Source organism: Anabrus simplex, chromosome 2 (genome assembly GCF_040414725.1).
Source record: "Anabrus simplex isolate iqAnaSimp1 chromosome 2, ASM4041472v1, whole genome shotgun sequence".
NCBI classification, from domain to species: Eukaryota; Metazoa; Arthropoda; class Insecta; order Orthoptera; family Tettigoniidae; genus Anabrus; species Anabrus simplex.
Window position 1 is genome coordinate 56,690,719 of NC_090266.1, and position 144,179 is coordinate 56,834,897.

Here is a 144,179-nt window from a genome sequence, read left to right on the forward strand (position 1 = left end):
CACTTTTATTCAAAAACAATGTTAACTGGTTTCCAGGACTTACGCTACAAACGATCCCATAAAATATGTAACCATGAACAAAAATCATAACTAGCGGGATAGCTTATCATGAAGACTGTCAAAACTGTCATAAATATCTTTCTCCGCGAATTATTATTATTATTATTATTATTATTATTATTATTATTATTATTATTATTATTATTATATTCTCTTGCTCCAACATATTTATTTCGACATTGCAGTGACGGTTACTGGTAACTAACGTTCCTAATCCCCGTTTATGCATGACTTATAAATTAAATCAATAATTATTTTACTTAAAATGAATTATCTGAATTTTACTCGTAATTCTTCTTCTTATTATAATTATTCTGTGAGAACGAAAATTCACTGATCGTACTGTCATTGAAGATATTATGTAAAAATAAATTTTTCTCCATGAAATATACGCTTAAATCTGTGCCGTACTGAAATTCGAGTCACCGCTGGCCATCTTGTTGATCTCAAATTAAATAACATGATTATCATTGTGCGTTAATGGCAAAAACTATTTACAAGGTGACGAATGCTATGTTATACGTGACTGTCATTGGGTGAAAATTATGTTACTGACATTTACCTTCGACAAACTCGCGGCGTAAACAGATGTATTATTTACATTATTAGAATTACGATATCTTGGATTTTCTTTGTTCACTTACTCATTTGAAGATTGCCTGGCGTTTCATCTGTAGTCCCTCCGGTTGTCCGAACTGCTTGCCTTTAACCCATGGTGACAGAGACACGGCACATCGTCATAAAACCGCCGATTCAAGACATGATTTCCGTTTTCAAGTACACTTCGTCACACACACAAAACACGATCTCGACGAACTTACTCACTAATTAAACAATTTATCTTGTTCTAGAGTAACACGACGATCAATGATTGCATCTATACTCGGGCATTAATAATGCTTCAACAAAGGAACTCTTGGCCACATTCCTTCATAACTTCCTAGTCGGCTGGGCTCTGAAATACTTTCCCCGAACAAACATATGTTTGTGTTTGAAGGACGGTCACCCTGCTATTCTCGGAATTTGAACTGGCCTGGGTGAGCTGCTCGGTGACTGCACACATTTTTACCCTAGCAGCTACTAGTCCCTCTGAAAAATAACTACTACGCAGTTTCTTTCCTCGTTTCCTTTCAAACTAAATGGGTTGTATTTCATCAGGTGTACTGAATATTAGAAGTGCTACAGCGTCTGCAAACGACATAGTTTATACGGCAACACGTGGAGTTACTAACATGCTGAAGTTAGACTAAGCAGTGGAAAATATTACTCTGAATGAATTCTTTAACTCATTATGCACTGAGACTCTGATGGTCGGAATTTAGTTGTCGGTATGACCGATTTAAATTCAGTGTTGCTAATCATTGTTTCTACCTTGACACAGAAAACTCAAGGTGTTGAAGTAACTTACTCACTCGAGACCTTGACAGGTGGCAAGTAACACGGACGAACTGACATTGAGAGCTCAGAATACAATGACAACGTGTTCGGTGGCCGGGTCTCCTTTCTGGTTTCGTTAATACCACGGGGCTCCTCTTCCTAACCGCATGGGTTCGTACAATGGTATTCCTTCGCTGTGGGGATGGATCTTCCTAACAGGATTAATCTCTATTTCACACCTCGTGTCATGTTCGGCTCCATGGCTAAATGGTTAGCGTGCTGGCCTTTGGTCCAGAGGGTCCCGGGTTCGATTCCCGGCCGGGTCGGGGATTTTAACCTTCATTGGTTAATTCCAATGGCTCGGGGCTGGGTGTGTGTGTCGTCTTCAGCATTAGAATTCATCATAGGTAGGGCCACATTCTCATAGACGCGCAGGTCGCCTATGCGGCGTCAACTCGAAAGACCTACACTCGGCCTCTTCGGAGGCCACACGCCATTATTACCTCGTGTCATTTCACCACTGGTATTCCTGAACTCACAATATTCGTGCTTACTCACTGAAGAACCTTACCTCGGAAATCGATCGTAGAGTGCTTAATTAATTAACCGACGTGGGTAGAGCTATGTTTTCTTAACAATTCACTGTAGGTTGGTGAGTTTCGGCATCACATTGTTTACAGCGCATCATACTGCGCTACTGTTACGCTTTTGCTCAAATATAATTGTAAAGCGTATGATTAATAATATAAATTGTACAGGAAATACGACATTTTATCCTGCTGTCTGGAGTACGCTGTTTCTTCTTTAACTTTATCCACACATCTGAGATCAGGCGCTGGTTTCAAACAAGTAAATTTGAACGTTGTGATTGGCTTAACTTTGCCTGCGGTGTTTTGGACGTGCTTCCGCTTGGACGAAACCACACGTGAATGGGGGTGTCAGATATCGTTCCATCCCTTATTTCAAATTTTCTTTCCTGTCTTCTGCTTTGTCTTTGTCAAGCGATTGGGAGTGTCTTTATTGCTCTCGATATCCGTTTTTCCGTGAGAATATAATAACAGAAATGGTAGCCTGTCGGCATCTCAATTTTCTTGAGTGACCTCAGTAAGTGCTGTTCTTTCTCAGAGCTTTCTGCTACGTGCCTTAAAGCTGCCTACTAGGATTAAGACTTCCGTCCCAAAAAAAATTTTGAGTTACAAATGACGGACTTGGAGTGAATTTCTCTGCGCTGGCTATGTTTGCAAGTAGATAGTGACTAAAATGATCACCCATTCTGTATAAAGTCGGGACATGGGTGCAGTACGTAATTTAATGACTGGGGGCTCCTCCCAATTAATCTTGTACCTGATTAAGAACTTCAAAGCCCAATGTGTTGTTGGAGCGGACGAGATCGTTGTTTAATGTGATTATTCTTATGTAATTTTCAATAACTTCTTGTTAATCATTAGATTTCTCTATTTGTGTTTTAAGCGAGGTGAGAAATAAAATTTCCAATATTTTAAGTACATTTGTTGTTCTAAGTGATTCCCTGTCCAGCCATTCACCCCATGCGCTTCCTTACCTCTGCGTTCCACGATAAATAATAATAATCGTATAACAATCGTATAACATCGCCTACCGTATACAGGCATTTCACAGTAGTTTGTTATCTTTTATGCTGCTTGCGTGTCATTTCCGACATTCCGTTCTTCTTCCCCCGATTTCAGATCAAAACGTATGTGTCGTGAGTAATGTATGGCCGAGGTTTAATACATTTTGTCTGGTAAATACCACGTGTGTCGCCAGAAATCCTTTTCATGCTCACAGCGTACGATATAAAGTGTCAAATAGACTGCTTCTGTCCAATTTGAACCCATGACCTCGAGATACTTAGGGCGACAGTCTGCGACAAATTCACGGAAGGAGCTAGGAAGTGATCTTTTGCATGCACTATCTTATAAGGATAGTGCCAATTAAAATACAAGGGCCATCCAGAAATTAATTTGCCTATTTTAAAAAAGACAACGAAGTTAAATGAACATCTTTATTGGTACCCAGTACAGAAATATTGGAGCTACTTTTCCACATAATCACCACCAGAACTGAGACACTTGACATATCGTGGGATCAACTTCTATATACCGATGTAGAAGAAGTCTGACGCTTGGGAATGGAACCAGAGTGTGACATTCGTCTTCAGCTGTTCGTCCGTGTGAAAATGCTGACCGGAGGACAGGTGTTTCTTGAGATGCAAGAAAAGATGTAAATCACGGGGAGAAAGATAAGGAATGTACGGTGGATGATCAAACACGCCCCAGCCAAACTGCTGAAGAACAGTTGCTGCGTGCGAAGCAGTATGTGGGTGAGCATTGCCATGGATCAGCACAACACCTGCACTGAGCATTCAACGTTCTTGTTTTGAATGGCCTGTCGCAATTTCCGCAGTGTTTCGCAGTAACGGTCTCCGTTCACTGTTTCATCTCTAGGCAGGAAGTGTCTAAGCAGAATGGCCTTCCTGTCTCAGAAGACCGTGCAGATCACTTTCCGCCGTCGTTACGTCTCCCAAAGCCTCCGGTGTGTTAGTGCGACCTTAAACAAGTAGAAAATAAATAAATAAATAAATAAATAAATAAATAAATAAATAAATAAATAAAAATGGTCCATGGTGTGGGTTACTGTAGTCACGCCCTAGTTCGTGAACCATGGGCAAATGCTGAGTGGCCTAATAAGTGGTCCTGAGAGTCGGGATACCAATTGCTATGGAATGGGAGTGGGCATCTCGAACATATTCTGAGTCATGGCCTTCCTTGTGCTCAGGAGGCTACGACAATACAATTCACCGGTGGTCCATAACCCGTTAGAGGAGAGATCCTCACTTGGACTATGTGCAAGTAGGGTAGCATCCTGCTTCATGAATTTACCGAGCTCAGAACATTTTAAGCAAGCCTCGGACCTATGGGAGTAACGGAGTCCAACTCCCACTTGACAGGCAAGGGGCTCCTTGGAAACAACTTGGCGAACGAAGTGGAATTCGATGGGGAGCTATCAATATTAATGGGGCTTATGGAAGAAAGAAGGTAGAACTGGCTGAGTCAGTAAAGAGGATGCATTTGCATGTGCTTGGAGTAAGTGATATTCGGGTAAAGTGAGATAACGAGGAAGAGATAGGAAATTATAAAGTGTACTTGACGGGTGTTAGAAAGGGAAGGGCACAGTCTGGGGTAGGGCTCTTTATCAGGAATACCATTGCACGCAACAGAGTTTCTGTTATGCATGTAAATGAGCGAATGATGTGGGTAGATTTGTCAGTTGGAGGAATTAGGACTAGAATTGTGTCCGTGTATTCACCATGTGAGGGTGCAGTGAAGTTGACAAGTTTTATGAAGCATTGAGTGACATCGTGGTCAGAGTCAACAGCAAGGATAGAATAATGCTAATGGGCGATTTCAATGCGAGAGTTGGGAATAGAACTGAAGGATACGAAAGGGTGATTGGTAAATGTGGGGAAGATATGGTAGCTAATGGGAATGGGAAGGGTTTGCTGGACTTCTGTGCTAGTATGGGTTTAGCAGTTACGAATACATTCTTCAAGCATAAGGCTATTCACCGCTACACATGGGAGGCTAGGGGTACCAGATCCATAATAGACTGTATCATAACCGACGTCGAATTCAGGAAATCTGTTAAGAATGTACGAGTTTTCTGGTGATTTTTTGATGATACAGACCACTATCTGATCTGTAGTGAACTAAGTATGTCTAGGTCTAGGGTAGAGAAAGTGAAATCTGTCTGCAAATGAATAAGGGTAGAAAATCTCCAGGACGAGGAAATTAGACAGAAGTACGTGGATATGATTAGTGAGAAGTTTCGAACAGTAGACAGTAAGCAGGTTCAAGATATAGAAAGAGAATGGGTGGCATACAGGGATGCTGTAGTAGAAATAGCAAGGGAATGCCTAGGAACAACTGTGTGTAAAGAGGGGAAAAGGCGAACATCTTGGTGGAATGATGAAGTGAAAGCAGCTTGTAATCGTAAAAAGCAGAAATGGCTCCAAACAAGAATCGAGGTAGACAGGGATTTGTACATAGATGAAAGAAACAGAAGGAAACAAATAGTTGTTGGATAAAAAGAAGTCGTGGGGAGATTTTGGTAATAACCTGGAAAGGCTAGGTCGAGCTGCAGGGAAACCTTTCTGGACAGTAATAAAGAATCTTAGGAAGGGAGGGAAAAATTAAATGAGCAGTGTTTTGAGTAATTCAGGCGAACTCATAATAGATCCCAGGGAATCTCTGGAAAAGTGGAGGTAATATTTTGAACATCTTCTCAACGCAAAAGGAAATCTTCCTGGTGTGTTGCGAACAGCCAAGCTCATGGGGAGGAGGAAATTATGTTGGTGAAATTACGCTTGAGGAAGTGGAAAGGATGGTAAATAAACTCCATTGCCATAAAGCAGCAGGAATAGATGAAATTAGACCTGAGATAGTGAAGTATAGTGGAAGGCAGGGATAATAATAATTTCGTGTGGCTATTTCTAGCCGAGTGCAGCCCTTGTAAGGCAGACCCTCCGATGAGGGTGGGCGGCATCTGCCATGTGTAGGTAACTGCTGTTATTGTGGTGGAGGATAGTGTTATGTGTGGTGTGTAAGTTGCAGGGATGTTGGGAACAACACATACACCCAGCCCCCGAGCCATTGGAATTAACCAATGAAGGTTAAAATCCCCGGCCCGGCCTGGAATCGAACCCGGGACCCTCTGAACCGAAAGTCAGAACGCTGACCACTCAGCCAACGAGTCGGGCAAGGCAGGGATGAAATGGCTTCTTAGAGTAGTAAGATTAGCATGGAGTGTTGGTAAGGTACCTTCAGATTGGACAAAAGCATTATTTGCACCTATCTCTAAGCAAGGGAACAGGGAAGATTGCAACAACTATCGAGGTATTTCATTGATTAGTATACCAGGCAAAGTATTCACTGGGATTTTGGCAGGGAGGGTGCTATCAGTAGTTGAGAGGCAGTTGGATGAAAACCAGTGTGGTTTCAGACCACAGAGGGATTGTCAGGATCAGATTTTCAGTATGCGCCAGCTTAATTGAAAAATGCTACGAGAGGAATAGGCAGTTGTGTTTATGTTTCGTAGATCTAGAGAAAGCATATGGCAGGGTACCGAGAGAAAATATGTTCGCCACAATGGGGTACTATGGAATTAAAGATAGATTATTAATATCAGTCAAAGGCATTTATGTTTACAATTGGGCTTGAGTGAGAATTGATGGTAGGATGAGTTCCTGGTTCAGAGTACTTACAGGGGTTAGACAAGGCTGTAATCTTTCACCTTTGCTGTTCGTAGTTTACATGGATCATCTGCTGAAAGGTATAAAATGGCAGGGAGGGATTCACTTAGCTGGAAATTTAGTAAGCAGTCTGGCCTATGCTGACGACTTGGTCTTAATGGCAGACTGTGCCGAAAGCCTGCAGTCTAATATCTTGGAACTTGAAAATAGGTGCAATGAGTATGGTATGAAAATTAGCCTCTCGAAGACTAAACTGATGTCAGTAGGTAAGAAATTCAACAGAATTGAATGTCAGATTGGTGATACAAAGCTAGAACAGGTCGATAATTTCAAGTATTTAATTTGTGTGTTCTCCCAGGATGGTAATATGGTAAGTGAGATTGAATCAAGGTGTAGTAAAGCTAATACAGTGAGCTCGCAGTTGCGATCAACATTGTTTTGTAAGAGAGAAGTCAGCTCCCGGTTCAAATTATCTTTACATCGGTCTGTTTTCAGCCCAACTTTGCTTTACGGGAGCGAAAGCTGAGTGGACTCAGGATATCTTATTCATAAGTTAGAAGTAACAGACATGAAAGTAGCGAGAATGATTGCTGGTACAAACAGGTGGGAACAATGGCAGGAGGGAACTCGGAATGAGGAGATAAAAGCGATTTTAGGAATAAACTTGGTGGATGAAGTTGTACGCATAAACCGTCTTCGGTGGTGGGGTCATATGAGGCGAATGGAGTAGGATAGTTTACCTAGGAAAATAATGGACTCTGTTATGGAGGATAAGAGAAGTAGAGGGAGACCAAGACGACGATGGTTAGGCTCAGCTTCTAACGATTTAAAGTTAAGAGTTATAGAACTAAATGAGACCACAACACTTGTTGCAAATCGAGGATTGTGGCGACGTTTAGTAAATTCACAGAGGCTTGCAGACAAAACGCTGAAAGGCATAACAGTCTATAATGGTAATGTACGTATGTAATGAATGTATGTATGTAAGTATACATTATAATTTATAATTTATAATGTTCCGGGGATACTGTGGTGGACAGAAGTGAAAGAATGTGCGGGCCTCAATGGGTGGATGTACAAAAGTCGGAAGATTAAATTAAAACTTTAAAATATGAGCTGTATATATTTTTCCTTTTATTTCTTCTTTTATTTTCAAACGTTACACTTTGCTAAACAAATAAAACAATCTGGTACAAGTTCTTGCTCGTGAACTTGGGTAACAATATTAGAAAAATGAGAATAATCAACTAACAACCATTTAACAACCTGAGCTTGACGCTCCCTAGTAACAAAATTTACATTAGCACCACAGCTCCTTTCAACCAACAGTCAAGGAGACGGATCTCCCAATTTTACATCAGTAGGAAGAATGTATTTTCTCTACATATTTACACTTTAGGAGACTATTCTCTAAAATTTTGACGTTCCAGGCCCTTCAAAGGCACAACCTACATTTAACAAAAACAAACAGTAGACACTGTCTTATATGCTCAACAGTCTGATCTGTCTTAAAAGCAAAAGAATGAAATTGACTGTAACAGGGGAAACAAGTACCCATTTTACCTGACTTTTGGTCAAATCAAAAGGTTAAATTTACTGGTCGAAAATCAAAATGTTAGGAGGCGAACTCTTGCCACTTAAAAACCTATGTGAGCTGATGGTCCGACGTTACAGTGGCTAAGCCTATACTACGGAGGTGACTAGATGAAAAGAAATTTTTTAAAGTTATAAAATTACGAGATCAGTTTAAGTTTCTCGAAAACATAGTCGTCTCAATACAAAGTAGAAGGGGAATACAAGAGGGTACCACTATTTACTCCCTTGCTTAGACTAGAGTCCTCAAACTTCCTTGAAATTTATATTTAAAGTTTGAAATTTATACTGAGAAAATAAAAGTTACATTACTAAAAATTTGAAACCTTCCCCTCGAACTAGCCTTCTGATTCTATTACATGTTTACAAACAGTCTGTCATTACCTTGAGCTGATGGGCCTTCCGGAGATGGACGAGGCAGCCCCGCCTCCTCACTTAGCACACTCTGAACCTCTAGACTGGAGTGATCACTAAGATGACATGGCCCGAACGGCCTCAGCTTTAATAGCGTAGAAGAATGTCCCAGATTTCTCTGGGCCAATGCCCTGACACACCCACAATTCCTATCGGTTAATTTAATAAATATCAAAAATGTTCTTATTGGTTGAACTATTAATTTGGCGGGGAGAGATAGAAGTTTTGATAAATTTAGAACACCAAATTGATTCAACTGAATGCATGAGTCGACTAACCACGCAGTGCACAACGATAACGGGTCCTGTCAAGAGCATGTAGGGCGGCTTCCTGATGGAGTACACAAACGGCGAATACGTCGATATGCTTTTAGTGTTGGGTGCATCCGATAACCAAGCTTCTGCTGCTGGCCGTGAGTATGCAGTACGGTACCCTCAAAGGCGCCATCCCGATAAGAATGTTTTTCGTCACCTTGAGCAACGCCTGCGGTAACCGGTAATCTTCGTCCACAAGTAGTGGCCAGAGGTCGTCCAAGGACTAGACGTACTCCATAAACAGAGGACAACATTCTTGAAGCTGTTCACCAATCACCACGGTGAAGTACCCGTGATATTTCAAGGCAGTACCAGGTATCTTAAACACTGGCTGTTGACGTGTTGCACGACGAAAAACTGCATCCATATCATTACACCTTAACTCAACACCAGCGGCCAGAAGATCTCATTCAGTGAGTACATTTCTGTGAATGGCTTTTGCAACAAGTTGAAGATAACGAACATTTCATAAAGTATGTGATATGGAGTGACGAATGTAGCTTCTCTCGGGAAGGTATTTTCAACCATCACAGAAGCCATTATTGGTCTGACCGCAACCCGCATATCCCCCTAGAACGTGGCTTTCAGGCACGCTTTGGCATAAACCTGTGGGCTGGAATCGTGGGAGGAGTGCTTTTAGGCCCTTACGTATTGCCGGACAAGTTGAATGCGCCCCGCTATCGTACGTCTCTGGGCAAAGCTTTGCCTGACGCTTTAGAAAACGATCTATTTGGTGTTCGCCGTCAGCTATAGTTTCAGCATGATGGTGGACCGCCACACTTTGGAATGACTGCGCGTAACTGGTTAAATTAAGCGTTTCCAGGGAAATGGATTGGTCGTGAAGGTCCAGTGTTCTGGCCTCCAAGTTCCGCGGACCTTAATCCACTAGATTTTTATTTGTGGGGACACTTAAAAAACATATTTATAGTACTCCACCCATGGATGTACAAAACTTAATAGCTCGCATGCATGCTGCATCGGCAATGGTGGATGCAGGTGTGTTGCGTAGGGTCCGGCAAAGTATGCTCCAGCGAGTGGCGAAGTGTTTGCAAATGCAAGGTGGTCGCTTTGAACATCTTCTGTGATTTGAACGTTGCTCTTAAGTGTACGTACCGGCTCTGTGAAGAAAAGGCTTGACGTCACAGGTACACTATGTAATTATTGTGCGTAGCATAATGGGCAATCCAATGTAGCATACCGATTGTACTGTATTGTGTTTCCTTGTACCGAATTGGATAGAGACGATGTTACTGTATACACTATTATGTTCTACGTATTGGCTTTATTTGTGCCATGGAGAAAACGAAGTGGTTGTTTACGTCTGTAAGACGTTCATGCTATGTTTGAATGTTTAAATAAAGGTAACTGTAACGGTAAAACAGAACATAGTGTATTGCACAGTGCAGGTGTTCATTGGATACAATTTGACACATTACCTGAAAAAAATTGGCGCGAACGTGACTCGAACATTGGCGCGTCCGCACAACCGGCATTTATGACATTACCTCGTCTCACTGAGCTAATGGGACAGCTCTGGCAGAGCGCTGAATTCATGTAATGGTGGTTTTGGAAGATAAACGTTTGTCGTGAATTTCGATGAGGAAACGTATGCCAATCTCCACGTGCGGCATTTTATATTCACCCTGCATTGTAGCCGTTCATCACCATGCCATAGGCATGTTAGGAGGTTTATTCAATGATATATGCCGTTTTCCGCAACATTTTGAGACATATAGTGTTGTAGTTAGCAATTCACACCCCAAAGCGGGACACGAGTTGCGACACGCAAGCTGGAAGGGAGCAGGTCTCTGTGCTGCATCGAAAGAAGGATAGCGTATTACCGCGGAACCTTGACATTGCGCGCTCACTCGGTGCGAGAGAGAAGGTGAGATTACGCTACGCGTGAAAATGTATTTTGTCATAAAGTGGGGTGAATTAAGGTGGTCCGCCTCTGTGGTGTAGTGGTTAGCGTGATTAGCTGCCACCCCCGGAGGCCCGGATTCGATTCCCGGCTCTGCCACGAAATTTGAAAAGTGGTACGAGGGCTGGAACGGGGTCCACTCAGCCTCGGGAGGTCAACTGAGTAGAAGTGGGTTCGATTCCCACCTCAGCCATCCTCGAAGTGGTTTTCCGTGGTTTCCCACTTCTCCTCCAGGCAAATGCCGGGATGGTACCTAACTTAAGGCCACGGCCGCTTCCTTCCCTCTTCCTTGCCTATCCCTTCCAATCTTTCCATCCCTCCACAAGGCCCCTGTTCAGCATAGCAGGTGAGGCCGCCTGGGCGAGGTACTGGTCATTCTCCCCAGTTGTATCCCCCGACCAAGAGTCTGAAGCTCCAGGACACTGCCCTTGAGGCGGTAGAGGTGGGATTCCTCGCTGAGACCGAGGGAAAAGCCGAACCTGGAGGGTAAACAGATGATGATGATGATGATGATGATGATGATGATGAATTAAGGTGTCTTAACCCACAAGAAATAAAAATCCTTACTGATTCAACACCGCATTCATTTGTAACTAAGAAGAAGGAAAAGAAGAATATCTTTTTCTGAGATCATCTATGGAAATTTATAAGTCACGTCTCATTCGAACCGACGTATTTTGCGCAAATTGTTGATGCATATAAACGCAATACTTTAATGGTGGGTCGGTAACGACGCATGCCATATAGCAGTGCCCAGACTGAAGCCGAGTGCTAAGATTTGGCAACGTGAGAAAAAGTGGGAGTAGTTACGAGATAACCCATGACGCGTGAATTTATAAAAGAACGCTTTTGAGATTGTGAACGACCCGCTGATCGGATAGTCTTAAAACTAGATCAGATAAAACAGGAGTCAAGAGCTATAATTTGATTACTGTCACGTCGCTGAAAAATTACGTTTAGTGGAGCGGAATTTTGATTAGGGGCGTGGTTTATCACCTCTCCAACCACTCAGCCTAGATACTGTAAATAAAACCCGGACCTAGATGCAGGATCCCATTGTAATTTGTGCGGCCGTATGACTTACGTGTCAGTGATGAACAATATAAAAATTGATAAGTGTGTGAAGTGCTATGTCGAAGAAAAACATTTCAGTGAGGTGTAAATATCGCGAAATAAGCCGTGTGGTACGAGATACAGAACATTAGTGATTAATAGAGGTGTTATTTCAACATTTAATTCTTTAAATATTTGTGACTTCAGTGACGGCTTATGATGCAATCATCAGAGAACGGGCAAACGCATCAGGTTGTTTAGAGGTAGTGAGACAGCTGATTACATTCAGTAATTAATACTGGCCGATTTAAGAGCATTTAAACAGTGAGTAACGCTCAGTTAATTAAAAGAACGGTGTTCGTGATAGGAAGAACGTTTGCATACTCCATGGACTCCATGAATAGTGATTTATACAAACTTACCGCTATTCGAGCTAGTCCATTTGAATCAATAAGTGGATCTCATCACCAGTAGGTTCTTTGAAAACACATAAACAGTGTTCATTAACCAATTTTCCCATTTTGCCTGTATGTTCGTGAGTGATCATCGAACCCAGGATTGGAATCAACTAGAGTCGCGCCTAGTGCCTGCATTCATCACTTCAGGGAACGTCTAGAGATTCCAACAGTAGAAGACAACAATTCAAGACATGGACGGTACCACACGTGAAAGGAACCAAGGACTATTTAAGAGTGAAGCTGTCGTCATGAAGGTCTAAAAATCCCAGGTGTACCCTCGAGATGGCAACAAACCACACGCAGTATCAAAAAGTACATTTTTAAATATACTAAAGCATGAGATCTGCACGTCTATATCGATAAATAAAAGTTTTGTTTATTTTATGTAATTAATAATATTAAATGTAGGAAACAATATACGCTTGCGAATGGGAAAGATTATTTTATTAATTTAATTCGGGTTGCTTCTGTGATTTAAGGTTAATCACTAATGTTTCAGCAGGCTTATTCGCATGAATTAGTATATAAGGTCCCATAAATTTTTAGTGCGTGTGAAGCATATATATTAAGGGAGAATGGCACTTCAGCTAAATTTATAATTTCTTCCTAATGGTATTAACTGGTAAGGATCTTAACAATAATTTTAATATAGATTATGTGTTCGCTTCACTGGGTAATGCATGTATTTTATAAATCCCATAATAATAAAAATATGATCATTGAAGATATTCAAGCCCGAGGTGCAATTTGTGAATTATATAGATACGCGAGTGAGATGGAGTTAGTTAAATGACATGTGGGAATAGAATATTCTATATAAATGAATAAAATGGATTTGAGATGTAGTAGCGTGACAATGCGGAAGCTGAGACTTGTGAAATCTTTGAGATGACGGAATAACAAAGAATTAGAATAATGATGGCTATCGCGACGTATTGAATTAGGCTGTATATGACTGAAATAGTAAGAAATAAGAATTGGCTGCCCTTAAAAAAATGTGTACTTGGAAACGAGCCACAATGAGAAGAAAGAAGGAAAGAAAGAAAGAAAGAAAGAAAGAAAGAAAGAAAGAAAGAAAGAAAATAGAAAGTGTCTTTGTGGCCGCAAGGTAGGACACTGACCACAACCAGAGGGACAGATTTATGATGAGAGGGGATTTGTCTGGTCCCATGTGCTGACGGAGTTGTCTCCAAAAGCCTTCAGAATTTTAGTCTCAGTAAGTCCCGTTCGTTTACCACTGCATTAATAATCCCATGCTAATTACTTGGGGGCGGATTTCTATGACATAAAAATATGTGAAATATGTTTGCATTTATGACCTAAAATACATAAAAAAATGACCTATAAAATTCGAAATATGACTTAATGGAAAGCATCTAAGTTACATAGAAACACTTTTATTACGATTGCTAGAGGCTGCAATTAATTTAGAGTTAAAAAATTTTAATTCTTCGAAATATTTAACCCAAAATCAACTAAAATTATGAATATTTCATGAACTCGTTAAGGTTACACTGCATACTCCCAGGCAAGGGCGGACTCTGTGGAAGGCATAAACACTACAGTTACTTACACTGTTCAATATTCAATCAGTTTTAATTTATACAAAAAACATATGTTATCTGAATGAAACTTTCATACCTGATCTAGTCTCCATTATCAGAATTGTTGCTAAGAAAAACTTCTTTCGACATCACACGATGTAACGGGAGCGTACTTGAATAGAGTTAAATCACTTGGAGAAAATTCCTAGAAATCTGCAGATGAAGCGTTTCCACAAAGAATGTCACTTATTCCACCTAGGTACACAAGTCCGCTATTTTTTCCAGTACATTTTCTAATTTTCTACACTCCCTAGATGCTATTGTTCCTTTCGCATGCTTTAATTCCTGTTCAATGCACTTTACAACATCCAGTGCATCGCTTAGTTCTGCACCTGAAACTTTCAGTTGCATGATTGCTCCAGATAAATGATTAAAATTGGACTTTATGTAAGCCAGGTCCGCTTTTAATGTAGTGATTGTAAAATAAATCTTGAGTGGTTTTTATGGAGGACGAGTCTGCAGGATCAAAATATTTCACGATTTTTTCCACGACATCTGAGTTATTGCAATAGTACACTGCGGTATCAAGCCAAGTCCCCCATCGCGTTATAATTGGCTGGGGAGGTAGGGGTAGTGAAGGTGCTTCTCCTTGAAGTTTCCGAACGCGAAGTGGAGCTTTGACAAACACTTTCTTACAGTTCGATATTAATTTATCAACTTCAGGGTAGCTACTTCTAACTTCTTCAGCTGCCCTATGCAAGGCATGTGCAAGATATGTCACATGTATCATTTTCGGGTATAGCATTTTAAGTCCCTTGGCTGCCTTCACCATATACGACGCAGCGTCAGTTACAAGTAGAAAAATGTGCTCTCTCTTTGTCCCGTTTGGCCACAACAGATTCATTGAATTGTCGAAGAGATCTGCAATGGTGGAATGGTATGTCTTCTCTAGCACTTCGCATGTCAGGAGGAACGTATCTCCAGGCCGGTCTTCCTTCAGCTTGCCAACGATCACATTTGCTACATATCTTCCACACAATCTGTGGTCTCGTCTATTGAAACCCATATTATACCGACTCCCACGCCACGCCTTATTATATCCAACATCACTTCATAACAAGGGGTCAGATAGTCCTTCCTGAGAGTAGATTCGTTGGGAACAGGATGCTTTGTATATTTTACAAAAAACTGTCTGAAGCTTCGGCTGTTAAGTTTCTTTAAAGGAATATTAAACGAAACCACCATCTTGCAGAGATCTCGTGAAAATTGTGAACACGATGTCGGTGTTTCGAATAGCAGACGTTGCCTTATTTCGAGTGCAGAATATCTAGTTACACAATTCTTATGTTTCACAGTATTACAGTGTTGTTGCACAGAGAAGCGTTTTTCGGCAGTAACTTTTACCTCACACAATTTAGAGAATAATATCACTCCATACGTACTGAATATGTTTTCACCGAACTGGCGAACAAAACCTCGCAACTTCCCACAAATTGAGACTTTCGATTTAGGCATATTGAAAGAAACTCAATGACTGAAGCTCCCTAACGACCAAGGTCATTCAGTGTGTTGAAGGTGGAAGAGGGAAGGGTGAAGGAGAGAGATAAGAACAATGACAAATAACTGCTGAATTACCTCTGCTTCCATGTAAACAATAGCTCGGTTTCCAGTAATTGATCCAGCTATCAAACAATAGCTCCTACCTGTTAGAAACATTCCATACACTACTTTAGAATGGTTCTTCAGTAGTATATTCCAGTCTATCCTGAAAAATAATTTCTAGACCTTATTCTCATTTTTATAAAAAGAAATTCAAAGGAAAATTACCAAAATATGCCGTTATAATGATATTTTGTTCAAAATATGCCATAAAACTTAAAAAATCAATCAATCAATCAATACTGATCTGCATTTAGGGCAGTGGCCCAGGTGGTAGATTCCCTATCTGTTGCTTTCCTAGCATTTTCCTAAATGATTGCAAAGAAATTGGAAATTTATTGAACATCTCTCTTGGTAAGTTATTCTAATCCCTAACTCCCCTTCCTATAAATGAATATTTGCCCCAGTTTGCCCTCTTCAATTCCAACTTTATCTTCATATTGTAATCTTTCCTACTTTTATAAACGCCATTCAAACTTATTCGTCTACTAATGTCATTCCACGCAATCTCTCCGCTGACAGCTCGGAACATACCACTTAGTCGAGCAGCTCTTTTTCTTTCTCTCAATTCTTCCCAACCCAAACATTGCAACATTTTTGTAATGCTACTCTTTTGTCGGAAATCACCCAGAAAAAATCGAGCTGCTTTTCTTGGGATTTTTTCCAGTTCTTGAATCAGGTAATCCTGGTGAGGGTCCCATACACCGGACCCATACTGTAGTTGGGTTCTTACCAGAGACTTTTATGCACTCTCCTTTACATCCTTACTACAACCCCTAAACACCCTCATAACCATGTGCAGAGATCTGTACTGTACCAGGAAAAGTTCTTGGGGAGAGGGCATGAGTAGGACCTCAGGGAGTGGAACTTGGTTTTGGAGCCGATACAGAGTAGGATAGACTCGCAGAGCGAATAATAGATGGTAATATTTTTAACAGTTTATTAATTCTTCACCCGGCAATATGATTATTGGACTCAAATCTGGCATTGAAATTAAAAGTTTGAACGAAATCTTCCTGAATTCTGTTCATGAAAATTAAATGAATATCACTGATTCCAAAGTCTTTTATATGTGAGAAGACGAGGTATTAAATTTCCACCTAAAGTCTTTCTAAATATGAGCACAAACTTGTAATTGCAAATTGACGTGAGAAATTAAATTTCTGTTAAAAGTTTTCAGTTTTTCAGTTTGTAAACCTTGATGTGTAGCACACTTGAAAAGCCTAAAGTCGTTCTATGAGATATGAAAATTAAATTTGAAAATTAAATTAATCACTTCTGAGAAACTGAGAACTCTGAAATATTTGTTCACACGCGGCACTGAAGTTTCCACCGCTCAAAATTAAAGAGAAAATTTTAGTCAGTTTGTTACTACTCACTTAATGAAAGAAATGTTGCTACAAATGTTGAAGGATGGACATCTGGAATGTTCCGTGGAGACTTAGGATCGGCGATGTTCCCTTAACACACCATGTTGACGTCCCCCGATGAGGCGATGACGGCTAGAACTGGATCGTGTAGAATTGCAGCTCGTTAAGGTGATTTTTCGCACACGAAAAATTCACTTAATGCGAGTAGTTATCACTGACACTATCATTTACTGTTGAACACAGTTTATGGCGTAATTGAACTTTAAGACGTTAAATAAATAATCACAGTCCTTCCTGTATGAAATACTATTTAAAGTCGTTACTGAAATGTCCATAAATACACAGTTCACACTTGAAAAGGCAAATCATAGTCTATAATCACAGTCTTTGAACACGGTCATTAAGTCATTAAGGATTATTTTCTGATTATCTTGTTATTATAACGTCATATTACCTCAGAAAAAGTTCTTAGTATTCACCCAGATTACTACTGTAAGTCGTATACTAATATGGCGTGAATAAAGAAATACAGTTCAATACTCGAAAAGAAATGAGTTCTGGTAATTCTACACATTAGTTTCTGTAGAAGTTCAATATCATGTGAAGTAAACTAAGTCTACACGTAATGATGTATTCTGTGAAGTTAAATATTTGGTATTTGCACTTCAATAAGTTCACTCGTATTATATTCTCAAATGTCTTTAGAATTAGACTGTAGTCGCGACGCGATGTACTAAATACAGTGCGACGTCTTTTATAATTCTGTCGGCGATATAACTTCGTGTTCCGGAAACGCGACGGCAAGGACTTTCACCGTGACTGCGCGGACATACTGTACGAGGGTCAGTCTCTCCTCTGTCTCACTCACACACATATGTGTACTCGTCCTTGTACTGCCCTGCTCTGCTTGTTAGCCTTGACATATATATGCCGGCGCTGGGAAGGGTGGTTTCTCTTGGCCATGTGACCGTGAGTGTATAATTTTTCTTAGACTTTAAATTATTATAACTCAACAACCATGGGATGGATTAATTCGAAATTCACAGGGATTAACTTTTATGCCGTCCGTTACAATTCAGCGTTTGTCCCGTTGAAATTGGTTAAGGCGTTGAAAAGCTTGCGAAAAGAAAATTATTTTCGAGAAATATCTCTAGGGGAGGTGAGCTTCGAGCGACAGGTGACGTCACTTGACTTCGCCTAGTGCACTCGTGAAGTCTGGCACCTGCTGGAACATTCCTGTATTTAAATGTTCGTACGTCGGACGGATATTTTATGCTGCAATAACGTTTCCTTCGATTGATACGGGCCAGGACATAGGCCATCCTGGTACAGTACGCTTTATTTACAATCCCATTTATGTGATTACCCCTATGAAGATCTTTCATTATATTAACACAGAGATACTTACAATGATCCCCAAAAGGAACTTTCACCCCATCAACGCAGTAATTAAAACTGAGAGGACTTTTCCTATTTGTGAAACTCACAACCTGGCTTTTAACCCCATTTATCAACATACCATTGCCTGCTGTCCATCACACAACATTTTCGAGGTCACGTTGCAGTTGCTGACAATCTTGTAACTTATTTATCACTCTATAGAGAATAACACCATCCGCAAAAAGCCTTACCTCCGATTCCACTCCTTTACTCATATCATTTATATATATAAGAAAACATAAAGGTCCGATATTACTGCCTTGAGGAATTCCCCTCTTAATTATTACAGTGTCAGATAAAGCTTCACCTACTCTAATTCTCTGAGATCTATTTTCTAGAAATATAGCAACCCATTCAGTCACTCTTTTGTCTAGTCCAATTGTACTCATTTTTGCCAGTAGTCTCCCATGATCTACCCTATCAAATGCTTTAGACAGGTCAATCGCGGTACAGTCCATTTGACCTCCAGAATCCAAGATATCTGCTATATCTTGCTGGAATCCTACAAGTTGAGCTTCAGTGGAGTAACCTTTCCTAAAACCGAATTGCCTTCTATCGAACCAGTTATTAATTTCACAAACATCTCTAATATAATCAGAAAGAATGCCTTCCCAAAGCTTACATACAATGCATGTCAAACTTACTGGCCTAAATATGCATTTATATGCCCAATAAAACCTGTTTAATTTTGATTATCATGCTTGGAAACGTGTTGAAAATACAAGACTATAAGATATAATGTTAAGGGAAAAAATATGACTTGTCATAGAAATCCGCCCCCTACTAATTACATATTATGAGTAGCGTTGATAATTTTATGATTCTCCGAAGGACGTATTCCTCCCTATTTTTATTTATCAAATTAGCTCCTGATAGGAGTTTCAGATTTTTGCATCTTGGAAGCTGGATAACGTGGGTTCGACACGCGTCAGAACGATGGATTTAACCAGATACCATATGGCTTGACTAGGCATATCTTCAAGATGTATTGTTTGCTAATGTGTTCAATATTTCTCTGTGTAATGTTTTTCTGTTGTTCACAAGTGTTTATGGTGATAGGTAGGATACCAACGTTGTGTTGTTCCGCTTCGAATATAACAGGGTCAGGTAAACCCAGGATATGTGCATGTGTTCAGTATAATATATAATTGATGTGGTCAAATAGACCATGTGTTCGATATGCGGAGATGCAATCTCGTGCGTGAAAAAATGTACTAATTTAATCTGCCTGAATTCCACAATCATGGCAGCCAACTAATAATATGATTAATGAGAGAGTGCCATCCTGACTTTGTGGTCTATCTATTGAGAATAACATCCTTGGGAAGGTGGCTCCTTTTTCTCACCAGGGGTGGATAACACGACCGGGCAGTAGTCATGCATAATCCCATCCATGCATTTATCCTGCCAACCGAATGCTCTCTCCTCAGTTGGTGGCTATCCGTGACTGGGAGGGAAGTGTTCATTCATTTATTCATGCATGCATGACAATATTATTCGGTCATGGAATCATAAAAAAAACCTCATTCATGCATTTATGTACACCTATGTATAGTGTCTGTGAAAATGGAGGAGAACTCTGTACAGACTTATGATGATAAATAAATAATAACCATATTGTCAAATATTGAGAATAACATTTTCACCTTATCAGGAAAGTTTAACAGCTTTCATATTCTTGACTCTCGCTGCCCTTAGTCATTAGGGACCCACAATGTCACACATGGATCAGACGAATCCAAGTACAGGAGCCGAAGCTCATACTCTATGGCCAAGAATTGGAGAACAAGAGTTAAATCTAGAGGCCGTGAAAAGTAGAAAATTGAGACCGAATCCACTCAAAAACTCCGAAGACATGATTCAAACTGAAACCTAATGGGGTAGAAGGCCCGGTGACGCAGTATATAAGCCATAGTATGGGTGGTTAAGGAAAAAGAAAAAATTAACAACCGAAACGAGGATTGAAGATTTGAAAAATTAGAAACATAATTCACCCGAAAGCAAAGTGAACAAGAAAACGAGAACCTACATGTCACAAACTAACCTGAAGAAAGAGAAGCCCTATATTATATCTAAGCAGCTCTATGGGCTGAAACCACACCGGTTTTCATTCAAATTACTCTTAAACATTCATCGCACCCTCCCTTCCAAAGTGCCAGTGATAGCCTCACCTTGTATAATGATCAATGAAATACCTCACTAGTTGTTGTAATTTTCTCTGTTTCCTTGCTTATAGATACGTGCGATTAAGGGATTGTTCGATTCACTAACGAGTGGTCGGCTACTCCGGGTGCTCCGTATTATCTTAGTGATAAAGTAGAAAATACTTATAGAAATTTAGTTAATTTTGTGTGTGTGAACCACTTAGTTCTACAAATATTGGTGTATAGTGTTTATTTTTTAGTGTCCGACTCGTTGGCTGAACGGTCAGCGTACTGGCCTTCGGTTCAGAGGGTCCCGGGTTCGATTCCCGGCCGGGTCGGGGATTTTAATCGCTTATGATTAATTCTTCTGGCTCGGGGACTGGGTGTATATGTCCGTCCCAACACTCTCCTCATCATATTCAGACAACACACTACACTACCAACCACCACAGAAACACGCAATAGTGCTTACATCCCTCCATAGAGGGTTGGCGTCAGGAAGGGCATCCGGCCGTAAAAACAGGGCCAAATCCACATGTGCGACGCAGTTCGCACCCGCGACCCCACAGGTGTGGGAAAAAGCGGCAGGAAAAGAAGAAGAAGAGGAGTGTTTATTTTTTAGTAACTGAGATTAATGAAAATTACTTCAATATTTTTACAATGAGTAGTTCCGTAGGAGTTCGATAGATTACGTGTTGTAAGTTAGGTTTTACTCTGTTTCATTTTTGGGGTAGGGAGAAATAAAGAAACATTTACTTTTAAAATTTAAATATCGGTAGTTTTGTTGATAGAATACTAATAAAGACAGGATATTATAAGTAGTTTTAACTTATGCAGCGGTTACGTTCGTACAGGCAATAGACACGGTATTTCAAATATCAATTCGTTGGTTGACCTTATGGGTGAATGATTTGGTGGTACGTATCACATCCCCACTCTGAATTTCTTACAGTATAATAATATTATAATTATTATCACAATAATTGTTATTATAATTATAATTATTTTATTGGTGTATTAAGGTCAGAATATTTGAAGCCGGAAGGTCTCCGTGTTAGATATTAATAATTAGTTTTGTACAAGCAGTTGGGAAACACACAGCTATTTCCATATTTGGATAAACATCCTAAGGAAACTTTATGAGCCATACGGAGAGTCAAAAGCCTGACACATGCATAAAATTATTTTCAAGTCAGCTTCAGGGGCTTGGTTGAGTTATAGACACGTGTTACCAGAGTTACCATGGCACTGGATATATCTCGCTCATGATTGGACAGACAGGACGTCACAAGCTTGATTTTTAAGTGGAGGGGAGGAGAAATCTGAGACACTTTTGTACAACGTGACCAAGGGTCACTACTACGATTACTCTGGAACATGACGGTGAATATCAATGAGTGTACGTTTCATTATGGAGGAAAAGAGCAATGTTGTTTGCTCGTTAATACTGATCTTGGTATTCATACCTCATGGCAACTTTCGTTAATCTAGAGCCCAATTTCAAGCGTGTATTTGTGCAAGTGAAATTTTCTCTAAAACCAAGCGTTGGTATCAGTGAAAAAGAGGTACGGTATCAAAGTGACATACCATGTGTTGATGGTGATAGCTGGCATTTGTGTTGATACACAGAGACAGTGAAGGGCAATGTTCTAAATATGTGTTTTGTAACTATTGGTCATCGGGCTCAGAACAAATGATAGTAAAGTCCTCGCTGTCGTTTTCACACTGCTTGTCCTTTTATTCTAGGATTGTTGAATATATATATTGCACCAGGAATGCCTAAGGTTATATTAATTCCTGGGACATAGCTCATTATTTTATTAAGTATTGGAAATAGCACAGCTTAGAACAGCTGATCACAACATGTAGGTTAGCGAGACAATGTGAAGCTCGGAGCGAGTGAGACGGAAGAGTGCACGTCATCGGCTGTGACGTAGACGCCACATGTCACCGACTCGCCTGGAATATTCTGGATCATATTTAGTATCTCGGCAACCAGTTGAGATATCAAAATATAAAGCACATCACCGTGAAACTCATTAATTAGATGTCATCATATTAACATTTCATGTCAATCGGCCCACAGGTTACTGCAAAAGCGACGCGGAAAGAAACACATTTTTTCTGCAAGTGAACTGCAGTGGCCTTGACTCTGCATATAAAAGAGAGGGGTCAACGCAGCAAGGTTAGTTAGGCATCGTAACTCAACTACGGCGGTATGTCGAACCGACATTATACGGGTCGCGAATGTGAAACTTATCGTCCGTAATACTGTTCAATCAATCAATACTGATCTGCATTTAGGGCAGTCGCCCAGGTGGCTGATTCCCTATCTGTTGTTTTCCTAGCCTTTTCCTAAATGATTTCAAAGAAATTGGAAATGTATTGAACTCCCTTGGTAAGTTATTCCAATCCCTAACTCCCCTTCCTGTGAATATTTGCCCCAATTTATCCTCTTGAATTCCAACTTTATCTTCATATTGTGATATTTCCTACTTTTAAAGACGCCACTAAAATTTACTCGTCTACTAATGTCATTCCACGCAATCTCTCCGCTGACAGCTCGGAGCATACCACTTAACCGAGCAGCTCGTCTTCCTTCTCCCAATTCTTCCCAGCCCAAACAATGCAACATTTTTGTAACGCTACTCTTTGCCCTGGTGAGGGTCCCATACACTGGAACCATACTCTAGTTGGGGTCTTACCAGAGACTTACATGCCCTCTCCTTTACATCCTTACTACAACCCCTAAACATCCTCATGACCATGTGCAGAGATCTGTAATCTTTATTTACAATCCCATTTATGTGATTACCCCAATGAAGATATTTCCTTATATTAACATCTAGATGCTTACAATGATCCCCAAAAGGAACTTTCACCCCATCAACGCAGTAATTAAAACTCAGAGGACTTTTCCTATTTATGAAACTCACAGACTGACATTTAACCCCGTTTATCAACATACCATTGCCTCCTGTCCATCTCACAACATTATCGAGGTCACGTTGCAGTTGCTCACAATCGGGTAACTTATTTATTACTCTATACAGAACAACATCATCTGCAAAAAGCCTTACCTCTGATTCCACTTGTTTATTCATATCATTTACGTTATATATAAGAAAACATAAAGGTCCAATAATACTGCGTTGAGGAATTCCTCTCTTAATTATTACAGGGTCAGATATAAAGCTTCGCCTACTCTAATTCTCTGTTCGCCGGACTTGTGGAAATTTCAATCGTGTATTGATACTTGGAAATATTCAGCGTGTGCCGAAGTACCTCGGACTTATCAATTTCTCAACCTGTGTTAAGGTGAACTTTAAGGTTTAACCAGTGCTACATAAGACTTGTAAAAATTCCCTACAGATGATAATGTAACTCGAGCATTTGACCAGGTGTTATTCAGACTTAGGAATTTCGTATTTGTGAGATTTATAAGTAGAATTCTTGATGTCTCGAATTTGACATATTTTTGGTAATTAAAATCGAATGTGATATAGACTGACTGACAGAGAAAATGCAACACCAAGAAGGAGTGGTCAGAACTTTATGCCAATTGCAGGGTAGACTGACGTCACTGAGGTATGCTCATGATGTGAAATGCACCGCTGTGCTGCGCACGTAGCGAACGATAAATGGGACACGGCGTTGGCGAATGGCCCACTTCGTACCGTGATTTCTCAGCCGACAGTCATTGTAGAACGTGTTGTCGTGTGCCACAGGACACGTGTATAGCTAAGAATGCCAGGCCGCCGTCAACGGAGGCATTTCCAGCAGACAGACGACTTTACGAGGGGTATGGTGATCGGGCTGAGAAGGGCAGGTTGGTCGCTTCGTCAAATCGCGGCCGATACCCATAGGGATGTGTCCACGGTGCAGCGCCTGTGGCGAAGATGGTTGGCGCAAGGACATGTGGCACGTGCGAGGGGTCCAGGCGCAGCCCGAGTGACGTCAGCACGCGAGGATCGGCGCATCCGCCGCCAAGCAGTGGCAGCCCCGCACGCCACGTCAACCGCCATTCTTCAGCATGTGCAAGACACCCTGGCTGTTCCAATATCGACCAGAACAATTTCCCGTCGATTGGTTGAAGGAGGCCTGCACTCCCGGCGTCCGCTCAGAAGACTACCATTGACTCCACAGCATAGACGTGCACGCCTGGCATGGTGCCGGGCTAGAGCGACTTGGATGAGGGAATGGCGGAACGTCGTGTTCTCCGATGAGTCACGCTTCTGTTCTGTCAGTGATAGTCACCGCAGACGAGTGTGACGTCGGCGTGGAGAAAGGTCAAATCCGGCAGTAACTGTGGAGCGCCCTACCGCTAGACAACGCGGCATCATGGTTTGGGGCGCTATTGCGTATGATTCCACGTCACCTCTAGTGCGTATTCAAGGCACGTTAAATGCCCACCGCTACGTGCAGCATGTGCTGCGGCCGGTGGCACTCCCGTACCTTCAGGGGCTGCCCAATGCTCTGTTTCAGCAGGATAATGCCCGCCCACACACTGCTCGCATCTCCCAACAGGCTCTACGAGGTGTACAGATGCTTCCGTGGCCAGCGTACTCTCCGGATCTCTCACCAATCGAACACGTGTGGGATCTCATTGGACGCCGTTTGCAAACTCTGCCCCAGCCTCGTACGGACGACCAACTGTGGCAAATGGTTGACAGAGAATGGAGAACCATCCCTCAGGACACCATCCGCACTCTTATTGACTCTGTACCTCGACGTGTTTCTGCGTGCATCGCCGCTCGCGGTGGTCCTACATCCTACTGAGTCGATGCCGTGCGCATTGTGTAACCTGCATATCGGTTTGAAATAAACATCAATTATTCATCCGTGCCGTCTCTGTTTTTTTCCGAACTTTCATCCTTTTCGAACCACTCCTCCTTGGTGTTGCATTGTCACTGTCAGTCAGTGTATTTATGCACAGTCACACAAGACGATTCATTGAATATTAAGGCCATTTTTCAGTGAGTTTAGACAATACTACCATAGCTGAAGGAAACTGACAGTTATTATTCACTTAATATTTGGTGTAACAAACATTTAAGTACATTTAAACATATTCGTGTGCGGTTAACTAACTGCGACTCGCACTTCACAATACGACGATATTTAATATTATTCTCAACTAAATAACGCAAATCTATAGGGACTGTGATTTTATTTTCTTGAACATGGAATTAACTGTACTATAAACTGTGAATAGTGTAAAGAGAAAAACTGTGCTATGAACTGTGCTGCAAAAAAGTATTTCGAACCAAGGAATATACTTCGGACCCAGAACTGTGCTTTTAATACGAGGTGTCTAATATCTTTACTCTAAACCGTGTTTTTGTGTTCAGTATAAGTATTCGACTCTGGCACAAACTGTGATACTCAGTGCCATCGTTTCTGACTTCAAATAGATAAAATCGTATTAATTCAACACTCTTTAAAAGTCAAAGTGTCAATTGAACTCTCTCGTGTCATTATAGTCTAACTTGTGACAGAGAAATCTTGACCGAATGTTGCTTTCACCATATTAACCTGAACGAGATACGACGCGGGACGACGCGGGACGACGCAGGACGACGTGGGAGATGTTATATCACGACATCAGTGGAGTTCATCGATGCTGTACTACACCTCACCAGTTCCAGCTCGAATAACATCTCAGGTGATAAGAGTACATTTAATCAATACTATTTGAACTATAAAGACAGTGACATATCTTGAAGTCATTTCAAAGCTGTTAAATTCAGTTACTAATTCATAATACGACTTCGTGAGTTGATAATTTTATTTTCAAGTGAACATTCTAAGAACTCTAAAATTCATAATTTTCAGTGATAATTTTTTCTTAATATTCAAGTGAATATTCAAAGAACACAGAACTTTAAAACGTTTTCCCATAATAATTTTATATAATTGCCCAGTGATAACAATTCTTAAATAGACTGTAGGAATTTCATTAGAAGGACTACAGGTTTCAAGAAGAGAATAATTTAAGTGTTGTACTGAATTTACAAATGATATCATATGTTTTTAAAAGACTAGCAAATCTGAAAGAAACATTCATTTTCATCAAAGTGATTCATTTTCGTTTACTACAAAAATTGAAGGTGCAAATAACAATTATTGCGAGAAAGTAGTTACTATTAATTTGGTTTTACCGGAGAAATAATAGGATTTTCTGCATCTCAGACAAATTGAATAAAGCTAGTAGAAGAAATGAACCATCTAGTATTTCGCTCTGCAAGTACCTTTCTCTGTACCGGCTCCTAAGAACCGCTCACACCCTAAGACCCATCTCCTGTTCCCTTTCAAATATCTTTTCCTGGTACAATACACAGGGAGTCTTTCAGCAGTTGTAAATATTTATTGAGTTGCTCTCGTATATGTATTGTGTGGTGAGGAAGTGCTTATGTACAAATAATGGTCAGATCTGAATATTGTACCAGTAAAAGAGCCCGACTCTCAGATTAAATTTGGTAGGGCATGAAATAGAAATCTCAGGGCAAAACTGGATTAATTGTAGCTAGGGCTCGGTACAGGAGGTAGGGTCCTATCTACAGAAAAACCTTGACTCTGATGGTATAAGAGTTTATTCAAATGTGTCATGAATTTGCACATCACCTCTAAGTAGTATCGGACTGTCTTCCTCGTATTCCAATAGTATGGCTTGGGTTCTCCAGCTCACCAAGCCAAGCTGGTTGAAGCACGTTCCAGAAGACTCCAGGGATTCCAGGGACTCCAGATACTCCAGACAGAGGCAGCTGGACTGTCTGGATTAATGGCAAATAGAGATGTCTCGAACTCTGAGGCCCGGGTTGAACCCCGATGATCCAGGCGATGTTGTAGATAGTCACGTACTACCTCAGCCCAATGAGACTGAGAGGATTGATGTTCCCAAGGTCACTAGTAGCACTGAGTCCATGAACACCTTGGATGATCAACTTATAAGCATAGATCTTGATAATTGTACATCAAGACTTCCAACGCTCCTAAAATGATATGAGTGGTATTAATAATTTTAGAGTTCATCACTAGGAAAATCTTCGTCTCGGAATAACGTTTGGCAACGAAAAATACAAGTCCCTTCTTGTGAAATTATAGTTAAACTCAAAGTTCATTACTGGCGAAGGTGCAAGTCTTTGCCTAAACTCGAACAAAAAAAACACATGTCCATTCACTTGGAAGTCTGAATATATTTTAAGTTATTCACTGGTGAAATTCATAAAGTCTTTGAGTGACCACTGACGAAAACACAAGTCCATTCACATAAATAAATTCACTGACGAAATGTATAAGTCTTTTAAACCGACACTGGCAAATGTACAAGTCTTTGAGTAAATGCAAGTGAAATCCTAACTTTGTTCAAAGCCGTTGGAAAGTTAAAGTTCATCACTGGCAATGTTAATCAATTACTGTCTATTAGAAGAATGAGTTCCTCAACAGTTGTAAATATTCCACGTAATAAACACAAGTCCATTTTACGAACACTTAGAAAAGTTCCAATCTCGTTTACGTGTAAATAATATAAGTCCCTTCAGTTAACACTTAGAAAAATTCCAACTTCGAAGACACGTAAATAATGTTCAGTGAACACTTAGAAGAATTCGGGTCTCGAACCCATGGAAATAATACAAGTCCATTTAGTTAACACTTAGAAAAATTCCAACTTCGATGACACGTAAATAATACAAGTCCCTTCAATGAACACTTGTAAATATTCCAAGTTCAATTACGAAGACTTAGAAAAATTTCTACCACACTCGAAGTCTTATGAGTCCACTTTATAAAACTTGGAAGAATCGTCTTCCCACACTTGTATAATGACAGAGTTCCACGATGATAGTAGCAGCAAGAGTGTCCTCGCTGACCACTCAGCTGAGACTGTGTGAATAGGCTACAGTAGGTCCCCTTTTATTCAATCCGGGATGTCTACGTCATAATGCGGTTTGATTGAATATCTCCCGAATCCCTCGATGGATTTGCTTGAAACTCGAGCATTGGGACGTTTAGGTGATCCCAAACAAGATGACATATCGCTCGACTCGCTAGCACAATTATTATAGAAATTTCCAAATGTTCTCCATCGAACTCACTAGAACAAGTGACGTGGAATCCAGAAAATACCAGTCAAGGCTGGCAACACGTGTTGAGACGAGCGGGCGGCCTAGCTAGCCCCTGTGGCTACGTCACAGCTCACAGTCGTCATACACTTCGCTAGCTGGTCCTCGCTGCTGGAAAACGAACCATCCGCGCTCGGAACATTACGCGTGGTAAATAAACGTAACTTATGCTCAAAAAATACTTATGTACAGGTCGTAACCGGTACAATATAAATGTTTTATTTTCAATAAGTGGAGATGTTATTGGAGAACCTAGGTGCAGTTCCTACCCGCTTATTGGTTTTCAGGGGATTATTATTATTATTATTATTATTATTATTATTATTATTATTATTATTATTATTATTATTATTATTATTACTATTATTATTATTATTATTATTATTATTATTATTATTATTATTATTAACAAATACATCGCAAATGGGAAATATCCCGGTGGCAATGGTCGCTTACAGTAGTGTAATAATAAAACTAACATAATTACTCAACAACACCAAACAAACAACAAAGAGTACAACAAGCAATTCCATGGAAAGAAAATGTTACAAGAAATACTGCTAGTTTAATATTCTAAATCCAGCATCGTCACATAAAATTTCACACACAACTTAACAATTTCCAGTGCTTAACACTACGGCTTACAATATTATAGGTTGAGCTTACTACTAGCTTAACGTTACAAGTGATAAAAACGTAAAGTTAAAAACATAATTACCCCACAAGAACAACGAAAACCAGAGTACAACAAACAAATCCCTGAAAAGAAAATATTACATGAAATACTACTAGTTTAAGTTTAAAATTCTAAATCCATCATCATACACAAATTCACACACAACTGAAGTATTTCTCAGTGATTAACACTACAGCTTACATTATTATAGGTTGAGGTTACTACTAGCTTAACATTACAAGTGATAGAAAAAGTAAAGTTAAAAACAAAGGTAACTGACCAACAACAGCTACAACAACATCAGTGCAAGAAACAATTCCCTGGAAAGAGAATTCCACAATGAAAACTACTAGTTTCACAATCTAAACCAAGCAGAAAATAAAATAAATATCAGTGTCCGTAATTTACAACTTTTAGTTTTCACTTTACACTCGAACTAATGGTCTTCTTAAATGACTCGATACCGGAAGGGAATCTATCAAAAACTGCTGCAGGTAATTTATTCCAATCCCGTATGGTCCTGTTAACGAAGGAAAACTTGCCCACACCCGTATGCTGGTTTCTGGCAATAATTTTATGCTTATGATCATTTCTCGTTAAGTATGAGGGAGGTTCCAACCTGTTCCTAATACTGCACCAGGCAGCCGTTTCCGTATAGCTCTTATAAAGACCACACAGTTTAGCTCTAGTTCTTCTAGATACAAGACTTTCCCAATTAATGGTATTCCTCCTATTCCCGGTTACGAAACGCATCGCTCTTCTTTGAACTTTTCTAGGGAATTTATTAAACCCACCCTGTACGAATCCCAGCACGCAGATCCATATTCGAGAAACGTTCTTGCCAAGCATGTATAAGCTTTACTTTTGGCACCAGAATTAGCTTTCATGAGATTCCGCATAATAAAATGTAACGATCTCCAATATTTCTTAACTACATTTTCCACTTGCTCTGACCAGTTTAAGTCTTTTCTAATATTAACACCTAAGTAATTACATCTAACCACTTCAACAACACTTTCCGCTCCGATTTCGTAGTCCCCCTTTCCTGTCATTTTCTTTTTACTGAAAAACAATTTCTTGCTCTTTCCGCTGTGGATTTTCCTTCGATTTTCACGCGCGCATTTTGCAATCGTATCTAAATCCTGCTGAAGCAATAGTTCGTCCTCCTCTGTTTTTATCTCCCGGTATAAAATGCAATCATCAGCAAAGAAGCACACTACCGATTTTATTGAATCAGGCATATCATTCATGAAAAGTATGAAAAGAATTGGCCCAATAACGCTACCCTGAGCAACACCAGACATAACGCTTATTGGAGAAAATAGCGTTTCTCCCACGCGCACCCTTGGAGTTCTTCCATTGAGGAGTTCTCGTATCCATTTCACAACTCCGATGTGAATGCCCGTACGCCCTAACTTGTTAAGGAGGATATCATGTGGCACAGGATAGAATGCCTTAGCAAAATCAATTACTATTGCATCAATCCTTGACTCATTGTCGAACTTATCCGATATATCTTGACATACGGAACAGAGTTGACTTTCGCAGGAGAAGCCTTCCCTAAAACCATGCTGCTCCTTAAATATCATTCCAGAAGAGTACCATTTTAACTTCAAAAATTCTACTATTAATTGCTCCGTTTGTTTGCATACGACTGTCGTCAAACTTACCGGTCTGTGGTAATTCAAGTCGCTCTTGTTGCTCCCTTTGTGAATAGGAACTACAATGGCCGAAACCTTCGTACTGTTCACTGATATTAAGTATGGTAGGATCGCTTCACCCCCGAGTGTAAGTGCCTCCCCGGAAATAGAATCTGGCCTACAAGATTTACTTCTTCTGAGTTTGGAAAGACCTTTACGCAATTAAGAAGCTTTAATTTGGAAATCATTATTAGTTTTCGGAAAATTGTCCCTGAATAACTGTGTCGCCGAATTAAAAACCGTTCCGTAGTGCTTATTTAATGCTTCCGCTTTATCTATATGTGTTACCGCCAATAAATTCCTTTTATACAAAGAGAAGGGACTGACTTTTTCTCTCCTTTCAGTCTTCGTATATATTTAAAAAAGGGTTCCAGGAATTTCGATTTTAGTTTAGGATATTGTCAGGATACTGTATTTCTCTTCAGGCACTTTCTGCCAGAAAAAGCTTCATCAAACTATACTCCGCTTTGCACGCATCGTTATTATTTCTTCTGTTGAACACTCCCCTAGTCTTACATTTAAACTTCCTATTAGTCGCGGTGTAGTACGGTGGATCTGAATTTTCCCTAATTATCCTTTTGGGAACGAATTTATTCTGTCCAGTATTAAAAATGGTTTTGAAGTTCTCCCAAATGTCGTCCATCCCCTTTCCGTCCTTTAACCAATTAGTAGTCTATAGCACAAGCTCAAAAAATTTTGAAAATTACGGGGTCTCCCCTCGCATAACACCAAATAGTCTTAGAAATTCCCACATGCCTCGTATTACAAGTTTTCCAAAAGACATCGAGTACCACTGCACTGTGGTCGCTAATCCCCTGAATTACGTCACACGTTATAACTATGTCATCCGGCCTGACAAGAAAAACATCTAAAAGTGCTCGTTTACGTGTGTTCTTTGTAACGACTTGGAAAAGGCCATTATAAGTTTACTGCTTCCTGCCCAGTTTACTGATGGTAGGTTTAGATTCCCGTAGCTTATATTCGCACACGTCAATTCTGAAAGACGAGTGATCGTGTTTAAACCTGATTTCGGCGGGCGATAAGCTCCAATAATTACTATATTTTGTTTATTGGGTGCATTATTTACCTCCACCCCAATTATTTCGCAGTTATCAAGAACACATTTTAACGTACTACTTGGCTCTGAGCTGACACAAATGAAAATTCACCCTCTATCCCGTCTAAACGTTACAAATTTTGACCTGAATATTTCTGAATTATATATATTTTCCGACAACTAACTTTGCGTTCTCACAATTATATCAGGGTCACTCGCATCAAGTAAGTTTTAGAATTTTGCGGCTTTATTACCAATCCTTGCGCAATTTACCTGCAAACATCTAAGAAACTTACCCGACCCGGTATCATCGCCCCTCACAACATCCTGTTGGTGCCCCAGCTGCATCGAATCTGCTCAAAGGGCAGCTAACCTTGACTGAGTCATTTGCGGCTAGAGGGCAATTTGGGATGAAATACTTTAAATTTAAGAAATGTTTTTCGAAATGCGTGGGCGGTGACGATTACATTATAAATTTGGTCGTCACCAATTAAGTAGCCTGATTGTCCTAGTTCTGCTCGAATTAATAAGCTGAGAGATGTACCCACCATTCCTGCTCAAGCACCGAAAATGAAGTAGGCTATAATGTCCCAATGTCCTTATGATTAGTTGAAAAAAGTCACTGTTGCGGTAGGGTGGCTGAGATAATAGGCGGTAAACTGTAAATTTATTTAGGAGTATTTTCCCCCTTACCAGGCTTTATAGTCAATAATGACAGTAGACTGCAATTCTAAAGGAGTTGATATAACTATTAAGGCTTAAAACGTTTCTGTCTTTATTTATAGCTTTGGTTGAGGATAGTGTTATGTATGGTGTGTGAGTTGCAGGGATGTTGGGGACAGCACAAACACCCAGGCCCAGAGCCACTGGAATTAAGTAATGAAGGTTAAAATATCCGACCCGGCCGGGAATCGAACCCGGGACCCTCTGAACCGAGGGCCAGTACGCTGACCATTCAGCCAACGAGTCGGACAAAATGAAGGCAGGCCCCATATATTTTTCTTCGCAAACTTAATTTATAATCAGACTCGTATATTGAAATGTAGGCCTACTCGCAGGAGGTCCGGCATCCTTTGCTGGGACTACATATTTGACCAAAATTTCGCAAATTCTGACTGTTTATGTTTAAAGTTTTCTACGGGTAGTTCTATACAAGATTTACGGGAATGTAATAATTTGTGTGTCGACGTATTTCGACTTGCTGCACGTGTGTTCACACAAGCGATAAGCGCCATGAGCCGTGTCAGCAGTTCCCGCGATCCCCTCTCAACGCCAGTTCCAGGAATTCACAAGCGATAGCAACCGCGTCCACTGCTAGGTCACGTAAGCGTGTAACTTGTGAAATATATTAGACTCGGGCTCTTCAGTCGTTCTTCATGTTTTAAACTTACAAATTTAAACCATCGTAGGTTATGATCTTCATTTCCGTGTTGACGTTTAATTAATATGATAGAGTTTGAGGAATGTTTCACCATTCAACACATTGTAAAATACATTAAAATTATAAGAAGACCGGTTTCGACTTCCTTGGAATTATCATCCGTTCCTGTTGAAAATTAATTCAGGGCGAATCTGATAGCTAACAATCATCATAATAACACCAACGGGTCTGCTCGAAGCTTAACGTCTCCATCCGACTAACGAATCACCAATAACACAGCCATATGCTCTCACACCATATGAACGTTGCACAGAGGTTTGGAATCGGGCACACAACCTGGTGATTAGAAATTGTATACCACTACCTCTCCTACCTGCCAGCCAACATTCTAATGGTGAAAACTGTTTCCACCAATAGGACTCGAGCTGGCTACCCACGGTGTCAGACCATAGAGACTTGACCACCAGCCGGTCTTTGGTTTCAAAAATATCCGGCTTCCCTAAACTGAGTTTCCCTTTGGTAGATTCACGAATGTTTACTTGACTTTGTTTTCCAGAACGAACTTTAAGGGAGTGGCAGTGTTTTATCTGAACGCTGTTGTTTCGACCATTCCTAGAAACACGTTCTACCATCGGGTTAGTAAGAGATGCTTGTGGGTTCGAGCCCCACTGTCGGCAGCCCTGAAGATGGATTGTCCATGGTTTCCCATTTTCACACCAGATAAATGTTGGCGCTGTACCTTAAGTGAGGCCACAGCCGCTTCCTTCTCACTCCTAGCCCTTTCCTATCCCATCGTCGCCATGAGACCTATCTATGTCGGTGCGCTGTAAAGCAAATGTGAGAGATGTAACATCTTTGCCGAGCTGAGTAACTCAGACGGTAGAGTGTTGGCCTTCTGACCCCAACTTGGCAGGTTCGATCCTGGCTTAGTCCGGTGGTCATTGAAGGTCAATCTCGTCCTGGTAGATTTTCCGGCACGTGACAGAAATCATGCGGGACAAAATTCCGGCACCTTGGGGTCTCCAAAAAGGTAGTTAGTGGGACTTAGGAGAATAACATTAATATTAATGCAATGATCTTCCTGTGTCTGTTTAAAGGGTGTAGGCCTACTACATTACTTGCTTCAGCAAATTCGAAGGCCACTCTTCTGAAATCGGTGCCGGAAATTCACAGCATGTTCTCTTAGCTTTTCCTCCGTGCCTGCAGTGAGCGGCATTTTGTTTTGAACACCTGGCTGTCGAAAGCTTCTGCCCCTCCAACATTCGAGAGTTGTTATACGTATTTCAGATGTCTCGAATGTATCCTGATTGTAAGCCTACATGTGTCCTGAATTTTCCTTCTGCGAAAACCACTATGTGAAGTATTTCAGCTTGGAACTTTGTCCTGTAAGATTCTGTCATCTCGCGTTCAAAATTTTGCGAGTAACTTCAAAGGAATTCTCGTTCTTGACGATATACTATATCGTTCCCGCAGTACAAAAACTGTGAATGTTACAATGTAGCTTAGACTACGTCATAATTTAGGAGTGGGTAATTCGTCATGCAAACGGTACACTAAGGTCCATTTTCCTTTACACACGCGCATAGGAAAATGAAGTCTACGAAAATTGTTCTGATGGACAGTATATCCATATGTGGCTGGGAGGCGTGACCAGTAAAATAACGGATAGGAAGAGCATTGGGAGATATGACCTTTTTCCCGAACAGCGATGATATATTTCATATTCAAACAATCACGACTGGGCTAAGGGGCAAGTTCAGCACTAAGCAGGATATAGATATAAAAGTAAGTGTTTTCCTTAAGTAGAGGCTAGAAATCACGCTTTGAATGATAAGTTATAGTTACACTGGCACAAAAAGCCGAAAATAATAATCTTTGCTTTCAGGACTCAACTGCTTAAAACCTATGCAAATTAGGCTATCATAAAAGATGTACTCAAAAGTGAAATTTGCTTGTTAAAATGCAAATACTGAAAGAGGACATGTTCCATTATACAAAGCAAGTGGCCATTTTCTCGCAGTTGGCTAGCCTCTAAAGAGACCCAAATTTATATGCGGTTCTTAAAACAATGCCTGTGACGAATTTGCACCTTATGCCGAAGATGCTCCAGATTCCCCAACGTTGAATGTCGGGATCTTGTCCTGCACGGAGTTGTAAACTATCTAAACTCTATCAGCCAGGATCAAATCCGGTATCGTGGGAAAGAAGGCATACGACTACCGACTGTGCCACTGAGATCAGCAGTTGAACGAAGAATAAAGTTTATGTGGCCTATAAGGTGGATTATTGTAAACTGAGGAACAGCATGGAGGATATCTTATTTGTTTCGAACCCCACTCTCGGCAGATTTGAAGATGGGTTTTCGTGGTTTCCTATTTTCACACCAGGAAAATGCTGGAGGCTGTACATTAATTAAGGCTTCCATTCCACTCCTAGGCCTTTCCCATCGTCGCCGTAAGACTTGCCTCTGTCGGCATGACGTAGAGCCAAAAATTGTAATTCATATCCTATTTTGAAGTAGCCTAACACAGAAAAGAACAATCAATCAATCAATCAATCAATCAATCAATCAATCAATCATGATCTGCATTTAGGGCGGTCACCCAGGTGGCAGATTCGCTATCAATTATTTACCTAGAAAATGAAAATCCTCAGCCTGTTTCCAGTCATTCGACCGGGTCAGAAATGGAATGATGAAGCCCCCATCTAGCGGCGATGATAGGAATTGAGCCGGCTGCCGAGGCCTGTCGCACTCCTCTGGGGCAATGATTAATGAAAGACAGATGCTATGAAATGATACTGGAGAGTGCTGCTGGAATGAAATATGACAGAGAAACCCGGAGTGCCCGGAGAAAAACCTGTCCCACCTCCGCTCTGTCCAGCACAAATTTCACGTGGAGTGACCGGGGTTTGAACCACGGAACCCGGCGGTGAGAAGCCGGCGTGCTGCCCCCTGAGCCACGGAAGCGCCTGTTTACCTAGCTTTTCCTTTAATATTTTCAACAAAAAATTGAAAATGTATTGAACATTTCCCGTGATAATTTATTCCAATCCCTTACTCCTCGTCATATAAATGAATCTTTGTCCCAATCTGTCCTCTTGAATTCGAACTTTGTCTTCATAATGAAAAGCTCCACTCAAGCTTATTCTTCTACTTATGTCATTCCACGCTAACTGATCACTGACAGCTCGAAACATACCACACAGTCGATCCACTCGTCTCCTTACTCCCAGGTCTTCCCAGCCCAAAGTTTGCAACATTTTAGTAACACTACTGCTTTGTCTGAAATCGCACAGAACAAATCGTGCTGCTTTCCTTTGACTTTTTTTCGGTTCTCGTATCAAGTAGTCCTGATGAGTGTCTCATACACCAGAGACATACTCTAACCGAGGTCTTACCAGAGACTTAGACGCTCTTTCGTTTACATCCTTACTACAACCCCTAAGTCTTTACATCTCATATTATTATTCAATAGGCTAAATTTGATGTAACGACTGGAGCAGGGGCGGCCGTACCCTATGTGCTGAAGTGCTGCAGCACACTGTCTGTTGGAAATATAAATTAGTTTAAAAATATCTGCAATCAAATACAGTACATTGAAAAAGACGTCAGCCAAAGAATAAGAATTTATTCAACTCCCCTCACAATCAGGTAACTACTGGTGCGCTCCACGCCGGGTGCTGTGTGGTCACAGCTCAGCGAGAGCTAAGCTTTAAGCCAGAAACTAGGAACTCTGCCTTTTGCGCATGCGTGCCCAACGTTTCCGATACAGAGAGATAGGCTGTGGAAACAACAGCCTAGACATCACTTCACAGCGATTCTTTCGTTCGACCACAGACGGGCAGCACTAGCACTAGTCACACTTGCATTACGACCAATATGAGAAGGTGGCAGCTGGCACCCTCTTGACTCAGCGATAGTATTTATGAGGGGACTGCTCAAAGCAAACAGGAAAATAAAATACTGTAGAGCTGTTCCCGCCAGGTCTTTTAATACCAAAGAGGACAGAATACCACCAACTTGCCTCTTCCATAGCCACATTTGTAAATCGATGAACTATAAAAATTGAACTTTTTATGTTGTCAAAATAAGGACATGATATTGTGATTTTCTTTAATTTCTTTAATCTAGTTTATAAATGTCACTATAAAAACATAATATTTTGCATTACGCCGTTGCTGGTTTTATTTCAATGATGTTGGTGGCACTGCGAAGTTCTGTTTTTCCGCGCTCACACCAAGTGTTTGAGTTCGTGAATATTTTGCCATTGCAGGTGTTATTGTGTGTTTAATTATATAGTTTTATAGTTTTTCTATGAGGAATGTGTATATGTGTTGGGGTTGTTTGCGTGTTTGTTCAGTGTGGAAAACTAAGTGGAGAGCCTCTTGAAAACCTCATACCGGTATGTTTCTAATGGGTTACAGCACACAGCTGATTTTCTGCACCAGCCGCCACTGGACTGGAGCATGAGTTAAATGGCGGAATAACAATAATGTGTTGGAGCTGAGTCTTTGTAAGGCGTGGCTTCCGGTTACCCAAGCCCCCTCCCAACCAATCGGAAGCTTTAAAGGCGTGTACATGCGCACAGCAGACCTCTCTTATGAAGATGAATGGCCGCCGACAAGTCTGTCCAGTACCGCTTGATCGATTTTCAAACTGATTACGTGGTCTAATGATTGCCATGTTTCTTCAAAAAGTGGTTTGCCTCTAGGCCAAAGGATTTGTAACCAATAACCATTGTATCTGCTCACTATGTGTAACTTATAACCTTTTGGAATATCTCTGTACGGAGGAGTTTAGTTTAGTTCACTGCCATACGGAGACGGAGCTAACTCTATGTTATGTGTTACTTCGCTGCAAGAAATCTGTAACCCTGATAAGTGTTATTTTTACGCTTCCTGCATTACTGACAGCCTCTCGGCCCTTCGTACACGCCTATAAAATTAGAAAATTGGACTATTAACGTGGATCGCGAAAAGGAACATTATAGTGGGTTATTGCGTGCAGACGGTAAGATTCGTTATGTTCAAGGGTTAGTAAGACAGGTATTAAATTAAGTGTATCAGCGTAAGGCACTATGTAGGTAAGGATCAGTGGTACTCACCTCCCCATACCAAGAACTTAGCGTCAAACCCGGTAGAAAAGTCGGATTTCCGAAGGGCGGGAAAGAAATGTCCTTTCGACACTTCATATCGTGTGAAGCCAGCATGCAAAAGATCTCTGGAGACACAGCACAGACTACATCAGCCATAGTTAGTCCAAGAGAGATCCATGTTTCTCTGCCATCAGGAAGCCTAAATGCCTGCACACGGAAACTCAGGCCAATCCATTCTTCCTCACTCTTTTGTTAGCTGAAGTAGCTTGTAACCATTTTACTTCATTTCACTGAAATAGACTGCAGCTATTAAATTACAGAAAATATGCGTTTGTGAAATATTAATTGAATTAGCACTCACCTTTCTTTTAAACGTCAAATCACCGAGCGAGTTGGATACGCGGTTGAGCTTACATACTGAAGATAACCACCGTCGACAGCCCTGTACATGGTTTTCCGAGGTTTTATGTTTTCACGCCAGACAATGGCTGGGGCTGTACTTTAATTAAGACCATGGCTGTTTATTTCCCAGTACTGACCATTTCCCATCCTACTTTCGATGTACAGTATAAGTGCGACGTTAAGCCTCGGGGAGAGAGAGAAAATAAGAACCCATTAATTGAAATGTAAGAACTATTTTTACTGCACTTATATTGCTTTTAGATAATTTCTACATACAATAAATGTTAAATGAAAACAAGAAAATATTTAAAAATCACAGGGTGGTTAGGCCGTGCGCGTTTGCAGAGTTTCACCCAGACGTGCCATTTGTGCTCATCAGTTGGATTGCCACGCCCCTCCAAAACTCTGCTTACCAGTTGCACCTCTGGGCGAAACTCTGCAAAACGCACACGGCCTAACCACCCAAAAGCTGGTTCTATTCCTGTGATTTTTTAGATCTGCGGTTGTGGAAGCCATTTTTAAAAGAAAATATTCCTTTATAATGACTAATTGAATTTTATAGATGTCTGTGTAAGAACCCCTTAACTCTCCCACCCTAATTCATTAGTGTCCTTCTGAAATCTGTTACGTTGTTTATGTTTGTTACTAATTTAGAAGCTATCCTAGGCATAATTTGTATCCGAAAAGTTCAACCATCATTTGGCCTACCTCTATTCTATGTTTTCGGGGCGAGTTCCTTTTTTCATAGAAATTCTCTTTTGTAATAGGAGATATACTTTGCTTTTCGTGTCGATTTATTAACAGTCGACCGAAGCCAATTTATAGGCTACAATAAATTAAAACTTAGGAAATGAAAGCTGTAAGGAAAACGATACAAAAATAAATACATGTTTCGTCCACTCAGATAAAAGACAACTTCGGATTTCTCAAACCTCATGAAACAAAGAAAAAACTCACTCTGAAATTATCCTACCGAGGAAACCAACTCACGTAGCCTATTGCTACTTCAGTGTGAACCTAATGGTCTCTCTTTTTTTTCTATTTGCTTCACGTAGCACCGACACAGAAAGGTTTTAGGGCGACGATGGGATAGGAAAGGCCTAGGAATGGGAAGGAAGCGGGCGTTGCCTTAATTAAGGTACAGCCCGAGCATTTGACTGGTGTGAAAATGGGAACCACGGAAAACCATCTTCAGGTCTCCCGACACTTGGATTCCAACCTACTATCTCCCGGATGCGAGCTCACAACCGCACGGCCAACCCTCCCGGTCCTAATGGTCTCTGTATTTACTGTAATCATAATCATAATCATCATCATCATCATCATCATCATCATCATCATTTTCCATTTTACAGATCCTGCCGGGTCTTCTCCACATTGTCCGACTCGTTGGCTGAACGGTCAGCGTACTGGCCTTCGGTTCAGAGGGTCCCGGGTACTATTCCCGGCCGAGTCGGGGATTTTAACCTTAATTGGTTAATTCCAATGACACGGGGGCTGGGTGTATGTGTTGTCTTCATCATCATTTCATCCTCATCACGACGCGCAGGTCGCCTACGGGTGTAAAGTTGAAAGACCTGCACCTGGCGAGCCGAACCCTTCCTGGGATATCCCGGCACTAAAAGCCATACGACATTTCATTTCTCCACATTTCTCTCTCCTTCCACCATTCCTCCTCCATCATTTTGCACTCCTCTTTATTGACTCGATCCACCTTGTTCTAGGGACTTCCTCACGCTCTTTTTCCCTCGAACTTCATCTCCATGATTTGTTTTGGTATTCTTTCCTCCTCCATCCTCTTTACATATAAAAAGCCATCTTACTTTACTCCTATCAATGCCCTCATTTATGTTTTCCATGCCAACCTTCTTTCTCATATCCTCGTTTCTCGATCCGTCTTCCCTTGTCTTTCCTCTCATACTTCTCTTGTGTGTTTCATTTCACTGCTTGAATTTTACTCTCCTCCCTATTTGTCATTCTCCAGGTCTCAGCCGTATAAGTCAATATGGGTGCAAAACAGCCTAAATTTTGTACATTGTCTCTTTACAGTCTCCTGGTATATCCTCAGTCAAGACGAGGTTTCTTACATTCTGGTAGAATGCAACCATAGAATGAACGAATCGTATCCGTGAAATTTCATTACAATTTCTTTACAATTGCTTTCGTCCGCCTCTGTGGTCTAGAGGTTAGTATGATTACCAGGTGCATGCATAAGTTTCTGCGGTAACGGAAACACGTAATTTTCAAGAAAAAATCATTTTTTGTTTATTCAAAATATTGGTCATCGACTTCTACACACTTCGCCCACCTTTCAGGTAAGTTATGAATACCATGCCAGAGAAACTGCTTGTCTTTTGCGTCAAACGATTCGTCGAGCCATTTTTCAACTTCCTCGAAATTGCTGAAGTGCTGCTCTGTGAGTGCGTGTTCCATTGATGCGAAGAGGTGATGGCGCCAAATCGGGGCAGTACGGCGGGTGCGTAAGGATTTCCCATGCAAGCGATTTCAAGGTGTCTTCCACTCTGGTTTTGCTGTGTGAGACGACGCATTGTCGTGTAACGTGTCTTCTGGTCAATTCCGGTTGTCTTTTGATCAATGCGTGATTTAAATTAATATTTTGTTGGCCGTAGCGTTGTGCATTAACGGTTTCGCCGAGCTTCAAGAGTTCATTGTACGCCATACAGCTCTGGTCCCCCCAGGCACGAAGCATGGTCTTCTTGCCGAAGCGATTTGACCTTGATGTTTAAGGACTGGCTTCGCTAGGTGACAGCCACGATTTTCTCCACTTCGGGCTTTCAAAATAAATCCATTTTTCGTCACACGTCACAATTCGTACAGAAATGATTTTCTTTGGTGGCGTTGAAGCAGCATTTACAGGTGACTTTGCGATTTTCCATTTGCCATTCATTCAAATCGTGTGGGACCCATTTACCGAGTTTATTGATCTTCCCCATTGCTCGTAAACGTCTGCTGATTGTTCCTTGTGACACATTTAGTGCTTTCGCCAATTGCTGTTGAGTTTGAGTCCAGAGCGTGCACTGTCTTTCACACACACACAAAAAAAACACGTTTAAATTGTCGAAAACATGTCTCACATGTTCTAATCGATGGAGCGTGTTCACCATATGTTTCTACCAGCAAACGATGACTTTCTACAGCCTCTTTCTTTTGATTAAATAAGAAAAGCAATGCGTGCCACAAATGTTATTTTTCAGGCACAAACGTTGACATGATCACTGAACGATACAATACAGGCGCTGGTGTCTGGCGGACTCAACTTGTGTGTGTTGGTAGGTTAATGTCAGACGAATAAACTGACGTATGTGTCAAATTCATACGTTGCGTACTGTTCTCTGGTGTCATCTCTTAGTGAAACCGGAAAATACATATGTATACACCTGATAACTCCCGCCCCCGGAGGCCTGGGTTCGATTTCCGGCTCTGCCACGAAATCTGAAAAGTGGTACGAGGGCTGGAACGGGGTCCACTCAGCCTCGGGAGGTCAACTGAGTACAGGGGGTTCTGTTCCTACCTCAGCCATCTTGGAAGGAGTTTTCCGTAGTTTCCTACTTCTCTTCCAGGTAAATGCTGGGATGGTAGGGCCTACCTAACTTAAGGTCACGGCCGCTTCTTTCCCTCTTCCTTGTGTATCCTTTCAATCTTCCCACCCCCCACAAGGCCCCTCTACAGCATAGCAGGTGAGGCCTCCCGGGCGAGATACTGGTCCTTCTCCTCAGTTTTATCTCCTGACCCAAAGTCTCACGCTCCAGGACGCTCGCCATGAGGCGGTAGAGGTGGGATCCCTCGCTGAGTCCGAGGGAGAAACTAACCCTGGAGGGTAAACAGATTAAGAAATAAAGAAAGAAGAAAAATAATTGCTTTCACGCAAATCAACCCGGCTTTGCTGGCAGGCCCTAGTGTTTACAGTGCACTATGTCTTCTGGTATAGACTAGAGCAATTTTGTTACTTTCATACATCTGTCTCTGTCTTATCATTGGCTTTGACAATATGAAAGTGACTGAGGTATGGGCGATGCTAGTAATGCCAATCCTTGTGCAGCCTGTCCCTGCTATGAATGGTGTGAAATGTTGCTCATAGGGTCGGTTGGTGTATGCATACAGTGGGCTTGGCAGGCTGATATGTAATAGCAACCCTGGCCCGGTGAGGAAAGCAACGGGAAACTACCTCACTCCTCATTTCCCTAGAACGCCTCTTCATGGCAGCTGATGGCAGAGCTGTTGAGGATCCCACCAGCGGCATCGCTGACGGACTGAACATACATGCATACGCAATTCAACAGTACAATTAGCGGTAAATTAATAAATACCATTATTACTAGAGAAAATACATACGTTCCTACAGCGCCTATTTCGCTGCAGACACGACTCTCTTCTGTGACATTCCGTTTCATCTAGCCATCCTTTGTTTCCTTGTTGAGGTTATAACGTGCTCCTATTTTTTCTACTATTCTACGTGACTCTACGCCTGCTACGGCTCGACATGCCGCTACTAACCTCTGTGTGTGTGCTCTCTTCGCCCGTCCAGCTGGTACTGTTCGCACTGCTGTCCTCCCTCCTCTCCTCCCCTATCACCTCGCTGCGCAATGTGTACCTTCTGCTCTCGTCTTTTCTGGACGTTTCCATCGTAATATAAATAAGGCCTGCTCTGGGCTCTATCGGGGAGTTGGACGAAGAAGACGACTTGTGTGGAGGGAGGACTTTATTTTATTTGCGCTAGCGGCTGGTCCGAGTGCAATGTTTTTAAAATGGAGTTTGTTGTTCATGATTGAAGCTCAAGGACTGCTGGACGGGTGAGCGAACTTTAAATCTATATTCTCTTTCCATACTTAATTTTCTCTTTAAAGCTGTATTCCCCTACTTCATCATGCCGAACTGGCTGCTAAAGACTGTTCACGCTACCAAATATCACTAGTCCGAGCTGTGGACATTGGTGTTTGTCATGGAACTACACTACGGTTTTTTCCAAATTTCGCTTTCTACAACGTGTAAATCACAGTGATATGAACCATTGCATACTAAAAGACTTGGTGAACAAACGCAAGAATAGGACTAACTGTATTCATATTAACGCCTAGCTTCTGTTCGAATTTCAGGATTGTATTAATACTTGTAGGTTCTATCTTTCCTAATTCCTGTTGCCAGCCCTAGGTACTGTTCTCTTCCTCGTCCTTCCTTTTTCCCCACGTTCCTGTCCCGGGGTTCTCTTTTCTTTTTCTTTTGCGATTGTACAGTGGCCTATATGCCTTTTCAAATTCTTTTAAAATTTTCTATTAATGGGTAATATCTGTTTAGCATTTGTAGGATACTCCTAATGAAAAACTACTGTAAAATTCATCTCTTGTTTTGATTCTAGCTGTTTTGGATAGAAAATTGTGTTATTTAATGGTCGTCCCATTTATTTTAAAAATCCGAAGTATCTATATTTGAAAATATTGTTGCCATCTTTAATCATCTGTTCACTTTCTTTGGCATGTAGAAATCGTTTTTGGTATTTGTGGTAATACATTATTATTATTATGAAAAAACAGTTCCTTCTCTTTCCCTGATTTCTATCACACGTATTTCCATGCCCTTTATTACCTGTACTTTACCTCGGGTCCCTCTGGAAAAATGGACACAGTAAAATGCTTCCTTGTGCGCTCTGCAAAAACGGTTCACTTTGAAACTGAAATCTGAGTACTTGTATACGCATAGATTTGGTGGAGAGCTGCAATCCTTCGTGGCATGCCATACTTTGATGGGCTGCTGTTTGTTTATGTCACCACGTTAGTCGGACTAGTGTCCAAGTTCATAACTTGGTTGTGTTCTCTAATGATCCCTGATTATTCGTGAGTGTACTACAATTTTGGCTGTGTTTACTTTGTTGGTTTATTGATTTTGCCATTTCCGTACTGCTATACCACGATTATTCTGAGTGTACATGGTTACCCAGATACGACACCACACCCATAGTATAACGTTTCAAATGGTAGCAGACTATCCCTTTTTTCTCTCATTATTACATTTCTTTTAGTAATTTTTCTATTATGGCATGCTTTTTAGATAATTTCCCTTTGGGTGAAGATAATTCTTCTCCACCTCCTACTTATCATAATCTTTCTTTGCCTAACCCTCTCGTGAGTGACTTAATTTCCTTTTCTTATCCTTCTACTCCTACATCCCATAACCAGTTTTCCGATCGCAAATCTTTCCCATTTTTTCACCACCACAACATGGCTCCGGATCTAGGCCCCCATTCTTCTCCATCCATACCCCAACTTAATGCTGTTGACAGTTCTCTGAATGTTCATATTGTGAAACAATCTTTACTTCAGGTTCCGCAGTTACTAGCTACTGATCTCCGTAACCTCACTATGTGGCTTTTCTCTGTTCGTAAATTTTTGAATCTTAATTTAGCCTCTTTTCCTCAAATGCTTGGTTTGTTATCCGCTTAACCATTTGGCTTGGCAAAGGGATGGGAAAAAATTCATTTCCCCTTTTTCTTTCTTAGTATACTATTGCTTTTTCTTTACTTGCGTTTGTTCACACATGTCCCCCCCCCTCTTTTCTTTTTCTTTCTGCGGTTCATATCTTTGCCTTTTTTCGCTCACCCAGTCATGCTCCCTCCACACACTTCGTCACTTCGTCTGGCTCCCCCATCAATCATTTTCCCCTTATCGGTTTGTTTTTCTTTATGGGACACCATGTTTATAATTAGATCTCTTGTCATTGTAAATTCATTTATTTATTTAAATTTCCTAGTTATGTTTAATCTTTTTCAAGGCCACTTATATTTTATGATCATTGTATTTTATATTGTAAATTTTTTGTATTCCCTCCCCCCTTTTTCTTCCTCTTATACCCCTTTTGATCCGGATCGTTCTTCCTACTCTATTCCCCCCCTTCTGTTCTCTTTCTTGTAACTTATGCCTGTTCTTGCTTTTTGTTTTCGCCTTCTCGACGACGACTCTCTCCATGTTCCGGAGTTTGGCGCCCCTCTGGAGCATCGATGGACTTTCGTCGCCTCAACACCCCATCCTTCGAATTTCTCCGGCTGCTGGGAGTATATAACGTGCTCCTATTTTTTCTACTATTCTACGTGATTCTACGTCTGCTACGGCTCGACATGCCGCTACTAACCTCTGTGTGTGTGCTCTCTTCGCCCGTCCAGCTGGTACTGTTCGCTCTGTTGCCCTCCCTCCTCTCCTCCCCTATCACCTCGCTGCGCAATGTGTACCTTCTGCTCTCGTCTTTTCTGGACGTTTCCATCGTAATATAAATAAGGCCTGCTCTGGGCTCTATCGGGGAGTTGGACGAAGAAGACGACTTGTGTGGAGGGAGGACTTTCTTTTATTTGCGCTAGCGGCTGGTCCGTGTGCAATGATTTTAAAATGGTGTTTGTTGTTCATGATTGAAGCTCAAGGACTGCTGGACGGGTGAGCGAACTTTAAATCTATATTCTCTTTCCATACTTAATTTTCTCTTTAAAGCTGTATTCCCCTATTTCATCATGCCGAACTGGCTGCTAAAGACTGTTCACGCTACCAAATATCACTAGTCTGAGCTGTGGACATTGGTGTTTGTCATGGAACTACACTACGGTTTTTTCCAAATTTCGCTTTCTACAACGTTTAAATCACAGTGATATGAACCATTGCATACTAAAAGACTTGGTGAACAAACGCAAGAATAGAACTAACTGTATTCATATTAACGCCTAGCTTCTGTTCGAATTTCAGGATTGTATTAATACTTGTAGATTCTATCTTTCCTAATTCCTGTTGCCAGCCCTAGGTACTGTTCTCTTCCTCGTCCTTCCTTTTTCCCCACGTTCCTGTCCCGGGGTTCTCTTTTCTTTTTCTTTTGCGATTGTACAGTGGCCTATATGCCTTTTCAAATTCTTTTAAAATTTTCTATTAATGGGTAATATCTGTTTAGCATTTGTAGGATACTCCTAATGAAAAACTATTCTAAAATTCATCTCTTGTTTTAATTCTAGCTGTTTTGGATAGAAAATTGTGTTATTTAATGGTCGTCCCATTTATTTTAAAAATCCGAAGTATCTATTTTTGAAAATATTGTTGCTCTCTTTAATCATCTGTTCACTTTCTTTGGCATGTAGAAATCGTTTTTGGTATTTGTGGTAATACATTATTATTATGAAAAAACAGTTCCTTCTCTTTCCCTGATTTCTATCACACGTATTTCCATGCCCTTTATTATCTGTACTTACCTCGGGTCCCTCTGGAAAAATGGACACAGTAAAATGCTTCCTTGTGCGCTCTGCAAAAACGGTTCACTTTGAAACTGAAATCTGAGTACTTGTATACGCATAGATTTGGTGGAGAGCTGCAATCCTTCGTGGCATGCCATACTTTGATGGGCTGCTGTTTGTTTATGTCACCACGTTAGTCGGACTAGTGTCCAAGTTCATAACTTGGTTGTGTTCTCTAATGATCCCTGATTATTCGTGAGTGTACTACAATTTTGGCTGTGTTTACTTTGTTGGTTTATTGATTTTGCCATTTCCGTACTGCTATACCACGATTATTCTGAGTGTACATGGTTACCCACGTATGACACCACACCCAATATATAACGTTCCAAGGTCCAGGGCTAGCACCGGGCTGCTGACAGTGGGGTTCGAACCCACTATCTCCCGAACGCAAGCTCAGAGTTGCGCTCCCCTAACCACACGGCCAACTCTCTCGGTTAAAGGGAGTGCTATTCAAAATCAGAACTGAGGAAGAGGTTTTGGACCTCTAAGTCTCGCGTGTCAGCGACTGCCAAGTTCGTCAGGGTCACCAAGCATTGTGTGGTACACTTCATCGTGCCATCCTTTGTTTCCTTCCTGAAGTCCAGGGCTAACACCGACGAATGGTAGTGCAATGTCTGTGAATTCGGGATATCTTTGCCCATCATGACTAGCGCGGGCAGTCCAAAGTGAAAAACATGGAGGCGAATTGTGTCGAGGATACAATAACCTTGTTTAGCGAGGACATCGCTAGTATTTTGCGAAAATTGCATAACCTAATACTAAATCAAGTATTTCATCAAAAATGGCATGACCCCTGGACCAAAAGTAATATTTCTGAAATTGCAATCACGTATTTCACTAAAAATTGCATGATCCCTGGACCAAAAATAATATTAATTAATGAATTATGGACAAGAGTTAACAGATCGGAAAGGATCGGAATACTTCAATAAATGGCCTAATAATCAAGCAAAGTAAAGAAATTCAATTGCGAAATGACTTCACAAACAAAATAATACGAAAGTGCAGTGAAGTAGTAAATTCCAAAAGATAGCATACTCCTAATCTACGCGACAATGTACGTATGTATATATTTCCGTTTTAATAATGGTTCATGTTTGAGGGTTACTGTAGTCACGTCCAAGTTCGTGAACCATGGGCAACGGCTGAGTGGCCTAGTAAGTGGCCCTGAGAGTCGGGATACCAATTGCTATGGAATGGGAGTGGGCATCTCGGACATATTCTGAGTCGTGGCCCTCCTTGTGCTCAGGCGGCTAGGACTATACAATTCACCGGTGGTCCATAACCCGTTAGAGGAGAGATCCTCACTTGGACTATGTGCAAGTAGGGCAGCATCCTGCTTCATGAATTTACCGAGCTCAGAACATTTTAAGCAAGCCTCGGACCTATGGGAGTATTGGAGTCCCACTCCCATTTGACAGGCGAGGGACTCCTTGGAAACAACTTGGCGAACGAAATGGAATTCGATGGGGAGCTATCAATATTAATGGGGCTTATGGAAGAAAGAAGGTAGAACTGGCTGAATCAGCAAAGAGGATGCATCTGGATGTGCTAGGAGTAAGTGATATTCGGGTAAGGGGAGATAATGAGGAGGAGATAGGAGATTATAAAGTATACTTGACGGGTGTTAGAAAGGGAAGGGCAGAGTCTGGGGTAGGGCTCTTTATCAGGAATACCATTGCACGCAACATAGTTTCTGTTAGGCACGTAAATGAGCGAATGATGTGGGTGGATTTGTCAGTTGGAGGAATTAGGACAAGATTTGTGTCCGTGTATTCAACATGTGAGGGTGCAGATGAGAATGAAGTTGACAAGTTTTATGAAGCATTGAGTGACATCGTGGTCAGGGTCAACAGCAAGGATAGAATAATGCTAATGGGCGATTTCAATGCGAGTGTTGGTAATAGAACTGAAGGATACGAAAGGGTGATTGGTAAATGTGGTTAAGATATGGAAGCTAATGGGAATGGGAAGCGTTTGCTGGACTTCTGTGCTAGTATGGGTTTAGCTGTTACGAATACATTCTTCAAGCATAAGGCTATTCACCGCTACACATGGGAGGCTAGGGGTACCAGATCCATAATAGACTATATCTTAACAGACTTTGAATTCAGGAAATCTTTTAGGAATGTACGAGTTTTTCGGGGATTTTTCGATGATACAGACCATTATCTGATCTGTAGTGAACTAAGTATCTCTAGGCCTAGGGTAGAGAAAGTGAAATCTGTCTGCAAACGAATAAGGGTAGAAAATCTCCAGGACGAGCAAATTAGACAGAAGTACATGGATATGATTAGTGAGAAGTTTCGAACAGTAGACAGTAAGCAGGTTCAGGATATAGAAAGTGAATGGGTGGCATACAGGGATGCTGTAGTAGAAACAGCAAGGGAATACCTAGGAACAACTGTATGTAAAGATGGGAAAAGGCGAACATCTTGGTGGAATGATGAAGTGAGAGCAGCCTGTAAACGTAAATAGAAGGCTTATCAGAAGTGGCTCCAAACAAGGGCCGAGGCAGACAGGGATTTGTACGCAACTGAAAGAAACAGAGCGAAAGAAATAGTTGTTGAATCCAAAAAGAAGTCATGGGATGATTTTGGTAATAACCTGGAAAGGCTAGGTCAAGCAGCAGGGAAACCTTTCTGGACAGTAATAAAGAATCTTAGGAAGGGAGGGAAAAAGGAAATGAACAGTGTTTTGAGTAATTCAGGTGAACTCATAATAGATCCCAGGGAATCACTGGAGAGGTGGAGGGAATATTTTGAACATCTTCTCAATGTAAAAGGAAATCATCATGGTGGTGTTGCAAACAGCCAAGCTCATGGGGAGGAGGAAAATGATGTTGGTGAAATTATGCTTGAGGAAGTGGAAAGGATGGTAAATAAACACCATTTTCATAAGGCAGCAGGAATATATGAAATCAGACCTGAAATGGTGAAGTATAGTGGGAAGGCAGGGATGAAATGGCTTCATAGAGTAGTAAAATTAGCGTGGAGTGTTGGTAAGGTACCTTCAGATTGGACAAAAGCAGTAATTTCACCTATCTATAAGCAAGGGAACAGGAAGGATTGCAACAACTATCGAGGTGTCTCACTGATTAGTATACCAGGCAAAGTATTCACTGGCATCTTAGAAGGGAGGGTGCGATCAGTCGTTGAGAGGAAGTTGGATGAAAGCCAGTGTGGTTTCAGACCACAGAGAGGCTGTTAGGATCAGATATTCAGTATGCGCCAGGTAATTGAAAAATGCTACGAGAGGAATAGTGTGACATTATGTGCAACATAGTTAAGATATCTTGAGAACTTTCTCCAAAACTAGTATTTTCATCGCAGTTGATAGAAAAAACTACCAAACGATGTCTGTGCATAGGCAACACTGCACCGAGGACTCGATCACATCAAACAAGAAAGGAGCAGAGTGAGCGGAAGCAGTACTGGGGGGGGGGGGATAGTAGGAGAGGTTTACCGTCGTTGGTACCAAAAAAAAAAATAGGACACCACGTTACAAAAAATTTTTAGATGACCAAGTGTATTGGAAACAGCAGCTTTAACGAGAATACAGTACACACTAACATTTTTGGAGAAAATAGATCCTCAAATATACCCTGGACATTGTAGGAAAGTATCAAAGGGATAATTAAGCTAAACCTACAGAATAAAATTGACCAATATATATACAAGAGATTAAAAAGGAACTGCCATGCAAGGTCCGTGCTTTAACAGTTTTTCCAAAGTTATACAGATAACCATCTCAGATGATATATTTCTTATGTAGAGTTTCAAAACCTTTGAAAGAACAACTCTTTTTTTGGGGGGGGTCAATAAAATTGGTGAAAAAAGTTTATCACAATATACACCTTGTTAACCAAGAAGATATAGTCCGAGCAAAAATCCCATGCATTGATTACAAAGACAAAATAGCTCGGGTCCCCGTTTTAGAGGAAACGTTTTCGAAAGGGGACTAACCCACAGATAAGCTTGGACAAAATTTACAAAAATCGTTACAATAGAAACACTGTGTCAGCGTGAATCTCGACCATATAATGGAACTAGATCACAAAACCAGTTTTCTCAATTATTACTATTATTATTTTGAAAAGAGAGGTGTGACACACACAATCACCTCAAAGGATAATTATTAATATTATTATCTGATCAAATTTGGAGGGAACAAGTCCACTTTTACCATGAAGATCAAGAAATATTTGGCCACACTAAAAAAACCAAATGCGCCTCCAAGGGGCCCTAATATAAAAAGCATACACACTTAATAAAAGAGAAAAGGGTAGGGTAAAAAGGAGGATCAGTACAATAAGGATAAGTGAGGATGAAAAGAAAGGAAACTCCGACTGCGTAATGCTGGAGAATGTTTGATCTGCCATTAGATTTTTTCTTCAGAATCGTCTAAGGTTGTGAAAGTTTCTGTTTGACGATGTTAAGGCTCAGTCCACATCACCAAGTGTTCAGCACTAAAAATCAATTAATCTTAATCAGTTTTGAAGGTGACAAGGAGTTAGACTCGAAACCAAGGCCTTGAAAGTTTTCATAGCATGCCATCACTCAACATGCCGAAACAGGCCGAGTATTAAAGTTTCCAAAACAAGTTTAGTAAATGATATGTTTAGCTCACCAAAGTCCTTTCAGAATAACTCCATCAGCTGGTAGGGAAGAAAATGGCGTAGTCCCTACACACACACACACACACACACACACACACACACACACACACACACACACACACACACACACACACACACACACACACACACTATTTTCAGAAGATGATGCCAGTCTGCCGAAGACGGGCCAAGCAGTCCAATATATACACGCCCGGAAGCGAAGACTAGTTCATTCGAGAAAGATCAAGTGACATGGCAGATGACGTAGTAGGTGCGAGGCAGACAGAAAGACAGCGGTCAGTGTGTCGAGAAAAGTCGGAGGGTAACGACAGGTGAGCAAAGTAAGGTAATTCCGATGATAGGAAGAAGTATTGATAACCAGAGCAGACAATAATAATAGCATTATAGTCTTGTAGAAACATAAAATTGTAGAGTATGTGGAGATGTACATGCGACGAAGTTTGCAGAAACTCGTAGAACGTCGATGGAGAGGTTATGGCAGTAGCACGTTACATATTCCTGCCACCGGGCGGAATCCGAAGGATGGGCGAAAGCAGGTAGGCGTAGCAGCAGCAGCAGCAGGGATGTCCAAGAGCAGCTTCTCCACCGGAATCGATGATCGGCGACCAGAAGAAACGCAGTATCGGAAAAAAGAAAAAAAAAAGGAACAACAGAAGTATGGAAAACAAAGAAGCAAGCAAAACAAGGAAAACAGAGAAAGAGAAAGGAAAGGGAAAGGGAAAAAGCAAGAAGAAGGAAGTAGGAACAATGGAAAGCGGTCCGGACCAATGCATAGTAGACTTTAAGTGGCCAAATATAAAAATTACAGGAAGTTTCCCATGAAAATAAAAAAGCAAGGACAATACAAGGAAGGGGCATGGGAGAGTCTGACATCAAAAGTGTGTGTGGGTGGAGGAAAAAAGGACTGGGTGAGCCAAAAAGAGTAAAATAAATTTTCAGAGATGTGGACCAGAACAAACAAAGCAAACAGAAGGTAAATCCAAATACCAGATAATAAACATAAAAGAACTCTCCCTCAGTACGCAAGAAGGTTCAGGAGGAAAATTTCATAAGTTCGGAAAAATGGGCCTGCCGAATATCCTGAGGGTTGGAGAGAGACTGCAATTGAGCAGTTACCAAAGAGGGGAAAGAAAGAATTCGGTATGGGCCAATCCATAAAGGGGAAAGCTTAGCCGAAATATGATGTTGGGTAGAACTAATGGGATGGTTTTTTAACAAAACCTGATCAAAAAGCTTGAACTTAGGCGGACGAAGACGGGAATTACATGTTTTACGGTAAAGGTGCCTGGCATGATTTAAATTACCAAGAGCTGCCGAAGTTGAGAGTCAATGAGTAAATGAGGAGGGGTAAGCAATAAAGAGGGTAGGTTCCAGTTTAAAGATAAAGGAGTATGAAGATCTCTTCCCAAGAAGAGTTTAGCGGGAGAAAAGGAGGTAGAATCATTAACAGTAGCATTTAAAGCTAGACAAAAGTGAGGGAGTTCAGTATCCCATCTTGGGAATGAAAAATGGAAAGAAAAGATTTAAGATTCCGGTGGTAACGTTCAACAACATTTGCCTGAGGGTACAGACCTTTTTGATACCATAAGAAAAACAGAAATTATAAAAAACTTTTGAAGTAAAAATTGACGCGTTATCAGAGACCAGAATTTTAGGAATGCCTATAAGAGGAAAAACGTGATTAGTTAGTAAATTAATGATAATCTGGGAAGAAATGTTACGTAATGGGCGTACAACAAGAAATTTGGAAAAACCATCCAATAAAGTAAAGATGTAGGAGTTTGATTTGGAAGATTTGACCAAAGGACCGACAATGTCGATATAGAATTTCTCGGCCGGGTAAGTAGAGGGAGAGGCTGCATATGTCCCAAAAGGTTGATGATTTTGGGGCTTATGCTTTTGGCACAGGTCGCAAGATCGGACCCAAGAGAAAACATCCTTTCGCATTTGGGGCCAATAAAACTGAGAGGCAATGCGAGAATAAGATTTCGCCATTCCAAAATGTCCACCAGTAGGGGATCCATGAAAATATTGAAATATCATGGGGCGTAATGCGGAGGGGAGAACCAGACGAGGAGTAGCCCGAGGAGTAGGTTTAAAGACAAGGAGTTGATTTACAATGCGAAAAGGCCCAGAATAATCATTAGAAGAAATATCGTTTTTCAATTGTTGGCAGTATGGATCGAGATTTTGATGGTCTTGGCAGGACTGAAAGGACAAAGGAAAATCAGTAAGAGAAGAAATAGAATTTACCATAGCAACCGGAAGGTGCTGTATTTCGGAATCAGCAAGATGATGATCGTCAAATAGGCGAGACAACGCATCAGCGACCGAATTTTGAAAACCAGAAATAAATTTCAAAGAAAATTTGAAACGTGACAAACGAAGCAACCAGCGACCAGTACGTCCAATTTTCGGAGAATTATTAAGTAACCAAGAAAGTGCTTGGTTGTCAGTGCTGACGATAAACTCGCGATGATCGAGATAGTCGGAAAAATGTTCAATTGAAAGGATTAAAGCAAGTGCTTCCCGTTCATAAACGGAATATTTACGTTCCACAGGTGATAGTAAACGACTATAATAGGCAATAGGGCGGGTTTCGCCCTGTATAGTTTGTTGCAAGACAGCGCCAATGGCGACATCGGAAGCATCAGTAGAAAGCTCAAATGTAATGTTAAAATCAGGAATTTGTAAGAGAGGAGCTTGGGATGGTTTAGTTTTTAAACAGGAAAAGGCATTTTGCTGTAAGTCACCCCAGTGAAACTTTACGCCTTTGCGTTTCAATAAGTTAAGAGGTTCGGAAATATGGGAAAAATTAGGTATATATTTTCCATAAAATCCAACCATACCAAGAAAGGAACGTAACTGCTTTAAGTTCTGTGGAGGTGGGACTTTATGGATGGCAGAAACCCTATCCGGATCGACAGGAACACCGTTAGAACTGAGAATATGACCTAAAAACTTAATCGAAGTTTGAGCAATTAAGACTTTAGAAGGATTAACCGTTAAACCTACGGAACGAAGACGCGTTAATACTTCACGAACATGCTGTAGGTGAGTGGAAAGATCAGGGGAATAGATCAAAATATCGTCAATAAATGGGAACAAATATTGATATTTTATGTCAGAAAAAAGTGAATCAACAAAGCGTTGCATAATTTGAGAACCTAAATTAAATCCGAAAGGAACTTTTTTAAACTGAAAAAGACCATTAGGAGTAATAAAGGCAGTGTAACGGGAGCTAATTTCGTCTAGGGGAATTTGATTGTATGCAGAATTAAGATCGAAAATGGAGTAATATTTGGCGTTGGAAAAATGTTGAAAAGCGGACTGCAATTTGGGCATAGGATAGGAATCGTAGAGTATACACCCATTTAATTTACGATAATCTACGATAAATCTCGAAGATCCATCGGGTTTATCGACAATAAAGGCAGGGGAAGCATAATTAGAAGAAGAAGGAATTATGGTTCTGTCCTGAAGTATTTTATCAATTAATTGATTTAAAATTTTCATGCGAGGAGGGCTGAGAAAATAGGGGGATGAACGAACAGGAGTAGAATCAATTAAGTCAATATGAGCCTTGAAATTTTTGACCGTACCAAGAACAGGAGTAATGACATCAGAAAATTCAGTTAACAAAGAATCAATTTGATCAGAATGAATAGAATTGATACTGTGAGACATGGATGAAGGTGAAGAAGGATAATCAGCAATATTAATTAATGGAATAACCTTTGAAGAAAAATGAAAAGAAATCGTAGAGTTCATGGAATCAAAAATAAGACAAGTGTGGGAAAAAAATCATAGCCTAAAATAAGAGGAGAAGATAATTCCGAAACAACAAGAAAGGTAAACGGCCAAGAAAAATGTTGAATTTTAACAGTGAGAGAAATATGACCAAGAACATCAATAGGGTGATTAGAAGCCGAAACACAACCGACAGTAGAAGGAAGAAAATGAAGGTGAGAAAATACCTTTTTCAGAGATTCAAAGAAAGATAAACTGATTAAAGAAACAGCAGCCCCTGAATCAAGAAGAGCGACGGAGGGGACATTATTAATAGTCAAGACAATATGAGAAGTAGGAGGTACAAATGACGAACTTTCCGTCAAAACAAGTTGAGAAGAAAATTCAGACGGCAAAGATCGAACATTTGAAACAAGAGTAGAGGGGGACTGAACAACAGAAGACAGATTTTGCCCATTATTACGCCTACTGTCTAATGACGCGGGTAAGCCACGTTTCCCGAATAGGGAGTAGCACAATTCCGAGATATATGACCCTTTCCTTTAGAACGGAAGCAAATAATAGGAGAAGGAGTATTAGCAGAAGAAACGGATGTAGAAGGTAAAGGACGAGAATGGAGAGGAGGGGGGATAGATGAGTAATAAGAAATATCTCCCAGAGAATGAATGGCGTGAGATTTAGCTAAATTAAAAAGCTGAAGCATGGACGTAGGAGGATTTAAGGCATCGAAAAGCTGCCGAAAGGAAGGAGTAGCGTAGAATTGGACGATAGAAATTAAGTCATTGACCGAGTGAGCAATGTTTAAAATATCACTATAGGTCGTAATCGAATCAAGATAGTCATGAGCAGGTTCAGTGGGAAGTTGATGACGACGAATAAATTCAAGGCTCAGCTTGCAACGTATTTCGTAAGGTAAGAAATAGTTGTGTATGGCATTCCGAAGTTGATACCAATTGGAAAAACTTAACATATTATCAACCCAAAATTTAGTAAAAAAAACCGTCGTTTTAGCGGACAGTAATCCCATTAACTGAGAAAAAGAAGCTAAACCAATATTTAGAAATTTTCGTGCAGAAAAGAGCCCCAAGGTCAAACTACGGGGATGTAATTGTAATTTAGGGACTTGATCAAGAGATTGTTTTATGATCTGTACATTAAGAGAGGTATCAACAGACGTGTATTGAGGTAGTGAAGGGGGAGGGGGGTAGAGATGTGGATCGGGAGGCATAGAATGAAGTTGAGGTAATGAAGAGGGCTTGCCCTCTGAATCACTGAGCAAATCGGGAGAATTAACACGGGAAGATAATGTTGGGGTATCAGAAAAGGAGATTAAGTTACTAGTGGAAACCTCAGGTAAAGACCGAGTATGATATACTGGGGGTGGAGATAAAACGCTATCGTCGCCCAATCGAAAATTATCCGAAAAGCAAGCCATAGTGTTACGAGAACAACCAAAACAAAATGCGAAAAGATCTAAGGAGAAACCAAAAAAGTGTATCAATTTAAACAAGAGAATATGATGAGAATGGGGAAGAAAGGAATGTCTGCTACCATATGTGACGTTATGTGCAACATAGTTAAGATATCTTGAGAACTTTCTCCAAAACTAGTCTTTTCATCGCAGTTGATAGAAAAAACTACCAAACGATGTCTGTGCATAGGCAACACTGCACCGAGGACTCGATCACATCAAACAAGAAAGGAGCAGAGTGAGCGGAAGCATTACTGGGGGGGGGGGATAGTAGGAGAGGTTTACCGTGGTTGGTACCAAAAAAAAAGAACACCACGTTACAAAAGAATTTTAGATGACCAAGTGTATTGGAAACTGCAGCTTTAACGAGAATACAGTACACACTAACATTTTTGGAGAAAATAGATCCTCAAATATACCCTGGACATTGTAGGAAAGTATCAAAGGGATAATTAAGCTAAACCTACAGAATAAAATTGACCAATATATATACAAGAGATTAAAAAGGAACTGCCATGCAAGGTCCGTGCTTTAACAGTTTTTCCAAAGTTATACAGATAACCATCTCAGATGATATATTTCTTATGTAGAGTTTCAAAACCTTTGAAAGAACAACTCTTTTTTTTTTTGGTCAATAAAATTGGTGAAAAAAGTTTATCACAATATACACCTTGTTAACCAAGAAGATATAGTCCGAGCAAAAATCCCAGGCATTGATTACAAAGACAAAATAGCTCGGGTCCCCGTTTTAGAGGAAACGTTTTCGAAAGGGGACTAACCCACAGATAAGCTTGGACAAAATTTACAAAAATTGTTACAATAGAAACACTGTGTCAGCGTGAATCTCGACCATATAATGGAACTAGATCACAAAACCAGTTTTCTCAATTATTACTATTATTATTTTGAAAAGAGAGGTGTCACACACACAATCACCTCAAAGGATAATTATTAATACTATTATCTGATCAAATTTGGAGGGAACAAGTACACTTTTACCATGAAGATCAAGAAATATTTGGCCACACTAAAAAAACCAAATGCGCCTCCAGGGGGCCCTAATATAAAAAGCATACACACCTAATAAAAGAGAAAAGGGTAGGGTAAAAAGGAGGATCAGTACAATAAGGATAAGTGAGGATGAAAAGAAAGGAAACTCCGACTGCGTAATGCTGGAGAATGTTTGATCTGCCAATAGATTTTTTTTCAGAATCGTCTAAGGTTGTGAAAGTTTCTGTTTGACGATGTTAAGGCTCAGTCCACATCACCAAGTGTTCAGCACTAAAAATCAATTAATCTTAATCAGTTTTGAAGGTGACAAGGAGTTAGACTCGAAACCAAGGCCTTGAAAGTTTTCATAGCATGCCATCACTCAACATGCCAAAACAGGCCGAGTATTAAAGTTTCCAAAACAAGTTTAGTAAATGATATGTTTAGCTCACCAAAGTCCTTTCAGAATAACTCCATCAGCTGGTAGGGAAGAAAATGGCGTAGTCCCTCCACACACACACACACACACACACACACACACACACACACACACACACACACACACACACACACACACACACACACACACACACACACACACACACACACACACACACACACACACACACACACACACTATTTTCAGAAGATGATGCCAGTCTGCCGAAGACGGGCCAAGCAGTCCAATATATACACGCCCGGAAGCGAAGACTAGTTCATTCGAGAAAGATCAAGTGACGTGGCAGATGACGTAGTAGGTGCGAGGCAGACAGAAAGACAGCGGTCAGTGTGTCGAGAAAAGTCGGAGGGTAACGACAGGTGAGCAAAGTAAGGTAATTCCGATGATAGGAAGAAGTATTGATAACCAGAGCAGACAATAATAATAGCATTATAGTCTTGTAGAAACATAAAATTGTAGAGTATGTGGAGATGTACATGCGACAAAGTTTGCAGAAACTCGTAGAACGTCGATGGAGAGGTTATGGCAGTAGCACGTTACAATAGGCAGTTGTGTTTATGTTTCGTAGATCTAGAGAAAGCATATGACAGCGTACCGAGGGAAAAGATGTTCGCTACACTGGGGGACTATGGAATTAAAGGTAGATTATTAAAATCAATCAAAGGCATTTATGTTGACAATTGGGCTTCAGTGAGAATTGATGGTAGAATGAGTTCTTGGTTCAGGGTACTTACAGGAGTTAGACAAGGCTGTAATCTTTCACCTTTGCTGTTCGTAGTTTACATGGATCATCTGCTGAAAGATATAAAATGGCAGGGAGGGATTCAGTTAGGTGGAAATGTAGTAAGCAGTTTGGCCTATGCTGACGACTTGGTCTTAATGGCAGACTGTGCCGAAAGCCTGCAGTCTAATACCTTGGAACTTGAAAATAGGTACAATGAATATGGTATGAAAATTAGCCTCTCGAAGACTAAATTGATGTCAGTAGGTAAGAAACTCAACAGAATTGAATGTCAGATTGGTGATACAAAGCTAGAACAGGTCGATAATTTCAAGTATTTAGGTTGTGTGTTCTCCCAGGATGGTAATAGTGTACTGTAAGTGAGATTGAATCAAGGTGTAGTAAAGCTAATGCCGTGAGCTCGCAGTTGCGATCAACAGTATTCTGTAAGAAGGAAGTCAGCTCCCAGACGAAACTATCTTTGCATCGGGCTGTTTTCAGACTAACTTTGCTTTACGGGAGCGAAAGCTGGGTGGACTCAGGATATCTTATTCACAAGTTAGAAGTAACAGACATGAAAGTAGCGAGAATGATTGCTGGTACAAACATATGGGAACAATGGCAGGAGGGTACTCGGAATGAGGAGATAAAGGCTAATTTAGGAATGAACTCGATGGATGAAGCTGTACGTATAAAACGGCTTCGGTGGTGGGGTCATGTGAGGCGAATGGAGGAGGATAGGTTACCTACGAGATTAATGGACTCTGTTATGGAGGGTAAGAGAAGTAGAGGGAGACCAAGACGACGATGGTTAGACTCGGTTTCTAACGATTTAAAGATAAGAGGTACAGAACTAAATGAGGCCACAACACTAGTTGCAAATCGAGTATTGTGGCGACGTTTTGTAAATTCTCAGAGGCTTGCAGACTGAACGCTGAAAGGCATAACAGTCTATATTGATAATGTATGTATGTATGTATGTTTAATAATGGTATTTATTTATCCACCGTTAATTTGGCTCTTGATTTACCCCAAAACAATTATTATCAGATATTTAAAATAGAAATAATTGTGAAATTCGAAGGATACGATTCGCTCACATAACCCAATGGCAGATGAAACGGAAGAACTTTCTCGTGTAAGTGAAGCGGTTGCAAAATGCGCATGTACTCCTGAGGACGGGCGGTAGGTTTTAAATGTCTCTCGGAGTGGCGAACCTCTATATGACATGGTACTTCTGTAGGCCTATAATTTATGTCATTTACTGCAGCCTCTAAACTCCAAAATAATTTTCGAAATTCTAAATAGAAAAGTCTAAGGAACCTATAAAGGCATCAGAAAAATAAATGATCTCGCGGTGGCTAAAGGATTGAGTCATTTTTCCACTGTCATAAGCAGATGTTTAACATAGGTCCACTAGTCATGTGCTTAAGGAAAAGGGATTGAAGCCTTTCAAATTTCGGTTGATAGGTAACTAGCCTACCTTTTGTCATTACGTACAATAGTATTTTTGTATGCTTTGAATAATTAGAATACCGGCCCCGCAGTGTAGGGGTAGCCAGCCTGCCGGCCTCCTACCCGGAGACCCCGGGTTCGATCCCTAGATTGGTCAGGTTTTTTACCTGTAGGGCCTCTCTGATGGCTGGTTCGACCTCCACTGAGCCTACTGATTACAACTGAGGAGCTATCTGACGTTGAGATAGCGACCCCGGTCTAGAAAGCCAAGGATAACGGCCAAGACGATTCGTCGTGCTGATCACACGACACCTCGTATTCTGCAGGCCTTCGGGCTGAGCAGTGGTCACTTGGTAGGACATGGCCCTTCGGGTTCTTGCGCGATGAGGTTTGATTTTGATTTGGTTTTTCTGAATAGTTCCAAAGAGAAGTCGTTGCCTCAGTTTCTCGCTAATTTTTCTTAGAATAACAAGACACGTGTGGGGTCTTACTTTTCTAACAGTTAAGAAAGTTATGTCAGTTGCTTGCCTTTCAGTATGACAGTTTTGTTTCTCGAGAGGTCGCTAGTGGCTAACGGTATGTTGGTGTTCCTTTCCTTGTTAACTTTAATCTCTAGAAAAGGAGCGACTTGCGTGACATCTTCTAGGAAATGAACTAGAATTACGAAGATTTGATCGACGAGCTCGCCATCGTCAGCTTCAGACGAAAACGTCTAAGATTGCTGAATTTATTTTTATCTTCAAAACTGATCAGTTTCTGAATAGCCTACTCTGGTTTTATGTAGTTTTAAATATTAGGCCTCCTTTTACGGTGTACCATGTTCTGTAGTTATTTAAATGACTTGACTCCTGTCCTATTTTGGGGGGCAATTGATATAATTGTGCCTTGGACGCAGAAATAGTAAATCCGCCACTGTATATTGTACGAGCGGAAAAAAACTATTAAGTCACAACGGTGTGTTCCTTCAACCGCAAGACTTCTTCTATGTTTTCCACCATATATTCAAAACCAAAAGAACTCATCACAATACTTGACTTAACCGTAAGCGATATTTCAGACCAGAGATTAAATAGGCCTATTTGAATTCTACAAGGAGAAAATAGGAACCTTGGATATTATTTATAACAGTTCGAGAGTATTCAAATACAAGTAAGCATGCTTGTAAGTTCGCACGTGGTTCCTGATATTGTGATTATCAGTGGCGTATGCTGAGTCCAAGGCGTGGGCTACCACTAGATTTGGTTACCCTTTTTCGATGGTCGGTTTAGTGGATGTCAAGCCTTTTCAGAGTTTTGGGCTGCAGCCAATAGCCAACGGAGTAGCCTGCTGCGTTGTCAAGGTTGTTTCAGAAGCTACTGCCCTGGCCTCTGCAATTGTCAATGCTGAACACCTGATCAGTGGAAATGGTAGCCTAACGTTTAGCAAATTTAAGTCCGGCTTTGTGGCTAAATGGATAGAATGCTTGCCTTTGGTGCGATGGCCCCGGTTCAGTTCTCAGAATCAACCCCCTCGTACCGTTAATTCCCCTGGCTTGGGGGCTGGGCTTTTATGACGTCTTCGCCACTAATTTCATCCTCATTTGGTCACCACCTAGCCTATACAGATGTCATGCACTTTATTATTATTATTATTATTATTATTATTATTATTATTATTAAATACAAATTTTGAATTTTACAACATTACCAGAGGTCGTAAGTATCGTTCACAGGTTTATTAGATTCCTCGGGAAATCAGTGGTGGTGTCCGACCCACGATCACGGGTTCGATTTCAACCAACAAAAGAGAACATTACACCTGAAAGATTGCGTTTCATCTTAGCAGACCTACCTATAAAAAGAAAACTATATTACTCTTATAACAGCAGCCCTGTAGTGTCTTCCAACAAGGATAAAGAAGTAACGGGAGTGAAATGTCAGCACTCTGTATTCTACTGTATAAGGTGAGAAAGTATATACGACGATGAACGCATGGCTGTTAGTTAGCAGTGGCGATCTGATAGACCGAAGCCTAGCATACCTATACCCCCGGTCCCCGCACCTATCGAGCATAGGCCTACATCAGCAAGCCGCGTGAGGTGGGTCGAGGGGAGAGGGACGCAGTCCGGGCTGCGATATCTTTCTCCGATGTCTTGCTCTCAGAAATACGTGCGATGTGTTTTCTCATCGTTTTTCATACGCTTACATTAAATATGCTTTACATTTCCTCGTTTTCACTTGAGGTTGGGGTTTCACCGATAGCCTTGGTAGCCCTCAGTATGATAGCAAACACTCGTAATCGAGTAGGTTTGTCATCCAGGTAGGATGTCTCTTCATCTATGTGTTCGGAGGTGACTATACAGTCCAATGCGGGAGTTACACAATTTGCCACAGTGATGACAGGTAGTCCCAGGTGGAGCAGTCATGTTATTTCTATGTCTTCTCAGCACTTCTTTATCTTTCCTACGTTGCCTCTTGTCATTCGCTGTACGTCGGCGGTTTTCTTCAAAAGACAGTGTGCCGTAGTGGACTAGTGATCTCCAGGATGAACGGTCAAGCGCTAAGCTCTCCCAGTTATCAACATCAATGTTACATCTCTTCAAGTTAGCCTTGATTACATCTTTAAATCGCTTCCTCTGACCGCCTACACAGCGCGTTTACCTACTGATATCTCAGAGCAAAACACTTGTTTGGGAATGCGATTATTGGGCATGTGAACTACGAGGCCTGTCTATCGTAGCTGGCATCTTAAAACCATCAATTCTATACTGGTGGTGTGTGCCTCTTCAAGAACGCTGATATTTGTGCGCCTGTCTTGCCAAGTTATTTGCAGTATTCTCCTCAAGCAACGTTGATGATACTGTTCCAGCTTCTTAAGGTGTCGACTGTAGCCTGTCCAGGATTCAGATCCGTAGAGTAAGGTTGGAACTACAACAGAATTGTACACAAGAATCTTTGTTGTGATATTGACATCATGATTGTCAAAAACTCGAGATCGTAACTTAGCAAAGGATGCTCCTGCACGGTTAATTCTGTGTTGGATTTCTGAATCTATATTTGCGCTTGATGAGAGGATGCTGCCAAGGTATGGGAAGGTGTTTACAACTTGGAGGCTCATTCCATCAATTATGACATTGATATCTCTTTGACCTTCCCCAGGGGCTGGTTGGTATAGGATCTGCGTTTTGCTGGTATTCAGGTTGAGTCCGATCTTGTTGTACGCAGCAGAGAAAGCATTCAGGATTCTCACAAGCTCTTCTTGTGTCTGAGCTACGACAGCATTATCATCAGCGTACTGTAACTCAACTAATGCTGCAGACGATGTCCGAGTTCCTGCCTTTAAACGGCTCAAATTAAAAAGTTTACCATCCATCCTGTAAGTTATATGAATTCCTGGAGGGAGATCATCTCTGACAAGTTCCATGACAGTGGCAACATACAAGGAAAACAAAGTGGGGGCTATCACACAGCCTTGCTTAACACCGGTATTGATATGGAATGGCTCTCCAACAGAGCCGTTGCCAATGACAGCTGCCATCATATCAGTGTAGAGCAATTTCAAGATGGCAATAAATTTCTGCGGAAAGCCATATAGAGCTAAAATTTTCCACAAAGCTTCTCGGTTCACAGAGTCAAATGCCTTAGTAAGATCAATAAAGGCAATATAAAGAGGTCTATTTTGTTCTCTATTGCACCCGCCCACCTCCTGAGTCCCAGACTAGCATTTATCTCAGGGGTGATCAGTTCGAAAACGAATAAAAAAATTTTATATCACAAAAATATATTTATCGGCGCATCAAATGAACACAGGGATGAACGGGGCATGAAAATTTAAGGTTACGGGGGACGACTCATTCATGGATACAACATTCTGACTCCACAATAGGACTGGGAAGTGACAACTTAAATTCCATGGGCATACTGGACTAACTACAATGAAAAGATATGGAAGCTGTTTCCTATTGAAATTGCAATGAGGAGCAATTTATTCATTTGCATACTACACATGATGACAAATTTACATTGGGACACTTTTAATCCTGAAAAATAAATGACATAATATTTGGATTTTACCTCACTACTCTGGTAGTGTAAAACATCTGGTGAATTCGTCCCAATTGGTTACTGGGGATCGAATTCACATCCGTATGATTGGACGTTTCACCGCTGGAGATCTTCTTTCGGAAACGAAGGCACGACAGTAACTTTTTACTGTCGTCTCCTCGTTCCGTTTGGACATGAGACACTTCCGGTATGTACATTCTGGTGAGCCGGACACCCACCGTAGAAAATGTTATCGCCATGAAAAAACGGGAATTTATAATACGGACAAACTCTAGCCTATTATTTCCAGATTCACAAACACACCAGGTAGAGTTCATTAACTCAAAAGCTACTTTAATATTTACACTTGTCAATACGACAAGACGTACGGAAAGGTTCATTACTCTGCTCTGACCCTGCAAACATGTGCCGTCCGTGGGTTATTTACGTATCTACCGCTATCTCCCCGTGAAAACCCAACATGTGGTTCGGAGCAGTTCGACACAGGATGACTGTCCCTAGCATACCCTCCTATGATTATCAAATAATATCATTACCATACTCTGTCTGATCATTAGCATATACTTTGACTACCATCAATTAATTTCATTATTTTCATTAATTTCAATTATAATCCGGTATTTGATTATTATCATTTGTCATCCGGGATGATTATATGCCAACCCTTGCCGGCGTTTCAAACGAGGGTCGTTCTTACTCCTAATTTATCCGCACAATATAATGATCAGCTTCCTCATAAATATTTTTATTATTATTATTATTATTATTATTATTATTATTATTATTATTATTAATAGTGGAAATCGTGATTATCGTAACCCGTAATCATCCTTTCTATAATACTTCAACTTCTCGCTCTTATTATTTTCATAAAAAAAATATAATAAAAAAAAGTACCTTCATTGGTTATTCTTCTTCTCCTTCTTCAAATATGTTATTTATTATTATTATTATTAGTAAAAAAACTTAAATTCGCCTGTTACACGGTAGTCCACTCTTAATATGTTTAACGCATAACCCCTTTTACGATTCCGATTTATCTTGGCACTAAGCACTTGATTTAAGACAAGATTCACTTGGAGTATGATTATTGTTATTATTATTATTAAAAATGGAAAGATGATATTTTAATATCCACTCTTTAGAATTTAGTCACATATGTTAAATCCCGTTCTGAACCACTAAGATCTGCTTTATATCGGTCGGGACAACACGGGATTCGGGACCGTACCTTCAACTTCGTACTGCCGTTAATTTTATATGGGGACACCTGTCCTCCCAAGACACATCTCACAACCTATGGCACATCGCGGCTGGGCAAATACCTCCAATGCCGGCGATTGCTAAACTATTCCTTCAAATTTGAAGTCCATTTCCTTTCATCGGAACTCTTCAAACATTTAATTCATAAAATAATTCTCGGTGCGTGGATTCTACCACTAATAACACCGGCATATGCATTTATATCATCTTAGGCCTTGAGATTCATCTATTTCATCATTACAAACAATACGGCTCAATTTATTTCACGCCGGATATTCGTCCCTCATGACTTCCAACTCTAAATATGGGCTCAAATCATTCTGGGCTTTTAACATATCGTGACCATTCTAATTCACGTGCCTATATCGCTTTTAAACAAATTTTTAATGGTTAAATTAAAGTCCAAAAACGTAAAATCAAAATTTTACGTAAAATCAAACTGACTACGCGAATGAAAGTCTTTAACGCTACATGTCATCTCCACTTTGATTATTATATTTGCACTGGCTAACTCGCGAAGCACCGTCATTATTATTATTATACTTTAACTTGCACACGCCCAAATATTATTATTATTATTATTTTACTTTCCTTTGTCGACTCACCAACATGATTATTATTAGTATTTTAATGACCTTCCGTACGCAACACAAATCTTCCATACTCTGGCTCTTTCATAATCTGGCTGTCTAATAGAAATTATTCCTAATTAAAATACAAATGATCACCGCAGTGAATGAAATTCAAATAAATGGGTTAGCACAAAAAAAAGAATTTAACACTTGAAATGAACTTAATTCAAAGTATTACAAACAGCATGCATTAATTGAAAGAAATATATCCCATATTTACATTATATACAACAAACAATTACTCAAATTAATTAATCTAACCCATTATTACGTTAATATAAATTAGTTCGTCCGTCTAACAAAACAATAAAATCATGGATTCGGGAGGCGGACCATGTTAAGTAACCATAATTAATTTACACTGAACCCCGTTTATTCGCGATAACATCCCCTAAATATCAAAATTGTGTACTCATTCCTATGTAGAATTCCATTGTCTCGTAGCGGAGGAGATATAGGCCTTACGGCCCCATGGTGATTTACACGTCCATCATGTCGCACAATACAAATTTTACACAATAAAACACTTCTGGGTGACTACCCATGATTAATACCTTATTACACTAATTTACACAAGAATACTAATAACAAAAAAAAACACTTATAGGTGCTCCTAGACCCCTGACACTCGCACAATATACTCTTCATATACGCCCGAAACACACGTCGTGACACATTACGACGAAATGTCGTTCATTTGAACCGGCGCGTATCGCGTCTTCAACCGGCACTTCCTAGTTTATTTTCAAGCCGTCTTGATCATCGCCTAGCTCCTATAATTCCCTGCTCGGATAGTTATTCACCGTCTATCTTGAGGTGTTTACTTCAGGCTCCGCACACTGCCTTCCAAAGGTACTATCGGCGTTCCGTTAGTTAGTTATTATTTAAACACATGACATTCATTAATTTCAACATACAATTGTACTGATTATACACACTCGGTACTATGGATAATTTCACTGTTCGTATTCATTCTCCTAATAATTCACGTACTTTCAGCTCTAACTGACTTCGAATACGTCCCGAGGTACTGACTTACAGAGTCAACGTGTCAGAGTCTCAACTACTTCATTACGACTGACACGACTGGTGACCGATAACGACTGGTGACTGGTAAGAACTGAGAGATGGTAAGAACTGAGTGATGTGAGGTCCGCTTCTGGACTTTTATGGACGATATGATTTCCCGCCGGGGTCATCCGCGGTCAACTTCTGGAGAGGGGGGTTGGTTATCCTAAATCGGCATATGCAGGCGGAGTTGGATCTCTTGCTTTATCCTACTTAATACACTGGTGATACACATTCATGTGTCGTATTCTGAACTCCTATCGTTCGGTGATCATGGAAATATCACTTAATTTCTGTCCTCCACCTTTCGCGCGCTAACTCGGCGTCCCTGATGGCGTGCTCATCTCGACCAATGGCGAGATAGCGTGGGTCATTTCCACGAATTCAATACTTGAATTTATTATGATTACAATTAATCAACATGGGAATGATATCACAAAAATCCCCTCTATTCAATCATGTGGTTGGAATAATTTAATTATTGTTATCGGAGAAGCTAACTGGAGTTCACTCTGAGTTTTTCTTATGTTGGTTTATCTGCGGGCCTACGATACATTTTCTCATTGGTCAGGACCGCTTTGGTTAGTTTGAAATCTCTCCCTGTGAAACGTGGCCACACCAAATGCCTCGGGCGTGGACGAAACCCGTACGTCATATTCTCGGTATTGGCGATGCATCTTGCTCGGCCTTGGTCCGAAATATATACTCTTTTACTTCCTCGTAGTAATTATTCTGTTGCTGTGAGCTCTAGATTTTAATCCTCTTATCTTTTGACCAGGAAACCTTCTTCCCCTTAATGACAAGCTTACGGTGGCGCCGGACTGTCGCGATCATGTGGAAATTCTCCCGTCCACACAAAACTGACACTGTATTTATTTAATATTCCAATATATCTGTACTTCTCATATCAAAATCAAATCATGAAACTAGGGCCTATCTCATCAGGGTACACTATATTTTTCCTGGAGTTGACGGGCTCGTCAGCTCGTCAGCCCTCAGTATACGCCACTGGTGATTATAGCCTTCTAACGTCTAGTTCGACAAGGAATCAGAACCACATAGACGCAAATCTTAACATTAAAAATTCCACGTGGATTTGAGGGACGACTACAAGATTCTGAACAACTGCAACGTGACCTCGATAATGTTGTGAGATGGACAGCAGGCTATGGTATGTTGATAAACGGGGTTAAAAGTCAGGTTGTGAGTTTCACAAATAGAAAATGTCCTCTCAGTTTTAATTACTGCGTTGATGGGGTAAAAGTTCCTGTTGGGGATCATTGTAAGTATCCAGGTGTTAATATAAGGAAAGACCTTCATTGGGGTAATCACATAAATATGATTGTAAATAAAGGGTACAGATCTCTGCACATGGTTATGAGGGTGTTTAGGGGTTGTAGTAAGGATGTAAAGGAGATGACCCCAACTAGAGTATGGTTCCAGTGTATGGGACCCTCACCAGGATTACCTGATTCAAGAATTGGAAAAAATCCAAAGAAAAGCAGCTCGATTAGTTCTGGGCGATTTCCGACAAAAGAGTAGCGTTACAAAAATGTTGCAAAGTTTGGGTTGGGAAGAATTGAGAGAAAGAAGAAGAGCTGCTCGACTAAGTGGTATGTTCCGAGCTGTCAGCAGAGAGATGGCGTGGAATGACATTAGTAGACGAATAAGTTTAAGTGGCGTTTATAAAAGTAGGAAAGATCACAATATAAAGATAAAGTTGGAATTCAAGAGGACAAACTGGGGCAAATATTCATTTATAGGAAGGGGAGTTAGGGATTGGAATAACTTACCAAGGGAGACGTTTAATAAATTTCTTTGAAATCATTCAGGAAAAGGCTAGGAAAACAACAGATAGGGAATCTGCCACCTGGGCGACTGCCCTAAATGCAGATCAGTATTGACTGATTGATTGACTACTTTGATAAGAAGTCAATAAAGATATAACCTAAGCCGTCATGCTGATTCAACATGAACATCATTTTCTAGTCTCAACTCAGTGCAAAAGCAGAGGCGGTTCGTGCATGAACGGTTTTTGGGCGCCGCCCCACCACATTTTCAAAAACATTTAACGTTATTTCACTCTGCAGTTAATTACATAAAGGGACGGACAAATGTAGCGAAGTCGAACTTACGTGGTGTGCTATTCATTTATACAATGCTTTATTTCGGCTGTAAACATTTTATTTTTCTATTTTCAAGGAAATGGTAAAGGCTTTCAGACCGTGGCTGCTGTAAGGCGCTCGGACTGTGGCAGTAGATCCCTCAGTAGGTTCCTAGACTTAGCAAGTGTGCGGGCTGCGGGAGGAGCCTGGGCTTGTCAGGGGAAGGAAGAATGCAGGCGGGTTCATGGTCTGTCCGGCAGAGCCCTCAGCAACATCGCAAACCACTTTACAATGTACCTAGGCTTTTTCCCCACGTCTTATATTAATTTTGTTAGAGCTCAATTCCAAAACATTTTACAAAACAATGAATTCCATTATACTAACTATTTAAACAATTCATTTCTATAAAGAAGCTAAAGTATTTTTTTTTTGCTAGTGGCTTTACGTCTCGCCGACACAGACATGTCTTATGGCGACGATGGGACAGGAAAGGCCTAGGAGTTGGAAGGAAGCGGCCGTGGCCTTAATTAAGGTACAGCCCCAGCATTTGCCTGGTGTGAAAATGGGAAACCACGGAAAACCATCTTCAGGGCTGCTGACAGTGGGGTTCGAACCCACTATATCCCGATTACTGGATACTGGCCACACTTAAGTGACTGAAGCTATCGAGCTCGGTAATGTAAGGACTCAAAATGTCTGACTCGTTGGCTGAATGGTCAGCGTACTGGCCTTCGGTTCAGAGGCTCCCGGGTTCGATTCCCGGCCGGGTCGGGGATTTTAACTTTCATTGGTTAATTCCAATGGCGCGGGGGCTGGGTGTTTGTGCTGTCCCCAACATCCCTGCAACTCACACACCACACTTAACGCTATCCTCCAACACAATAACACGCAGTTACCTAAAAATGGCAGATGCCGCCCACCCTCATCGGAAGGTCTGCCTTACAAGGGCTGCACCCGGCTAGAAAAAGCCATACGAAATTATTATTAGCATGATGGCGCTATTTGCAGGGTGGTCAGATTATTAAATAGGTTTTCATGCTTCGAAATTTGAGCAAGGAGAGAGAAATTATGGAGTGCACTGTTTATTTATTTATTTATTTATTTTTATGAGTGTTGTTATTATCACTTATGATTGTGATCAGTGAAACAGTGCAGTGCCGTAGGAGTCGGGATTGCATTAGCTGTTAGCCTGTTAATGTGTGTGTGTATAAATGCCATTGTAGTGTAGTTAATTCATTACTTAATGTTGTAGTCCAAGCAGATTTCTATTTAGCCAGTGCCATATTATTATTATTATTATTATTATTATTATTATTATTATTATTATTATTATTATTAGACTATTATTATTATTAGGCCTATTATTATTATTATTATTATTATTATTATTATTATTATTATTATTATTATTATTATTATTAATTATTATTTTATCCATCTAAACGTGCCGGCTGAGTGGCTCGGAGGGTTGAGGCGCTGGCCTTCTAACCCCAACTTGGCAGGTTCGATCCTGGCTCAGTCCGGTGGTATTTGAAAGTGCTCAAATGCGTCAGCCTCGTCTCGGTAGATTTACTGGCACGTAAAAGAACTCCTGCGGGACTAAATTCCGGCACCTCGGCGTTTCCGATGACCGAAAAAGTAGTTAGTGGGACCTAAAGCAAATAGCATTATTATTATTATTATTATTATTATTATTATTATTAATAACATCTAAACGTGTCGTGGTGTTATAAGTGAAAACTGGACCGATTAAGGAGGGAAAAGAGATGGCTGCACAGCCCTGCCAGAGTAAAATGTCACGAACCGCTACTGTTGCAATAGATTGAAATTTATATTTGAACGGCTCGCAAATGGAGAGTTCCTGGTAAAAATGAATACCGTATGAGTAATCAAAGAGACATTCGTTGTGCAAACCTCCAGCTCGATGTTCATGGTCCTGCCATCTATAGAGCGTAACAGCAACTATTTCGAAGTGTAGCTTATCTGTCAACTGACTGGCAAGTAACCTGCAAGCATATCACATCATTACCCTTCCTCTTTAAACGCACCGCTTGTCTGCAGACTTAAACAACTATAGTCTTCCGACATCTAGTATCCGCTGAGTGAACTACTTGAGTCGATGGGGTGTCTTGGATTTACAGCGACAAGAAGAAATCCGTGAATAGTTAACAACAAATATGCATCCTGCTTTAATCTCTAGACCACTTATGAGTATAAACTGTGTTTTACAAATATGTTACTCTACGTTGTGTAAAAAGGTGTGAATGTATTTATTTTCTATTTTCCAATGACTGTTCCGTTGTCTTTAACATTGTTGGCACGCATTAAGCTTGTAATAGGGCTCATGAGAAAATTCCCTAAAACGTACCGGTACCATTTGGTAATAGTAATAATAATAATAATAATGCGTGTTTACTCTTCCTTTAACGATTAACGATCCTAAGAGACACCGGAGTGGCGGAATACTGCCAGTAGGCTACTACGCTTACCGACACGGGTTTCTTAACATTTAAGAAAGATATCACAACAATAATTAACTTTTTAAGACTGTTCTACAATTCCATTCTAAAGTAAAAAAACCGGGCTGAGTGGCTCAGGCGGTCGAGGCGCTGGCCTTCTGAACCCCAGCTTGGGAGGTTCGATCCTGGCTGAGTCCGGTGGTATTTGAAAGTGCTCAAATACGTCAGCCTCGTGTCGGTAGATCTACTAGCACGTAAAAATATTCTGCAGGACTAAATTCCGGCACTTCAGCGTCACCGGAAGCCGTAAAAGTAGTTTGTGGGGCGATCTAAAATAGGCCTATTTTTAAATTATGACCAAGAGAGAAAAGTGGGCTCTAAAAGTATGGCATGGGGTTTAGTAAACGTGAGAGGATAGTTTTTAGTGACTGTTACCATAAATCGGGAGCCTACTTTGAAACCATTAGCTTCGGCCATGGAGGTTAGGTGAAGTAGAGCGAGGCCAAGACGGCGATGATTATTCTCGTACGTAACCTATTCATTCAATCAATCAGTCAATCAATCAATCAATCAATCAATCAATACTGATCTGCATATAGGGCAGTCGCCCAGGTGGCAGATTCCCTATCTGTTGCTTTCCTAGCCTTTTCCGAAATGATTTCAAAGGAATTGGAAATTTATTGAACATCTCCCTTGGTAAGTTATTCCAATCCCTAACTCCCCTTTCTATAAATGAATATTTGCCCCAGTTTGTCCTCTTGAATTCCAACCTTATCTTCATATTGTGATCTTTCCTACTTTTATAAACGCCATTCAAACTTATTCGTCTACTAATGTCATTCCACGCCATCTCTCCGCTGACAGCTCGGAACATACCACTTAGTCGAGCAGCTCTTCTTCTTTCTCTCAATTCTTCCCAACCCAAACATTGCAACATTTTTGTAACGCTACTCTTTTGTCGGAAATCACCCAGAACAAATCGAGCTGCTTTTCTTTGGATTTTTTCCAGTTCTTGAATCAGGTAATCCTGGAGAGGGTCCCATACACTGGAACCATACTCTAGTTGTGGTCTTACCAGAGACTTATAAGCACTCTCCTTTACATCCTTACTACAACCCCTAAACACCCTCATAACCATGTGCAGAGAACTGTACCCTTTATTTACAATCCCATTTATGTGATTACTCCAATGAAGATCTTTCCTTATATTAACACCTAGATACTTACAATGATCCCCAAAAGGAACCTTCACCCCATCAACGCAGTAATTAAAACTGAGAGGACTTTTCCTATTTGTGAAAAGTCCTCTCCTCCATTCGCCTCACATAACTCCACCACCGAACTTTGTTTATTTGTACAGCTCAATCCATTGGGTTCATTCCTAACCTAGCATTTACCTCCTCTCTCCGACCACCCTCCTGCCATTGTTCCCAATCGTTTGTACCTGCAGTCATTCTCTCTACTTTGTTTGTTACTTCCAACTTACGAAGAAAGATACTCTGAGCGCACACTGCTTTCACTCCCGTACAGTGAAATCAATCTGAAAGCAGACTGAAGTGAAGATACTTTCGTCCAACGGCTCACTTTCTCCTTACAGAATACCGCAGAGCTCACTGGATCAGCTTTGTTGCACCTGGAGTCTGTCTCACTTGTGTAGGCTAATGCTATCCGGGTTGAATATGAATCCTGAATACTTCAAATGATACACCTGTTACAGTTTTGTTTTTCTTTGGCACTCTTATTACGTCTCATGCTGCTTCACGCCTATTATTTACATTTTTACGTCATATTGATCGGGAAGTTTATCAAGTGTTACCCGACTGAAATGTCTGGTAACATTACAAGTTATGAGTACTGAAGAAACCTTTCCAGTATTTCTTTTGAGGTATTGTTTCATTGGTGGAACTGTCGTGATGTGGCATATAAATTACCGGTTTTAAAATTTCGGAAAGAGAAGAAACAAATGATAACTCTAAGACAATGTTATGTGCTATGTGTAGCCGTGTTTTGGCATCTCCGAAAACCGGAAACATAGTTAGTGGGACGTAAAATCAATGAACTAATTATTATTATTATTATTATTATCATCATCATCATCATTAGCCGTGTTTTACGTCTGTCACTCTCTACTAGGCATAGCCTATGTTTCACATTCTTCTTTGTCTTCTCCTAGTTACACCTAGTATTCTTATTAGACATGATAGGTAGTTTTTTGTATTTATGCCGTTTGAAATGAGTTTATTAGAAAAGTTAACATTTTGCTAGGATCTTTCTTTGCTTCCCCAGACCTTAATGAGTCATGGAGCATTTAAATTCCCTCTCCTCAACGTAGCCAACGGCCGTAGCCGTGTTGAAACACCGGATCCCGTGAGATCTCCGAAGTAAAGCAACATTGGGCGTGGTCAAGATTTGGATGGGTAACCACGCGCTGTTGGTGGGGGGTAAGGGAACGGAGGAGCGGAAAGGAACTGGCCACCCTACCGTAAGTAAACTCCGGCTCAGGCACACCTCTGCGGAGGTTCGGACCTGCCTTCGGGCAGAATACACCCTTACCTTACCTTACCTCTCTCAAAGTAAGATTATTGTGCGACGTATATAGGCCTACACTAACTTCCAGGTCCTATTCATCTGTGTATTTGTGTATTATGTATTCTATTTGCCACACTCTTTTGCATCTTTCATTTAAGTGGAATTTATAGATTTTAGAGTAGTTAAGGGGATAGGCCTACTTAACTTGTCACTTAGCACTGCATCATATTAATAAGAAAGTAAACGTGCTTGGAGCTCAATATTAGCGACTATGGAAAGTAATTCATTTACTCTCATTTCTTCGCGAACTCGTCAATCACAGGTCAAGGAAAACGCAACCTGCGTACCAGTCCTCAGAACCAATCATATGTCCTGAAAGAAAGGAGACTGGCCAATCAAATTGGCTGGCTTAGCGACAAGCTTCCACCGTTGTGTAATCACACGGCGTCTTCCCCTTTTTGTCCGGCTACCGGGCAAGGAGGACTCGTTCGCGAAGTGCTCCCGCGTGGCGGCATTCTTGGTGTAATATTCTAGTAATTTCTCATCTCGTGGCGGCCTAATCGCGTTCGAATCGGCTTTATTTCGCGTGTACGGGTTCGGATATATGATCAGTGTTGAATTTTCGATTCGTAGTGATGCATAACTAAGAAAATTCCGACCATTCTGCAGAAAGATGAGTGGAGCAACCGGGCGCATACCTTGGAGGCTTGATGTCAGCAGAAGCGGGGCAGTGGTAAGTAATTGCATGCTATTTTCTGTCCACTTGAGATTGTGTTATGTGAGTTCACCAGAAGAAGTGCTAATGTTGAAAGTGCGGTGATTGTGTTAATGATATTTCGCGTTCTGAAACTACGCAGATTGTGAAGTTTTGTTCGGAGTTGTTCATGTAAAGTGCGGGGCAGAATTCAATTCATAAGTACCCTCGATTGTATTATTTGCGCTAGAGGTATTCCATTTTGAATTACGTTTTAGGATCCAGGATCAGATCTGTGATTCCTTCTACAGCCTTCTCTCTTTGTGTCACATGACACCGCTCCCTAACGGCGGTACGGAGGCTGACTATATTACGACACAGTTAGCCTGTATATTCCAAAGTTTTTCTTTTAATAATGTATTGCTATGCGCTTTTGAAAATTCGAAAATTTGAGGGTTACTAAGGCCCAGAACTGGGTGTGGCCACCAGCGGGGATGTTGGAATGGCCGCCATTTTGAGGGAGGGGCACATTCCTCATGAATACGCTGCGAACAATATGCATCCGTTGTGCTAAATCTACCGTGACAATGAGTGAGTAACTCACGTTTCAGGTCATGTTCAGATATCCTAGACTATACTGTTTGACCTGTGAAGGCGAATAACTTTAATGAAGTTACGGAGATAGACGGGATACCATGGAGCAATAGGCCGATTTGTCCATCCGTGAAATCAGATTTGTTTCGAACTGAGTGTGGAAAGCTTACTGTATTTTGTGGGATGTTAAGTAGGGACATTCGGCAACCAAGAATTGCTTGGTGTTCTTGCGTCAATAGGAGAAATCGTAAGGGAAATCCCCACATTGGAGTTCCATGGCCCGACGTTGATGTGAAGCAAAGAAGGGTTGTCAGTCTAGAACCTGCAGCTGGCATCGCCTTTAGCTGCACTAAGTTTCAAAAAGGTGTCGAAAATAACCCTAATTCTTGATAAGGAAGGGCCCCTATTTCACTGGAAGCCATGCCATATAGGGAACACTAGAGTGGTCACGTGATACGGCGGCAATTTTTTTCTGATGACGATTTTCCGATTTTTGGAGGACTTTTGCATTACCGATGTTAACAAAATTGGTAACGACAAATAAGTAGGTCCTAATGTCCTCATCGGTAATTGTTCCGTAAGCGGACCGGGTATGGCACGGCTCAGACGAAGTAACTGATGTTACACGAACAACATGGCGCGGGTCGGATGACGTCTCAACTAGCTACGCAAGGCTGCCAACCTACGATTATCTAGTGACAAGACCATTGGTCTGGATAGGCTAGGTTCGGCTAGTGACGAAGACAATTGGTCTGGATTTTCTACACACTTTTCGCGACAGGGGTTGAATGATCAAAAACGTACCATTATTACGGCGGAGGATACAATTTCACCGATGTGGTAACCTTGCGACTACTGATCATGTGACCTCTAGCTGGAAAAATAATGCATAGACTTCTTCACAGCTGATCACAGCTGATGGGAGCTCTCTGTCGACATTCACCTTGGACGGGTGCTCTAATAAGAGGCGTCTGCTTTGAGAGGATGAATGTACAAAATTGCATTCTTTAGAGACTTTTAGAAGTGTTAAGGTGTAGGCGTATGCTAATACTGTCCTTGATAAGATGATGTTGTGAATATACAGTCTTATAGGCTAAGATGTACTAATGTTGACTTTCGGAGAGTGATGTCATTCAAGTGTAGAATTATAAGACAGGTGTCTGTTTATATACCTTGGGATGGTGACCTTATTCAAGTGTAGATTTATAAGACAGGTGTTTGTGACCTTATTCAAGTGTAGAATTATAAGGCAGGTGTCTGTTTATATCTCTTAGTAGGGTGATCTTGTTCAGGTGTAGAATTATAAGACAGGTAGGTGTCTGTTTACATCCTTTTGGATGCTGATCGTATTCAAGTGTAGAATTATAAGACAAGTTTCTCTTTGTATCTGTTGAGATAATGATCTCATTCAAGTGCAGAATTATAAGATAGGTGTCTGCTTATATCCCTTGGGAGGGTGATCTTATTCAAGTGTTAAATTATAAGACAGGTTTCTGCTTTGAGTTTGGTGATTTCGTTTAAGAGTAGAATTAAAAGATGCGTTTCGTTTATATCTATAGGGAGGGTGATCAATGTGATCATCTTCTAGTATAGTTGTCTGTTAGTGTTCCCTTTGAGAGGTCATCTTATTAGCGACATTCTTTGAGCTCAGGTGTGTGTTTTCCCTTTGTGTTTATGACCTCGAACTTGATCGGTACCGTAAGTGTGTTCTCTTCAATAATTCCCTATAAGAGAGTACGTCCTCTAGTGTACGTCAGGAAGTCTCTGTACTTTGATGTGTGGTATTTGCGATCTCCTTTTCCTTTATCTTCCTTCTCTACTGAGTATGTAAATTTAAGAACTCTATCTTACATTCTTATTATGTATTCTCTACATATGTTTCCATGCTTGGTATTAAAAGTGTAACATGAACGCCATTAACTAATGTGCCTACACTCCCATAATGAAAGTCACGAGGAACATTTCTGACGAAAATATGTCTGTTCTAGTCTTCATTTCAAGAGCCGTAAATTTATCATGGCATATGTAGTCCTATTTTCTTCTAGGGAAATATTTCAGCATTGGAACTGTCTTCTCTCAAAACAAAGCTACTTGAGTGAGGACACAAGCCTGTACAGTACATGTGCACTATGGTGTAGAAAGTCTGGCTCATTCCCCTGGATGGAAATAGTACTTTTTCTTCAGTAAGAACGAACACTTCATTCCATCCAGGAAACAAACGAAGTAATGTTCAGTGGAAAATGAAGAGCGGTAAAAAGTAGGCTTTGTTAGAAAAATTTGCTATTCTTTCTTTCTTTCTTAATCTGCTTACACTCCAGGGTTGGTCTTTTCCTCGGACTCAGCGAGGGATCCCACCTCTACCGCCTCAAAGGCAGTGTCCTGGAGCTTCAGTCTCTGGGTCGGGGATACAACTGGGGAGGATGACCAGTACCTCGCGCAAGCGGCCTCACCTGCTATGCTGAACAGGGGCCTTGCGGGGGATGGGAAGAATGGAAGGGATAGACAAGGAAGAGGGAAGGAAGCGACCGGCATTTGCCGGGAGGAGAAGTGGGAAACCACGGAAAACCACTTCGAGGATGGCTGAGGTGGGAATCGAACCCACCTCTACTCAGTTGACCTCCCGAGGCTGAGTGGTCCCCGTTCCAGCCCTCATAGCACTTTTCAAATTTCGTGCCAGAGCCGGGAATCGAACCCGGGCCTCCGGGGGGGTGACAGCTAATCACACTAACCACTAGGCACCACAGAGGTGGATGAAATTTGCTATTACTGGAGTAAATAAATAGGGGTGGGGTGACCGCATATAATTTGACTGGACATTCGACCTTGTACGGGGAGGGGTGAGAAATTAGTTCAGCTAGAGCATGGCTTCTCCTGAAACTGATATGGAGACAGGGACTTACGTCATTGTCACCATCGAACAAGCACAATGATGACGAAAATATGACACTGGTAATTGAAAAGCATCGTTAAGTAAATGTACACTGACTGACAGAACAAATGCAACACCAAGAAGGAGTGGTTCGAAAGGGATGAAAGTTGGGGAAAAGACAGAGACGGCACGGACGAATAATTGATGTTTATGTCAAACCGATATGCAGGTTACACAATGCGCACGGCATCGACTCAGTAGGATGTAGGACCTCCGCGAGCGGCGATGCACGCAGAAACACGTCGAGGTACAGAGTCAATAAGAGTGCGGATGGTGTCCTGAGGGATGGTTCTCCATTCTCTGTCAACCATTTGCCACAGTTGGTCGTCCGTACGAGGCTGGGACAGAGTTTGCAAACGGCGTCCAATGAGATTCCACACGTGTTCGATTGGTGAGAGATCCGGAGAGTACGCTGGCCACGGAAGCATCTGTACACCTCGTAGAGCCTGTTGGGAGATGCGAGCAGTGTGTGGGCGGGCATTATCCTGCTGAAACAGAGCATTGGGCAGCCCCTGAAGGTACGGGAGTGCCACCGGCCGCAGCACATGCTGCACGTAGCGGTGGGCATTTAACGTGCCTTGAATACGCACTAGAGGTGACGTGGAAGCATACGCAATAGCGCCCCAAACCATGATGCCGCGTTGTCTAGCGGTAGGGCGCTCCACAGTTACTGCCGGATTTGACCTTTCTCCACGCCGACGCCACACTCGTCTGCGGTGACTATCACTGACAGAACAGAAGCGTGACTCATCGGAGAACACGACGTTCCGCCATTCCGTCATCCAAGTCGCTCTAGCCCGGCACCATGCCAGGCGTGCACGTCTATGCTGTGGAGTCAATGGTAGTCTTCTGAGCGGACGCCGGGAGTGCAGGCCTCCTTCAACCAATCGACGGGAAATTGTTCTGGTCGATATTGGAACAGCCAGGGTGTCTTGCACATGCTGAAGAATGGCGGTTGACGTGGCGTGCGGGGCTGCCACCGCTTGGCGGCGGATGCGCCGATCCTCGCGTGCTGACGTCACTCGGGCTGCGCCTGGACCCTTCGCACGTGCCACATGCCCCTGCGCCAACCATTTTCGCCACAGGCGCTGCACCGTGGACACATCCCTATGGGTATCGGCTGCGATTTGACGAAGCGACCAACCTGCCCTTCTCAGCCCGATCACCATACCCCTCGTAAAGTCGTCTGTCTGCTGGAAATGCCTCCGTTGACGGCGGCCTGGCATTCTTAGCTATACACGTGTCCTGTGGCACACGACAACACGTTCTACAATGACTGTCGGCTGAGAAATCACGGTACGAAGTGGGCCATTCGCCAACGCCGTGTCCCATTTATCGTTCGCTACGTGCGCAGCACAGCGGCGCATTTCACATCATGAGCATACCTCAGTGACGTCAGTCTACCCTGCAATTGGCATAAAGTTCTGACCACTCCTTCTTGGTGTTGCATTTGCTCTGTCAGTCAGTGTATATTCTTCTTCTTCTTCTTCTTACTTTAATAGTACTCTACAAGCCAGAAGATAGAGAACTCTCTGGAGACCTTGGGGGTGCAGTCATATTGCTAGAAATATGTAAGAGAGGGAAGGGGCAGAGCTGCAAGCAACCTAAATCACCGTTCCTATTTGGCCCACATTTTCTGCACACAAGAGAACGGACGAACCTTGTACATTTTCAATACGCCCGTCTCACATGATTGGCTGAAAAGTTCAGAGGGTAGGTATTACTTATCTTGAAGGGTAGGAGAGACGTTTATAGAGTTCTGTAATCTGCAGAATTGGAAATGTACTTGCACTAAGGTGATTGTTGGATGTTGCATTATCAACAGTTGGGAGGGAGGGTAGGTAGTACCTCACTTCAGGAGAGGGAAGTGCATGTTAAATGTTTCAGTTGGGATTAACAACAAGTTTAAAATAGGCTATACCAAAGTCTCACAGTTGAGTGCAAGGTTATGGTTGGATTAGAACAACAGTTGTTTGATAAAGATCGAACGTGAAAATAAAGAGTCAGACAAGGTTGCCACGTTAGCAATAGGAAGGTTATAACGTTAGGTTATAACAGAGATACTGGGTAATAATGATTGTGTGGGGAGGGGAAGTGTTCTATTTATCCCGCCTTAGAGCAGTGAAGTTAGTCGATGCGCACGTTTTGGTGGGGTAAGGTTTTTTACATATTCACTCTTCGTTGCCGGAGAATATGGCTACATGAACCTAGAGATGAGATGCGCATTAGTCTACGCCTTTATCTCCGGTTAAGCGAGGCTAAATTCTTTGCAAATAGTATGATGTATCATTTGAATATCTGGCTCCATGGCTAAATGGTTAGCGTGCTGGCCTTTGATCACAAGGATCCCGGGTTCGATTCCCGGTAGGGTAGGGAATTTTAACCATAATTGGTTAATTTCGCTGACACGGGGACTGGGTGTATGCGTCGTCTTCATCATCATTTCATCCTCATCACGGCGCGCAGGTCGCCTACGGGAATCAAATCGAAAGACCTGCATCTGGCGAGCCGAACTTGTCCTCGGACACTCCCGGCACTAAAAGCCATACGCCATTTCATTTTTTTTTTTCATCATTTAAATATCTAGCCTTCTGGTGGTAGGAAATCTTTTGGGTGCCATTGAATTTCATTTGAGCGCTAAGGTTAGAAGAGAACAACAGATGCTATATACAGGACAGACGTGAAAGTCAAGACTCAGACTCTGCACAGGAGACTACAATCTCTAAGCTAGAGAGTCCTTCGAATGACAAAGAAAGATGAAAGTAAAAGACTGTTAGTTGCATTTTATGCTCTAATATGGGACGCTGCTGCAACGAATGTTATTTGTTATCGAACAATCCAAATGTATTTCAGGACCATAGTTGACACAACCGATGATGAATGGAGCTCAGTCGAGGGAAAAAAACGTGTTACACACGGTTGCAAAAATATTCGAAGGGAAAAACAGTCGATCAATAGAGGTCAGACGAAAAAGTAAAGAGTCAGACACGGTTGCAAGGTGAGGGCTGGATTAGAACAACAGTTGATTGATAGAGGTCGAACGTGAAAATAAAGAGTCGGACAAGGTTCGTTCGGAATAGAAGAGAACATAAATTGGTAAATAGAGTTCGGGCAAGACCGTAAAGAATCAGACACGGTTGCAAGGTTATCGTGAGGTGAGACGAGAAAGTAAGAAATGCGACACGGTTACCACGTTAGGAATAAAAGAGAACAACAGTTGGTCAATAGAGGTCAGACAAGAAAGTAAAGAGTCAGGCACGGTTGTAAGGTTATGGTTGGAGGAGAGGAGCAGTTTATCAATAGAGGTGAAACGAGAAAGTAAGAAATGTGACACGGTTACCACCTTAGGGATAAAAGAGAACAACAGTTGGTCAATAGAGGTCAGACAAGAGGTCGGCACGGTTGCAAGGATAGAAGAGATAACAGTTGATCAATAGAGGTCAGAATTGAAAGTAAAGAGTTAGACACGGTTGCACGGCTAAGGCTAGAAGAGAACAAGAGTTGATCAATAGAGGTAGACTAGAAAGTAAGGAATCAGACAAGATTGCCACGTTAGGGTTAGAAGAGAATAATATTTGGACAATAGGGGTCAGACTTAGGAAAGAGTTAGACACGGTTGCACGGCTAGGGTTAGAAGAAAACAAGAATGTGTCAATAGAGGTCAGGTGAAAAGGAGTCAGGCACAGTTCCTACGTTGGTGATATAAGAGAACAACACTTAGCCAATAGAGATCAGACTTGGAAGTAAAGAGTTAGATACGCTTGCAAGGTTAGAAGAGAACGAGAGAGGTAATCAATCGATGTCAGACGAGAAAGAAAGGAGTCAGACACGTCTGCCAAGTTGGGGATAGAAGTTAACAGCAGTGGGTCAATGGAGGTCAGAGGAGAAAGTATGGAGCCTGACAGGATTGCCGCATTAAGGAAAGAAGAGAACAACAGTTAGTCGCCAGAGGTCAGACAATAATGTAGAGCCAGGTTTATTTGCAGGGTTATGGTTGAAAGAGAACAACATTTGATAAATTTATTTATTTATTTATTTATTTATTTATTTATTTATTTATTTATTTATTTATTTATTTATTTATTTATTTATTTATTTATTTATCGTATGATGAAAGGATGAATATCAACTATTTACAAAATTTGTACAAAAATATACACACACTCTCAAGTTCATAAAAATATTCACAATACTATGTCCAGATGGTTAATCCACTCAACGGCTTCTTGTGCTAGGTTGTAAACGCTCTGAGGGGACATTCGAGCACTATATGCTGTTCTTTACCACAGTCGCAATGAGGAGAGAACTTCCATCCCCACCTGTTCAGTATTGCTCCGCATCTTCCACACCACTGTCGTCGAGATGAATGAAAGCCTGCGGGCTGCTCCCGTTGATAAATAAGGGTCGGACAGGAAAGTAAAGAGTCGAACACGTTTGCAAGTATAGAAGAACACGGCAGTCGATCTACAGTATAGAGATCAGCCCTTGAAAGTAAACAGACACGATTGAAAGGCTAAGATTAGAAGAGAACATGTGTTGATATAGGTCAGACGGTAAAGTAAGCGGGCAGACACGGCCGACAATTTAGGGATAAAAGAGAGAAGCAGTTGTTCGAAAGGGGTCAGTCAAGGAGATATGGTGTCAGACATAGTTGCCGCGTTAGTGGTAGAAGAGAACAACAGTTGTGCAATACATGTCAGAAAAGACGTGAAGGAGTCAGACGAGGTTGAACGGTTAGGGTTGGAAGAGAACAACGGTATATCAATGGAGGGGAGGGGAGGGGATCAAATGAGATGGGTAGGGTTGAGGCTCTGGTCATGGGGGATTCCATCGTTAGACACGTGGGGAAAGTGTGTGGAGGAAAGGGAACCAGGGTAGAATGTTATCCAGGAATTAGATTGAGGCAGATGTTGAGGAAAGTAGAAGAGAGGGAGGAGGGGAAGGAGAAGGTGGTAGTGTTTCACGTTGGTACCAACAACGTAAGGCAAGCTGATATAAGTACCAACATAGTTGGAGATGTGTGGGATCTGGTAAATGCAGCACGGGTGAAGTTTAAGAAAGCGGAGGTTGTTATTAGTGGAATACTGTGTAGGAGGGATACTGACTGGAGGGTGATTGGGGATTTAAATGAGACTATGGAGTGGGTATGTGGGAAACTGGGAGTGAAATTTCTAGATCCTAATGGGTGGGTAGGAGATAGGGATCTGCGCTCGGATGGCCTTCATTTAAACCGCAGTGGTACGTATAAGTTAGGAAATTTGTTTGGAAGGGTAATAGGGAGGTACATTCAGGGAAACGGGATGGCCTAGGGAGCGGTGATAAGGGAACAGGGAACTGGAAATCAAGTAGGGATGACATAAAATTGTTAGTGTTGAACTGTAGAAGTATTATAAAGAAAGGAATACAATTAAGTAATTTAATAGATATATATTTACCAGATATTGTAATAGGAGTTGAATCATGGCTGAGAAATGATATAATGGATGCAGAAATTTTCTCACGGCACTGGAGTGTGTATCGTAGAGATAGGATAGGAAAGGTGGGAGGGGGAGTTTTCATTCTGGTGAAAGAAGAATTTGTAAGCTACGAAAAAGTTAAAGATGAGACACATGAAATTCTAGGTGTAAGGCTCATTTCTAAAGATAATAGGCAACTTGATATATTTGGAGTGTACAGATCGGGAAAGGGTAGCACTGATGCGGATTCGGAATTATTTGATAGGATAGTCAGCTATGTGGGAAACGACATGGAAAGAAATGTGATTGTAGCGGGAGATCTGAATTTGCCAGATGTCAATTGGGAAGGAAATGCGAACGACAGGAAGCATGACCAACAAATGGCAAATAAGTTAATATGGGAAGGACAGCTGATTCAGAAAGTGATGGAACCAACCAGAGGGAAAAATATTTTGGATGTGGTGCTGATAAAACCAGATGAGCTCTATAGGGAAACTGAAGTAATAGATGGTATTAGTGATTATGAAGCTGTTTTTGTGGTAGTTAAAAATAAATGTGATAGAAAGGAAGGTCTTAAAGGTAGGACTGTTAGGCAGTACCATATGGCTGATAAAGCAAGTATGAGGCAGTTTCTAAATACTAACTATGATCGGTGGAAAACGGTAAATAAAAATGTAAACAGTCTCTGGGATGGGTTTAAAGAAATTGTTGAGGAATGCGAAAACAGGTTTGTACCATTAAGGGTGGTAAGGAATGGTAAAGACCCACCTTATTATAATAGAGAAATAAAGAGACTAAGAAGGAGGTGCAGACTGGAAAGAAATAGAGTTAGAAATGGCTGTGGAAGTAAGGAGAAATTGAAGGAACTTACTAGAAAATTGAATCTAGCAAAGAAGGCAGCTAAGGATAACATGATGACAAGCATAATTGGCAGTCATACAAATTTTAGTGAAAAATGGAAGGGTATGTATAGGTATTTTAAGGCAGAAACAGGTTCCAAGAAGGACATTCCAGGAATAATTAATGAACAAGGGGAGTGTGTATGTGAGGATCTTCAAAAGGCAGAAGTATTCAGTCAGCAGTATGTAAAGATTGTTGGTTACAAGGATAATGTCGAGATAGAGGAAGAGACTAAGGCCAAAGAAGTAATAAAATTTACATATGATAACAATGACATTTACAATAAGATACAAAAGTTGAAAACTATAAAAGCGGCTGGAATTGATCAGATTTCTGGGGATATACTAAAGACAATGGGTTGGGATATAGTACCATATCTGAAGTACGTATTTGATTATTGTTTGACCGAAGGAGCTATACCAGATGAATGGAGAGTTGCTATAGTAGCTCCTGTGTATAAAGGAAAGGGTGATAGACATAAAGCTGAAAATTACAGGCCAGTAAGTTTGACATGCATTGTATGTAAGCTTTGGGAAGGCATTCTTTCTGATTATATTAGACATGTTTGTGAAATTAATAACTGGTTCGATAGAAGGCAATTCGGTTTTAGGAAAGGTTATTCCACTGAAGCTCAACTTGTAGGATTCCAGCAAGATATAGCAGATATCTTGGATTCTGGAGGTCAAATGGACTGTATCGCGATTGATATGTCTAAAGCATTTGATAGGGTGGATCATGGGAGACTACTGGCAAAAATGAGTGCAATTGGACTAGACAAAAGAGTGACTGAATGGGTTGCTATATTTCTACAAAATAGATCTCAGAGAGTTAGAGTAGGTGAAGCTTTGTCTGACCCTGTAATAGCTGAGAGGGGAGTTCCTCAGGGCAGTGTTATCGGACCTTTATGTTTTCTTATATATATAAATGATATGAGTAAAGGAGTGGAATCGGAGGTAAGGCTTTTTGCGGATGATGTCATTCTCTATAGAGTGATAAATAAGTTACAAGATTGTCAGCAACTGCAACGTGACCTCGAAAATATTGTGAGATGGACAGCAGGCAATGGTATGTTGATAAACGGGGCTAAAAGTCAGGTTGTGAGTTTCACAAATAGGAAAAGTCCTCTCAGTTTTAATTACTGCGTTGATGGGGTGAAAGTTCCTTTTGGGGATCATTGTAAGTATCTAGGTGTTAATATAAGGAAAGATCTTCACTGGGGTAATCACATAAATGGGATTGTAAATAAAGGGTACCGATCTCTGCACATGGTTATGAGGGTGTTTAGGGGTTGTAGTAAGGATGTAAAGGAGAATGCATATAAGTCTCTGGTAAGACCCCAACTAGAGTATGGTTCCAGTGTATAGGACCCTCACCAGGATTACCTGATTCAAGAACTGGAAAAAATCCAAAGAAAAGCAGCTCGATTTGTTGTGGGTGATTTCCGACAAAAGAGTAGCGTTACAAAAATGTTGCAATGTTTGGGTTGGGAAGAATTGAGAGAAAGAAGAAGAGCTGTTCGACTAAGTGGTATGTTCCGAGCTGTCAGCGGAGAGATGGCGTGGAATGACATTAGTAGACGAATAGGTTTGAATGGCGTCTATAAAAGTAGGAAAGATCACAATATGAAGATAAAGTTGGAATTCAAGAGGACAAACTTGGGCAAATATTCATTTATAGGAAGGGGATTTAGGGATTGGAATAACTTGCCAAGGGAGATGTTCAATAAATTTCCAATTCCTTTGAAATCATTTCGGAAAAGGCTAGGAAAGCAACAGATAGGGAATCTGCGACCTGGGCGACTGCCCTAAATGCAGATCAGTATTGATTGATTGATTGATTGATTGATTGCTTGATCAGACTTCAAAGTAGAGGGTTAGGTTAGGGTTGGATTAGAACAGCACTTGATTGATAGAGATCGAACGTGAAAATAATGAGTCAGACACGTTTGCCATTTAGGCCTAAGAGATAGAAGAGAATACCCGTTGGTCAATAGCAGTCAGACTTGAAAGTAAAGAGTTAAATATGAATGCAATGCGAGGGTTAAAAGAGAACGAGAATTGCTAAATAGTGGTTAGGCGAGAAAGTTTCTCCTGGTAGTGGCTTTACGTCGCACCGACACTGATAGGTCTTATGGCGACGATGGGATAGGAAAGGCCTAGGAGTTGGAAGGAAACGGCCGTGGCCTTAAATAAGGTACAGTCTCTGCATTTGCCTGGTGTAAAAATGGGAAATCCCGGAAAACCATCTTCAGGGCTGCCGACAGTGGGATTCGAATCCACTATCTCCGGGATGCGAGCTCACAGCCTCGCGCCCCTAACCGCACGACCAACTCGCACGTTAGACGAGAATGTAAGGAATCAGACCCCCGGTTGCAAGTTTAGAGTTGTAAATAAACAACGGTTGGTATGTAGAGGTTAGATAAGGAAGTACAGTATCTGTAAAGGTTGCGAGGTTAGGTTTAGAAAAGAACTACTGTTGACCAACAGACGACAGACGAGAAAGTAAGGGGTCAGAGACGGTTGCCACGTTATCGCTTGAAGACTACAACAGAGGGTCGAATTATTGAGTCAAACAGGGTAGCTAGTTTAGAGTTTGAAGGGGTGACAGTTGATCGATAGAGGTTAGAAAAGAAATTAAAGTTACATGCGGTTGCCTTGTTAGGATAAAAGAGAACAATAGTTTGGACAATAGGCGTCAACCTTGAAAGTAAAGTGGTACTAATATTTACGAGACTGGGGTAGGAAGAGAACAACAGTTGGTCAATCGAGTCAGTCAAGAAAGTAAAGAGCCAGACACTGTTGCCTCGTTAGGAATCGAAGAGAAAGAGTTGGTTTATAGAGGCCAGAGAAGAGAGTAAAAAGGCAGGCACGGTGTACATTTCGAGTTGGAAGAGAACAGTGTTGATCTATATAGGTCAGGCTTGAATGTAAAGAGTTAGACACGGTTGCAAGGTTAGGGTTGGAAGAAAACGAGTGTTGTGCAATAGAATTTAGACGAGAAGGTAAGGAGTAATACACGGCTCCCACGCTGGGGATAGAAGGAAAAACAGGTAGTCAATAATGATTCGACAAGAACGTAAAGATACAGGCACGGTTGCAAGGTTAGTGTTGGAAGAGAGCAACAGTTGGTCAACAGAGGAAAGACAAAAAGTAAGAAGTCAGACATGGTTGTAACGTTAGAGATTGATGGAGGAGATGTATGTATGTATGTATGTATGTATGTATGTATGTATGTATGTATGTATGTATGTATGTATGTATGTATGTATGTATGTATTGTACCCGCTCAAAGCCTGAGTCCCAACCAGCATTTATCTCAGGGAGTGTTACGGTCCGAATCTATCGCAACTCATAAACAATAAAAAAAATATTTTGAGATATAAGATCTCAAACTAAATGTAAGGGCGCCATCCAATCAGTACTACAGGGTTGAACGGGACACTCTAATCTTTAACTTTAAGGCTCATCATAAAACACACAAATTATATATATATATTCAGATCAAAGGGAAATTATGAAGGCTCCGTCCTAGGAATGGGGACGGATATTTAAACGGTCACCAAGGGTTTACTATACTACAAGAACAAGAACCTGGAACTGTTTCCTTGCAAATGCTAAAGGAGCATTTATTTAAGTAAACAAATGAAATTTTACACACAATCAAAATCTGTTGACCCTTGATTTGCCGGTAATTTGGCAAATTATTCCTGAAAATGATTACATAATATTTGTCACTTTTGACCACCCTTCCATTTGGGTGGTGGAACCGTTGATATCTGAAGGTATCAGATTTACCTTCGTTAACACCATGACCATATTTGATCATGGACCAAATACCTGTTGGCTAAGTAGGCGCGATCACATGGACCATGTTATCGCCTCCACTTTGATTGAGATGAGACCAACCCGGGAAACTACAAACTCTCCCCGGGTTCCTAACCAAGATATGCTAATCGTTAGTTGAAGGAATTCGACAAAGGGACTCTAACCTAATGGTCCAGATGTAGGGATTTGCCTTCATTTTACACATATTAACTTAACTTATTATTTACAACCAATTGACATTATTACGTTAATTCGCCAGCTGACTTCCCTAGTATCATCCATCATCAGCATCCGAAATAATAAGAAAAATAAATTAAAAAATATTTTATTAAATATTATTATTATTATTATTATTATTATTATTATTATTATTATTATTATTATGTTTCGTGGAAATCATGATTATCGTAACCCGTAATCATCCTCGGACTAATATTTCAACTTTTCGCGATTTTATTTATTTTCATCTGAAATAAATAAAAGTACCTTCTTTGATTATTCTTCTTCTCCTTCTTCAAATATTCTCATTTTTATTATTATTAGTTAAAAATCTCAAATTTTTTCATTTCAACTCCCAACATCATTATTATGTCCAAAATAAAAAAAGTAAATTCTTCTTCTTCTTCAAAAAAGTATATTTTATTTATTTATTATTATTATTAATTAAAAAACATTATTTCGCCTGTTACACGGTAGTCCACTCTTAATATGTTTAACGCATAAACCCTTTTACAATTCCTATTTATTTTGGCACTAATCAATCCAGATATGATTTACTTGGAATATTATTATTATTATTATTAGTATTATTTCGAGAATCTTTATTTTTATTATCCATCTTTATAATTTAGTCACATACGTTCTCTCCCAAACAGAAATCACCAAGATCTGAATTCACATCGGTCGGGACATAATAGTTTTCGAACCCGCAACCTTATTTTCGTACTGCCGTTAATTCATGGAGACCATATGCTCCTAAGACAATTCTGAAATCCCATAACACCTCGCAGTTGGGCAAATACCTCCAATCTCTGCAAGTGTTAAATTATTCCTTCCTTTTCCATTTTGAAGTCCATTTATCCATTGGAACTCTTCAAAAACATTTTCACAAATTAACCCTCGGTGTGTGGACTCTATTCTGCCACTCAACACACCGGTATATAAATACAACCTCTATGTGGGCCTTAAGATCCATCTATTTCTTCATCAACATCAGTACAATTCACTTTCATTTCGGGCCGGATTTCTGTCCCACAAAACTCCAAATCTCAACTTTTGGCTCAAATCCCTCTGGATCTCAAACATAGCGTGACCATATTATAAAAGTGCCTATCTCGTTTCTACCAAAATTATTTATGATTATTATGGAGTCCAAAACGTTAAATCAAAAATTAGTGTTAAAACCGGATTCACTGCACAAATTATAATTATTCACGGCACATGTGATCTCCACATTTAAATTTCTTTAATTCGCAATCATTCTATCCAACTAGGCCCGTGCCTTTATTCTCAAAGATTATTATTAAACACGCCTTTACACATTACCAAATTTTAATGTATTACTTCGACACTTGTACATATTATCATTATTTTGTCCACTGGCGAACTTCGCGATATTTACAAACAAATCAATGGACTTCATTCCGTCCCACAATAATTTAAATCACTTGGCAATCCTACCTCTGGATTATCTTAACAACATGTCTTAATATCTATAAAAGTTCCGATAACGGAAAAACACTTTGGAAGCACTTCTAAATGAATATTAACATTATCTTTACGTGAAGCGTGCTCCATATCATAGCAAACAACTCAAGCACTTGAATGAACAACTCAACCCTACTATACTCTATTTAATAATCAAAATTATGGTGAGTGCTTGATCTAATCTACATATTAATTTGTCCCTTTGTCTATCTATCTTTGAACTTATACGAGCCGTAACGGCTCGTTTCACAATCAAGTTACCATGATAAAATAATATGATTTCCTCCCCCTAACGATAGCAATCTATAAATATGTTAAAAGGTACTCAACTCTGCCATTGTAGTCTGCTAAAACCGGACGAGAAGCCATAGCCCCTCCGGTTTTTAGCAATGCATTCCACTGGTATTCATGCCAGCTTGAAGAATTAATCCTTGACCCTTTTCAACTTTACACATTTTGAATAAAAACAAATAAATTAGCTGTTGCACTTTGGAATAATTTCCACCCTAAATTCTATTCTCAAATTTTACACTCTCGGCCTTGTATCTAGCCCACTTAATGTAGATTTACATTCTTCATTCCTTTCCCGGACACTAGGAACATGGGATACCTCGGGCTTCCCTTTTCAACGGCCCGTGCGCGCACTTGAATTTCCCGTCTCACGTTCGTGTAACTGACCAGGTATCAGTTTAGAATCGACTGTTTACTAGGTGACATAAACACTCGTGACCGTTCTCATGTAACGCACTTCCGAATCTGTTGGTAGAATCTCACACTCCGTAAGTTATGCTTTACTGAGTCCTGTCTATTTGAAACACTTCATACTAGTATACTGCTCAAGACTGTAATATGAGCTACATCACGTCATGAATCACTGTACTATGTAACAATATAATACTTCGAACTCTACTTTGAGTAAGTACACACTCGCACCCCTGGCGTAGTCACGGCTCGAACGCTATATCAGAAGTACTTGCGAGTCCTAGTATACGACCTCATATTTATACTTGTATCCCCTCTCTTCCGAGTTCAACGGAGGTCATCTTGGAACGCACAGTCCCGATATCTTCATACGACAGTTTGCGGTTTGGCCCGTGGCTTTAATATATGATCCAACGATGTAATTATGTTCTCAAATACTCTATACCAATTCTCAACTATTACCGTTCGCTGGTAATGGATATATCCGCGAATTTAGCTGCCGTATCCCGGCTCAGGGTTTCGCGCTCTATTGTGGCGTCCTTTGCCTTCAACGAATAGCGTCCATGAATTCTCAGAATTACACCATGCAATCTCCCGCAATTATTAACTTTATATGAGTTTTATGGTATAGTAAGGCTCCTAAATTCCACTTTATTCTGAATCGATATTTCACTTCTTTCTATCAGTTTAATCCACGGAGTTAGCCTCGCTAGTGCTTCTTACAATACGAAGTTGTCGCCTTGCTTTGGTCAAGTGAATTTTTCCATTGGTCCACCTTAACCACGTGACCGGGAAGGCTCATATTTTTTTCTTCCAGTGCCAACCCCGTGTTCCACTCCCGCTAGTTACATGGAGATACCTCGCTATCATTTCTCAGAAATTTGCACCCGGCTCCCTGCGCTGTTGCTACTACCAAGACTACCCGGGGCTATGAAAACTTTGGCAACAAGTTATCCTCTCTCTTTCCTCGTTGTCTCAATTTTCTGAGAAACCTAATTCTGTCCCTCATTGTGTTTGTTAATCTCACTGGAGACACCAGTCTGTGGTATGGTGAAACCTGCCATCTCGGCCTGGCCTGTTCTTACTGTATGTACAGAAAGATCCTATTTATTCTGAACATGAAATATATATATTCCTCAGTAATTCATCATAATTACAATTGCATGACGCTTATCACACCCCCACCAGGGTGCAGTATGTATGTATGTATGTATGTATGTATGTATGTTCAGTCCGTCAGCGCTTCCGCTGGTGGGATCCTCAACAGCTCTGCCATCAGCTGTCATAGATGGCCTAGGCATCACTGAAGAGGCGTACTAGGGAAATGAGAGTGAGGTAGTTTACCGTTGCTTTCCTCACCGAGCCAGAGTTGCTATTACATACCAGTCTGCCAAGCCCACTGAAATGCATGCACCAACCGATCCTATGAGCAACATTTTCACACCATTCATAGCAGGGACTGGCTGCATAAGGATTGGCATTACTAGCATCGCTCATACCTCAGTCACTTTCATATTGTCAAAACCAAGGATAAGACAGAGACAGATCTATGAAAGTAACAAAATTGCTCTAGCCCATACCAGAAGACATCGTGCACTGTAAACACTAGGTCCTGCAAGCAAAGGCCTCATAGAGGACATACAAGAAGTAAAGATTCAGACACTGAAGATAGGTTATGTTTAAAAGACGATAAAAATTGATCTATAGAGTTCAGACGAGAAAGTAAGAGGTCAGACAGCGTTACTACGTTTGGAATCGAAGAACAATCTTTCAGTTGAGATTAGACTTGAAAGTAAAATGTTAACACCATTGCAAGGCCAAGGTTAAAAGGGAACCAGTGTTTATCTATCGAGGTAAAACGATAAAGTAGGGAGTCAGATACGGTTGCAAGGTTGGTGTTGGAAGACATCAAGAGTTGATCAACAGAGGTCAGACGCAGTGGCGAAACTACTTGGAGTCATTTGAGGCAATGCCTACCCTAAGAAATACGATTAAACGTAAATATCGTAACAGACTTATCTGCTGTTGTTACTGTGTTAAATCAACAATAATCTCTCTTTGATATGTGCTACATGATGACAGCAGATGATGTGTTTCGCTGAACGCCCCGTTAGATGGCGACAGCAGACTACTTGTTCTAACAGGGAGGCAGTCTGTAACTTGTCACATCCAGGACTTTTTGTTTTGTTTCCATTCAGTTAACTTTAGTGACTGGCGCGGGGTGGTGGAGGAAAGATAGGTTTACCGCCCGCACTCCTCTCTCCGCAAGGTCTAGACCCCAGAGAGGCAAGCCTCCTGTGCTATTTGAGAGAGTAGAAACTCCCAGCGTGAAGGTGACAATGAAGTGCCGGTACCCTATTGTTAAGTGTCTGTTTTTCTTTTGAATTAGTAGGCAATCCGTGCATTATTGGCTTTATTTTCGACAATTTAGACATGGACTGTTAGTTGTGTAAAACGAGACTGACATCAACCGGTTGATAATCGCGTTGAAATAATATGTGAAGGGAACTTAATGAGTCTTTTGAACTCTTTAAAACGTAAGCCGTTCTCATCTTGGACTTACGAAGAGAAGTGTGAATCCAAAACCAAAAGATGAATGCACAATATGGATATTAAGTATTCTGACGGTAAGGTAGCGAGAAAATTTCAATTTTCTTGGTATACACGATATTCGTGGTTACCAGCCTGTTCCGAAAGCAAGAAGCTTTTTTGTTATACGTGCGTTTTGTTTGGTGGTGAAAAGGAATGGACTTTGAATGGGGTAATTGTTACAAAAATCTTTCTTAGAAAAGCAGAGGAGCATCAAAATTCAAATAAACATATTCAGAATGAAGAGAGATTCCGTTTACTGGGGCGCGGGAGTATAGAACATGATTTATCTGAAGGTACAATATTTCAAGCCGTTAAACATAACGAAGTCGTGAAATAAAATTGTCTTGTTGTTGAGAGACTTGTTGACATTGTGTGTGTTTTTTGGGATTGGATTTCGAGGTCATTTTGAAGGGGAAGACTCGACCAACAGGGGCAATTACCTAGAGTTGTTAGATCTTCTTTCAAGACAGGAACAGTACATTCGAGATCATGTTCAGTCCACATCGGGCTTTAAAGGCACATCAAGCGAAATACAGAATGTATTAATTGAGTCTGTAACTGCCATAATTCAGAAGACAACCAAAGCAGAGTTAGATTCTTGTGATTTCATTGGTATTCTGGCAGATGAGAACTTAGATGTATCAAACAGATCTCAAGTTAATGTAATATTCAGGTTCTGCTCAAAACAGGGTCCCACAGAAAGATTCATAGGCTGTTATGATGTTTCGATTGATAAGACTGCATCAGGCTTATCAGAATTAATTGTCGATATTCTGCGAAAGTGGGCAGTGATTGATAAAGTCGTACTTTAAATATATGACGGGGGCTCCACAATGGCAGGAACACATGGGGGTGTTGAGCATTACGTTAAGCAAGTTTGCCCAAGGGCAATATTTCTACACTGTTATGCCCACAAGTTGAACCTTGTTCTTCTCCATTGCTCCAAAACAATAAAATCAGTCAGGCTCTTCATTCATAATCTGACAGCGATAGTAGATCCTCGAAAAGAGCTCATCTTCTGGACAGACTTCCACAAGCATGCGCTACCCGTTGGAGCTTTCATTCGAGAACAGTCCACACAGTATTTTCACACTATGATGATCTAAGACAGGCTTTTGAAGACATTGAAGAGAATTATGAGGGTTGGGACAGTGAGTCGTACAGTTCAGCCATTGGATTGCTTGCCATACTCAAGAAGGTGCAATTCATTTATTTGCTCTGTCTCTATAGATACATTTTTATTTATACAGACCATCTCTTTGCTCTACTGCAACATAAAAGCACATATGACGTAATTTTTCGCAATATTGAAATTAGAAAAACCACTGGTATCCTCAAGGACATGCGATCAGAAAATACAGTATCCTCTTGCGTTGTAAAATGTCGCAAAATAAATAACGAGATAAATGTAGATACAGGACATTCCAATCGCTCAAAATGTTAACATATGAAGTTCTTGACACTTTAATTATGCACATGGAAATACGGTTTGGCGATTTTGAAAGCATCCAGTTTGTTGAGTTGTTGGATCCAACTCAGTTCATAGTTTACAAAGACAGCTTCCCTGCTATTAAACTGAACAGTCTTATGGATATTTTCCTTTTTTAACAGGGAAAGATTGGAAAATGAATTGATTAACATTTATTACGATGTATGTGTATGTTCAGTCCGTCAGCGATGCCGCTGGTGGGATCCTTCAACAGCTCTGCCATCAGCTGTCATAGATGGCCTAGGCATCACTGAAGAGGCGTACTAGGGAAATGGGGGAGTGAGGTAGTTTCCCGTTGCTTTCCTCACCGAGCCAGAGTTGCTATTACATATCAGTCTGCCAAGCCCATTGAAATGCATACACCAACCGACCCTATGAGCAACATTTTTACACCATTCATAGCAGGGACTGGCTGCATAAATTGTCCGCAATGATCTCGTACAAGTAGGTATGTGGAAGTGTCAAAATTGATTAGTTTAATATTAACATTTCCTGTGACCACGGCTGCCTCTGAAAGGAGTGTGAGCACTCTGAATAGAATACAAACATACTTGCGTAATTCAATGAACAATGAAAGACTCAGCCTTCTTAGTACCATTTCTATCGAGAAAATGCTTGTGAAGGAATTGATGAGTGATCAAGTACTGAAGGACCGTGTGACCGACCATTTTGCAACCAAAAAACTCGACGTTTAGAACTACTCTACAAAAATTTGTAAGGTAAGATTTCCTGCCTACCCATTAATTAACTAATAGCTTCGCCACTGGTCAGACGTGAAGTTAAGTTGTGCGATACGTTTGGCACATATGGGTTAGAAGAGATCAACAGTTGACAGAAAGAGACTGGACCAGAAAATAAAGAATCAGAATCAGACACCTTTGCAAGGTTTAGGGTGTGAAGAGAAAAACATTTGTTTAAAAGTGGTAAGACTAAAAAGTAAAGACTTAGACAAGATTGTAATGTTACTCTTGGAAGAGAACTACATTTAATCAATAGAGATCAGACTTGAAAGTAAATAGTTTCAGACGTTTACTAGGATGTTAGAGCAGATAAGTTGTAAAATAGAGATCAGGCTTGAAAGTAATGAGTTGGTCACGTTTTGAAGGCTAAGGTTAGAGGCGAACAACTGTTGATCAACACAGATAAGCCGAGGAATTACGAGTCAGTTACGTTTACAATATTAGGGATAGAAGGGTCAAACTGTCAATACGGGCCAGACTTGAAAGTAAAGAAATAGAAATGATTGCAAGGGTGAGGTAAACGCCCGCTCACACTTACCGGAACGGAGACGCGCAGAGAGGAACTTCCGAGAAGAATAAATTATTCCTGTGTGCGCTCATACCTACCGGAAGCGTGCCTCGCCGTTCGGCCAGCTGATCGTCAAAACTTGTCTTGCCATTGTGCGCGAAGGCCAAGAGCAGGTCTTCTGATTTGACGCCGTAGGAAACCTGCGCGTCGGTATGGGGATGAAATGATGATGAAAAGGTCGCATACACCCAGCCCCTGTTTCAGCCAAATTAACCATTGATAATCCATAGTCTGTTTCCAGTCATTCGATCGGGTCAGGAATGGAATGAATGAAGCCCCCATCCAGCGGCGAGGTTAGGAATCGTGCCGGCTGCCGAAGCCTGTGGCACTCCTCTGGGGGCAATGATTAATGAATGAAAGATGAAATAAAATGATATTGGAGAGTGCTGCTGGAATGAAATATAACAGGGAAAACGGGAGTAAGCGGAGAAAAACATGTCCCGCCTCCGCTTTGTCCAGCACAAATCTCACATAGAGTGACCGGGATTTGAACCACGGAACCCAGCGGTGAGAGGTCGGCGCGCTGCCGCCTGAGCCGCGGAGGCTCTGGAAATTTACCAATGATGGTTAAAATTCCCGACCCTGCCGGGAATCGAACCCCGGACCCCTGTGACCAAAGGCCAGCACGCTAACCATTTAGCCATGGAGCCGAACACTCTCTTGGTTGAAGATGCTGAAAGGGAAGAACAAAGGACGGCATTAATTCATCTAAACATTTAAATGGTGAATTTCCTAATTTGTTTCAACCGTTGTTACGCCCTCAAGATAAATTCAAAGTGTATTTTCAAATGAGCATTGTGAAATTTCAACTGCTAATTCAACGGTATTGCTAAATAACTTATGGCGTTTATCATACAGAAAAGTGTACTTTTCAAATAAATGAATAACTTTTTCGCAGTCCATTTTCAACACAGCCCAGAGGAAGCAAACGCTATGTACGATTGCGAAACACCCGAATGCTATACGAAGGTTACCGAAATAAAATTCCGGCGGGAGAAGGGGAAGAAATATTTTCGCCAAGCAACTTTCTCTTCTTCGGCGCGGCGCGTTTCCTCTCCAGTAGGTGTGTGAGCCATCATATCTATTACGCAGCCTTCGCGCCGCGACTCCCTTCCGCCAGGTGTGAGCGAGCCTCAAGAAGCGCACAAGTGTTGATCAGTGGAGATCTGCTGCAAAATTAACGAGTCAGTTACGTTCGCCATGTTAGAAATAGAAGAGAGGTCAGGCCTGTAGGTAAAGAGTTAGACATGCTTGCAAGGCTAAGGTTAGAAGAGAACCAGAGTTGATCAATAGTAGGTGGACGCAAAAGTAAATACTCAGATGCGGTTGCGTGGTGCGTGTTGGAAGAGGACAAGATTTGATCAATAGAGTCAGACTAGGAAATATGGCTGCGAAGTTGGGGAGGATGGGAACAACCTTACATCAATAGAGGTCAGAGGTGAAGGTTAGGAATCAGACGCAGTTGCCACGTTAAGGTGCGTTTTCCAAAGTGCGATTGTAGCCGCACGGCGACAGCAGTCTCCATCTCCGCACATGCGCAGTTTGAATTTGGTCTGCGACTCGCGGCAATTCCGGCTTGAGCCGCCACACTAGTGCAGTGCTGGCGTCCGCAGTCGCTGCGACAGAAGCAAGTGGCTATTGCTCAACATCTCCTCCGCAAGCATTCTCCTCTGTGCGCATTGGTATCACACAAATATCACTATAAAATTTGTCACAAATGGAACATAATAATTGCTTTTACACATATCAAGTGAAAAATCCCTGGCAAATTAAGAAATATTTGATTTTTGGAGAATATTATGTATACGTACTTTACCACTTTACAAGTACATTTGGTGTTGCGCTCACAGTGACACACGCATGTCTTTTGTCTTACACTTTCAACGATTTCGTGTGTGATATCTGTGTTCACTGAAGTTCTTTGCTTTCGTTTCATTGCTTCACTTCTCAAACATCATCATTTCATGAATTGTATCGCGACATACAATATTTAATAGGAGACAAAATGGTATGGCCAATGTACATAAGAAAAATTCAGTGGACTAGTGATTTATTGGTCCAGGGATCGAGCTACTTTCATTCGAACAGAAAAATATTTATTGGTCCAGGGATCATGCTATTTTTCTGTTGACCGCCATTTTGCTGTTTGAACTGGCCGCTCTAGTCATATGGACAAAGATAATGAGAATCTACAGACACAGCACTCCCATTCCTCGGTGCTAGCCCTGGACCTGAAGAAATTAACAAAAGACGGCACCAGCAGCGCAGTACGTCATAAACCAGTCCTGTCTACAAGCCTTAAGTATGTTTTCATATTTCTCAAATAACGACGGTATTTCTTAATTTGCCAGGGATTTTTTACTTAATATGTGTAAAAGCAATTATTATGTTCCATTTGTGACAAATTTTACAGTGATATTTGGGTGATACCAATGCGCATCGTACCCCTGGGTCATAATTTATAGGAATGAATATACAGTGTAATATGTACTTTAAATAAAAAATAAATCCCACATATATGGCGGCAGTGAAGAAGTGCATGTGAGAGAGCTCCGTAAACCACCTAGCAAATCAGCAAGTTTAACTGCAATTCGTGTGTACTAGGTCAAGTTCCATAACTAAATAACACTCAGTGGCTACATACATTCATTCACAATGTCTCTAAAGTCATTGAACAAGCGGATTTCTTCATTCGAAGAAAAGCTAAACGACATCCAAGCTCGCTTCGAGAAAGCAACGCGCGCCGCCAACAGCAGTGCTACCAACCCCGGCGATGTTTCCCTAGACGCACTCGCCCTGGAGTTCCAGTCTTTCAGAGCTGCTGTCACCGAGGAGCTCAAGGAGGTGAAGTCCGAACTTACCCAAATGCACAACCAGATCTCCAAACAGGACGACCTAATCGACGAAGCAGAGCAGTACAGCAGGAGAAACTGCCTATTACTCCACGGGGTGGCAGAAGCTCCGAACGAGGACGTCTATGACAAGGTGTTCGGTGTTGTGAAATCCCACCTAGGAATAGACTTGACATTGGACAATTTAGATCGCTGTCACAGGATTGGGAAACCAAGGAGAACAACTGCTGAGGTAGTGACGGGGGGGAAGAGGCCCATCATAATAAAGTTCACGCGATATCACGAACGTGACCGTATCTGGCGTGCAAAGAAATCGCTGAAGGGATCGGGTATGCTGATAACAGAATCGCTGACAGCAACGAGAAAGGACATACTAAACGCCGCGCGTGACCACTTCGGTCAGAAATCTGTATGGACTAAGGATGGACGTATCATTATTCTAAGCTCTGGTGGGAAGAAAATTCAAGTGACCACACGAGCTGACCTTAACAATGTTATTCAAGCAGCTAGGGGGTGAAACAGTGTGAAGTAACGACAATGTGGATTAGTTTAAGTTTGTATTATAGTGTTTTATTATTGAGTGTGAATGTGATTGAGTGCATGAAAAGCCGGCGCGATATCAGAGGAAATACGCAGGTAAGAAGCATGTATTCTTCTTGGTATTCTGTTTTGTGTGATGAATACTGTTATAACCACTACCAGCTGTGGACCTGACTGTCCCGCTACCCCTAACCTCTCCTACCCGAGAACGGAGACACCCCGCTGCCAAGGCTCATTAGCGAAAGTATTTCAGGCCAACGCACGTTCATTGAACTGCATTCATTTAAATTCTCAATCCCTACCTGCTCACCATGAGGAGCTAACAACTCTCCTTGAAAACAGTAATGTACACATAGCTTGTATCAGTGAGAGTTGGTTACGCGCAACTATCCCTAGTAGTATGGTACACATAACGGGCTATAATATTTACAGGCATGACCGAATAGATAAAAGAGGTGGAGGAGTAGCCTTGTACTGTAGAGATGATATTAAATGTAAAATCGTATGCACATCTGCCCACTGTCCTGACCCGAGACCTGAGTTCATTTTTGCCGAGATAACTGTGACAACAGTTAAAGCCCTAATAGGAGTTGTTTATCGGCCACCACGGGTAGGTCACCTCTCAGACATTGAAGACATCCTGCAGAGACTATTACCTGCTTATGAACATATTTTAATATTTGGAGACTTCAATACTAATTTACTGGAACTGACTGGAGATACAAAGCAACTCTTAAGTATTTTCCAGACGTGTGACATGACAATACTTCCACTAAAACCGACAAATCATACCTCATCTTCACATACACTAATTGACTTAATGGTCACTAACAACTCACAGAAAATAGTATCACATGGACAAATTCCTACCCCTAGTATATCGACACATGACTTAATATACTTATCTTACTCGCTCAAAGTACCGAAGTATAAGTCCAGATACATCACATTCAGGGACATTAAACATATAAACTTAGATCATCTGAGAGTTGACGCCTTGAATAGACCTTGGGATGACGTAAAAAATATAAACGGTATCGATAAGAAAGTTGAAACTTTAAGTTCACTTATACTTGGTCTCCTTGATAAACATGCACCTAAGCGTACGGCCAAAGTCTCCCGACCTCCTTCTCCATGGCTGACCGATGACATTAAACAAATGATGTCTCACCGTGACGCGTTACACCGGCTCTACAGACGCACACACTCTTCCAGTGCGCTTGAACAGTATCGACAACTTCGGAATAGAATTAAAGTAATAATTCGAAATAAGAAATTTTCTTTTTACAATCACCTGGCTGGAAATTTAAATGTGTCAAACACTTGGAAACAACTTCGTTCCATTGGAATTGGGAAAGCTTTGCCCCAGCCATGTAATCCAGACATCTCTCTGGAGAGATTGAATGCTCATTTTTCTGAAGTAAAAATTAAACCGGAAATACGCACAATATCACAGACTATAAAATCTCTTCTGAACCAGCCACCACCAAATAGGCCATTCTTTGAATTTCGCGAAGTCACAGAGATTGACGTGAAACGCGAGGTATTATCAATTACATCATCTGCTGTAGGACCTGATGAGATACCCATACTCATAATACAACACATCATTGACATTATTCTTCCTGCCATTACTCATATATACAACACGTGCCTCACAAGTGGCCACTTTCCAAAAATGTGGAAAAATGCCATTATAAATCCTGTTCCCAAAACTTCCTCACCTGTACTTATAACAGATTATCGACCTGTTTGCATACTTTCATCTCTCTCCAAGCCTCTTGAACGCATAGTACACGTGCAATTAACCGACTATTTAAATAAATACAAACTACTTGACCCTTTACAATCGGGTTTCAAAAAGGGATACAGTACGGCCACTGCCCTGCTGAAAGTTACAGACGACATGAGACGCGCTATGGACGAAAGGCAGGTGACGTTACTTAAACTTCTTGATTTTAGCAGCGCTTTTGACACAGTAAATATAGACGTACTGGTTGCTAAATTGAAATCGCTTCACCTTGGACAGACAGCCCTAGAATTCTTTCTCTCATATCTTACGGAACGAAAACAACGCGTAATTATTCAGAATAGGTCATCCGAATGGGTAATGAAATTTTCAGGAGTACCACAAGGCTCTGTACTTGGACCACTTCTCTTTGTTATCTATATTAACGATATTTCGACACGGCTAAGACACTGTAAATACCACTTGTATGCTGACGATTTGCAGATCTATTACCATTCCAAAATTTCAGACATCAATCAAGCAATAGGTTATATGAACTCTGACTTAAATAATATCTGTGCATACGCTCATGAAAACTGTATTTTAATTAACCCATCAAAATTTAAAGCTATTATTGTTGGGCAAACGAAACAAATCAGTGCGGCAAAAAACAAAAACATTCCTCCACTAACTTTATCTGGTAAAATTATTCCGTACGAAAACTCGGTAAGAAATCTTGGGGTAATTATAAACGAGAATCTTAACTGGGGAGAGCACATTACAAATATCTGTAGAAAAGTGTACGCCTCCCTTCACCCACTAAAATATCATCAAAATATGCTGCCACTAAACATGAGAATTAGGCTTATAAATACTCTTATCCTCCCTATATTTTCCTACTGTGACGTAGTACTAATTGATGCCACGAGAGAACAACTAAACCGATTACAACGTGCTATGAATTCGTGTATTAGATTTATCTTTCCCTTACGCTATGATGTTCATGTTACCCCTTATTATCGACAACTTTCCCTTCTAAAATTTGAACAATATAGAAACCTCCACGTGGCAGTATTAATCTTTCGAGTATTAAAAGAGAATATCCCATACTACTTATCTTCACAACTCAATTTCCTATCCTCTTTCCACCAGCATAATACACGCTCTGGCAGTACACTTGCTATCCCTCTCAGCAGATCAGCAGCATTCAGCCGTTCCTTTGTTGCAAATGGAGCTAGAATATGGAATTCTCTCCCCCACAACATTAGAGCCATACAATCCTTAAATTCCTTCAAGTTGTCTTGCCGTGAGCATCTCCTCGATATGTGCCGCCAGGCTGAATGAATCTGGCAGAGTGAATGTGAGTATGAATGTACGTTTACTGTGCTTAGGGTATTTAGTGTCAATCAACTTTTAATTTGTAACGATAGTTTAAGACATGACTAAGAATATTTATAGAGTTTATGTTATTATGTTTCATATTTTGTTTCTAGTTTGTAATGGTAGTTTTAAGATAAGATTATGAATATTGCTCTCAGATGTACTATGTTAATGAAGTGTGGTTAAGTGTAAGAGAGGACCATGAGTCCTAACTTCGCCACTACAAATAAAGGCAAATATAATATAATAATAATAATAATATTATCATTTTTATGCGTTTTTATTGATTCCTTCATTCCCTAGATTGAGTAGTAGTATGCTAAACAGTTTTGCAACTGCATAAATTAAATTATGTCCGCTTCCACGAAATTACACCGATGGAATGGCATGTCTAAGTATGTAAATAATTAACACATTGGTGCAATTAATGTTGTGTCACTCAATTAAGTTGCGGGTTAGTTAAACTTGAAGTTTACCGGGCGAGTTGACCGTGCTGTTAGGGGCGCGCAGCTGTGAGCTTACATCCGGGAGATAGTGGGATCGAACCCCACTATCGGTAGTCCTGAATATGGTTTTCCGTGGTTTTCCATTTTTTACACCAGGAAAATGCAGGGCCTGTACTTTAATGAGGTCAAGGCTGTTTCATGCTAACTCCTAGGCTTTTCCTAGGCCATTGTCGCCGTAAGACCTATCTGTGTAGGTGCGACATAAAGCCACTAGCAAAAAAAAAAAAAAAAAAAAAAAACAAACAAACAATTGAAGTCTACTGCGACCATAGATTTACTGATAGTTATGTCTTACTGTAAAAACATTTATTCAGCTGAGCCAAACACTGTTAAAATAAGATTAAAATGTCCGTACCTCAGAGTGAGTGCAAGTTTCTCAGCTGGGCTGATGGACTTCTTGTACCGATTGCACGGGGTTTTCAAAATTTCACTTTTTGTAAGTTCGAGAATATAACTAAACTAACACTCAGTCTGAAATACTTCTTGAACTTTGTCTCATCATTTAAAAGATGCCTGTTAATTAAAATGTTATAGAATCCTTCTTCATAGTGTGATGCAAGTATACTGTTGACTTTCCTTGTTTTTGGGCCGAGATACCACATTAACAATATTTCTTCTTCTCCTTCTTCTTCTTCCATTACAATGTTAAGGAAAGCCCTGCCACTAAAGAAATCGCCCGTGCTCTCGTCAATTTCTGACGGACTGGACTGCGCGACTGTCGGCTGGAGTCGTGTCTAAGAAAACACCCCACGTGCCCGTCGCTTGCGGCTGCTATCGTAACGTATATGGCGACCCCAGTCGTTGCGACTCTGGCCGCCGTGGCGGCTACAGTCGCACCTTGGAAAACGCACCTTTAGGTAGGCTATATCATAGAAGGGAACCTCATTTATTCAGTACAGCTCAGGCAAGAAATTATAGGGTCAGAACGGTTGCAAGGTTAGGATTACAGGAGAAAGAAATTTGAGCAATAGAGGTCAGACAAAAGCTATGGAGGCTGAAGCAGCTGCATCGTTAGAGATAGAGGAAAACAACGTTGGTCAATGGAGGTCAGACGAGGGAGTAGAATAAGACACTGTTGTCTCGACAGAGTTAGAAGAGAACAGCAGTTGCTCAATAGAGGTCACCGAGCTCGATAGCTGTAGTCGCTTAAGTGTGGCCAGTATCCAGTAATCCGGAGATAGTAGGTTCGAACCCCACTGTCGGCAGCCCTGAAAATGGTTTCCCGTGGTTTCCCATTTTCACACTAGGCAAATGCTGGGGCTGTACCTTAATTAAGGCCACGGCCGCTTCCTTCCCACTCCCAGCCCTTCCCTCTCCCATCGTCGCCATAAGACCTATCCGTGTCGGTGCGACGTAAAGCAACTAGCAAAGAAAAAAAAAAAGAATTGAGGTCAGAGTTGTCACTAAAGAGTTAGATATAATTGCAAGGATATGTTTATAAGAGAACGACAGCTGATCAATTGAGGTCAGACGAGAACGTTAGGAGAACGTAGGGTTGGAGAGAAACAAGCGTTGGTAAGTATAGCTCAGGCAAGAAAGGACCGAGTCGAGGACTACGGTTGCTCAAAAAAGTAAGACTAAAAGTAGAGTCAGACACGCGAACAACAGTTGATCAATAGATTTCACACTTGAAAGTAAAGAGTTAGACACAACAAGGGTTGTTCATTCGAGGCCAGACTTGAAACTAAAGAGATAGGCCGGGTTGCAAGGCTAATGTTAGAAGTGAAACAATAGTTATAAATTGGCAAAAATGCAAACTCGTGTCCTCATCCCGAGGTGGTGCACACCCCGAGGGCTGGTATGTGGTTGAAATGGTACATGCAGCTCACCTCCACTGGGTGTGTGCACCACCTCGGGATGAGGACACGAGTTTATTCTTATTGTCCGACTCGTTGGCTGAATGGTCAGCGTACTGGCCTTCGGTTCAGAGGGCCTCGGGTTCGATTCCCGGCCGGGTCGGGGATTTTAACCTTCATTGGTTAATTCCAGTGGATCGGGGACTGGGTGCTTGTGCTGTTCTCAACATCCCTTCAACTCACACACCACATATCGTCGCTTCACCGGTAAAAGGTTGTAATCCACAAAGCTCTTCCTATCGATTATTCTCCTTAAGACTGGTCACGCCTCCCAGCCACATATGGTTATGCAGTCCATCAGAACAAATTTTGTAGTGTTCATTTTCCTATGCCCATTTGTAAAGGAAAATTAACCTTACTGTACCGTACTATACGAATGTATGCTTGCATTACGTATTTACGCACTCCTATTGTATAATGCACGTTAGGTTCATTTTCGGTTACTCGTCGGCATAGGAAAACGAACACAACGGACATTGTTCTGATGGGCTGCATATCCATATGTGGCTGGGAGGTGTGACCAGTCTTAAGGAGAATAATCGATAGGAAGAGCTTTGTGGATTACAACCTTTTACCGGTGAAACGACGACATAATACTATCCTCCACCTCAATTACACGCAGTTACCTACACATGCAGATGTCGCCCACCTTCATCGGAGGGTCTGCCTTACAAGGGCTGCACTCGGCTATAAATAGCCACACGAAATTATTATTATTATTATTATTATTATTTGCCTGTTGCTTTGTTCATTCATTTTCAGTTTTCAATTAAATCTCCTATCGAAATTGCAGCGCATTTAAACTTGCTGTTATTGTTGTGGTGGCACAGCACCTTGAAGTTCACACATATGGGGTCGTTATCAGCTTATCTTGTAAACAATAACAATGCTACAGTATGTTTGGTTATTATATTGGGACTAATACAGTAGAAAAAAAGGAGCTCCTGATTTTCAGGGTATACATACGTTTTGCGATGTCTCGACTGCGCTATGTTGCTCTCATTGCAACGACTACCGCTGTTAATTGTTCCAAAGTTGTTTTCACTGCACACGGAGTGGTATTGCTTTATCATCACACAGGTAGCTGCCTCTGTGGATCAGTGGTAGAGTGACGGCCTCCAGATCCCAAGATAGCGGGTTCAAACCCGGCAGAGGTAGTCGAAATTTTGAAGGGCGGAATAAAGTCCATTCTACACTCCATGTCGTACGTACTATGTCGGCATGTAAAATATCTCTGGTGACACATTTGGTGTTTACCCGACAAAACTAATTAAATCTCAGCCACAGACTTCCAAGAGGGTTTTGGTTTACTTGGTCTGCCATCTACTAGGCGTAGAGTAAAACGGAACGTTGAAATTGACGAGCAGACAGCCAGATGGCGTCAAATTGAAATGTCTGCACACGGTAGATGAGGCCGTAGCATTATTATTATTTTGATCACACAAGTACGAATGTGTGGCGATCTCAGTAAGGCGCATTCACACTACGAGTGCATTGTGTCTGCCTGCTAACAGGTGTCACCACATATACGCCTCCGTGTCCGGTATAGCTTTCATACTTTAAATCATCATCATCATCATCATCATCATCTGTTTACCCTCCAGGTTCGGTTTTTCCCTCGGACTCAGCGAGGGATCCCACCTCTACCGCCTCAAGGGCAGTGTCTTGGAGCTTCAGACTCTTGGTCGGGGGAAACAACTGGGGAGGATGACCAGTACCTCGCCCAGGCGGCCTCACCTGCTATGCTGAACAGGGGCCTTGTGGAGGATGGGAAGATTGGAAGGGATAGACAAGGAAGAGGGAAGGAAGCGGCCGTGGCCTTAAGTTAGGTACCATCCCGGCATTCGCTTGGAGGAGAAGTGGGAAACCACGGAAAACCACTTCCAGGATGGCTGATGTGGGAATCGAACCCACCTCTACTCAGTTGACCTCCCGAGGCTGAGTGGACCCCGTTCCAGCCCTCGTACCACTTTTCAAATTTCGTGGCAGAGCCGGGAATCGAACCCGGGCCTCCGGGGGTGGCAGCTAATCACGCTAACCACTACACCACAGAGGCGGACTTCATACTTTAAATACGAAATTAAAAACCCAAAGGAAATGCGGCCTTTTGAATGGGAATATTTTTCCTAAAACTCATAATGTGAAAGAATTAGTCTCTTTTATTCTCGACCTTCATTCGATGATTCCGAGCGCACACCGATGTTCACAATGCATAGAGGACCTTTACAACCGCATTAAGATGTGAGGGGCGTGTTTACACAAGAATTTACACTATTTCTATCTGGAATGCACATGGCACTCGACAGTATTCAACTACTTCAAAGCATGTGGACGAAATCATTTTTTAAATGTAAATAATACCTTCTGAACAAGCACTCCCCATTTATTAGGTTTGTTCTTTATTTGACAGTTTCCTGCTGAGTTAGTGGATGATTGCCAATTACTTTCAAAGCTTCTGATATTTAGTGCCTGATATAGGTTCAGTTTCTCAATGCTGTGTAATGTTTTAGTAAGGAATCCTTTGCAGGGTGGTTTGCAACAAGTAACGTGTTAAAATAATTGTTTAAAGTTGGACCATTAACACAAGTGATCACGGAATTTAATCTACATGACATGTTAATCGAAGTACATTAATGACAAATTTTAGGATAGGCTAGGGTAAGTTAGTAATTCAGTAACTTCATCGTCAGGTGACCTCGCTACATTTAAGTTGCTTTCACTTAAAATCAGACATGATTTCAGCCATTCAACACAAATCACAGTTTTTGTCTGTTAATATCCGTGAAGAAGATAATCTCATGTTTATAGGGAATTCATTTTTAGAGCAAATGTATTCGTGCTAAAATTCTAAATTCTTGCAGGTGCCGAATTAATATTTACAAGAAATTTGAAGAGAAATCAGGATTAATATGCTGCTATAAAAAGTGAAAAGTTTCGGATGTGGGTAAACACAATTAACCATAGCATTGCCATGTATAATGCAGCACATCACTGTAAACCTATGGAGCATCAACCTTCAACGAAATGGAGGATGGATCAATTAATGGTAATTATAATACGTGGAATATTTTCTTCTACTGGATGTAATTTAATCATTGCAAAATTTAACTTTAATTTTTTCATCAATTTATAAGCATGGTTGAGGGAGAACGGGGAGTCCCCACCAGAAAATGCAACAAAAGATGCGCTTCAAAGGTTGTGTGATATGAATCGGAGCCACTTAAAGAGGTATAGTAGCATCTACATATGAGTTTAGGTAATGTTGTTAAATTTCACGTACGCATAATAATATTTTTTTACACCAGGTATGTTGTTGATGAAGTGCTGCGCAATGAAAGCCATACGACTTCTTCCATATCATTCATTTTTCAGTGCTACCGTATTAGTGACAAGCAGTGGCTTCGAGGCCAAGTCATGGACTGGACAGAGCTAAAGCCGTATGAAAAGAATCTCTTGACCACGTAGGCTAAGCGGAAATCTTGTTCGTTATAGGCAAAGTGGACTTTATCCTATACTTGTCATGTTGTGATAATTATATATATCCAACAGGTGACGGCAGGGATAAGAAGAAATGAAGTGAAACCTGCCGAGAAAATGATTGCGAAATTCTAGAATAATGAGGTGAATTGTGTTCCTGAAGTGAAAGAAAGAAATTGTCATTAATCATGGAAGCACCGAATCGGAGGATGAAACAAGAAAAAGGAAGATGAAAGATCAGAAGAAACGGAGGAGGAGTTGGCTGTAACACTGTAAGAGCCATTTCATGAGAATGAGAATTCTCCGGGAAATAATAAAAATTTAACTGCCCAGTCCTTTCTGATACAAACATTCACATTTGAAAGTTATGGGGAAATTCCAACTTTTTAATGGTCTTTTTTGCTATTTGTTTTACATCGCACCGACACAGATAGGTTTCATGGCGACGATGGGATAGGAAAAGCCTACGAATGGGAATGAAGTGGCCGTGGCCTTAATTAAGGTACAGGCCCGGCATTTGCCTGGCGTCAAAATGGTAAACCGCGGAAAACCATCTTCAGTGCTGCCGACATCTCCAGAATGCAAGCTCACAGCTACGCGCTCCTAACCGCACGGCCAACTGGCCCGGTTTTCCTCTTCTTAAGAATGCTTCTGATTTAATTCTTAGTAACATATTACCTTTTTCCAGTTGTTTTCCAGTTTCTCTGGTCTAAATTAATTAATGTTTGAGAACTGATCCAGAATTTGATTCTTAACTTTTTTAAAGTCACATGTTCCCTTGGGGTCAGGAAGGAAGTTTTATATTGCTGTGTTTTTATTGTTATTTTTCTGTATGTGGGTGTTGTGATTCAATAAATTCAGGAAACCGTATTCATGGTGGTCCTCTGAGCCAGATACGAAATCTGCACCCATCGGTTTTATGCAGTTCGCCAGAGTAAAGAATCGCAACGTAAAGTTAGGAATATATTATGAAAGTGGCGTTAAAAGTGTACGTTCGTCGAAATTAATAACTGGCTTGATAGAAGGCAGTTTGGGCCCAACTTGTAGGTGTTGTAAACAAGATAAGGTTTACAAGAACACAACTTATTTATTTGCTTCACACAGAAGTATGTACAGGAATAAAACATAAAATTGTCTTGAAGCAAAGTAGATGATTAATCTTGAGAGAGTTTCTGTTTCTATACACTATGTACACTCTGAATGTATTTACACTCACTGCTATCTTGAAAAGATAGTTCTTGGGAAAGATATAGTTCGTGATAGTTGAAAACTATCATTTGCTCTAGCATGGATTAGCTAAGAGAGTTCCTTCTAACTTGAAGTGTCTGAGTTCATAAGCCTGTACTAAATGAAAGCTATGTTCACAATTAGAGAATCTAATGTGTGTGTCGGAGCTTGAGTGAGCTTGGGGATGTGCGGCATACAACATCGGGGCTCGACATGGATGAAGGAAGGGGAAAGTGGAGTAGTGACCTGAGGTGAAACCTCATACTACCAGAATTCCGTCCACCTGGTCGAGACACATTTTTAAGAGGAGTAGCCTCCGTGTTCGACGTTCAGTGTATTCTGGAGCAGGACACTGGGGAGAATCCTGATGAGTGACAGACAGGGAGCTCCTTATATACTGCACACGACGTAACAGACACGCGCACTGAAGACTGCGCGTCGAGTCTCGAATGATCCACGCTTGCGTGCGTGCGGCTGGCTGGCGCTGAGCGAAGAGAGCGGAGGACATACAACAGTCGGATTCCAGCAAGATATAGCAGATATCCTGGATTCAGGAGGTCAAATGAACTGTAACGCGATTGACCTGTCTAAGGCATTTGATAGGGTAAATCATGGGAGACTACTGGAAAAAATGAGTGCGATTGGACTAGACAAAAGAGTGACGGAATGGGTGGCTCTGTTTCTAGAAAATAGAACTCAGAGAATTAGAGTAGGTGAAGCTTTATTTGTCCCTGTAATAATTAAGAGGGGAATTCCTCAAAGCAATATTATTATTGGACATTTATGTTTTCTTATACAGTATGCTATATATCACTGATATGTGTAAAGTAGTGGAATCAGAGCTAAGGCTTTTCGCAGGTGATGTTTTTCTGTACTGCAAAACGACCTCGATAATGTTGTGAGATGGACAGTAGACAATTGTATGATGACAAACGGGGATAAAAGTCAGGTTGTGAGTTTCATAACTAGGAAAAGTCCTCTCAGTTTTAATTACTGCGTTGAGGGGGGAGAAAGTTCCCTTCGGGGATCATTGTAAATACCTAGGTATTAATATAAGGAAAGATCTTCATTGGGTTAATCACATAAATATGATTGTAAATAAAGGGTACAGACCTCTGCACATGGTTATGAGGGTATTTAGGGGTTGTAGTAAGGATGTAAAGGAGAGAGCATAATTGTCTCTGGTTAGACCCCAACTAGAGTATGGTTCCAGTGTATGGGACCCTCACCAGGATTATTTGATTCAGGAACTGGAAAAAATACAAAAGAATAGCAGCTCGATTTGTTCTGGGCGATTTCCGACAAAAGAGTAGCGTCACAAAAATGTTGCAAAGTTTGGGCTGGGATGACTTGGGAGAAAGTAGACGAGCTGCTCGACTAAGTGGTATGTTCCGAGCTGTCAGTGGAGAGATGGCGTGGGAGGACATCAGTAAACGATTAAGTTTGAGTGGCGTCTTTAAAAGTAGGAAAGATCACAATATGAAGATAAAGTTGAAATTCAAGAGGACAAATTCGGGCAAATATTCGTTTATAGGAAGAGGAGTTAGGGATTGGAATAACTTACCACTTTCTTTGCAATCGTTTAAGAAAAGTCTAGGAAAACAAGAGATAGGGAATCTGCCACCTGGGCGACTGCCATAAATTCAGATCAGCAGTGATTGATTGATTGATTGAAACATTCGTAACGAATGATTATAACGTGGAAATGTTAATCATGTGCAGCCGCGTTCAATGCAATGTGGCCCGAAATAAATATTTATGAAGTGGAGGTATTCCACGTTACTCCCGAGTTTGAATCGTGAATAACGAAGTGTTAAGTTATGTAAGTGAATGTGATGTATGAAGAAGGACAAGAGAAATTATACTCATGTGAGTAAACTGTGTGTAGTAATATCGAATGTGAAGGCGATAGATGCAACAATTCCAGTACTCAACAGTCTTTAACAAGGTGAGACCGGCGGTTTCTTCCTAAAATATGTGCGAGAGTGAATTATATGGGCGGTGTCAAATAGGGCGGTTAGTTTGTATGTCAAAGGAACTCTGGGAAAAAGGGACGGAGAGTCAATTGTCACAGGTTGATGTGCTTAGTGTTCAGGTAAGACGTGTGTTGTGTTCACCTCCTGCTTGTTTGTAATTCATTGAATGTTTTTATGTTCAAGTAACAACTTAGGGGCCTCGTCCGGGGTCAGGAAAGATCGAGAACTTGCCGAAATAGTTATACGACGCTTAGACGCAAGGAAAAGACAGGTGGAACAGGGTCATGGGATGGAGAAAAGGGAGGAGGAAGTAGCTTCTGCAGCTGTCAGGAAAGATAGGACTGACCAGGAGGGGAGGAAATTAAAGGACGTGGGTAGGAGTGAGGCTCTGGTCATGGGGGATTCCATTGTTAGACATGTCGGGAAAGTGTGTGGAGGAAAGGGTACCAGGGTAGAGTGTTATGCAGGAATTAGGTTAAGGCAGATGCTGAGGAAAGTAGAAGAGAAGGAGGAGGGAAAGGAGAAGGTGGTAGTATTTCACGTTGGTACTAACAACGTAAGACAAGCAGGTATAAGTATCAACATATTTGGAGATGTGTGGGACCTGGTAAATGCAGCACGGGTGAAGTTTAAGGAAGCGGAGATTGTTATCAGTGGAATTCTGTGTAGGAGGGATGCTGACTGGAAGGTAATTGGGGATTTAAATGAGACTATGGAGTGGGTGTGTGGGAAACCGGGAGTGAGATTTCTAGATCCTAATGGGTGGGTAGGAGATAGGGATCTGAGCTCAGATGGCCTTCACTTAAACTGCAGTGAGAAAGGGCAGCACAGACGCCGATTCAGAATTATGGGGCACATTCACCCAATGTGTTGGTGAGTCACCCCGGTGTTACAACTGGTGTCATGGTGTGGGGCGCCAGCGGGTATGACTTCAAGTCACCTTTGGTAATGTTCGACTCGTTGGCTGAACGGTCAGCGTACTGGCCTTTGGTTCAGAGGGTCCTGGGTTCGGTTCCCGGCCGTGTCGGGGATTTTACCCTTACTTGGTTAATTCCAAAGGCACGGGGGCTGGGTATATGTGTTGTCTTCATCATCATTTCATCCTCATCACGACGCGCAGGTCGCCTACGGGAGTCAAATAGAAAGACCTGCACCTGGCGAGCCGAACCCGTCGTGGGAAATCCCGGCACTAAAAGCCATACGACATTTCAATTCATTTACCTCTGGTAATGATTTAAGAAAGCTCAACGGTACGTCACAGACATCCTGCATCCTCTCATGAGACAGTATCCTGGTACCATCTTTGAAAAAGGCAACGCCTGTCTACACACGGCACGTGTTTCTGTGAACTGCCAGCGTGATGTTGAGGTAGGCTACTCCCTTGACTACCACGATTCCCCGATCTGTCCGCGGTAGAGTATGTGTGGGACCAGTTCAGAAGTCAGCTCAGTCCCAAAGCCAATATCGAAGATAACGAGTGCCAGTTATAACTGTTGTGGGTTAACTTGTTTCAGGAGAGGGTGCAACATCAGGCTGAAACAGAACCTAACCGAATCACTTCATAAAGTTCATAATGTTCATATTCGTTTATAGGAAGGGAAGTTAGGGATTGGAATAACTTACCAATGGAGATATTCAATAAATTTCGAAATTCTTTGAAATATTTTTTTAGAAAAGGTTAGGAAACAAGAGATAGGGAATCTACCACCGGGGCGACTGCCCTAAATGCAGATCAGTATTGATTACTGATTGATTGATTGATTACTTGATTGATTGATTGATTGATTGATTGATTGATTGATTGATTGATTCATTGATTCATTCATTCATTCATTCATTCATGTATCTAGGATCAATGGTGTACGGCATAAGACCAGCAGTATTGTCACATGATTTTGTAATCACTGAAAAAATCACATAGATTTTCAACACGTGAAGTTTCATTTCATTTCCTTCTCTGTTTCTAGGGGCTTAACTTTTTTGTCCGTGAGTGTATTTAACTTCAATGCGATATATATAAATCCTTAATATTATGGGTGAATGTATTTTATCTTTGATAACGCAATAAAGAAATTAACTATGTAATTACTTTCTTAACCACATATTTCATTTTCGTTAAAATAAGCATTAAGGCCTTCTCCAATAGAGAATTTACTCCTAAAAATTGCACTACTTACTGAGAGAAAACTGTAAGTGGATAGTCTATTTTGTATTTATTGAAGACTTCAGCTATTATTATATCCCGTGATACCTTGTCATAGAATTTGCTCAAGAATTCTATTTTTATATAGATTTCCTTCTTGTTATAATTTTTAACGATTGATGGAAACGAGATATGGAACATATATTCGTTGATAAAACCAGAGCAAGTCTATAATACATAATTAACAATAAGAGTACAATATCTGTATCACTTCATCTCGATAATTAGTATGCTCTTTAGTATTCAGTACATGGCAATATTGTAATTTGATCATTCATAAGATGGTGATGACCAGAAAGCAGGTATGTCACAAACGATAAAGACGAGATATTTGTGTTCAAAAATAGGAAGATTTTTCCTTCCTTGGGAATGCACGTTGTATTTGGCGTCTTCTTATGTTTAAGACTGTTTTTTGACCAATGCAAGAATATTTCGTTTTGGTGAGTATTTCTACGCTTATAACGGGAATACTGCTAGAGATATTTCAACCTTTTTTATATTATGAATGTGAATCAGTTGGGGGATTACAGGAGGTATGAAAGAAATAATTTCTAGTAACTCCCATGATATTAGGTTTAACAAGATATATTAGAAAATACTTTTTTAAAATATAATTTTAAGTAAATTCTGTTCAATGTGAGAACTTGGTGGGATGAAACTCTTGGAATTTTAAAATTAAGCCGGGATAAGCAAGGCCGGTAAGCAAGAATACCGTCGCGGTAACATAGATTTTGTTTACTCAGCTTTAATACCGACAACTGAAATAACCCAATATTAGTTGATTTTAAATTTTTTTTTCTTGATTCTCTCCCCTCTCCTTAAGCTGCTGCAGAGACCGTAAGCCGATGACATCATAAACAACACAGGGTACGTTCTGCTGCTGTTATTTAAAAGGGTGAAAATTTGTTACATTCAGCCAGTTCTGATGGAACTCAGCCGGAGGCTCGATATTCATTAGCAATTCAATATTTATTATACTTAATGTCACTTTGAAAATAAAATTGGAAATGAAATGAATTGATTCATGCCTTATAAGAGGATGCTGGAAGTGTCCTCGCTTTCTATCAGATTACATTGAAATTTGAACACTGCCGTCGTCGTCCTGTTCCGAGGACAATACATTTTTATCCTTCGTCATCATTACCTTAATGAGATCAGGTCATATAACTCGTTTCTTTCGTCGTCTGGTATGCTGGAATTGACTCGGTCGGCAGTTGAACATCTTTGCAGACAGAGGAGATATTTAAAATCAAATTTACGTTTATAAAAGTTTCTCATGTGTTATTTTAAAGATTGTTCATCAGCGACTTGAACGTGTTTAGTAACTGTACCAGGCTGTGAATGTGGATTCCATACCTTAGACACGGTAAGCGTCAGCTTCAGCATTGAACTCATCATTAGGTTTCTGTGTATTCAGGCATTATATAGTACGAGCTCTTTTAAATAATTATGTTTACGTCTGTGTCTGCCTGTCTGTGAAGTGTTCAGGAAGAAGGCTGAATAGATCCTCAGATAAAACCACCGAAGTCATTCACTTATATGGATATCACAAAAAGCCGATAGTGGAGCCATAAAGAGGCGTACTAGGAAAAATGATTAGTGAGGTAGTTTGACAGTGCCTACCTTATTATCCAGCCACAATTATTCTAGAGGATATTTATGTATGTTTTCATGTTAAACTGAGTATTTCACGTTCCTGTGGTTTTTAATTTTAATTTCGTGTGGCTATCTCTAGTCGAGTGCAGCCCTTGTAAGGCAGACCCTCCCATGAGGGTGGGCGGCATCTGCCATATGTAGGTAACTGCGTGTTATTGTGGTGGAGGATAGTGTTATGTGTGGTGTGTGAGTTGCAGGGATGTTGGGGACAGCACAAACACCAGTCCCCGGGCCATTGGAATTAACCATTGGAGGTTAAAATCCCCGACCCGGCCGGGAATCGAACCCGGGACCCTCTGAACCGAAGGCCAGTACGCTGACGATTCAGCCAACGAGTCGGACGTTCCTGTGGTGAATCTGGCACATGTGTGACCAATATGGTCAGTGAGATAGTTATTGAAGACTAGGTTTGAAAACTAAGTCACCTTGGTTTTTGTGGCCTTTGTGCCAAGTATATCCCATGAATCTATTGCAATTGGAGTGCTCTCCTCACTTCAGCTCGAAGTGAAGGTGCGAATAACACACGTTATTGACTCCGTTAGAGACACTAAAAGGAGTAAAAATGCCAGGAATGGATCTCTGTCAATTTAAGGGAGCTTAAGTGTTAATCCCTAGTCCACTCTGGTGTCTCATGAAAATGTTCCAAATAACTGTAAAATTCGTTGTATTCAGCGGAGGATCGTACAAAACATAATTGAATATCCTCTGTTACGCCTTTGTTGCATTAAACAGGTCATTATAACATAAGTAATTTAATTTAAAACTACTTAATGAAATTAACTTGCTTGTTTTTGAACTATGAAATTTGTATCATACAACCCAGAAGTGTTGGAAACGTACGGTCGAGGTATAGCCTACGTGTACATCGCGGTAAAGTTGATGTGGTGCACCGCCATATGTTCATCCGCACTTGCCACGATACATTCTGAAGATACAACGGTTCTTCATTTTTGACGTTAGATTATGTACACCTGTCAAACGTGTGCGAATTAACCTATCACCGGCCCACAATTCACTGTAATTTACTGCTGAAAATATCCTTGATGAATCGTGAACGTTGTACGGGTATTATGGAAAGAGGCTACACTTAGTATGGGGACAATGGCTGTTACTCTGTTTCTTCTAGAAACGACAGTACTACAGTATTTGTACCATTGAGAAATATAATACTCGAGCAGGCGATGTAGGCTACATGTTGCTCCTGATAGCGTGGCAGACGTTCTTCACGCAGGACCAGATAAACAGTCCACTGCGACACACCAAACACTTCGTGTGCTTCACTCCGTGTACCATTCAATTATGTACAAAATGTCGATTACTACTGCAAATGTTCACCTTCAGCTTTTCTGACTTCAGTCCCATTAAGAGCGATAAATACAACAAATACCGCTTACTCGCTGATAAGCAGCAACGATCGTTCACCTGTTCTAAGTACGGCAATCAGGAAATCGTTCTCTGCAAGTTCGGATGGCGGCTTCCGGATTACGATGTGCTTTACCGTAAACAATAAGCGTGTCAACCCCCTTGTTTGTAGACAACTCCATTCTTCCAGCAATTCATGTGATTGTTGTGATTTAGGTGTGTTGTGTTTGTCACTACAGGTTGCTTGACCTGGGAACTGGAGTGATTCATAGTATATAAAAGGAATCCACAGTAAAGCTGAGCGTATTCTTAAATATTGTGTTATCTAACACAAAAGAATTGCGAATAGCAGAATGTCATGCATACACCATCACACCTCATACAGTAAGCTCGAGAAATAAGAATAACCTTCATGTATGTCATTGCAAATATAATTCTATTCTATCTCGTATTATAACGGTAAAACTTACCCCTGCACTGCCTATTGACATTCCGGTTTGATGCAATAGTATGTCAGGGTAATTTCATATCATATGAGAAAAGTCACTTAATTTGGAAATTTATATAAATCACTGGGACGCGACGGATATAATAAAAATTGAGACCTAATCTGTCAGTAACTTAATTCCTAAAAGTGGTTCACGTGCTTTAAATGTTACAAACTGATAGTTACTCTATATTGTGTAGGGAAATAAAACGGAAGCTTCGTTTATCGGGGCGTGGGGTGACTAGATCATAAAATATGGAACTCACGGGCCACACGAATGCGATTCTTACTTTGGTAAATCTCTCGTACGCTGACCCGGTACCTTGTCCTTTGTAGCAGGAGTGAAGATGTGCCTCAGATTCAGCTATATATTACACGGTCTAAAATTATGCTTCTTTGTATGTTATGTTTGCTGCACTGAGTTTGCGAAATAGTATCTCTGATTAACGGATACACTTTTTAGCGAAATATACTGTAACGCTTCAAATCCCGTTACAAGATAATATGTATATTATTATTATTAAATAAAAAGGAAACTTACCGAATAGCACTGTAGGAATGTATGTTTGCATGACATGTTTATTCACTCCTAGAGTTAAGGTTAATTACCACTTGCAAATGAGCTCACGAAATTTGATACAACGAAATTCTTATTAATTACTGCATTGCAGTATGTGACTGTGAAGCGTGATCCACCTTAAGGAAAAAAATCGATAGGAAGAATATTGTCAGATACGCAGTATTGCACGCTCAGCTCGAAACCTTTGAATAACCGTCAAGCACTTTCTTGATTCTGCAATGAGCTAATGAATACTTTCGTCTCTGCACGTGATTTCTCGATAGACGATTGATGGTTACAGCTGGGATTATGAGTGGTGACACTAGTACCCACCACCTGATACTGACATCCGTGTTAGCTATGTGTTATTGATAACCAAGCTCTCTATTAATGACGAAATGTATTAAATTGCAATGTGTTGGGTTCACATAAGTGCAAAGTATATTTTCTTAGATATGTAATGCCGTTATTTAAAACGCATTTAATCGAGCATTCTGACATTTTCAGGTCTTTCCGCAATAATTCCTAGTCTGTGTCACCTAGTTTTGTAGTGACCTTGATGTTGGTGTTTACGTCTATTGTTAGGAGTTTAATTAGCGTTCAGTAAACTTAACCATGTTCAAAACCTCCCTTGTGGACATGATCAGTCCTAATGTCTCTACAAACAGGCGATGAACGCGCCCAGTAGGTGACTCAGGACGAATGAAACACTCAGATCACTCCTGATCGATAGTCGTATTGTTAGTTGTTGGATAGAATACCTGGAAAGAATAATACTACAGTGCTTTCTTAAGTATGATGGAAAAGTATCGGGATAATTGTCCACAGCACTATACGTACGGTAGTACAGGGTCGTGCAGGGGTAATACCTTGGCTTGAATCCTGGTTGAGTGGTCATAATAGCGACTTCCGTTTCAGAGAGTCCCGGATTAGATTCCCTTCCAAGCGTGGAATATTACCCTCTTGAGGTTGATTACTCCTGCTCGGGGACTTGTTGTTTGTCCTAATACACACCTCTTTTGCTTACACTCAGTACAAAATACTGCACCACAAAGAGGAGCGTCGAGCGCCTTAACGTGGTACGGCTCTGTAGCCGAGTTCTGCTCGCACCTCACAGTTGCCTGTCCTAAGAATGAACTTCTGCAGCTTCCCAAATTCACTTGCAGGCAAATGCTGGGACACTTCCTACTCTTAGGCCATAGCAGGTTCCCTCTAATCTCTTACGCAGTTTCCTTCATCATCACTGATTTCTCCTCCATTAGCTCTTCAAATGAGGTTGGAGTCAGAAATGTCACCCGACGTGAAATGTGCCACATGATTTGAAATTGTCATCGTTCCCGCCCCTTATCAGCAAACGGGACTAAGGTGTAGATATGCATACACACAGAAAAGTCTGTCAACCATTACATTTGTTGAATACTTCCCTCCACGCATTTTTGGCCCTCGAAAGTCACCTGGCCCTAAACTGTCGCAAATCCAAGTGGACGACACAAATTGGATGCATGACCACACCGGTGTGAGGGAAATATGGCAGAGGTACTCTAGAAGTTACTTAGAAACGTCAGAAGATATATTACTACAAATTCGACAACACTAATGGATCAAGAATTCTTCAGTAATGTTGAACATCAAGGAGCTACGACTGTTGCCCTGTAGCTGACTGGTTGTAGCTGACGTGTGTTCTTCTAGTTCCACACCCAGCGTTATGCAACTTCACTTACGGTGTACTAGAATATAAATGTTTAAAGACGTTTGATGGTCTAAAGATGTGAACTCCCCAACTGTCTGCCAATGACATATCAACGAACACAATTTACGTAGTCGTGTTTCCTAGCCTCTTTTAGCGTCTCACTAATGGTGATGGCACAACGTTTTCGATGTCCGACATTTCAGTAAGGATTTGGTATGGTAAGTTTTAATTGGGTAATCAATTCTTCAATTCCTGCAGGAGTGTCCATTAAAGTGTGATTTAATCATTTTTTCATAGGTAGATACAGTAAGTATAGTGTAGTTTATTGTTGGAACACAGTTATATAATAATTGAACTTGCGCAATATTGTTGATTAACAACATCACCTTTGAACACTTCTGTAAACATAGGAGTACATTTAAATCAAGTCTCCTTTCACTCATTTACGTCAATGGGAGGACGCATCCAGCTGTGTACACTATTGGCTGGTGAATTGACGAGTTGATCGTTTTAATTTTCAATTGCAATATCTTACTTACAATGTGGACATTAATCGTTCACAGAAGTGTGCAAAAAAATTCCTAGTCTGTGTCACCTAGTTTTGTAGCGACCTTAATATTGGTGTTTACTGCTGTTATTAGGACTTTAATTAGTGTTCATTAAACTTAACCATGTTCAAAACCTCCCTTGTGGACTTGTTCATTCCTCATGTCTCTACAAGCAGGCGATAAACGGGCGCGGCAGGTGAGTCAAGATAGATGAAACACTCAGACCACTGCTGAATGATGGTCGTATTGTTAGTTGTTGGAATACCTTAAGGAAATAATACTACCGCGCTTTCTTAAGTTTGATGGAAAAATATCGGGATAATTGTCCACAGCGCTACAGGTAATGTATTACAGGGTCGTGCATGAATAATACCTAGTCTTGAGTCCTGGCCGAATGTTCAGAGTAGTGGCTTTCGTTTGAGAGGGTCCCGGTTTAGATTCATTTTCAGGCCTGGAATGTTTGTCACCTGAGGTTGATTCCTCCTGCTAGGGGACTGGTTTTTTGTCCTAATACACACCTCATTGTTTACACTCAATACAAAAGACTTTGCACCCCATAGTGGAGCGTCGAGTGTATTAACGTAGACCGGCTATGTTGCCGAGTTCTGTGTCCGGGAGACGAGCAGGCTCGAACCTCACAGATGCCTGTCCTGAGAATGAACTTCTGCGGCTTTCCATTTTCACTTCCAGGAAAATGCTGGGACATTTCCTATTCTTAGGCCACAGCCAATTCCCTCTATCCTCTTATCTAGTTTCGATCCTCTTCATTCATTTCTCCTTCATTAGCTCCTAAACTGAGTTTGGAGTCCGGAAGGTCACTCGGACGTGAAATGTGCCACAAGATTTACTTTGACGTAATTCCCGCCCCTTACCAATGAAACGGGACTTAGGCCTAGATATGCATACACACAGAAAAGTCTGTCAGTAGTAGGGCAAAGACAGTTCTAAACCACTGTGCCAGCATTTTTTTGTTGAGTCAGCACCCGAGGTGTAGTACAGTAGCTATGCGGGTTCTGACTCGTGGTCATTGACCCCTAGTACAGTAGCTGTGTAAATGCCTATTTTGCGGATTTGCATAAGAGAGTAAGCCTAACCTCACATACACTATCTTAGAGGGATCTATCCTCAGTTTTACGGCTAGATGCCCTTCCCGACGCCTAAGAGAGCGAGCCTAACCGCACAACCGCTATCTTGGAGGGGCTTAACCTCAGTTCTACGGCGCAATGCCCTTCTAGACGTGGACAGTCGGTATCTTGGAGGGGCGTAACCTTAGTTTTACGGCAGATGCCCTCCCTGACGTAAATTGCACAAATGGCGGCTATACACAGGCTTTTATGAGACTAACTCCTAGAACCTGGGTTAGGGGTTACTGTTCAAGATGGCGGCTATACATAGGCTCTTATGAGGAGGCCTAGTGGCGGTTGCGCAGGATGGCGACTATGAGGCGGCCTACGGGTGGCGTCTATACATAGGCTGTTATTACAGTAGGCGCCTAGGGGCACTTGGGCAAGATTGGGGCTATGAGACGGCCCAGGGGCGCTTGATCAAGATGGCAGCTATACAAAGGCTCTTATGAGACGATCTAGGGGTGCTTGCGTAAGACTGAGGCTATACATAGGCCCTTAAGAGGCGGCCTAGGGGCGCTTGCGCAAGGTGGCGGCTATGGGACTGCCTAGGGGAGCTTGCGCAAGATAGCGGCTGCTCTTATGCTGCGGCCTAAGAGCGCTTGCGCAAGATGGCGGCTACATACAGGCTCTTATCAGACGGCCTATGGACGCTTGCGCAAGATGGCGGCTATACACAGGCTCTTATGAACAAACCAAGCCCAGGGGCTACTGCGCAAAATGGCGGCAGGCTCTTATGTGACGGCCTAAGGATGCTTGCGCAAGATGGCGGTTATATAAGGCTCTTATGAAGAAAGCTGGCCCAGGGGATACTGCTCAAGATGGCGGCTATAGATAGACTCTTATTGAGAAAGCTGGTCTAGAGGAGTCATCGGACTTAAGGAGACGGCCCAAGAGCGCTTGCGCAAGATGGTGTCTATACACAGGCTCGTATGGAGAAAGATGGTCAGCGGAGACAGAGGACTTAAGAAGACGGCCAAGAGGCGCTTGCGCAAAATGGCGGCCATACACAGGCTCTTATGGAGAAAGCTAACTTAGAGGCTACTGCGCAAGTTGGTTGCTATACATAAGCTCTTATGGAGAAAGATGGGTTAGGGGAGACATAGGACTTAAGGAGACGGCCTAGGGGTGCTTGCGCAAGATGGCGGCTATACACAGGCTCTTATGGAGAAAGCTAGCCCAGAGGTTACTGAGCAAATGGCGTCTATACTTAGGCCTTTATGGCCTCCTCCTCCTCCGACGGGACACAGCCGCCCTCCTCCTCCTCATCCGTGTGGCAAAAGGGCAAAAGGCTCCCCTTCCTGGCAAAAGGGAAAATAGGCAAAAGGACGCCTCCTCCTGATCCGTAGGGCAAAAGGGCCCCTCCTTCTTATCTGTGGAGCAAAAGGGCTTCTCTTACTCATCCGTTCGGCAAAAGGGCTTCCTCTTCCTGGCAAAGGGGCAAAAGGGCTCCTCATCCTGGCAAAAGGGCAAAAGGGCTCCTCTTGATCAGTTTGGCAAAAAGGCAAGAGTGTTCCTCCTCATCCGCTTGGCAAAACGGCATCTCCTCTACCAAAAGAAGCAACAGGGCGCCTCTTCCGGGCAAAAGGGCTTCTCTTCATCCGTAATGCAAAAGGGCTCCTCCTCCTGGCAAATGGGCATCTCTTCCTGGCAAAAGGGCAATAGCGCTCCTCCTGGCAAAAGGGCTCCCCCTCCTGGCAAAAAGGGCTCCTCCTTACAGTTACTGACGTTACCTCATTCCTTCCTCCTACGGAGAGATGCCTTCCTGAATTGAACGTTAGATCACAAACAAATATACTTACGTTATGTAGCGTTCTCCTTGTCGCATAAGTTTTCGATTGAGGAGGGAGCGGTAGGAGGGTGAGGCAGTAAGGAGAAGGTAATGCCTTTTTCAGCATGCAAAATTATTGTAGGATAACCAGATGCTGTATCCGACAAGACAAAACAAAACAGGTTCAATCTAGTTACAGAATGCAATTGCAAAAATATAGAATTGACATGCGCTATGTCTTAATTCGGCAAGACAAAACATGTTGAGTATTGAACAGAAAATGTTTTATCGCTACTATACTGTATTTCTCTATTCGACAAGACAAAGCAGGTTTAATCCTGTTACAATTAGCGCACACTAGAATTGATTGTAAAATAAGCTAATGCTGTACGTCTTTATCCGCCAAGAAAAACATGTGTTTAGAACAGAAAAACTTTTAACGCTACTGTGCTGTATGTGACTATTCGACAAGACAATTTACAATTAGCACACACTATAATTGATTGTGGAACAAGAGAAAACATATTAGCTATTAGTGTTTAGAACGGAAAAACTTATAACGCAGAACATTATAAGATTAATCTCTCTGTTGATACAAACGCACTTCTATGCAGTCAGCTCGCACATAGAATTGCAAGTGTTGTATATCTCCATCCGACATACTTCTTCTTAATCACTACAGATAAATGATATTAGGTATTACTTAGCAGGGGATACCTTTGTCAAAGGGAGATGGATTTTGTGGCATTCGAACACATGCAACAGAGAAAAATCTGTTTTGTTACCGTCACAGAATAAAGAATCATACTACTCTGCAGATAAAATGATTTTACTACTTATCAGGGCATAACTTTGTCCTACATCATCTTGTGTTAAGGAGAAAAATTATGGATTCAAACCCTGTTCTACCACAATAAAAATATGGGCTTCAAACTTTGTTTACAAGGGGGAGGATTAGAATTGTACTTCCTATTAAATGAATAATCACTACCATTATGCAGGTAAAATGAACTTTGAGGGGAATCGGAAATATATATCGTTAACGTACCTTGATTTTAGAGACGACTACTCACGCGACACTCTTTTTTTAGTCGACAGATGTTTTGAATTGATGTAACCTCTCATAAATTGGGACTGAATGCCGACACTTACAAAAGGTGTTTGGTGTTTAGAGCACTGATTGTTTGATTGAAACACGTCATGAACATATATTTAAACACTAGTGTTATTTTATCGCCTACTGTAAGGTTCGCGAGACTAAAATCGAAACCTATTGTGGATGCCGACACCTACAACAGGTGTTTTGTGTTTAGAATACTGATTGTCTGATTGTAACATGTTATGGATATAGATTTAAACACTAGAGTTATTTTACCGCCTACTGTAATGTCGACAAGACTAGAATCGAACAAGAGATAAGGTCTTGTGCCTAAGATGTGGGATCTATCTCTTTTGACTACACAATAAAAAGCATCACAGCTTGCAATCGCTAGCTATTTACAGGCGTGTGCAAATTCAGTATTTTGTTATAGAAGTCACGGGTCGACAGAAACTATGAGCAATGTGCTGACAAGGTAGCCGCTGTTATCGTGACAGCTGTTTAAATTCCGCGCCCTCTACGTCGTTAAGATCTGCAGCAGTGAGGCTAGGTCCCGTCAAGATGGCAACACTGACGTTAGCGATGCTTTGTTGTCCATAAAATTCTGGTTAGGGGCCGTCAAGGTCACAGCTGTCAAAAACACGTCGACTTTAAATTCCGCCTCTAGATAGCAACAATGAAGTTAGGCCCCGTCAAGATGCTTGCAGTAAGGTTAGCAACGTTTTCTTGCCGAAAAGTAAGGCACAACTTTACAAACTCTAACTTTACTGCTACTGTTATAACTACGTGGGCGCGGAATTTAAAGAGCTGTTAAGATGACAGCTGCCATCTTGGCATGTCCTATCCATGTGCACTAACTTAACTACGTGGGGCGTGGAATTTAAAATCCACATGAATTTTACAGCTGTCAGGTTCTAACTACAAGACAACGTGGCTAACGTCAGTGCTGACATCCGGACGGGGCCTAACCTCATTGTTGCCACCTTAAGCACATGGGGACGCCGAATTTAAAATCCACGTGCTTTTGACATCTGTCATGTTGACGTACCCTAACCTGACTTGTATGGACAACAGAGCATCGCTAACCTCAGTGCTGCCATCTGAAGGGGCCTAACATCACTGCTGCAATCTTAAAGACGTAGAGGGCGCGGAATTTAAACAGTTGTCAAGGTAACAGCGGCTATCTTGTCAGCATACTGCTCATGGTTTCTGTCGAACCCGGGACTTCTACAGGGTGATTAATTTGAAAATGCAGAGCGGAGTGCCGAGGATTAGGCGCGCTGGGAAGCGGAGACAGCGAGTGCAGTGCCCGCCATGACAAGCAGGCATAGTCGGCTCAAAGAAGCGGCATGATTACACCTGTAGAAACTAAATGAAACTGAATTCACCGGCTACATAGATGCTCTGGACAAATAAGTAAATGAATAAACAAATAATTAAATCAACTAAGAAATTAAACTGAACTAGCCAGTAATTAATAAATATATAAACAAATAACTAAATCAACTAGGAAATTAAACTGAACTCACTAGTATTTACAGACGATGCTGAAAGTGATCTCCTTCAGCTACAATGCAAGCTTCACATCTTGTAATGAGATTTCGAAACACACTTTGAAGTTCATACACACCGATAGAACGCACAATGTTCCTAATTTCAGTTTTTAATTCTTCTACAGTTCGAGGATTATTCCTGTAAACTTTTCCTTTAATTTTTCCCCATAGATAAAAATCACATATGCTTAAATCAGGCGAACGAGGAGGCCATATGCCTTTCCTGATGATCTGATCATCATCGAACTTTTCCCGTAACCATCGCATAGAGCTACGCGCCGTATGGGCCCTTGCACTATCCTGCTGGAAATAGCCGTACCTTTCTTTTCTTCAGTCAGTTCAGCAAAAATGGTTCCAGAATGTTGTGAATATAACGTTCAGAAGTAATCATGTCCTGAAATAATATCGGACCGATAATTCGTCGGGCACTGACAGCGCACCACACACCCACCTTCACATTGTGCAGAGGTCTCGGCTGTAAAATGTGCGGGTTGTCTGTATCCCCGATTGTATTGTTCTGTGAATTGACATATCCACTCAAATGAAAACAGGCTTCGTCGCTCATAAAAAGAAAGTTCGGGTCTACAATACCGTCGTGGACACCATTTATTAGCCAATTGCAAAATCGTATTCTTGCATTGAAATCTGTAGGTAGTATGTTATGGACTGAATAATGAGTCCGATAAGATCATACACGGAACAATTTTGTTGCATTACATGCTGAAGAAGGTGAAATACCACTTTCCTGAGCTACTCTCCGAAGCGACTTATGTGGACTGATCTGGAGTCTTGCCTGTGTATCTTCTAACCTCTCCCGTGTGAGAGCTGTTCTCCTTCGCTTCTTTTTCTTATTGCTTACGGAACCAGTACTACGTTACTTGTAAACGAGCTGATGCACGTAACGTTTTGATGGTACCGTCGAACCGGGAAATTGTCTACGGAATTTTCGAAGGCACCTTTCAAGTGGTTTCTTCCTCTTGTGCAAATAAAACTCGACCAAAAATATTCTTTGCTCTATATCTTATTTTACCATCGTGATAATAACCTCACAACAAACCTTAAAAGTCCAATATTTTCTAACTAACTGAATGACAGAGTGCTAAACAGATGCGCGCTGCAGTGAACACTTCTTAACTCGCCGTGTTGACAGAAGCCATATGGCGCTTGCTCGTGACTTCCCACGGCATACGAGAAGAGGTCTGAACACTTAAATTATTCTACCTTTATAACAAAATACTGAATTTGCACACGACTGTAAATAGCTAGCCGTTGCAGCTGTGATGCTATTTATTGTGTAGTCAAAAGAGATAGATCCCTTATCTTAGGCACACGACCCTATCTCTTGTTTGCTTCCAGGCTTGTCAACATTACTGTAGGCCGTAAAATAACTCTAGTGTTTAAATCTATATTCATAACATGTTACAATCAGACAATCACTGTTCTAAACACAAAACACCTGTTGTAAGTGTCGGCATCTACTATAGTGTTCGATTCTAGTCTTGTAAACAGTAGGCCATAAAATAACACTAGCGTTTAAATATATATTCATAACATGTTACAATCAGACAATCACTGTTCTAAACGCAAAACACCTGTTGTAGGTGTCGGCATCGGCTATAGTGTTCAATTCTAGTCTTGTAAACATTGTATTAGGCCATGAAATAACTCTGGAGTTTAAATCTATATTCATAACATGTTTCAATCAGTGATTCAGTGTACTGAACACAAAACACCAGTTGTAAGTGTCGACATTCAGTCCTAGTTTATGAGACTGAGGGTTCCATTTGTAGAAGTAAATCCTTCGAGGTTACATCAATTCAAGACACCTGTCGACTAAAAAAGTGCATCGCATGAGTAGCCATCCCTAAAATCAAGGTAAGTTAACAATTTACATTTCCAATCCCTCTCAAAGCTCATTTTATCTGCATAATGTTTGTGATTATTCATTTAAGAGGAGGTACAATTCTAATCCTCCCCCTTGTAAACAAAGTTTGAATCCATGATTTTTTATTAGAACAGGGTTTGACTCCATAATTTTTCTCCTTAACACAATATGATGTAGGACAAAGGTATCAATTGTTAAGTAGTAAAATCGTTTTATATGCACAGTAGTATGACTTTTATTTTGGTACGGTAAAGAAACAGATTTTTCTCTGTTGCATGTGTTCGAATCCCGCAAAATCCATCTCCTTTGAAAAAAATGTATCCCCTGCTAAGTAGTAGCAGATATCATTTTATCTACAGTGATTAAGAAGAAGTATGTCGGACAGAGATATACAACATTTTCAATTCTATGTGTGCGTGCTGATTGCATAGAAGTGCGTTTGTATCAGCAGAAAGATCAATCTCATAATGTTTTGCATTATAAGTTTTTCTGTTCTTAACACTAATAGCCAACATGTTTTGTCTTGTTCTACAGTCAATTCTAGTGTGTGCTAATTGTAACTTGTCTTGCCGAATAGACACATACAGCACAGTAGCGATAAAAGGTTTTCTGTTTAATTGTCAACATGGTTTGTCTTGTCGAATTAAGACATACCGCATGTCAATACTATATTTTTACAATTGCATACTGTAACTAGATTAAACCTGTTTTGTCTTGTCGGATACAGCATCTGGTTATCCTACAATATTTTTGCATGCTGAAAAACGTATTACCTTCTCTTTACCGCCTGCTCCTCCTACAGCTCCCTCCTAAATCGAAAAACTTATGCGACGATGACAGCGCTACATGACGTGAGTATATTTGTTTGTGATCTAACGTTCAATTCAGGAAGGCATTTGTCCGTAGGAGAAGGGATTGAGGTAACCTCAGTAACAGTAAGGAGGAGCCCTTTTTCCAGGAGGAGCCCTTTTCCCAGGAGGAAAATCCTTTTGCCCTTTTGCCAGGAAGAGCTGCGCTTTTGCCAGGAGGAGGAGCTCTTTTGCCATAGGGATGAGGAGAAGCCCTTATGCCCTTTTGCCCGGAAGAGGAGCCGTTTTGCCCTTTTGTTAGGAGGAGGTGGCATTTTGCCAAACGGATGAGGAGGGCCCCTGTGCCCTTTTGCCAGGAGGAGGAAGCGCTCTTGCCAAACGGATGAAGCCCTTTTGCCGTTTTGCCCTACAGATAAGAAGGAAGTGTCCTTTTGCACTTTTGCCAGGAAGATGAGCCCTTTTGCCCTTTTTCCATACGGATGAGGAGGAGGGGGAGGGCGGCTGTGTCCCGTTGGAGGAGGAGGCCATAAGAGCCTATGTATAGCCGCCATCTTGAGCAGTAGCCTCTAGGCTAGCTTTCTCAATAAGAGCCTGTGTATAGTCGCCATCCTGCGCAAGTGCCCCTAAGCCGTCTCCTTAATTCCTATGACTCCCCTGACCCATCTTTCTCTATAAGGGCCTATGTCTAACCGCCATCCTGCGCAGTAGCCTATAAACTAGTTTTGTCCATAAGATCCTGTGCACAGCAGCCATTATGCGCAAGCGCCCCTAGGCCGTTTCCATAAGTCCTATGTCTCCTCTAGACCAGCTTTCTCCATAAGAGTCTATGTATAGCTGCCATCTTTCGCAGTAGCCCATGGGCCAGCTTTCTTCACTAGAGCCTGTGTATAGCCTCCATCTTGCACAAGCGTCCTAAGGCTGTCTCATAAGAGCCTGCCACCATCTTGCGCCGTAGCCCCTGGGCCAGCTTTATTCATAAGGGCCTGTGTATAGCCGCCATCATGCGCAAGCGTCCTTAGGCCGTCTCATAAGTGCCTATATATAGCTGCCATCTTGCGCAAGCACCCCTAGGCTGCCTCGTAAGGACCTATGTATAACTGCCATTTTGCGCAAGCGACCCTAGGCCGTCTCATAAGAGCCTATATATAGCCGCCATCTTGCGCAAGCGCCACTAGGCCGTCCCATAAGAACCTATGTATTGCCGCCATCTTGCGCAAGCGCCCCTAGGCCGTCTCATAAGAGCCTATGTATAGCCGCCATCTTGCACAGAAACCCCTAACCCACGTTCTAGGAGTTAGTCTCATAGGAGCCGGTGTATAGCCGTCATCTTGTGCTATTTATGTCGCGAAGGGCATCTGGCCGTAAAACTACGGTTACGCCCCTCCAAGGTAGCGACTGTCCACGTCAAGAATTGCATCTCGCCTTAAAAATGAGGTTGTGCCCCTCAAAGGTAGCGGTTGTGAGGTTAGACTCGTCCTCTTAGACGTCGGGAAGGGCATCTAGCCGTAAAACTGAGGTTAGGCCCCTTCTAAGACAGTGTCTGTTAGGTTAGGCTTACTCTCTTATGCAAATCCGCAAAATCGGCATTTCACATCTACCATACTAGGGGTCAATGACCTCAGATCAGATCAGAACAGATCAGAACCCGTATAGCTACTCTACTAGACCTCGGGTGCTGACTCAGCCAAAAATTGTCCTACTACTTCATTCTACCATTACAGTTGTTGAAGTCTTCCCTACATGCATGTTTGTCCCGCGAATGTCATCTGATATTAAATAGCCGCTAATCCAAATGGACGACACAGATTGGATCCATGACCACACCAGTGGGTGGGAAATGTGGCAGAGGACCTCTAGATGTTACTTACAAACGTCAGAAGGTATGCTAATACAAATACGACAACACTAATGGATCAAGAATTCTTCAGTAATGTTGAACATCAAGGATCTACGACTGCTGCCCTGCAGCTGACTAGTCCTCGCGTGGGTGAGGCTGTATAACGCTGGGGGTGGTACGTGTGTTCTTATAGTTCCACTCCCAGCGTTATATACCTTCACTTACGGTGAACTAGAATAAGTGTTTAAAGACTTTTGATGGTCTAAAGATGTGGTGAAGTCCTCAACTGCCTGTCAATGACATATCAAAGAACACAATTTACGTAGTTGTGTTGCCTAGCCTCTGCTAGCGTCTCACTTATGATAAAGGCATAATGTTTATGATGTCCGATATTTCAGTGAGGATTTGGTAGGTAAGTTTAATTGAGTAATACATTTTGTTATTCCTGCACGAGTGTCCAATAAAGTGTGTTTTAAGCTTTGTTACATATGTATTGTACCAGGAGTAGATACATTGTAGTATAGATACCGTACATTTAGATAGTGCCGTATCTTACCTGCCATATTCGTGTGTTATCTTTCGTGTGTATCTATTAGACCGTAATACTAATAATAATTTGTCTAAGCATTTAGCTTCGTTGGTAATCTTTGAGTACAGTAGTTCTTGCAAATTTCATTTCTGTTGTGCTTAGTAGTGACATACGGTACGGTACCGGTATCGTAATTAGGATACGTCTGAAAGTAGTTTAAAATTACTGTAGTGTACTGTACAGTAGTATACGAGTAATATTCTATTAGAATTTGGTGTGTTTATTTTATTATTGTAAACTATTTGTGTAGTACTGGTGTTTTTTTGCGGATGATGTTATTCTCTATAGAGTGATAATTAAGTTACAAGATTGTGAGCAACTGCAACGTGACCTCGAAAATGTTGTAGGATGGACAGCAGGCAATGGTATGTTGATAAACGGGGTTAAAAGTCAGGTTGTGAGTTTCACAAATAGGAAAAGTCCTCTCAGTTTTAATTACTGCGTTGATGGGGTGAAAGTTCCTTTTGGGGATCATTGTAAGTATCTAGGTGTTAATATAAGGAAAGATCTTCAGTGGGGTAATCACATAAATGGCATTGTAAGTAAAGGGTACAGATCTCTGCACATGGTTATGAATGTGTTTAGGGGTTGTAGTAAGAATGTAAAGGAGAGTGCATATAAGTCTCTGGTTAGACCACAACTAGAGTATGGCTCCAGTGTATGGGACCCTCACCAGGATTACCTGATTCAAGAATTGGAAAAAATCCAAAGAAAAGCAGCTCGATTTGTTCTGGGTGATTTCCGACAAAAGAGTAGCGTTACAAAAATGTTGCAATGTTTGGGTTGGGAAGAATTGAGAGAAAGAAGAAGAGCTGCTCGACTAAGTGGTATGTTCCGAGCTGTCTGTGGAGAGATGGCGTGGAATGACATTGGTAGCCGAATAAGTTTGAGTGGCGTTTATAAAAGTAGGAAAGATCACAATATGAAGATAAAATTGGAATTCAAGAGGACAAACTGGGGCAAATATTCATTTATAGGAAGGGGAGTTAGGGATTGGAATAACTTACCAAGGGAGATGTTCAATAAATTTCCAGTTTCTTTGAAATCGTTTAGGAAAAGGCTAGGAAAGCAACAGATAGGGAATCTACCACCTGGGCGACTGCCCTAAATGCAGATCAGTATTTATTGAATTGATTGATTGATTGATTGATTGATTGATTGATTGATTGATTGATTGATTGATTGATTGATTGATTGATTGATTGATTGAAAAATGTGTTAGGCCGCAGATACTACCTTGAAAAGCATGGAATATTTCTAAGGGGGGGTGGTACGTTAGCATTGGCGTTGATACAGAGATACTAAACTGATACTAAATTTATATTCTTTTGATAATCTGGTTTTATTGTTCATTTGAAACAAATTCATATCACCTTTCACACAAGTTGAGTTGATGTGTTGTAGCAGGCTGGAACCTCCGGACTCCGGGATGATTACAGGGACCTCGCCCGTCCTTTATGCGAAGTTCTCGACGTTCTAGGATTTCTCGAATTTCTGGAGAATCTAGAAGTTCTCGAATTTCTAGGTGCACACGTTGCGGGGTTCGATCTCACACGTGAATATTGAGAGATGAGGCGTGACGAGGACACAAGACTCCCGTATGTTATTTAACTCACTTGTATCACTATCGAATAAATTCATGTTTGCTTTAAATACTGCATTAATTTATTATAAGTGGGATACGTTAAATGCTAGTGTAATTGACATTTGAATCTTTGACACAAACACCACGTTGAATCACCAGGTTTCTTGGTATTTATACTTGAAAAGAAAACAATTGAATTGAGTAACTGATCACACGTTTCATGTCAGGTGAATTGACAATTGGAAAAAATATGTACAATTTTAACATATCAAGTTCGCGACGTAAGTCCGCTTGTATTGGCACGATTTTCAAACACATTAGGGAGTAAAAGTATGTCTACTTTTAAATACAAGTCAGCATATTCACCTAATGACTTTATATTAAATGTTGACCACACCTTACATGCATGCAAATAGTCTTCATCTGAAATCGGTATTGTATGCCTATCATAAGAGGATGAGCTTAGTGATGGTGTACTACATCCATTTAATACACTAATACATGCAGACGGAGGTGGTAATTTTGTTTCTTCTAACGTTTGAAAGCTTTGAATATAGTCATATGGCAGAATACCTTTCCTTATACAAAGTTTAAATTTCTCAAGATCTGGAAAATACTGATGTATGTATTTTAAGTCGTCGCTTGAAAGTCAATTTACAAGTGTATCAAGAGAAATGTTTATAAATTTATAGGAATCTAGAAAGTGAATGCTAATATCGCCTACATGTCGACTGAAAGAAATCAGGCGGTCATGATTTTGTGCAATTGCAGTGAACGTTGTGCAATTTAATGGTGCAAATTCTCGAACAATGAAGTGACTGTCGTAGCCTAGCAAGTTATGAAAAAAGCAAGGAATAAATTTAGGAACGCGATATAAAATGTTGCATGAATGACGTACAGGTCCACGATATCTTCCAGTAAAGTGGCGGTGATCTCTAACCTTAATCTGTGGGAATGTAATTGGCTGTTTACAAATGAGACATTAATCTGTTTCATCATGCATAATCATATCATCCAATGACAGTTGAATTGGAACTGGATGTGACATAAGGAAATGAACGCGATGTGCTCTCTCTTGTAATTCATTTAACAGCCGTTCAGTACAGCTTTCTCCTCGATACATCTTAAAAATTATAATCGCGAATCATATTAATAAACAACATTGTATGCTACAGAAAATAGCATATCCTTCTGTATATAATCAGTATATGGTTCAGCCATGACTGGTTGGCAACGATGAAAAAGTGCTGTAAAGCATTCCAAATCTGCATAAACAATGAACGGAACAGGTCCATAACGATAATATTTCTCAAATTTCTTTTCTGCATTTTCACTATTTGGAAGAACAAATTTTACAGCTGGGTGTGCTGTACAATCAACTAAGTGTGTAGCTAACATGCTTTCTGTTGAAAATTATTGCAAGCATATGTCACATATAAACTTCTTTTGATTTCTTGGTGAAAGTTGAGAGTTTAACAAACGTGAAATGTTTGTTATAAGATAGTAGTGGCTTGTGTTTTCATTGCAAACATTCAGAGGATGAATATGATGTTTTCGAGAAGAAGCTGAATAAAGTAGTCCAACAATACTCTCTCCGTTTACACCGTACACAGAAAATGAAAAATTAGGATTGTTTCCCTCAAATTTGGAAATGATTGTTAAGTCCATTGGAAAAGTAACATCGTCAAAATTTAATGTCTGTTGCAACTCAATAAACATATCCCTACACTGTGAAGTTCTTGAATGATTAAGTGTTGTTGGATTTAATGACATTGCAATACACCACAGAAAGCGATACCGGTAGTCATCATTATTCCAAATATTGATAACAGCTATTTTATGTGCAATGGCTTTCGGAAGTGGTATGTATTGTCTACGTGAATTTAATGGATCAAATTTACAGACATTAATCTGAAGATGAGAAATACTTTGTAGAGATTTATTGCTCGCACCCTCTTCAAACTTTGGAAATTTTGCGAGCAATTCGTCTACAACGTGTTCACGAAACAATTCTGAATGTTATCAAAACAACAGATTTGCCATTTAGATGATAGGGTATATAAAACATTTCATGAATTTCCTCATTATCTTTAAAAAGGATAAATGAGCATGCAAGTGAGGCATTTACCTTAAGGGCAGTATGCGTCGTTAGCAAAGAAGATAATTTATTTTCAAATATAGTATAGCAAGAAATTAAAAACGAATTTGGATCTAAAATATTAAATGAAATTTTTATAATACTATGAAAAACATGTATGAATAGTTTCCCAATTAGATGTCATGACATTAAAAATAATAGAATTAAATATCAACAAAACTCAGATTACATGTACTGTTTTCTATTCCATGATATATCAAGGCAATTGTTCGTTGATTTATATTACCTAATTCCGAATCTGATAAAACATTAAATCTATTAGGTAGAAATACCTTAAATTCTTCACAGATACACATTATCCTATCACCAAATCTTGTAGTTATTCTCTGAAATGAAATAACTTTAAATTGTTCATTAAGAGGAAGATCACTTAGTCATTTGTAGATGTCCCTGTAAACCGTCCTAGATTGTTAAACCTTTCCATTTTTCTAAAAAATCAAAAATACAATTTTTAGAATTATAGCTAGTTGCTTTACGTCACATCGACACAGATAGATCTTATGGCGACAATGGGACAAGGAAGGGCTAGGAGTGGGAAGGAAGCGGCCGTGGACTTAATTAAGGTACAGCCCCAGCATTTGCCTGGTGTGAAAATGGAAACCACGGAAAACAATTTTCAGGGCTGCCGCCAGTGGGTTTCGAAGCTACTATCTCCCGAATACTGGATACTGGCCGCACTTAAGCGACTGCAGCTATCGAGCTCGGTTTTAGAATTATAAAAACAAAAGCTTAACAGATTCATAAAAAGATAAAATCATACTTTAAAATGAAGTACGTGTTGAATGTAGCTACAGCAGTGCGCTCCCTAGTACTTTCTGCAATGTGGATACATAAAAAATACTCCAATGTGTAAACGTTTGTCGTTCTGGTATTATGAGTCTTTTTTACAAATAAAATTAATATCTAAAAAGGGAAAATTAAAAGCAATTAATAATAATAATAATAATAATATTTTAAAAAATCAAACTTACTTTTTTAGATTGATGTAGAAAATCAAGCCGGAAGATTTTTGTAGACAGCAGATAACAACTCCCTAGTCCTTTATGCGATCGTTAAAAGCACCACCCTAGTCCTTTCTGAGATGAGGATACGGAAAAATTACTCCAATCAGTAAACGTTTGTCGCTGTAATATTATGAATCTTCTTTTTACAACTGAAGATAAAATCTAAAGAAGAAAAGATAAAAATCAAATAATAATAATAATAATAATATTAATAATAATATTTTTACATTTAAAATATCAAACTTACTTTTCCAAATAAATGTAGGAAATCAAGCCGTAAGATTTTTGTAGACAGCAGATAACAATCAACGTTAATGATGACAATGAAGATGATGATTTTCAAAAACGAAAAAGTCATGTATATATATTTCAATTTACTTTTGAAATATATATTCATTTTTTACAAACAGTACACCAGTGTGTAGTAATTTAGGGATATCTCGGCACGCTAAGCAAAAATTTTGATCATGCTTTATTTGTAAAATATTTCAATTATTTCCCTGGTGATTTTATACACGGTTAGTTTATGTTTTCTATTATTTATGGCAAAAAATAGCATTTCATAACATGTTAAATTATCAAATAAATAAAGGATGCAATAATGTCCATTTCTCCCGCACTTAAAGAGAACCTGACACTAGGTAGGACCTCCGAAAGTTACACAACTATTGTACACAGTGGGTACATATAAACTGTTCATCGTTTCCGTTTTCCACACACATCTGGAGGGACCATTCCTGCATTCCCCACTACATTGGACCCATGCCTCATTACGGTTGTCGTCACAGTAATTCCCAGAGCAAAGAAGACTGCTTGAGAAACTAGCTTCCCCGTTGCGCACGCCGAGTTCTCGTTGTTGTCCTTCGATTTGAATTAGAATCGAGATGAAAAATATGGTTGACTAAATGGTCCTACATAGCTTTGTCAATTGTTGCTCCTTTTACCGGTTTTCTATTGATAGATATACCAGATAGTATTCTTGATCTGAGTGTATTCCTTGGAATACTGAAATACTTCGCAGCTGTTGCTAAAGTAGTTCCATTTTCTTTCACGTCCTTAATAGCAGCAGCCATATCTTCTGCATTCCATCGTCCAAGCAGACCTTTGTACACATATATCCGTGGCATCCTCCACCTATAACCATTTGGATGCAAAACTATTAATGCGAAACTTCTACTTTATCATCAGTCTCCAACCTTCGTAATTCGAGTTTAACTAAACAATACAAACATTGTTATAAAAATATCGCATTACAAAAATATTTTAAATATCCTAGTACACTACATTGTCATAATTTATTACTCCTACTAAACTGTAGTATTAACGCACCATTAAACCCTGTCCCCAAAAATGTATCCCAGTTTAGAGATTCAGGGAGATATCGACAGTGTCGAGATCTCCCAGCTTGTCGTGTCTAGATCTCCCCGAGTTTCATTGGCAGGCAAGAGGTCGCAACACTTACCATGCTGAAGGTTTGGCGATTTTGGAAATGGCATGACCGCTTCTCCGAAACTTGCTTTGTGCGCCTAACCTAAAACATCATCTTAAAAGTATCGCATTTCTACCTATTTCGTTACACAACATACTCATCATATTATAGCAAGTTACTTTTAAATCATATATCACTTACTTACTCACCCTCAGTTATTCATATGCCTTGTATTTATGGTGATAATCTTCAGTTAACAGGATGACCATTAGCACAGAACCATACGGCTCCATTAAATGTAGTTGAAAGTTTGACCTGTGCAGTACTGTGGTTCAACTTGTTGCGAAAGCTACTTCATTGAAAGTAAGAGAGGGAGAGAGGTGGGGGGGGGGGGAATGATTGATCGCTTATATACCCACGTATCCATCAAAGTTCATTATCTTTTGGGATTTTTATAAAACGATGAGCACATTGGATTGAGGTTTGCCACCACGTTTCACACGCGCACATTTATTATATATTTTGTTCACTGCTGTTAACGATTAACCAATAATAAATATTTAATTTTATTATAAATATGCATTGATAAACAGAGCAAGTGTCTATGCGTAACTGTTCACGGAAAACTCTCTTCAGGACTGGCGACTAGCATTTGTAACCACCTCCACGTTTACACACACACGCACACAGATATCTGTACACTGCTGTCAACGAATTACTAATAATAAATATTCAATTTTACGATAATATAAAATGCACAGATAAAGACACGTCTGAACAGACTAAGTATCTAAACAGTAACTGTACTGCGCAGACGTACTGCTTCACTCCTGTCTTTGTTCAGATGATACTACGTGGACAGAGGTAAGCAGTATGCCACAACATGAATAACGGCTTTGGTAGTGGCTTTACGACGCAGATAGATTATATACCAACCATAGGAGATAAAAACAAGCGACCGTGTTGTTAATTAAGCTACAGCCCCCAGCATTTGCATGGATGAAACTATTGAAAACTATTCTCTAGGGCAGCCGACAGTAGGATACCAACCTACTATCTCCCGGATGCAAGCTTAGGGCCCTCGACAGATGTACTTCCCCTTAAAACAAAAATCACTACTACTGAATACAAGCTTAAAAACTGGTGCGACGCAAGATAGCAGGTTCAAAACTCGGCAGAGACGGTATTATTATTATTATTATTATTATTATTATTATTATTATTATTATTATTATTATTATTATTATTATTCCTGCCTGTGTAGATTAGTAGTAGAGTGTTGAACCGGACCCCACCCGTAAGAAAACTCCCCGATAAACAATAAACACTAAAACATCGGCGGAATATAATATGCGGATACAAATCCATGGACCGTGACTGGCAAAGGCCGACAAACCAAGCCCCCGAGCTGGGGGCTCTAATCTTACTGCAATTAAGAGTCCAAATGCTACTAGAATGAAATAAGAATGAGAAAACAACAGGCTTATTCAATTAAGGAGAAACAAATTAAAAGATGAATTAAATTAAAACAAGAAAGTGATTAAAAAGAGTACATACGTACTACATTCGCTGGCATTTGGGTAGTATCCTGGCCATTCACAACTTAAAATTCCTCGCCATAAGACCTATCTGTGTCGGTGCGACGTAAAGCCCCTAGCAAAAAAAAAACAACTTAAAATTCCAACATGTTTCCACATCGTAATATGAAATTTTTCAACGCAACCGCACTGAGGGCGAAAATCTTTCATTTCTTTTTAAATGTAATCAATGTCAATTTCTAATAATTACAAGCCACCAAGGTCACACTTTCCTGGGGATATGTTATTCCTCGTAAACATGTAATCCCATCCACTCGCATACATCTTATCTCTTCCTTGTTTTTTAACAATCCAACACCATCGTGCATCGCCCCGGCATCAAGGAATAAGCAAAGCTTATATATGATCCGAGAGTTCCAGGAAGTTAAAAGAACGGAAAATGAGCTCGCTAGTAGTATAATGGGAGAGTTCTGGCGCCTCCTCCGCCGCACGCCTCCGCCCGCCTCCTCCACCTCCACCTCAGCCAGAGGCCTCCCAGTGGCCACCTCCACCTCCACCTCAGCCAGAGGCCTCCCAGATGCCTCCTCCACCTCCACCTCAGCCAGAGGCCTCCCAGATGCCTCCTCCACCTCCCGCGGGAAATTTGAATTTGTAAACAAAGCCACGTGCTTTTTGACAGCTGTCATCGACAACAACGCATCGCTAACCTCAGTACTGCCATCTTGACGGGCCTAAACCTCAGTAGTGCCAACTTAACCTAACTAGCGCGAGGTAAACAAAGCCACGTGTTTTTTGACAACCACGTGCTTTTTGACAGATTTGTAAACAAAGCCACGTGCTTTTTGACAGACAACAACGCATCGCTAACCTCAGTACTGCCATCTTGACGGGCCTACACCTCAGTAGTACCAACTTAACCTCACTAGCGTGTAGTAAACAAAGCCACGTGTTTTTTGACAACCACGTGCTTTTTTGACAGCTGTCATCCGCCATCTTTAAACCACAAAGCACTGTGCTGCCCTCTATAGCTGCAAAATTCGTCACCTGTCATCGGCAGTGCTACCATCTTGACGGGTCTAAACCTTAGTGCTACCAACTTAACCTCACTAGCGTGAGGTAAACAAAGCCACGTGTTTTTTTGACAGCTGTCATCCGCCATCTTTAATCAATAGAGCACTGTGCTGCGGGCAATTTCGTCAGCTGTCATCCGCCATCTTTGAGAACAGTGCTGCACTCTATGTGGTGGCGGCAAATTCTACGTGCTTTACAAACCTATGCGCTTTTCTGTCATCCGCCATCTTTAATCCAGAGAGAACAGTGCTGCCCTCTATGTAGCGGTGGCAAAATCCAAGTGCTTTACAAACCTATGCGCTTTTCTGACAGCCGTCATCCGCCATCTTTGAGAACAGTGCTGCCCTCTATGTGGTGGTTGTAAATTCCACGTGCTTTACAAACCTATGCGCTTTTCTGACAGCTGTCATCCGCCATCTTTGAGAACAGTGCTGCCCTCTATGTAGTGATGGCAAATTCCACGTAGAAACAAAGCCATGTGCTTTTTTGACAGCTGTCATCCGCTATCTTTAATCACCGTGCTGCCCGGTGGCGGCAAATTCCACGTGCTCTTGTTTGGAAACAAAGCCATGTGCAGCTGTCATCCGCCATCTTTAATCACCGTGCTGTCCCCTCTTTAGCTACTTACCTTTGACAGCTATCATCCGCCATCTTTAATCACCGTGCTGCCCGGTGGCGGCAAATTCTACGTAGAAACAAAGCCATGTGCTTTTTTGACAGCTGTCATCCGCCATCTTTAATCACCGTGCTGCCCGGTGGCGGCAAATTCCACGTGCTCTTGTTTGGCACTGCATTGCAATCAAACACTGTTTAGAAAAAAAAATCTCTTCTCAACATGAGCTAGACAATAACATACTTACGAATCTGCTCATCACCTTCTTTCTTCTTCTATGAGTAATAAACAAAAACTCTATCTTGCAAATAAGGAGCGGGAGGAAGGTGATACCTAACCTAAAATAAAAGAATATGCTAATTCTACATTATTTATTTACATCTTGTATGTACAAGTTTTATCTTGAATCATTTTACCCCAGTGATGTTTTGCGTACTTCTCGATGCAATTCTTGAATGTACAAGTTTAGACTTGCCGTACTACACTCTCAGCGTACCTCTTTGTGATGTAAGACAGCGTAACGTAAGTACACACACCTCTAGCATAATGTTTATGTAAAGTAGTACTTATCAATACTACTATGCCCCCAGGCTAGCGTGTTGGTAGAATTTGGAATGACAAACCGTTTACAATCATCGCTATTAAGGGCTACCTTACTAATTAAATGTGTGTACAACTGGTGCTTCTTGCTTCTAATGACAGACATTTGCTTATGCAAAACAGGTGGATTACTTTTAATGCAATTGTTATAGTTTTCAAAACTTAGCTGATTCTGAACGACATTCTTTTTAACCCCCTTCAATCTCTTTATTTGTAATTCATTTAAGAGTTTTATGCAATATGACTTGGATTTAGTACCTACAAATGAATCGATAATATTCCCAGCACATTCATCTTTCATTTTACCTAGAACCTTTTTGTTCACTAGCGGTAGATGATATTGATTATCTGCAGGATAGTTACTCGTATCAAACCTACCCAAGTCTGGCTTTATATCATTGTAATAGTCATCAGTTTTGATTTGATAAATAAACGAATCGGTATCTGTGTAGAGCAATTGCGCATTATGCGCGTACTTCTTCATCATATAATCGTAATGGAATTCATACATGAGTGTTTTAGCCAATTCAAGTACTGTGAAGCCGACGTAGGTAGGTTTGTCATACTTAACCTTGACACGATTCATCTGTATAATAACTAAATTCTCATGTATGATGGTGCAGCTGTGGAAATTTGGTTTACTTATTAAATAGTTAGCACCATACCTTTTCTTAATATTATCCCAGTTTGTAATCAATTTTACATCAACGCGTTTGTCAACATTCACCATAGTCTTACCAAACACACTGTTATTCATGAGCTTGTAGAAATCTTTTTCAAACTCGTTAACCGCATTCGTTCTTAAATTATTGTTCAGATCGATATATGGCTTTAGCCACGGTGACTGATTAAATTCTAGTACGCGATGAATTTTGGATAACTTCAAACCATGCTGCAAACACTGTTTTAAATTTCGGTAATGAATGATATACTTAGATTTATCGCATAAATTAGCAATGAGCATTTTCGTCGTTGATGCAATGTACGGGGACTTCATATTTTCAGGGCAGAACGGTAGGTCATTATGAGAAGTGTGTAACTCTTTAGGATACTGTAAGTCAACTTCGAGGAAATAACCTTTATCAGCTTCATCACCTAGGGCGTGTAGCTGTAAAGCATCAATTTCGCACTGCGTCAGCCAGCGGAAACCACTCACCGGTAGATGCTGACTCATCGCCCACCCATACTGATTATTAGCATCCAGATAAACGATATACTGAGATTCCTGACTGGAATCGAAACTCGGCATGTACTTATTATTAGCACTCGAATACCGGCCGCTGCACTGACTCAGACCGCCTCGAATGGATGCTTTTATAAAGTGCACCATATCGATATCGGACAGCAGTTCCAAATTCACACGCGTGTATTTTAACATCGCGTCCCAACTTAACCCAGGTGCAGTAAAATACTGACATGGGTCAAGGCTGTAGGTGTTCATGCAAACACAGCGAAAATTTTCAAAAACATCACCTAACAAAAGTACATCTGTCTTTAAATATAAATCGGAGTATTCACCCAGCGTTTGAATGTGGAACTGCTCCCAGATATGTTGTGCATGTAAATAGTCATCATCACTAATATCTGCTGAATTCAGCGAGCTGTAAAAGGATTGTTTCGATGGTAAGGCACGTTCTTCGAGGCGGTCTAAGCAGTCGAGATATTCGTAACAAAAAACACCCTTACGCCGAAGTAAATTAAACTGCGCTTCTTCAGGGAAAACGCGTCGAATTTCTGTAAATTGTTCAGGCTGTAAATGACTAGAAAGTTTATCGAGGCTACTCGCCATAAAGCGAAACGAGTCAAGGAATCTCAGTTTTATAGAATGCTCAGCATCTACTTTTACAGACTTTGCAAACGCAATGTACCGCTCTTTATTCTGAGGGATTATATCTACTTTTTCATCTGAAGCTCCAAATTGTGAAATGATGAAATGAGAGTCGTAACCAGATAAGTTATGAAAAATTACAGGGATAAATTTAGGAACTCTATACTTAAGATTACAGCTATAATGAGCGGCACATCTGTAGAAACCAGTTAAATGATCATGATCAAAAACTTTAGGGTCATTTTCGGAAAATTCCCCATCACAAATGCTACACATTGTAGCACGTTCATGATCATTTAACTGAATTTCGGTGAGTGGCTTCATAGGAACATTACTATTCAGAATACGACCGAGACGAACTGCATCACTTTCAAGTCTTTCTAAAAATACTTTAGCAGCATCATGTCCTCGATACAGCTCTAACTTGTTAAGCGTACTATCGTAACTACACTTGATGTAATACGCGAAGCTATACGGGACATGCATGTGCGTAGTATTAGTGAAAGAGTTGTCAGGATTAGGTGAGCAT